At 43.3% G+C, this 144,179-nt stretch overlaps 1 protein-coding gene, 1 long non-coding RNA gene and 1 other non-coding gene across 12 annotated transcripts; 2 read left to right on the top strand and 1 right to left on the bottom strand.

The window, feature by feature from the left end:
* The first annotated feature begins 32,519 nt into the window (after positions 1 to 32,519).
* On the top strand, positions 32,520 to 32,626 carry LOC117706495 (U6 spliceosomal RNA). Its single transcript, XR_004606577.1, has one exon. It is a non-coding gene; the product is annotated as a U6 spliceosomal RNA (small nuclear RNA).
* Positions 32,627 to 37,563: 4,937 nt separating this feature from the next.
* Otx2 (orthodenticle homeobox 2) lies at positions 37,564 to 48,775 on the bottom strand. 9 transcript variants are annotated; one of them, XM_076931139.1, is made up of 6 exons: positions 48,636 to 48,775; positions 48,039 to 48,262; positions 46,921 to 46,995; positions 42,245 to 42,460; positions 41,114 to 41,289; positions 37,564 to 39,207 (listed from the first exon to the last, which is right to left on the bottom strand). In XM_076931139.1, exons 4-6 carry the CDS (start codon positions 42,339 to 42,341, stop codon positions 38,587 to 38,589), a joined length of 894 nt encoding a protein of 297 aa, XP_076787254.1. In that variant the 5' UTR covers positions 42,342 to 42,460; positions 46,921 to 46,995; positions 48,039 to 48,262; positions 48,636 to 48,775; the 3' UTR covers positions 37,564 to 38,586. The 9 variants fall into 9 exon arrangements, with proteins under 9 accessions (XP_076787254.1, XP_076787255.1, XP_076787253.1 ...); XM_076931140.1 differs by having other exon boundaries at positions 48,648 to 48,773; XM_076931138.1 differs by lacking the exon at positions 48,636 to 48,775 and adding an exon at positions 48,464 to 48,602.
* On the top strand, positions 48,763 to 135,182 carry LOC117705961 (uncharacterized). Of its 2 annotated transcripts, XR_004606456.2 has the most exons (4): positions 48,763 to 48,897; positions 49,932 to 50,088; positions 130,917 to 131,400; positions 134,492 to 135,182. It is a non-coding gene; the product is annotated as an uncharacterized LOC117705961 (long non-coding RNA). The 2 variants fall into 2 exon arrangements; XR_004606455.2 differs by lacking the exon at positions 48,763 to 48,897 and having other exon boundaries at positions 49,712 to 50,088.
* The last annotated feature ends 8,997 nt before the right edge of the window (positions 135,183 to 144,179 follow it).

The following is a 144,179-nucleotide window of genomic DNA, read 5'->3' as shown; positions in this document are numbered from 1 at the left end:
TTCAGGACACTGCACTAGGACTGAGTGTTCAGTGTATTAAAAAACACTGATGTCTACACCTTCAGAGGTGTCAAAAGAGAAAAGGTACAGATGTTTCCTTGTGAGAAAGTGACTCTTCAGAGCTAGCAGGAGGAGGAGAAATTACCTAGATGAACCAGGAGCAGAACCGTGGAAATCAGCACTCTCTAGGCAAAGTTCCTGAGGTGGCTGAGGGCAAATGCTTTGGGAACAGAGAGTAGGTTAGCAACACAAACTGGGACAGCTAGAGCTATAGGAGGTGACAGATGGAGGTGGAGGCCCATCTATAGGCTCTTGAGAAATTACAGACTCTCGGAGCCCATTTTTGTCCCATGTTTTTCCTCTAAACTGTCTACTCACACTGAGACCATTCATTAGACTGAGAATAAATGTGAGTGTAGACCTGGCTCTGCAAACTCTCAGAGCGGTGGTGGGAGGCAGTGTTTGCTGCTCTGAGCTGCTCAGGGGTCCTGCTCCTGGTCCACAATGTGCACTGCACTTGGAAGGCTCAACCAGCTGCTGCATTCAGAACTGTAGCCAGGACGTTCTCCTTCTGTGTACAGGACAGTCTCTGAGTTAGAGACTTCGCCAGCCTACAGAGAGGTGAAAGCCTACTAGTTTACAGCCAATGGAATCTTGGTATTTTATTAATTTATTTTTAATTTAGATATTATTTAAAATGGGTGTTTTATCAGTAAATTGTTCTGTCATAGTTCAGAATTTATTTCTCGGTGTTTTCTTTCTGAACTACTTCAGAGATTTTTTTTAAGTTAAGTATTAGTGCCGATTATCTCACTAAAAACTGAAAAATTGGCTAATTACAGAAAAGCAGGCAAGTCTTACCCTCTATACCAACTAACTTCAGTTAAGAGATCGACCTGGCCTGCAGAAATGGACAAAAGGATTGAAGTAGTGGGATATGCATTGATGTGGAGAATAGTTTTACATGTCTTTGGAAAACTGACTCCATGGAAGATTCCTCACAAGGGATAGTGATAAAGCTGAGTGTGGTGGTGACATCGCCACCACTCCAGGTCATGTGACCCCAGACCATCAAGGGTCTCAGGCCAACCTAAGCTGCCTAGCAAGACTTTTTCTCAAAAACCATAAGTGCACACTTCTGTAAAGAAGAGATCTTGGGACTGGAGAGATGGGTTGGTGGTTTAGAGCATAAATTTTCCTCCAGAAGAACAAGTCTTTTTTTTTTTTGCTCCTACACTGAACAGCTTACAACTGTCTGTAACTTCAGCTCCAGTGAATTTGACGGCCTCTATGGGGGCATCTGCACTTGTGTGTGTGCTTATGTACACACACACATACACACCATTTTTTTTTAATTAAAAAATAAAGACATCCTTGTTTTCTTAGTTTCACTATTTTTAGCATGCAAAATAATATCCAGGATTTAATTTGCAGGTTGTTGTTGCTGTTGTTATTATTACTGTTGTTGTTGTTGTTGTTGTTGTTGTTATGATGATGATGATGATGATGAATGTGTTCTGTCTGCACATGTCTGTGTACCACATGCATGCAAGAGCCCACCAAGGCCAGAAGAGGGCATCAGATCCCCTAGCACTGGAGTTACAAACACTTATGAACTGTCAACTGGTGCTGGGAATTGAACTTGGGTCCTCTGCAAGAACAGACAGTGTTTGGAACAGCTGAGCCATCTTTCTGGTTCCAGGTTTACATTTTTTAACTGATAAGTGGCATCTGATGCGTTGTTTTTTCCTTGCTGCTGTTTTGCAGCCAAGCACTATTTTGTATAAAGACCCTGAGTTTTCTTGTGACAGTCAGTTCATTCTGGGCTTTGTTTCAGTCTTTTAAGCTCATTCATGGTTTTGGAACCTTTTCCTTATTAGTTGGCTTAATGCTCAGAACCAGGAACCTCAGACATGAGGGTTGATGTCATTGTTCGTTTACTAAAAAGCAGCAGTTAGAATAAAGCCCACTTAGTTTACCCAGAAACCGTATTTGTAGCCTATTAATTGTGGGACTCTATAGCAATCCTCCAGGATATTAACGGTTTAATCATTTTAACTTTCCATGGGCAGTTTTGGCAGAAAAAGAATAAGAAAAATCAGAAGGCTGAAATTCCCACAAAATATCCTTGATCCCACCCCTGTTGATCCAGAGCCTTGGAATTTTAGGAATGGGGCAGGGCTTGAGGGCCTGAGGTCAGGATCTCATTGACTCCCAAAGACAGACTGAAGGTATGTGAGGAACAGTGTCATCCATAGTCTGTATGTGTTACACACACACACACACACACACACACACACACACACCAATCCCGGACTTACAGGCTTCTGGGACAAGAGACAGAAGTTTGGAAATTCATTTAATTTTAACTTAATTTTGAGTTAACATTTCTTGGCAGGAAAAATGGCTTAACACTTCAAAGCAACTACTACTCTTGCGCTGAGGACTGGGATTGGATTCCCAGCACCCACATGGTGGCTCACAATATCTGTAATACCAGTTCCCAGGAATCCTATGTACATGGTACATATACATCTAAAACATTCATACACATGAAATTAAAATAAATAAATAACCTTTAAAAGAAAATACATTGGAGCCATGTAGTAAAAGATGCCTGATTCTCAATAAGATGGCAGAGAACAGCTTGGGATACTGTCTACCAGTATAAAATCCCAAGCCTGGAAGTGCAGCTGGTGTAAGATAGGAAGGAACCCTGAATGTGAGGCCCCCCAGTTTCCCAGGAACAGATCAGCGTAGAGAACACATGGAAGGGGAAGCAGAGCGATGAAACACCACAGAAAAATCTGCAGACAAAGCACTGTTCCACCAGGTGGTTCGTCTCTCATGGTGTGCCCAAGCTATCACCCAGGACAGAAAAATGTCAGTGCTGGTCTAGCCTGGGCTAGAGGCAGTGCCCAGAGATCAGGAGAGCCTGAAAGCCCAAATGTAGGTAGTAAAGTAGTCTGTACTCTTCCTGAAGGTCCAACAAAATTGCAGGAAGAGACAGGTGTGGTGGTACACACTTTTAATCTCAGTTCTCTGGAGGCAGAGGCTGGTGAGCTCTGTGTAGAGAAACCCTCTCCCAAAAAGCAAAAACAAAAAACAAAGGTAAACAACAAAAACAGGTTAAATGGACTTTAGAAAACTAACAGCCAGAATAAAACAAGTGTTTTTCAGAACCAGGTGAGAGAGCAGCGCCATTGTAGTCCTGGACTTAATAGTTTGGAATGTAATTTAAGGTTTGTGACTCCTGCAGACAGACAGCCCTGAAAGTCAAGGACATTCCGAAGGAGTAAAATATTAGAACAAGAACTAAGCAGAAATCTGGCTCCTCACTCATTTCTCTTTCTAGGTTTGTTTCTAGTATATATACAATGTTTAATGTGTCATTGGGAAGTACATCCTACTTGAGGCATCTGCAAATATTACAAAAAGCATCTAGGACAGAGGCAGTAACATTACAGTGTTGTTTTAAATGGCCGTCGTTGTCAAAGGAACTTCATAACACCTGCAGTATATCTCCTGTAGCAACAGAAGAGACTGGAAGTGATTACTTGCCCACGAGTTCTGTCCCTGCTAACTCTGATGGTATTGGATGGTGCGGATCCCCCAACAGCTTCAACTGCTCCTCTCCCTCCATTCCGCGTGGCGGTTAACCAGGGCATCACTAATTGGACATGATGAGCGGCAGTGCTGCTGAAGGGAAAACTGCATCCAACTTACCAAATGCCGATTAGCATAAGTAGCACATGCACTTGCTTTCTCTTGCCCTCTTCAAGAAACATTTCATTATTCTGTCACTTGGGACGTGGGACTGTTACTCCTAAACTTCTTACCGAGCGTGGGACATCCAGAGGAACTGGACAGTCAGCATTTGGGCGTCATGTGAAAAAAAAAAAAAAAACCCAAGCAAATCTCGATCAATATTTCTCTTCTCAAATACAGGAAGAAAAAAAAAAAAGACAAATTATGTGAGTTCCTGGCTCTAAGCCAGGAAGAGCAGCTGACCCAAGTCTGTTGGGCAAGGGACCAGAGGCTTCCTGGGCATCGACCCAGGAACTGAGGTGAATTCTCAGAAGACCTCAGCACAGGCTGACTGCAGAGGACCGAGGGGACCCTGACCTCTGCTGTGGCTCCCTGGGTCCCAGGCTCTGCAGCTGTAGAGACTTTCCAGAGCAGCTGGGAATACCTCCCCTCTGTCAAGCAAAACTGGAAGAAAGTAGATGCAATGGAAATTAGATCGAGTGACTCCCTCCACCATGTGGTAATGATGCCTTTTGGGTGTGTCTGCTCAATTCATCTTGAAGGACTTTAGGGAAAGGGAGTTACTTGTGTCAGGGATGAAGAGGGACCAGGAGAGTGCTCGGTTACAGAGCCCTCATCCAGCATGTCTAGGTTCAGCCCTCAACCTCATGCTTCCTAGGCTGTGGGAAATGGGAGGTCAGAAAGCTCAGAGAAATGACTGTGTGCCAATAATAAGAACCCCAACATCATAGCAACCAGGATGGCCACCCTGGTTTGTTCTGGCTGAACATCATATTCCACAGTCAGGAATTTGGAGAATTTTATTTTGAAGAAATTAAACTGGTCTGGGGGTAGGGTTGCTGAAATTTGAAAGTCACTCCTTACAAAGTCCAGAAACCCAGGGAGGCCAGAGTCTACCTTACACAAAGAACTTCCCAATCTCTGAATCTCACATCTACAACTAAAGACACTCAAGGATCACTCTGCTCTAGAGGAAGAGGCAGCCCCCTGACTCCTGTCTTGCTCTCCCCTAACCCTCCATTTATACCTAGGAAAGAAACTCACAAGACCTACAGGATTGCTGCTTCTTGGACAGACCGCTCTGCACACATAACATGTCCTCTGCCAGCCACAGTCTTGCCCAGCTCTTCAATTGAACAAAACCGAACCTCTGGAAGTTTCTGACTCTCCTGTGAGGCTCTACTGTCAGCAGCCCCTGCCATCCTCAAATGTCACAAGATATCCCTCCTCCACCTCCTAACACAAGATCTCATCCAAACATGAGACAGCAAGGATCACTCACTCTAAACACCACTATGTTTACTGACCCTAGCTAGGCTCCTTCCCTTGCATAGGATGGTCATGTGGGAATAGGGACCCAGAAGTTGGAGGAAGGTGAAGGCAGAGCCCATGGATGCCCGAGATTCAGACTCCGAAGACCAGCATCAGAGTGCAGACCTAACTTTATTGTTTTACATGAGCTTATATGTAGCTTTTTAGCCAATTAGGCTACGTTTATGTATTCAAGGACAAATCAGGGTGCAACCTGTGTTCTTTAGCAGAATCTGTCTCACCTGTCCATGAGTCTGAAGGGGAGGGGCCTATCCCTGGTGGAGATTTCAATGAAGACAGGGCAAGCAGCCACCACCCTGGTCTTGAGTCCTTTGTGTTGTCTTACGGGTAGCTGGGAGCCATGTCAGAGCAAACACTGTGTACAGAGAATCAGGACTGCTCTTCGAGAAGTCACGGGGACCTGTGGTACCTTGCTCTGTCTCATTTCTTTACCAGGTTTAGCTCCACATCCCCCACATGGTTGGTTTATATTTCTAGAGCCATTTCTAAACAATGGGCTCTTGAGACGTAGGGTTTTGTCTCACTGGAGTCTTGTGATTTAAATCTAAGGCTACACTCCTGATGACAAAATAATTTGAAGGAACTGAGTGGTGGTGGCACAAACTTTTAATCCCAGCACTCGGAGGCAAAGGCAAGCAGGTCTCTGTGAGCTGGAGGCCAGCTTCATCTACAAATAGAGTTCCAGGACAGCCGGGACCACCCAGAAATTCTGTCTCGAAAAACTTAAACATGTGACCAAGAAGAGCTATGAAATGCGTCCTAACAGAAAACCATAAAGTTATTTTAAATAATATGAAACTGTGTGTATGCGTGTATGTGTGTGTACGTGTGCACACATGAATAATTTCATTGCATGATTCTTGACCAGGAACTTAATAAATGGCATTGCCATATTCGGATGTCAGGAGAGGTTAGACATGGGGCTGAAGAGATGGTTCATTGACTAAGGGTGCTGACTGCCCTTCCAAAGGACCCAAGTTTGATTCCCAGTACTCACATGATGGTTCACAATCTTCTATAACTCCAATTCCAAGGGATCCAGAACTGTCTTCTGGTCTTTTGGTACCAGACGCACATGTAGTATACATACATGCATGCAGGCAAAACACTCATACACATATAATTTAAAAATATTAATTTAAATAAACAAAAAAATCAGCTCAACATGCCTGGTAAATGGGTAGATGAGTGGAAAAAAAGAGCTCAGAGACTAAGCTAGGGGCCTTTTTTTTCCCCAACAGTATATTTTTATTGATTGTTTTGGAGGTTCATGTAATGCACCCTGTCACGTTTCCTTCCCAGTCCTCTCAGGTCCACCCCACCACAATTCTTGTGACCTTCCCCCAAGAAATAAAAAAGTTCAATTTGTGTTGCTCAGTGGAGCATGGTCAAACTCCCAGTGGCCAGCCTTAAAGAAAACTGAATTCTTTCCCACGTGGCTACATCCCTGCCAGAAGCCTTTCATTGTGGAGAGCTCTACTTGGCGTCATGATCACAGTTTTTAACAGTTCTCTTCTACGGCTTCCTGTCTAGGCTGTTACTTTGGGGTGGGGTTCACACAGAAGCCTTCTATGTCTCTCTTTTCTCAGCCGTGGGTTTGCAGTCATTGATACCACTCCAAAAGAAGCTTCCTTGCCCTTTACAGTCAGCGGGAGCACGGATCATGGACTTCCACAGGGTTTCTGGCAATAGCACAGGGCCACCAACATCTACATGGTCTCCAGTGCAGTGTCATGGGGTAAGTAGGCTCTGGCCCAACAGAGAAGAAAAGGAAGGCATCCCAAAGAGAATGTACGTTTAGATGCTGAAAACATAACCCTGGAGCAGTGGGGTACTGGAGAGCTGGGTGCCAGGTTGAGGAGTCTAGCGAGTCTGGAAGGCGTGCTGGTTCATAGAAACCAAAGAGCAGGGGGTTCTTCTGAGAGGACCTAAGCTACACTGCAGACTGTTGTAAGACTGCTCTACCTTGTCCAGTGTAGATTAAGGTGGAGCATGCAGTACAGTGGTAGCAACAGACCCAAGCCCACACTGTGTGCACCACGTCACACAACACTTCATTTGAATCCAGATCTAGCTTGCTGATAATCTAGTTTGTCAGGGAGATCATATCTGTGTTGTAACTATGGCCAGAATAAAACTCCAGTTCAGGCTAGGATGTAGCTCACTCAGTTGATAGAGTGCTTACACCTAAGGTGCACGGAGCATTCACTGGGTTTGGTTGATCCTCAGTACCTGGTAAGCACAGTGGGGTGGTGCATGCCTGCAATCTCATCCCTCAGGACGTGGAAACAAGAGGACCAGAAGTTCAAGGCAAGCCTTGACTAGCTTCTTTGAGACCAACCTGTCTATATGATACTCAGAGAGAGAAAGATGGGGGAAGGAGGAGAAGGGAGGAAAGAAAGGAGTGTGGAGAGAGGAGAAGGTGGGAGGGAAGGAGAAAATAATTTCTGTGTCTTACGAAAACTACAGGAAATCCTCAAATAAACACCACAACTGGCTTTAAGATCTGGCCTACCTCTAAGAGTGACCCGCTGTTGCCTTCTGCCTTTCCTTCCCCCTAGGCTTCCTTCTGTTACCTGAAGGGGTCACCCAACCGGAGGCAAGGAGGTCACTTCTCCAGAGTGCTTTATCAAAGATGTAAGGAGCAAAAAAGCTTATGTCCCTCTTTTCCTCAGCATGGGGGTTTGTGCTAATTGCACTAAAGCTGCCGGGATCCTGACCGGAGAAGTTAATTGCCCATGATTTCTAATATGTGTGGTAGTACATAATACATTAGAGATTAGCCAGTTAGGACCCAGCCAGAAGAGAATACAGAGTGACTTGAAATAAAATATATATGTATGAGTTAATTGGTCAGATAAGAATTTAAAAAAAAAAAAAAACTACTACTATTTGGTACAACTAATTTGCATTAGTAGTAAAAAAAGGAATGAAAAATCTAAAGGAATTTCTAAGTTGCAAAATTTCTTCAAAGCCTGTATTATATATGAATCACTTTGCAAGGTAACATTTTACATTAATGACGGGCAACATACAACTGAACCTTCCTTATTCAGTGTTACTATAAATAGCTGTGCTATTGTTAAAGATACTGAAATTATTCACCAGCAGAGTAAATATTTCCAGAGTGATTTTGCAAGATATCCCATGAAATGGAAAACTCGAATCTGTAATAATGCACCCCTCTTGAACCTGTTATAAGCCCAAAAGGTAGCACAACCCGCTTACTCTCTGCCCAATCGTTCATTTCAGGGAGACTAAAATGAGTATCCACCAGGCTGCAGTCGCCTTGCAGGAATCCCTCTGCTATAATCTCACAGGTTTTTCACCTAATTAATTTCCCCTTTCCTTGTACCAGAGTTTCATGAGTGTATCTTGTTTGGAGGAGATTAAGAGTCACACGCTTCATTAGCAAGGTGTAAATTATCAGCGAGGCCCTCTCCATCCACCTGCTTAATCGGGTTAATGAAGCACCTCGGCAGGGCCTTCTTTGGGCCGCTCTCGCCAGCTCTCTGCAGGTTTCACCTCCCTCAGCTGCTTGAAAAACAGGAAGTGTTTAAAGGTGCCATTGTCCCGTTAGATTTTCAACAGGGAGGCCCCTTGTCTCTATGTAACCTTTATTCTGGCTTTAGCCCTTTTTTTTTGCTTTTTCTTCTCTATAACACAGAATTGAGCCTAGGGGCTTGTGTTTCTTGGGCAAGCTCTCCTCCACTGAGATATATCCACACCCCCTCTTGTATTTTCAATTCTGAGGCAGGGTCTCACTAAATTGCCCAGGTTGGCCTTGAGCGCCATTCTTTAGCCCAGGCTGGCTTTGAACCCGTGATCTTCTTGCCTTAGTTACCCAAGTAGCTAAGATTGTAGGCTTGTGATACCAGGTCGAGCTGGCTTTGCTCTTAAAAAACAAAAACTGTGGCCTGGAGAGAATCCCCACAGGCATTTTTTACCATCCACGCTCTACCCCTTGATCTTTTACCATGAGTCAATTCTGGGGAAAGGATTGTGACAATCTGGTTTAAAGTCCTACCTTCCTCCTAGGCCTCTTGCATTTTAATAGACGTGAAAACCTTCATTGGGTCTTCTGAGGCAGGGTAACACCGTGTGGTCCTGGCTGGCCTGGACCTCACATAGCCCCACCTACACCTACCTCTGGTCGAAAGTGGTATGTCATCATGCCTAATTCTCAGCTCAATTCTCTCCACTGGGATACCTTAAAAAAAAAAAAAAAAAAAAAAAAAAAAAAAAAAAAAAAAAAACACAAAAAACTTTACTTCTAAGTTCTTGAGTATTGATATTAAACCTCTGTCAAGCTTTTTAAAGTTCTTAAAGACACTTTCTGATTAGCTACGATTACTTTGGTCATTTCTTCAATATTCTTTCTTACAAAGGAAGTGGCTTGATTCATTTGCTGCTGATGCAACAGAAAACCTGAGCCTGGGTAATTTAGAATGAACAGAAGAGTGTTTGCCTGACAGTTCTGGAAGCCAGGAAGGCAGTAGCTTGGGATTTGGCAAAGATCATCCTCCTGCCTTGTCTCACGCTAAAAGGAAAGGGGAGGCAAGAGCCCAAGCTCACACTGAGACATGTCCGTTGATCTTTCTGCTCTCTCTCTCTCTCTCTCTCTCTCTCTCTCTCTCTCTCTCTCTCTCTCTCTCTCTCTCTCTCTCTCTATTTTTTCCTGAGACAGGGTCTTGCTCTGTAGCCCGGTCTAGGCTTGAACACTTCATCCTTGTATCTTAGCTTCCCAAGTGCTAGGATCACAAGGTCTGTGTCACCCAGTCCAGCTCTCCACCCTGTGTATAACCAGCACTGAATGAAGTCTTTATGGCCTCAGCATTGTCTCTTAGGCCTCGCCTCCCACCAGTGTGGCACTGGTGATTGTTCCTATACATGGGGGGTGGGGGGAGCCGTAGTCCATCTACAGCAGGGAGAGCACAGCCTGTTGATTTTCTAGGAATTCTTTAAACTTAATTGAAATAGGATCGTCTTAGATCTGGAAAGAATAAATGATAAAACTACAAATGTCTACTGTAAGCATTTGATACAAATGTGTGTGTGCACATGCGTGTGCCTCCATGTTGCTTCAGATTGTGTTTCAGTGTCTACTGTAAGCATTTGATATAAGATGTGGTGTGTGTGTTCAGATTATATTTCCTGACATGTAAGACCCACATCTTTATGGGCTGGAGAGTTGGCTCCGTAATTCAGAACAGCCACTGGTTTTCAGAGGACACTAGTTTACTGCCCCCCACCCCCCACCCCTTTCACTTCAACCACCTGTAATTCCAGCTCCAGGGAATCTGGCACCATCTTTTGGCCTCCACAGAAACTGGCACTCTTGTGGAATACACATAAAGACAAGCCCAGACACATAAGATAAAGTCAAGACTGGCAGCTTTAGATTCTCTGGCCCCTACATAGGCTGTGTGGGGTAAGTGTGGCAAGACCACACCTGCCTCAGGACCACACAACTTAGGTTTTTTTGCTGGAAACAACACACCACAACAGAAACAACTTACGGGAGAAAGAGTTAGTTTTAGGTTACAATTCTAGGTTACAATTCCTCACTATGGGGAAGTCAAGGTAAGAATCTGAAACAACTAGTCATGTCCACAGAGAAAATAAACAAAGGCATGCTTACTGCTCAGCTTTTTCTACTCTGATAAAGTCCAGGGCCCCAAACCTGGGAAATGGTGTCAACCACTTTCAGGTTGGGCCTTCCCACATCAATTAAGACATTCAGGACAATCCTCTACAAACAAACCCATGGTCAAACCTGACCTAGACTTTACCTCATTGAGATGCTCTTCCCAGGCAAGTCTAAGTTGTGTCAAGTTGACAGTTAAACTAACCATGGGCAGTAGTGGCGCACGCCTTTAATCCCAGCACTTAGGAGGCAGAGGCAGGAGGATTTCTGAGTTTGAGGCCAGCCTGGTCTACAGAGTGAGTTCCAGGACAGCCAGGGCTACACAGAAAAACCTTGTCTCGAAAAACCAAAAATAAATAAATAAATAAAGTTTAAAAATTAAAAAAATAAAAATAAAACTAACTATAACACAGCAAGCCAGGGGTGGCGCAGCGGCTTAGGCACCGGCCTGCAGAGGGCGAACCCGTGCCCTTTGCGCGCTCTCCCCTCCCCCCCCCCCCCCCCCCCCCCCCGTTTGAATCCCGCTTTCCCCATGAGACTCCGGCAGAGAGAAAAAAAAAAAAAAAACACCATGATGATATCCTTAGAGTCATTCTTTGTTCACCCACAGATTACAATTTCAATGAACTTAGAATTAATTGGACATTAGATTTGGATACTAGTGACTATCTTGGGAATTTTATCAGAAAAAAAAAATCTCAATGTGTTGGGTCCTTAGTTTTCAGAATTCACTGTTGCCACTTCATTGAATTGAATGTCCTGGTGACTGAGAAGAGACCCTGCTGATAGGGCCTGGAAAGATGACTCAGCATTCTGTTCCTGCAGAGGACCTGAGTTCAGTTCCTAATACCCACGTGGGTGGCTTATGACTTCCTGTAACTCCAGCTTGAGGGGAATCTGATACCTCCCAGCCTTGAGCGCGCATCTGCACATGCTCCCTCACCTCCACTACAAGGAAAACAAAGAGGATATTTCTGTTTACTGGGCAAGGTAGTTGACACCAGTCCTATAAGGCAGAAGATGGAGGAGGATAGAGAGTTCAAGCCAACCAGAACTATATGAGACTTTTTTTTTTTTTTTTTTTTGGAGGCAGGATCTCTGTAACCCTAGCTGTCACTGTGGAGACCATGCTCATCTTGAAATCAGAGATGCTTCTGTGCCTGGCTCAGACTCTATTTTTGAAAAACAAAAAAACCATAAACTAACTAAAATGTGTTAGGGATTCAATTTAAATCTGTAGACACAAGGCACTTGGTTGGACCCCCAGTACAAGGAAAGATGTGAGGAAAGAAAGAGGAAAGGCAGGAAGGAAGGAAAGGAAGAAGGAAAGAAAACAAACTCTTTTGCCTTCTGAAACTCCTTAACGTACAAGAAGACACGCATGGGGGAAAATCCTTGAGCAAATCAAGTCTATCCATTTCCTCTCGGTACACACTCAGATTCTCAGTGAATGGGGCAGAGCCTGGGTGTGGACGGGAGAACATGAGCAGGAGAAGTGAACCTACATTCAATGTGAATGCTTGTTTTGGCTTTACACGTGAAAACCACTAAGTACAGCGTGGCAAATGCTTTAGCTTCTATTATAGTATTATGCTCTTCAGTTTATGTAACCTTTAGTACATTGAAATTGGAGCTTTTAAGACCATGTCTTACATGGTTAACAACAGTCCTCAAACATAAACACACACACCTCGCCCTATATGAGCCACATACCCATACAGACACACACACATATGCGTACAGTTCCACAGACCACACACACAGACACAACAGACACATACACAGTCTTGTGCTTTGAGGAAATCCTCTCTTTGGTCTCTTCCCATAAGGCAATTTTAGGTGAGTTCTATTAGTTAGAAGATTGGTCCTTCTGTAATGTCAACAATGATAATGTAAACACAGCCGTTCGGGATTCTAGACATAGAAGATATTAATTGTTAATGGAAAATTGGCCAAGTGACAGCTGACTCAATCTCTGTTCAGCCTTTTGGATACAATATTATTAACGCTAGCATCTGTTTATCTTCATTCTCAGTCATGGTTTCAATTATGAAGTTGTTAAGATAAGAAATCTTTAGATTTGCAGTTAGGTGCTCCATTCTTCCTTAACAATCATTCCCATTACACCATGATCCACTTCTGATGTCATAATTCTCTTCATAGCCGTGTTATCTCCAGACCAACACCGATTAACATGTGCCACGCCTACTAGAGTGTGCCTGTGACACCAAGAAGCATTGAGACAGCTCAGGAGTCCAGGTGACAGCAGAAAGCTCTGCCACCCACGCTGGACTAGGAAGACTCTTGGTCTCCCCATGAAATCTTTCCCTTATCTTTTATCTATGCCAATGCACCTTCCCACTGACACCAGCATAAATCTAAAGCTGGGACAGAGCCTTAAATTCACACTTAGAAAAGGGCCACATATTTTTAAAAAAAATGGTCTAATTTGAAGTGGGGTTTTTTTTTCATGGATTTTTGAAGATGAACCAACACTTCTAAATTAAACTTCTTGACCCCCGATAGCTTTAGCCACAAACAGAGCAAAGCCCACCTGGGGAACTATACATGTCAGCTCCATGCAACTTCAGCAAGTCTGTCTTAATGTAGATTGACAATAGATGTTTTAATCAGTGTGCAAATAGTATCAAAGCATAGGTGAGAAACTAGATCTTTTGGGAGAACCACCTGCAGATGTCAGATGACGCCTAGGAATGCGTAGTCACGTGACGTTCCACCAGCTTGCAGGCTATGTAAACTGACTCCATGCTGTTCCTTCCCATCTGTGCTTTGTTAGGATTCTAGATCGAGCAGTTCATAGCCACTGGTGTTTTGTCTGTTTGTGTTTTTATTAATGAAATAAAAAGCAAATGAAACTTTGAAGTCTCTTGATTTTTTTCTGCTGCCCTAAAAGCAAGTTCTGACTTTACAGATAAAATGACTTCAATTATGATTAAACCCCCTTATATGACTGATAAGTGAGCTTGACCGGAGAGGAAGAGAGGAAAGTACAATATTTTTGAGACAGATTCCCCCACTAAAGACAACTTTACAAAATGACATTCCCAGTGTTAGTGCCTTGGATCAAAGTTTTATAGCAGTTGAACCTGAATTACCTCCATTCATTCATTTTTTTTATTCAATTTTTAATGAACATTTGCTGAATGCTAATGTTCTATGCTAGACACCCCTGCTAGACATAAACTTATAGAGATAAATGATAATCCTTATACTGGAAAAGAGAACAGCATACACAGTCCGACGGTTCATTACCCTCTGTGGCACTGGTAGAGCCTCCAGGGGCTTCAAGGACAGAGAAGGCTGTAAGAAAGGCTTCTTGTTTTGTTTTGTTTTGTTTTGTTTTGTTTGTTTGTTTTTTGCCTCTGCCTCCCAAGTGCTGGGATTAAAGGCATGCGCCACCACTGCCCAGCAAGAAAGGCTTCTTTAGGGGATGGAAGCTGGGAATTTTTAAGCAGGAAGGTGTTATCAATGCCATGTAGCTCAGCCTCTTTCTATAGACGGTGAAAATTTCTTCTGCATATAGCCAGCAGAGCATGGTGACTCATACTGGGGATACCATACTTGGAAGGCTGAGACAGGAAAACAGCATGAATTCAATGTCAGCTTCTTTTGTCTTCTCCTGTATTATGTGCCTTCATTTCATATCTCTCCCTCCACTAGCTTCATGGCATTTCTGTCGAATGATGTGTACCAATACCTGACTGATTTCTACCCAGTAGTAACTTATCCAGAAACGTCAGACAGGCTTACTTATAGAGACATAGAACTAACAGCCCAAATCTCAGGGATTGTCTGCAATCCCTGAATACATCCAAGCTTGTCACACAAGGAATTCTGCGACCCATAAATTTGGATAAAAATTTAAAAATAACGTTAATAATTCCTTAACCTTTTAGGGAAATTTACTCTTTCCTTCCATAGTAAAGCAGGAAATAAACATTAGTGTCTTATTTACTTTGATGTTGTTTTGTTTTATTTATTTATTTATTTATTTATTTATTTGCAGTCTTGGGGACTGAATCTGTAGCTCTGCACATGCTTGTCAAGTAATTTACCACTGGGCTAATCCCAAACTCTGAATACTGACTCCTTTTATGGAGGATCTGAGTTCAATTCCCAGTCCCCCATATGCAGGCAAATACCCATAAATAAACTAAAATATGTTTTTAAAATTATTATATTATTTATTTTGTGTGCACGGGCATGTGAGGGAGAATGTACCATAATTCACTTACCAAGGTCAGGAGACAACTTGAAGGAATCAGTTCTCTCTCTCCACATTCTGGTTCTACGGGATAGAATTTAGGATGTCAGGCTTGGCAGCAAGAACCTTTACCTACCGAATCATCTTGCTAGCCCTCTTGTTTGGAGTTTTGAAACAAAATCTCACTTATATTGTCCATACCAGCCTCAGACCACCAATCTTCCTACCTCAGTTTCCCAAGTAGCTGGACCACAAAGGCAAGCCACTGAACTCGGACAAACTACAATGCTGTCAACAGGGTATGTGATTTTCGTCTTGACAAGAGGTATTAAAAAAACTTTGTCATATTTCCCTTGTTTGTTTGGTTTTTTTTTGTTTGTTTGTTTGTTTTTGGAGGCTAGGTTGCTTTGTGTAGCCCTGGCTGTCCTAGAACTAACTCTATAGACAAGGCTGGCCTTGAACTCAGAGCTCTGCCTGCCTTTGCCTCCCGTGTGCTGGGATTAAAGATATTGCTCCTTATATCTTAAAAACACTGTATAGACTTGGAGTTGGGGTGTAACTATCAGTAAAATACTTGACCAGGGTGTGTTTGATCCACGTCACTGTGTAACCCGTGTATGGTGACACAAGTTATAATGCCAGCCCTTGAGAATGGAGGTCCAGGAAGGTCAGAAGTTCAAGGTCAACAAATATACATGCTGTGCACATTTCTCAGTACTTCAAAACTAAAGCTGATAGTCTTACTACTAGGGATTAGGTTTAAGTTACTGATTTTAAAAACACATATTGGACTTAGCACTTGAGAATGTCTACTGTGCCACACATGGCGGCCCATGCCTCTAATCCCAGCACATGGGAGGCAGAGGCAAGCAGATCTTTCTGAGTTTGAGTCCAGTCTGGACTACAAAGAAAGTTCCAGTTACAGCCAGGGCTCTGTTTCAAAAAACAAAAACAGAAACAAACAGAAAACAAACAAATAAAAGAATGCTTCCTGCTCTTGCAGAGGACCAGGGTTTGGTGTCCATCAGCCACACAGCAGCTCACAGCTTCCCATAGCCCCAGTCCTGGACATTCAATGCCTACTATCTTTTGACCTCCCAGGACATCTGACTAAATTCAGTATATATACATATAAATAAATAATAAATAAACATCTTAAAGGCACATATTGCTAGAGAATATATCCTTATATTCTAATACATTTGGTTTAGAAGCATAATTCTGAAGAGTCTACAAGCCACACCAGACTGTCAAAGACAGTGTGGATTAGGACTCTGGATGAACTGGGAGTTCTTGTGACTGGTGCGTTTCATCGGTAAGAAGGCACATTTAGCAAATCCAGAGAGCAGAGTCTGCTCTAGTGTCAGATGAGTGACTAAGATCCTAGGCTAGACCAGAGAGTCAGCTTTCAGGTCCCAGCTACCTAACCCTAAAGTCTGTATCTTCCCTTATCTGAAAAATTAAGTGGCTGTGAAGTTTTGGGAGGTGGTTTGAGACAGACTCTTACTCTGCTGACTGCAAGCTCAGAGCAACCCTCCTGCCTCAGCTTTCCAAGTGCTAGGATTAAAGGCAAGAGCCATCTCATATCCAGTGGTTACAAAAATAAAATAAACTTAAAAAAAATCTGATCAGTAAAGTGCCTCCTATATAGTAGGCATAGGGATTCTACAGGCAAGTAGTAGATATTACTAATGATAATTACAATAAATTATTTTAGTGTATGGTATATCATAATTTGCCTATCTCTTATTCAAAATGCTGGGAACCAGATGTATTTCAGAATTTGTATTTTTTCATATTTTGAAATATATATGAAAAATAATAAGACAGAACTTAGACCTAAACACAAAATTTGTTTCATTTATACCCAATACACAGTTGGAAAGCTGTTTTACATAATATTTTTTAAATATTATGCAGAAAGAGTATGAAATATTCTACTTGGTGTCCAAAACATCAATTTTTGAAATGTCAACTCTATCAAGATTCTCGTTATAATTTTTTATAAAAGGCTTTATTTTTCCGATCAGTTTTAGGTTTTCAACAAAACTCACAGAAGGAACAGACTTCCTCCTAAGATATAAATACTTGTCATTAAAATTCTTCTGCCAGAGGGTGACCTTGTGGACATCAGTGGGAGGAGTGGCCCTTGGGCCTGAGGAGGTTTGATGCCCCAGTGTAGGGGAATGCTAGAGATGGAAGAAGGGAGGGAGTGGGTAGGTGGGTGGGTAGGTGGGTGGGGAGGGGAGCACCCTCATAGAGGTGAGGGAGGGGTATGGGATAGGGGGATTTCCAGAGAGGAGACATGGAAAAGGGATAATATTTGAAACGTAAAGAAAATATCCAATAAAAGGGGAAAAATTCTTCTACCAGGGCTAGAGACAGAGCTCAGTGACAGTGAGGCTTTGGTTTTGAACCCTCACACTGGAAAGAAAAGAAAGAATTCTGCAAAGGACTGGTCATGAGAGATTAGTTCAGTCCAACAACGTTTATTAAGAAATCAGCGTCAGAAACAGGGATTGGACGATGGATAAGCCTGGCCCCCTGCCCTCTTCAGCTCATGGTCTGGCTGGAAAGACAGTCGTGCAAACAAACAATTATGATAACTTGTAATAAGTGCTAAACATCAGTCCTTGTAGAGCGTTGTGAGAACTGGGTAGACAGAAGGATTAGTTGGCCAATGGGGCGGGGCCGCTGGGTGGGAAGGCCTCGGAGAGATGGTGATACCTGAGCTGTCTGGAAAGATGAATAATGGTTTCGCAGGCAGAAAGAATAGAAGGTGGATCAGAGCACACAGCAGAGCCCTGCCAGGGAATGCCAAGAATAATATTTTTGTTAGAATGTAGGGTGGAGGTGGGGAGTAAAGCAGGCACGGAGCTGGACGGCTATAAACATCTAGGCTAGTCCACGGGTTATAAAAACTACAAAGCAACGTGCTAAAGTATGGTCCCGAAATTCATGGAACCCTCGTCACAGGTGACATTGCTAAAAATGTGAATTCTTTAACTATTCCCCAGTCCTACTGGTTCAGAATCTGTATTCACGAAGCTCCCAGGTGTTACTACATGCTCAGGTCTAACAAACCGTTGGAAACCCCAAGCAGCAGGTAAGACACTGACCCTTCACTCTGTGTTAAGGAAGAAAGTAGAGTCTAGATAGAGACAGCTTCCCCCTGCACGATGATGCTTGTGCTGGTCCAGGTCAAACTGATAACTTCCTTCTGTCTCGTGTGTGTTCTCTAAACCTGTAGAGATGACGTTGAGCCCTGGTGGCAGCTATTTTCTTTCAAAGGAGAGCATCAGATCCCATTACAGATGGTTGTGAGCCACCATGTGGTTACTGGGAACTGAACTCAGGACCTCTGGAAGAGCAGTCAGTGCTCTTAACCACTGAGCCATCTCTCCAGCCCCCCCTTTTTTTGTTGTTGTTGTTGTTTTTGTTTTTTTTTGTTTTGTTTTGTTTTTTGTTTTTTGGTTTTTGTTTTTGTTTGAGACAGTTTCTCTGTATAGCTCTGGCTGTCCTGGAACTTGATTTGTAGACCAGGCTGGCCTCAAACTTATAGAGATCCATCTGCCTCCTGCCTCCTGCCTCCTGCCTCCTGCCTCCTGCCTCCTGCCTCCTGCCTCCTGCCTCCTGCCTCCTGCCTCCTGCCTCCTGCCTCCTGCCTCCTGCCTCCTGCCTCCTGCCTCCTGCCTCCTGCCTCCTGCCTCCTGCCTCCTGCCTCCTGCCTCCTGCCTCCTGCCTCCTGCCTCCTGCCTCCTGCCTCCTGCCTCCTGCCTCTGCCTCCCAAGTGCTGGAATTAAAGGTGTGTGCCCCCACCACCCAGCTACGCAACTATTAAAACTGGTGGTTTTCCCCTGAGAGTGCAATTAGTTAGCCTGTGCCTGGACAATACATAATAAATAATATTTTGTGTAAATAGTGTTATTTTTGTAGTAGAGAAAAAGCCAGGCCTAGTGATATAAGTAAGGCCTATAATACCAGATATAAGGAGGCTAAGTAGAAGACCCTAGGCTCTGCCTTGGTTAAAGGTGAATTCAAGGCTGAGCTAGTTGGACTGGGCTACAGATCAGTAGTAGGCCATTTAACTAACGTGACAAAGCCCTGGGTTCAATCCCTGACACTGCAGCAAGATTGAGGGTTGGGTGGAGGGGTTCAGAGGCAGTTTCTTCTCTATTAATATTACAATCATTTACTAGAGGGCTAGAGAGACGGCTCAATGGCTAAGAGTACTTGCTGCTCTGGCTCAAGATGTGGGTTCTGTTCTCAGCACCCACATGGAGGCATATAGTCTCCCAGTTTCTGGGGATTACACTCTTCTCTGACCTTCTCAGGTACCAACAAGTATAGGATACACATACATACACGCAGACACCCAGACTCATAAAAGAAAAACATTCTTTTTTAAAAAACAATACTTACTAGATGTTGGGTGTAAATTTTAATGGCTCAATGAATTGGTAGTACTTAATATTCTAAATGCTTTCCTTCTTGGCCGAATGTTTTTCTGAAGTGTGTGTACTGTCTCTGAGAAAGTCCTTTATGGTCACTTTTGCTGACTGATGCATTCTGTTGGCTCTCTCTTTACTGTTGCCCTAAGTGGCGAGCAGAGCCTGGTAGCCTGGAGCTATCCACAGTGGTGTATCTTGGGTATTGGAGAAGCAGCCCAGCAGCACCTCAGGCTAGGGAGACAGATGTTCATACTTCTTGGGGGGACCAGGAACAGAGAAAACTACAGCAAAGCTATAAAGTTTGAAGATTGCAGGCCAGCACTCCACCACCAAGTTACATTCCCAGTTTTGGAAGTACTAAAATCTAAATAGGCCATCCTACTTGCCTCCCCACCCTCCCACACCCTCCTCACCCCTCCATTCCCACCCTACTCACACCTCCATCCCCACCCTACTCACACCTCCATCCCCACCCTACTCACCCCTCCATCCCCACCCTCCTCACCCCTCCATTCCCACCCTACTCACACCTCCATCCCCACCCTACTCACACCTCCAACCCCACCCTCCTCACCCCTCCATCCCCACCCTATTCACACCTCCATCCCCCACCATACTCACCCCCACCCTCCCACATCCTATTTATCTCCCTAGCCCCCCTCCTCTCCTTCCTCCCCTCCCCACAATGCTCACCACTGCACCACCACCTCTTGTTCTTTTCTTCTCCCTCAGTTTCTTTTGCTTTGTTGAGATCTGGCCCTCCTAGGATTTGTGGATGCCAGCCAGCCAGATAGATCCTTCTTTGTCAGGTATTTCTTCATAGTAGTCAAATGTGACTAAGGCCAGCTCGAGGTAAGCCACCATGTGGTTGTTGGGATTTGAACTCTTGACCTCCAGAAGTCAGGGCTCTTAACCGCTGAGCCATCTCACCAGCCCACGGAATGGTACACTAAAGCAAGAGAAGCTGGGTGTGGTGTCACACTGCGGCAGTCACAGCACTGAGGAGGCTGAAGCTAGGGAGGACTGTAGTGATTCGGAGGCCATCCTGGGCTACATAATGGTGCTGTTGCTCAGTTGGTAGAGTGCTCTCAGACTCGCAAGGAATCCTGGGTTCCATCCTTTGTATCACAAAAACATAGATATAGTGGTGCATGCCAGTAATCCCTTGGGAAGCAAAGGCAGGAGAACCAGAAGTTCCAAGTCACCCTGGCTACCTAGAGGCTTTGAGGACAGTCTAAGACTTGTAAGATCCTACCTATAAAAAATGAAAGTGAGGCAAGTAGCAGAGGTGGCTGGGACTGGGGCAGCAGTGCAAGCCTTTAACCCTAGCATTTGGGAGGAAGAGGAGAGCCTAGTTTGGGAGAATTTGAGGCCAGCCAAGACTACACAGAGAAACCCTGTCCTGAAAAATAAAATCAACAACAAAAGCAAAAATGTGGTGGTGCAGGCCTTTCAGAGAGATAGGCAGGCAATGGGTTCTGCGAATTCCAGGCCAGCTTCATCTACAAGGCTGTCATCAATCTGTGGGTCTGGACCCTTTGGGGTTTATATGTCAGATATCCTGCACATATTTACATTGCGGTGCATAACAAAATTAGATAGCAAAATTACAGTTATGAAGTAGAAACAAAAATAATTCTATGATTGGGGGTCACCACAACATGCAGAACAGTGTTAAAGGGTTGAAGTGTGAGGAAGGTCAAGGCCCACTGGATGAGATCCAGAACAGCCAAAACTATGTAAGAGATTCTGCAAAAAAAAAAAAAAAAAAAAAAAAAAAAAAAAAAAACAAAAAAAAAAAAAAAAAAAAAAAAAAAAAAAAAAAAAAAACAAAACAAAACAAAAAAACATGAAAGCAGGAAAGAAAAAAAAAAACCCTACCTTTTAATAACAGAAAATTGGAACATGTAGCTAGATCGTGACTGAGTTGGACCATTCTATCTCACTGCTACATGACAGCATGTTAGGAAGATCAGTCATTCCAGTCACCCATCCTGAATCCAGACGGCTGTGGAAACTATCTGAAGCCCTGAATTTGAGAGCATGCCTTCTATAAATGTTTCTTCCTAATAGGATTATTGCCAGCAGACTCTGCTAGGTCACAAAAATTAAAGGAGAAAGACAAAGGCTGGACCTGTCCTCACAGCTGACTGGCTTTCAATTTTAACTATCACGCCTTGTTTCCTTATAACCAGCAGCAGTTTCATCCAGTTCAAACATTTTACAAAGACAGTCCACATCTGAGGTAAAAATGGGATGGAAAACCAGTACCTTTCCCAAAGAGTGTTTTCTAAATAGAGTGAAATTCTCCATCCTGCTCTTGCCCTCATCTCCCTGTGAGGTTGGCCATCCTTGGCTCCTGACAAAGATGGCGGAGAAAGGCCGTGAGCTATGCGTAGACTGCCAAATTCATGCCAGCTGCAAAAAAGGGAAATATTAAAGGCCACAGCAGCCTTTTTGAGAACCCATTCATGCCAGGTGCCACTAGAAGGAAATCTACATTGGCAGGTTTTGTTATTTTTTAACTTGACCCTGACAATACCTGCTGGGCTACCTGTACTTTCTGCCAAAGAAGTGTCAGATGAGGGAGGAAGTTTGCACACCTGGTGAATTCAAGCTTACAATACGACTTGAGGCAGGAAAGGGAGAGAGAGAGAGAGGTGACTACAAGAAAGAACAGAGCCAAGAGATGGAAACTGAGGAGGAGGAGGAAGGTGAAATACACAAATACTGAGGAGGAATTCTTTTATGGCATTTTCCAAGATCGTGTTTCACCGCAGGCGCAGCGATAATTACTTGGTCCAGCGGCTGGGAATGTGAGAACCCACCGCTCGCTCTGTGTTTGCATGTGTGTACCTGGAGCTCAAAAGCTACTAACATCAGCTACTGTGTCTGCTTAGATTTTGATGACCTATTTGGCCGGGCTGCTCCATTGCAGAATTCCAAACACTTGTAATTAAACATTAAATGGTTTCTTAATGGACTGTCTTTTCCAATAGGGCCTTTCTTTAATTTACAATCAGTACGTCTGTCCAAAACAATTGCTTTTGCCTATTTCAGTTACACTTTGCTCAATTCCTATAACAACTCCAGATTTTTTTCCCTCTCCCTCTCTCTGAGATGTTTGGAATTGGTATGGAAGTGGGTAGTTTCAAAGACATTCGAACCAAAGCCAAGTTTGTTGGCAGCAACCTACACACAACAGGGCCAGGACACATGACACCATATGGACCTTCAGTAGCCACCAGCTTGAAGACCCATGCATGTGCTCACTGTGTGTTCTCTCCAAACCCAGAGCACACAGACCATCACAAAAGGTGCTGCTTCCGTGCATCAGCGTGTCCTGTTCATATGTGTTCTAAAAAGGAGTTTGGAGGGGGAGGGGTTAGGGATTTCGCTCAGTGGTAGAACATTTGTCTAGGTAGCATGTCTGTGTTCAGTCCCCAGAACTAAAAAGGAAAGGAAGAAGTTCCGATTCACTGGAGTGCTGACAGACAATGAGCTTGGTTCCCCTTTTATTCCTATGCACCCTTTTCTATCTATCAGTATCTTCCTTTATTGACTTATCTGGCTGTGATCACCGACAATCATTATGTTCTCACACACAAATGTGAGCTACATGGGAGAAGAGGCTGTACGTTTCAGATCCAGGAGACTCCTAGGCACAGAGAAGCCCCTCAAATGTTGGCTGAAGCTATCTTTGTGATTTCTTCCCCCTTCCCGTTTTCTCCTTCTCCTCTTCCTCTTCTTCTTCCTCTTACAGGGTGGGATTATGAAACAGGGTCTCTCATGTGTTTAGGTATTCAAACTCATTATGCAGCTGAGGATAACACTGAACTTCTAATCCCCATGGATCCTCTTCCAGAGTGCTGGGATTACAAGTAAGTACTATCGAGTCTGGTTTATATGGTAGGCAAGCACTCTACCAGTTGAGCTAGTCTTGGCTCTAGTTTCTAAATCCAAAATAAATTTAAAGGAAACCATAATTTAGTGTAAGCTAGATCCCTGACTATCCTTTCTATAATAATTCTAATTTACACTCTAAAGCCTCTAGAGCTACAAAACCCTCATGTTTGGGGGTGGGTGTTTTTTTTTTAATTTGCTGATTGCTAGCCTACAGTTAGTGTCTGCTGACTGAAGAGATGCACAACAGACAGGGGAAGCTGGCAATGTGCTTGCCGTCCTTTCAGTCTCCTAAGGAAGCTGACATGGCAAAAGGAACACTCTCTCTTAAGTAACTTCATTTCCTGTAGAGCAAAGCAGATCTGCATAAACCTGCTGGAATTCCACAGTGATGTAACTGCCAAGCAGAAAGATCTAGGTGGTAGGCGGACTTTCAACCTCCACTTTGAGAAGGTATGGGAAAGAATTGCCAAGAACATGAGACCATCCTGGACTGGAAAAGATGTTGAGAGATCTGGTGTAGTAGGGTACTTGTAGACCCAGCATGGATGGGAGAGGGCCATGGAGGCAGGAGGATCAGAAGTTTAAGGCTAGCTTCGGCTATATAGAGTTTGAAGCTAGCTTATGGTATGGTATATGAGTACCTGTGTCAAAAAAGAAGAAGGAGGAGGAGGTGGAGGAGAAAAAGAGAGAAGGAAGAGAGGAAGAGGAAGAGGAAAATGAAGTTAAAGACACATATGATGAGATATGTTTGTTGTATGTGGATGTTCAGACTTAAATTGCCACTGAGTTAAGTCTACCCCTGATCATGTCCCTAAGAGTCTGCAAAGTAATTGCAAGTACCTCTTCCGTCCCTAGATTTCCATGTTTTGGGGTGTGTGTGTGTGTGTGTGTGTGTGTACATAAAAGTCAGAGTTTGACATTGAGTATCTTCTCATGTCAAGTTGGTCAGCTACAGGGATTCACCAATCTCTGCCTCTCCCGTTCTTCACAAAGACCTGGCCAGGTTTAGTTCCCAGAACCAAAAGGGAAAGAGTTTCCATTCACTAGAGTGTTAACAGACTTTAAAGTTGTGGCATCTTTTCAGTTCCCACACACTGGGGTCACAGTCACTGACCACTGCACACAGCTTCTTTACGGTTGCTGGGGATCTGAACTAAGGTCCTCAGGCAGTGAGTGAATCATCTCCCCAGTCCAGTCAGGTTAAAACTGAGCACCTCCCATGTCCCTCTTATGCAGTCCTCTCATGACTGAGATGTTTCTTACTTGCATTCCCTTCAACTGCAATTAGTTCTTTGGATGACCCAACTCAATTCTTACCCACTGGGCAGTTAAACCGATTCAGACTCTTGTACATTTGGTATAGGTCCCTCGCTCCATGGAAGAGGTTATGAAGAACAACTCATCTCCCTGCTTGCATTTCACTGTGTAGTTTTAAACAAACTGCTTGCAAAGCCCTGTGTGCTGAGCAAATGCCTCGGCCATTGTGGATGTGGTCCTTTCACCGTTCACGCTTTCTTGCGATATAGCCCTTCTACCAATAGACACATTTTCTCTGCACTTTCTTAGAGAGCTAAATTGCCATCCTCAGTAAATTTATTTGAGCCAGTTCATCACCAAATTCTCTTCTCTTTTTGTGACCAGTGCTAGTTGATCTGTGTAAAGTCATTTTTATTCCCCGTTATTTTCTCACTTCCTTTTAAGAGCTAGAGCACAATTTACAAGCTCTTCATTATTCTATTAGATGGATGTACCTCATTTTCTTATTAAATGCTGCCAGTGTAATAGCATGCCAGTATCAGTCTTAAGGATGGTGAACAAGGGTCAGCATCTGGGATACTTGAAGCAGAGAAAACCAATTGCAGTGATGGAGAAATAATTTAAGTCTTAGACGGAGAGGACTGAATATGATATTTGAATCTCCAGGATGACTTGTTTTTCTACAACTGGACCCTGCTTGCCAGCACTGTCTTTTCTCCTCTTTCCAAATACACTCACGGATTAAAATCCTCATGGTCTGTGTGACTGCTGGGCAAAAGAAACAGACTGTCTGTGAAAGGCACAAATACAACTCAAAATGAACATATCCGTGTGGTTACGTTGGTCTGTACCTCTCTGTATCATGTATGTGTCCATGCTACGTAGGTTTTTCTTGAATTATTCCAACTACACCGATATTCCTGCCCTGTGGGTAAAAGTACTGCAGTCAGTACTAGCTCTAAGCTGCTGACTGTTACTGGTCAAGGATGATGACAGTAATGATGCTGATCCCTGGGAACTTAGGTGGCGCAGTTACCACCTGCCAGTCAGTGAGCTGAAGGCTTTAATCCTCAAGCCCAACAATCTGGAAAGTAGAAAGTATTGCTTCTCCCCCTGTGGATGAAAACATGGAAGAAGCACAGAGAGTTTAAAAGATCAACCATGTTATAGAGAAGCTCAGATTTAACCAAGAGCGTCCACCTTTAAACATGAACACTGAATCTCTATCCTAAAATGCTCCCCTGGCTGGCATGTGCCACCACTGCCCACCTCTCTCTCTCTCTCTCTGTGTGTGTGTGTGTGTGTGTGTGTGTGTGTGTGTGCTCGTGCACCAGTGTTGTTTGTTTTTCGAGAGAGTGTTTCTCTGTGTAGCCCTGGCTGTCCTGGAACTCACTCTATAAGCCAGGCTGGCTCAAACTCAGAGATCTTCCTGCCTCTGCCTCTGCATCCAAGTGCTGGGATTAAAGGAGAGTGTCACCACCCCCCAGCTAGTGCCAATCTCTTAAGAAATAAAAAGTATGTTATGATTTTACATTTTCTAACACACTAAGAAGTTGTTGCCTTGTATTATTTTTCTGTGATAAAATAACCAACTGAGGTAACTCAAGGAAAGGAGTTTATTCTGGCTCACAGGTTGAGGCTGCAAGTCCGGGCAGCAGGAGCCTGAAGCAGCTGCTCACACTGTCTCTGTAGACAGGAAGCAAAAGGGAATAGATGTTCTTGCTTAGCTATTTTTTTTTCTTTCATTTAATCCAGAACTGCAGCCCAGGGATTGGTGCCATCCAATGTTAAGGTGGGTCTTTCCACTTCAATTTAACCTAATTAAATAGCCGCTCACAGGCATGCCAAGAAACCAACCTGATATAGATAATCTCTCATGATGTGAACCAAGGTATGTCTCCTAGGTGATTCAAGACCCTTTCAAACTGGCAATCAATACTAGTTGACACAATGGGAGAGGTGTTTTGTTTGTTTTTATGGGGTTTGTTGTTGTTTTGCTTGTTTGTTTTTTGGGACAAGCATTTATCCTGTAACCAATGTTAATTTACAGCTGTGACAAATCCTTGGAAATCTGGGATGGCTGGCATAAGCCACTCCAGATTTACAGAACTCATTAAGTAATGTTAAATAAAGGTTTCTACATGTGGGGAGCCTAGACATTAGCTATCCCCTTTCTACCCACCTCCCCCCCCCCAAAAAAAAACCAAACTTGCAGATGAAGTGGAAAATTAGCAAAAACTCAGAAAAATTTAAAATCTTCAGGTAAGATAAGAAGACTGAGCTGACCTTATGTGACAGGGAAAGCGCAGACTTCCTTTGCCCCCAAATCTGTTCAAATGATATCAATGAACCAAAAATGGAAAAAAAAAAAAAAAAAAAACAATTTAAATGAAAACTCATGCTGGACAGCGGTGGTGGCACACGCCTTTAATCCCAGCACTTGGGAGGCAGAGGCAGGAGGATTTCTGAGTTCAAGGCCAGCCTGGTCTACAGAGTGAGTTCTAGGACAGCCTGGTCTACAGAGTGAGTTCCAGGACAGCCAGGGCTACACAGAGAAACCTTGTCTTGAAAAAACAATAACAACAAAAGAAAGAGAGAAAGAAAGAAAGAAAGAAAGAAAGAAAGAAAGAAAGAAAGAAAGAAAAAAGGAAAGAAAGAAAGAAGAAAAATAGAAAACTCATTGCTGGAAACAGTAAAGTTTCAGTTTTCTGGGAATTACAATCCTGCAAATCTCAGGTTGTTATCTGATCTTCTCCAAGGGCACTTGCTACTAAAATACCTAAAATAATCTGGTTTTACTTGTACCACCTCCAACACATAAAGCTTAAAAAACATATTACTGGGGGCTCATTGGTTAAGAGCATTGGTTGTTCTTCCAGATGTCCTGAGTTCAATTCCTAGCATCACATGGCAGCTCACAAATGTCTGTAACTCCAGTTCTAGGGGACCAGACACCCTCACACAGACATACATACATGCAAAACACCAATGCACATAAAAATAAAACCTTAAAAACAAAACCAAAACCATATTATTGGGATTGGCAAGATGACTTGGTGGTAAAGGTGCTTATGGCCAAGCCTTATGACCTGAGTTCAAACCCTGGATCTTACATTGTGGGAGGAGGAACTTCAACACATGTCTTCTAACCTCCATAGCCCTTCTCAAACAAACAGACAAGTAAATGAAAGCTTAAACTTTAAAGCATATTATTAAAATACCTTCGATATTTTGAGACCTCAATTATTTTTCAATCTGTCTAGTCTAGAGAAATCTAGTTTAAAAAAAAATCAAGTTGCCATTTAATTAAGGATATTGGTATAAAAAGGGGAGGGGGGAATTTCCTCAGGACAATCAAAGTAAGTTCCTAGGGTTTCAAACTATAGCCAGGAACCACAGGAGGAGAAGCTGGTATAGGCTCCTCTGTCTATGAAGAGAACTTCCCCATGGGCTACTCAGCCTTCCCCCTTAGGGAACCACCACACAGGACATCTTTTATTGACTAGGCCACACTTTACTTTATTCTCTGCTATTTCCCCATTTCCCCGCTTTGTTTCACCCTTAGCTGATGCCAAATTAGTCTCTGGTGGTCTGTAATGACCAGACTACTTGCAAACATTAAGCCATTTCCAAAGCAATAAAACCAATTGCTTTTTTTTTTTTTTTTTTTTTTTTTTACATTTGAAGGTAGATTTTTTTTCTATATTTCTTTTTGACACAAACCATTCATTTCCAGAGGCCTTTTTCTAATCAAATGCATGTTGTTCACAGTTTATTGGGTAGAGAGCATGCAATCACCTTCACAACCTTTTAAATTTGTATTGGATTCTAAACTCCCATGTCTTAGCTCTTGGGCATTTTCTTTGATAAAGCCCTCCTACTTTTCAGTCCAACAAAGACCAAAGACTTTGGGTACAACAAATGTTTAAGTAACCACTGAAGAAGAGGCTTCAATTGTGCGGGTCTAGCTGGCAATCTGTGGAAGGCCACAGGACTGGCTCAGAGATAACACTCTTGCCTTTCACCTTGCGGTCACCAGTTTGAATCAAGCGGAGATTAACAGTGTCCAAGGGTTGTTATCATCTGATGATGGCTTGGGAGCTGATATGAAATAAATTGCTAGTATCTTCTGTCTCCTTGCCTGAGGTCACCTGGTTCAGACTATTTTAGGACCAGATCCAAATCTTGGCTGCAATGGTGACTCTAAATGGAAACCTCTGCAAAAAGGATCAAATGCTAAATAAACCCAGAGATTATACTTCTTCTTACACTAATGAAAGATAACCTTTCAGACAAGGCTGGCGGTGAGGGTCGGGAAAAACAGGCGAGGTGTGTAGATTAAGAATATCTGGCCCAGGAGTGTTTATCCCACCCTGTGTCCCCCGTCTGGTTCTGACCCCCTTCAGTCCAAGAGTGTGCAGCCGCATCTTCTTCCTTTACCTTTGCTTTGTCCACCTTCAACAATCACCAAGCTTTAAAGGAAGTGAATTGTAACAGAGCCGGGCAGAGCAATGCCTGACTCTAGTCCTAGTGTCTAAGCAGAGGCAGGAGACTCATAACAAGTTCCAGGCCAGCAAATCCTACACCAGGCAAGGATACATGAAAAGACAGCGTCTCAAGATGTCTTGGGGGTGGGGGGTATAAATCACAGAAATGAAAAGTGTTTTAATAGAAACACTAGGGAACTGAGTGAGGCATGGGTGTTAAGCTTAAGGGACAGAAATGTAAGGAGACACTTGGGAGGCAGAGGCAGGCGGATTTCTGAGTTTGAGGCCAGCCTGGTCTACAGAGTGAGTTCCAGGACAGCCAGGGCTATACAGAGAAACCCTGTCTTGAAAAACAAACAAACAAACAAACAAACAAACAAACAAACAATCTGTTCAGCCTGGCTGTCCTGGACCTCACTCTGGAGACTATGCCAGCCTCAAGGTCAGAGATTTACCTGGCTCTGCCTCCCAAGTGCACCACCACCATCCAGCAAATCTTCTAAATTTTTAATTCATGGCCAAATAATTGTTTGGTTGTTTTGTTTAAACAGGCTTCATAGTCTAAACGAAAACATTTTACTTGTATGTGTGAAAACATTTTACTTGTATGTGTGTGTGTGTGTGTGTGTGTGTGTGTGTGTGTGTGTGTGTGTTATAGGAGATTGTACATGTACATGGAGCTTTTTATTTATTAAGCAAGTGTTCTGCCACTTTTTACACCCCAGCCTTAGATTTTCTACTTTACATTTTATTTGGAAATACTACTTAAAAATACACTTTGTTTATCCCTTTTTAATTTGAAGTTTATTATACATAAACAATTTTATGAACAACCATCCAAGTCAAGCCTACCTGGTCCAACTTAGAAATACAGGGACTTCTGATAATGTTTTGTTTAAAAATAAAACAAACTTTTAGCTGGATGGTGGTGCTGGTGGTCCATGCCTTTAATCCCAGAACTTGGGAGGCAGAAGCAGAGGTAGATCTCTGTGCACTCATGATCAGCCTGATCTAGAGTGAGTTCCAGGACGGCTAGACCTACATGGAGAAGCCCTGAAAAACCAAGTCTTAAAAACCAAGAATTTAAAAAGATAATAATTAAATAAGTAAAACAAGCTTTTAGGAGTTAAAGGTGGATTTGCCTTCCACAGGGCTGCCAGCTTGTCTTGAGGTTGCTGAGAAACAGTTTCTACCTCTAAATTCATTGTTTGCCATCAACATACATGCACCACACAGAGGAGCGGCTATTCTGGATGGTTATAGATTCTATTGTGAGCTTGGTAAGCGTATCAGACATAGGATACTCTCATCTTCTCTTGGCTATCTTTTATTAAAAGTCTATATCATTATTGTACAGCGTCATCTATGCACATTAAGGGGAAGGGGAGGAGGGAGAACAAGGCTGTGTGCCTGCCCAGTTTGATTTATTTATTTATTCTAAAACAAGCTTTCTCTTTTATGTAGCCCTGATTGTCCTGAAACTCACTTTATTAACCAGGTTGGCAATGAATTCACAGAGATCTGCCTGCCTCTGCCTCCCAAGTGCTGGGGTTAAAAGCACATACCCCCATGCCTGGCTTATGTGCCCATTTTAAATGTTCAGAAATCCGTTAGTGGTTTAATCAACTCCAACTGCAAGTGACTAAACGTGTGAATGACCCTTTATGTGCCAAAGTCTCCTGCTGCTTCTCAGTCTCTGAGTTAGAGGAACCACTTTAAGACTAAATAAAATAATAAATTCATACATTTATTTTAAAAGTGAATAATCAATAGATGGGTGCTTCTGCACCTTCTAAAGCTTCGAGTGGTCAACTTAGACTAGAATTCATAATTAAATCAATTTTATGAACCAGAAGGGCTGAACAATACATTTCAATTACAGACTTGAGTTAACTTAAATTTTTCTTGTAGCTTTCCCTTCCCAGAGACTATTTAATTTCATTCATTTATGACCTCCTCTTCCTTCTCTTCCTCCTGCTCCTCCTCTTCCTCCTCCACGAGGGGTTCTTCTCCTGACAGCACTGGGACTTGAACTTCGGACTTTATGGATGTGAGGCAAATGTTCTACCACAGAATTGTAGCCTCGGGTGAAATATGTTGTTGTAAACACACATACACCACACACATTACATTTTTTCCCCAAATAGCTGCCTCTCCTATTAAAATTTTCCTAACACTGAGCAATACATTTTATTGGAACTCTCGAACCAAAAAGAACTCAAAGATGACCAAATGTGCTTGCTTTATTAGTGGGGAAGAAACGGGCCTGGGTGTGCACCAGTTGTTTAAACACTAACTCAAAATTTGTTTTAGGCCAATTCGTTAAAGCAGCGGTCTAAATGGGCCCTGGCACAACTCAGATAGCTCCATACACCAGCTGCTAAGCCTTCCTAGTTGGTAACGGAAGCCACCGCCAAACGCCCTTAGGCCTTGGGTGTTGGGATGGAAGGACTTCTGTCAGGACTGGGGACAGCATTGACTGCGGTCCCCAGCCTTGAAACACTCTGTCTCAGGATGAAGGCCCAGCGCAGGTCAGAGCACAAAAGCCAAACCCAGCTCTGCTCCTGCATTTGCTCACCCGCAGGGAGCAGAAGAATGAAGCCTGGCTTTCTTAGCCACCAGCCGGGGGTTGTCCTGCGATGTGTGAAGGGCCGGGCGCTCACGTGGGCAGTATGAGGGGGAGATCTCTGCCTCACGCCCGTCGCCAGGGCTCTCTGATCTTTAAGATCCTTGGCTCTCCCAGGCTCCCCTCGCCCCTCCAAAGGCAGGGCGGCATCTTCGGACTCTGAGTCCCGAGCTTCTGCTCCCCGAGGTCAGCGGGACTGTCCACCGCATAGGGAAGCTGGAGGCCGGACCACGTGCGGCAGCCAGGAGGGCTTAGGTCTCCGAAGAAATTTCGAGGCCTCCCTCCCATCCCCCGGGTTAAGAGAGTCAAAATTTCAGTGTCCCATGCAATTGGCCAGAGAGCTGCCTCTCAGCCACTAGAGTAATTTTCTCCTTCCCCAGATCAGGTCACTATTAGGGCCGCGGCTTGCGGGAAGGGGATGCCTCCAGGACCGTGCAAGTGTGCAGTTTGCAACCAGAGACATTCTATGGCTTTCTGCTCCTTTTCCGGCGCTTGCTTCTTGAGTGAAAGGTGGGAGTGGAGAAAGGGAACGCGGTGCTTTTGCCAAGTAGTCCCCAGAAACCGCGGAACCCACTCCTTCGGGCCTCTTCCAGCCGGGCTTTGGCGCTGTCAGCCAGTGCGCAAAGGCGCCCCCACCTCCCCGTGGAGAGCCCTTGGAGGGAGGGAGTGGTCATTTAGGGATTGGGCTTTAAGATAGCCAAGGATATCTAGTCCGACATCCCCGGCCCAATATCCTCCTCTCCACTCCACCACCTGCAAGGGCTTCGAACTTCCAGAACCACAGCTTTTCAGGCAGAGCTCCGTTAAGATCAAGGAAAGAGTGCTGACTTCAGCAGCACGTACGCTAAAATTGGAACTATTCAGAGAAGACTGGCTTGGCCCCTGTGCAAGGATAACGCGCAAATTCATGAAGTGTTTTAAAAAATGAAGTAAAAAAAAAAACAACAAAGCATAAACCAGGGAAGGTGGGTGGGGACAGTGGCCATAACCCGCCTCCTTACATCTGAAGGTGACCTTGTGCCCACAATAAGGTTTTTCTCTTCCTCTTCCCAGAACTGTACTCGGTTGTTCAGAGGTTAAATGATGAACGTAAGTCTCAGGCTTTGCTGGGAACAATGCCTCTTCTTAAGAGCACCACAAGTTTAAAAAAAAAAAAAAAAAAAAGGAAAGAAAGAAAGGAAGAAAGAAAGAAAGAAAGAAAAGATTTAGCTGTAAGTTGATAATAGAGTAGCTGTGGTCACACATCCATTGCCCAACTATTCAGACTCCATGTTATCGCATAACGCCCATTAGGCACCAGTAATCCTCTATCAACACATTTTACAGACATTTGAATGTTAAGGAGATTGTTATTAATGGTCCATGATCCTAAAATGTAACCATTGGTTCTAGAAACATTTTTATAGCTCCAAGTTTTGATCGGCTGAGAGTAGTCGGAGGCTTCTAGAGATTAAGGTTGTGAGACTGGGACAGGGCCTGAAGGAGAATATTCACGGGTTGTCTCTAAGGACAACCTTGGTCTGAGAAGGTGGGCACGAATGCCAGCAGGCAATATTTCCCAGGAAGTATTTGTTGGTCCCTTCATGAGCAGTCCAAGGTGGGTGAGGGAAGAACCCGGAGACCAGACGTCTGCTGCACATAAGCGTCTTGTTTTTAAGGACGTCTCCAGGCTGGAAATGACCCCCAGGGATATCAAGTCGACTAAGGAATCCTCTATGTGAAGGTCCCTTTCCCATCCTTGCAAGTGGACAAGTTAAGACTGACACGAGGGATGGGGGCGGGGGTGGGGTGGGGTGGGGATTCCATCTGATTCAGGAACATTTTTTTTCCTCTTGGAACCAACTTGGGTCAACTTAGACCTTACCACTATGTTTGCTATGGGATTCTTTTTTAATTCGGCTTGTTTATTTGTTTTCTTCAAAATACCGTTCCAAGCTAACAAGTGGAGGCAAAGGGGGAGGAGGTTAAGGAATCAAAGTCCTAGACCTCATGCTGTTTGACTTTCCCTCCAGGAGCAAAACAGATTTTGAAGCTGCCCTTCCCTGAAGAGGGTCTGGCCGCCCAGGCACCCGCAGTCATCTTTGACTAAATGGGTTGGACCTGGCAGGGCTCCTTTATTTGAATCTGTTTATTGTTTGTTTGCAATCAACAGCAGGTTGGTTTTTAAACGTAGTGCTGGCAGGAGGGGAAGTCGGGCCGATTCTCTTTAGCATTTGGGAGGGACCTCCTTAGGTTGCATGACTGTTGCAGAGTAGAAGGCCTTTCAAATGCATTACCTACTTCCTCCCCTCCAGCTACTTCCCCATACGCAAGTTGCTAGCTTCCGTTTCCTTCCAAATGTTTCCATTGGAAAAACTACCTTTTCCAAATAATATATCCATATACATCCTGCTTTGGAGTATAAAAGAATTTTTAAAAAACCGGTTCAAGTCACAGGGCTATTATAAACAGTTAGAAAGAGACGCTCCAAGCAGTTCTACACTATGTGTCTCAATACACAGTTTCACATGTAATGTGAAGTCTGTTTGAGACAAATCCTATAATCTGTGCAGTTGCACAATCAATCCCCCCAAAATATCCGGGTAGCTCTCGTTAGGATTCTTCCTCTCCCTACTGGAGTAGATGGTCTTCGGTCTTTTATGCCCCATCAATCCAAGGGCGGAAATATTGTTTCTGGAAGAATGACGTTATCAGAGGAACCTGCGTAGACAGGGTGAGGGAGGATTAGGAAAGAATAGCAGAGGTGCTTAGAGCTTCGGTCGGTCGCAGATTTAAGTATGCAGATGCTGTGATAATGACGCACAAAAGAAGAAGGGTAACTGTCTTTCCTGATGGTTTCAAATTATAAAAATTAAAAAAAAAATAAATCTAGGCACAGGTCAAGTACTTTCCCATACTGTTGTTTTCTGTTTCTTTTTGTACAGGACGCGCCTAGCTTCTTTGTGTGCGTCTTTTGCATGACTAAAACACACCTCTGCACGGTATAGGCACCACCTAACATTGACAGATGTGGTTTGGGGTTACAGCTTTGTCTTAATAACAATAGCGAGCTTCTCTCGGGACGTGCGATGTCGGGTTCGAACTTGTGTTGTGACTTTGGCCTGGCTGGTGGCTTCCGATTAAATGGAGCCGGGTACTTGTGTGAGGCCTCTGCACTGCAGGTAACTAAAACCGGACGTTTTGGGAACCTGGCGCTACCTAAGACACCGAAAGCCGCTTCCCCATCCCAGAACTTGCTTCTCCCCCTCTGGGCTGCGGCACCGAATCCCAAACCAGCACCAGCCAACGTTCGTGGGGAAACGACAAACGGGACTGGGAGTAAGGGAATGAACGAGGCTGAGTTTTCTCAAGCTTCAGAATCAGTACCCGGCTCCTAACAGAGAGCAGAGCTCGGTGTACTCATTAAGTAAGCACCTGGCTGTCCTTGAAAGTCCCCAAGGGCAAACCCAGCGGGGCGCCCCAACCCGAGGCGCCCCAGGAACCCGCAAGCTGAGCGACCGGCTTCCTCCAGGCTTCCGGGAGCAGCTGTCCCCTCCCCAGCCTCCTGCAGCGCACAACCCCCCAATCCCAACCTCCCAAACGCAGCTATGCCAGTCGTCCCCAGTCTCCTCCAAGTACGCCTTCCCAGCTTTGGCTAGATCGACGCCGTTCGCCTGCCTCTGGCCCGTGCGAAGCTAGACTTTTATTTCCCCGACTCGCTTTCCAAACCCAAAAATTGACTTAACACCACTGGGTCTGTAGAGTCCAAAGGACACACACCATTCTCCCCCCACCCCCTTTCCGGCCTAGCTTGGTGGGGTGGCTGAGGGCGTGGCAGTGAGCTTGGCTGTGACTCCTCGCGCTCTCCAAGTCTGTGAACTGGGTTTAAGGGACCTCGAGGGAGCCCCCACGAGAGTCACCAGGCTAGGCCAGGGACTTCATCTCTGCCCGGCAGAAATGTGTGGCCCAGGAGCCGCCATCTGCACCCTTCGCCCCAACCCCTCCGATCCTCGGGCACAGCTAGGGTGATTTTCCTAGGAAACTACAGTTTGTCAACAGATTTAGGAAAGGTAGCCCTGAAGAGGGTCTCTGCAGCCTTCCGTGGGCTGCCTCCACCAATTCGGGCGCCCGGCTTCTGCAGCTGTTCTTTCCGGACTTCCGACTGGAGGGGTGGGTGAGGGAGCGTTCAGATACAGAAGAGGTGAGATCAGAAGGAACAAGGCGTAGAGAGGGACAGTGACCGTTTTTTTAAACATGTAAGTCCCGAAAGTCGGAATGTTATTGGCTTGGCTGAATTTCTCTTCTTTGTCTATGACCGGAATACTCCAAAGGTGGAATCCAAAGAGCGGCGCATCAGATCTTTGTAAAGCCAGTCTCCGTGCCTCACCTCTGCACACCCCCCATAATTATATTGCTACCTTGCTTCCGGTTAAGCAGCTCTCAGGCTCATTTGGAGCCGAGTCATTTCAGTAGGAAATATCAAGCAGAATGAGACTTACTAACTTGATTAAACTAAGTCTTGACTAGGAGTGGCCATCAGAATTCTGGATGTCTTTAAGCCAGTGCTAGCTTCCCACCCCCTCCCCTTGGCCTTTGATCGTGCGAAATCCTTTCTACTTTGGGCCTCCATTCAAAGCGATTAACTGTGTGGTCTCAGTTAAACGAAGTTGTGTAAAAATGACAGAAAAAAAAAATGGATTTAGAGACTTCCTCTAACTTCGTTTACAGACCCAGCAGAAACCAAGTCATTTGCTGAATAATCCTAAATTTGCCAGATATTCTTGCTTTTAAGGCACTTTCCCTGTCCTTTCTAAAGTTTCCTGAAAACTAAAGGCTATGTAAGAAATTGGTTATTTGGGAGGTGCTTTACTACTGAATCAAAACTAACAAACACAAGACCCAACAACCTAGATCTAGGAAAACCTAAAGCCTCTGGGTTCCCAATGTCACTTCAGGGAAGCGTACAGATGAATATATCTCCAGGTCCAGGATGATCTTAGCCATCGGCTTGGCAGTCAGTGGTGGCTGTAGAGTTTTATTTAGCAGTAAAACCATTTTACTCATTAGGCCAAGATTAGATGGGATTCAAAAAACACAGCCCGGGATGGGAAATGAAATGAGCAGAAAACAAAATGGTTGCAACTGCTAACCTTCATTTGCAATGTTACAATCAAGAGCCATTGAATTTTGGTCAAATTTAAGGACACAAGAGGTTTAAGGTGGAATTAAGTAGGTTTTTCTGGGAGGAGCACCAGGGATCATTGGCCATGGCCTTTCTAGTATCTCCTACAACCAAAAAGGGACTCTCCCCCTCCCCCAGGACACACACACCACAAGGCACGAAAGTGGGTGCCTTATGTTCGACTACTGAAATTATAGGTTTTTCAAGTTTTCTGAAACTCTTTTGTTCAGAAATCATTTCTGCCTGGATTCCATTTGGATTCGATTGCACTCCCTCTTCTCTCATCTTTACTTCAGCCTTTTTTTTTTTTTTTAAGTAAAGGAAAAAGGGGGGAAAATGCCCTTAGAGAACTGAAACAAGAAATTCTTAACATTCTTATTTTCTGAAATATTCCAGCCCACCACCCCATACTTTGCAAAACAAAACACACAAATCCATCAAAAACCATACTGACAAAGTGCCTAGCAATTCAATTCAAGCTTGGCAATGGCTGGCTGGGTGGAGTTCCAGTTTGGAGCAATCCTGAGGGAAGTTTACAAATCACTGTCATACACTGCTAGCTCATTCACAGATCAGCAAGAGAAAAGGTAAAAACAGAAGGAGTGAACTGACTAATTTCTTCTCTGCCTTACAATAGACTGTGGGGCTGAACACAGGGCTTTTCCTTCAGAAGCAGTGGTATAAAATTAAACTAGACCCAACGTTGTGCTAGAACCATTTTAATATAATCATACATATCTGCCAATCCAGGAAGGGTTTATGCATATATAACTTCCAGTTAACATCTGCAAGCATAAATGACAATGATCTCAGTTTAAAATTCATCAGGGTCAGAGCAATTGACCAATGTCTTTTTTTACTGCCAGGCTTACCAAACATTAAATTACGGGTGAATTAGGGTCCTTTTGCTTCTTCTCGATCCTTGTCCAGAGACAGCAAGCAGGGCAGCTCACCTCCAGCCACAGGTAATCTTTCTAGATCAGTATTCAGTTGCTCTGAATTTTGCTTGTAATTATAACCTATTTAATCACAGAAGAACCCCTGTAGAGATGGAGTTCAAGGTTGTATACAATAACAGGAGATCACAGTTTTGAAGTCTAGCACAGATTAAAAACCACAGATGTACCATTTATATAAGACACACACTGATTGTCTCTTAAACTACATATTGACTCCGTATGAGCGTCATCTTTTTTTTTTTTTAAATAAAGTAGTGCATCTAGGACAATCAGTCGCACAGGTCACACAGCCCTGAAAAGTTTTTCAGTGCCAACTACCAGTTGGTCATGAAACGTGAATGAGCTTGGGACATTGTCCATTCCTAAGATTCAACCAAAGATTGGTTAAAACACCGGATCACCTCTGCTTTGAAGGCTGTGACCTTCCTTCCCTCCCCTCACAACTCAGTTTTGTTTGATTTTTGTTTTGAGTGGTGTTTGGTTGCATGTCGCTAGAATATATTTGATCAATCATTTGCAAATCAGGAAACCAATGATCTAGAACTATAACAGAATCTTAAGTAGATTGGTTTGTCCATTTCAGGTTGCTGGTTGATGGACCCTTCTAAGGTCTTTCCTTTTCCCTCTATGCCTCTCGGTAACTTTGATCAGGAGTCTGAGAGCATCATCCCACCTAACGCTTTTAACCAATACCTGGCTAAAACTGGAACGTCCAGCCCAGCATATTTAAAAAAATCACCCACAAAAAAAATAGCTTCTACAGGTCTTCACAAAACCTGGAATTTCCATGAAGATGTCTGATCTTTATAATCCAAGCAGTCAGCATTGAAGTTAAGCTTCCAAGAGGCAGTTTGGTCCTTATAATCCAAGCAATCAGTGGTTGAGTTAAAACCCAAGCTTGAAGCTCCATATCCCTGGGTGGAAAGAGAAGCTGGGGACTGATTGAGATGGCTGGTAACAGCATTGGTACCCATGGGACTGAGTGTGGCCCCTGGTCCAGGAAGCTGGTGATGCATAGGGGTCAAATAAGATCCACAGTCCATGCCCCCAAAGTAGGAAGTTGAGCCAGCATAGCCTTGACTATAACCTGAAGCCTGAGTATAGGTCATGGGATAGGACCTCTGCATGCAGGAGGAGGAGGTGGACAAGGGGTCAGACAGTGGGGAGATGGAAGCTGGGCTCCAAATGGACACCGGGGCACTGCTGCTGGCAATGGTTGGGACTGAGGTACTAGAGGGGGGAGTGAACTGGCCACTTGTTCCACTCTCTGAACTCACTTCCCGAGCTGGAGAGGTCTTCTTTTTGGCAGGTCTTACTTTATTCTGACCTCCGTTCTGTTGCTGCTGCTGCTGCTGGCGGCACTTAGCTCTTCGATTCTTAAACCATACCTTGAAAGAAAAAGAAACTTCTTTAACATGGACTCGACAACTCCAGAGCAGTCCCAGATTGCATAACTACATGATCAGACTTAGAGACTACTCATAAAACACTTTCACCTATATCTGTCCAAATGTGGGAAAAGTCCATCTTATAAATAATTCATAACAAAACAATGTAATCAATGTAAGCTAAAATTTTTCCACTTTGCTTTCCTATTTTGTTTCCTCTATATACACACACACAGAGAGAGAGACAGAGAGAGAGAGAGAGAGAGAGAGAGAGAGAGAGATCACTGTATTTTGGGATGACTATGTCTTATGTCTTTTAGAGGAACGTATTCTGTTGCTGCGTGCCACCCAGAACAGACTGAGTTCAAACAGTTTACATTGCACTGTCCAGGAAGCAACAGCTAATATGGAGGTTGGTTCCACGACCTAACATTTTGTCTCTCCTAGACTCATGAAAGAAATCTCCAAGAAGACATGCTCCTGTGGAGAGGAGATCTGAGCCAGTGTCTGCTGAAAGCTTCTTTGTAGTGAATAAACTGACTTGTGTGGTTTCTGCTTTGAGCTCAAAGACAGACCTCAATATCAGTCTCAAGCCTTAAGTCTGTGCCTTCACGCACAACATACTCTGTTCTCTACGCCAATCCACTGATTTGTTAACTTAAAACTCTATGAAAATTCCCTTTAGCAGGAGCCTTGTGCATTCTCTGCCATGCAGGAGCTTATGATAGTAACTACAGAGATTTGTCCTACCTGTAGGTCCTGGCTCTTCATAGCTCTGGCTGCCCTGGCACTCTGCAGATCAGGCTAGCCTAGAACTCAGATATCTGCCTGCCTCTGACTCCCCAGTGCTGGGATAAAAAACACCACATCTGGCCATTGGCTACAGATCCTTGATTACCCGTTGAAGGAATTCTCTCCATTTGGGTCTTATAAGTGTGGCAAAAGTAGTACCCCCCCAGGGCCAGCCTGAGCAACATTAAATATCCCGGGCCAGTTTGTTTCTAGTGAAGGCTTTGGGTCAAGACTTACAAGTGCTAAATTTTTTTCTAACTCACTTTGAAAAATCCTGTTTTCTGCTTTGTAGTTCACACTGATGTCTGGCACTTTCAAAACCATGTCATACCCAAAGGAAGTGTCTTGTGTGGGCGTGTCAGGGGACGGGGGGTAGGGGGAGATGAGCTGCCAAGCACCAAAGAGCTGCATATAGGGCTGCTCTCCAGTCAAGGGGGAGACTTCCTCCCTTTCAGAATCAAATACGGACATAACTAGAGTTAAGAAATGAAAGTATCTTTACAGATACTGTGTGAATAGTCTGTTAGATGGCAGAGCTGGAATTCTGAGCTGTCCTCCAGAAGTCAACCCCACACACTTTTATTTTGTCCTACTTACTTGGTAAGAGCATCTTTTTTTTCTGTTGTCACCAAATTAGGTGTGGCCTTGATAAAGTCATCTGCTCTGTTTCTTCTTGTGTGTGTGTGTGTTTGTTTGTTTGTTTGTTTGTGGCTGTCCAGGAACTAAGCTCCATGCCCCTCCTCCCTCCCCCAAGTCCACAAAGAAGATTGCCATACAAGGACCACATGACTACCTTTGAAATCTGCCCTCCCCTGTATCTCCAACTTCAGGGACTCTTGAGACCTACAGGTTCTAGGACTTTCTGAGTGCTTCTGAAGTGCTACTCCAACCGTACAAGCTAGGCCGGAAGACCCTGGTTCATATGATTAAGGAGGGACAGGAAGAAAAAGGGTAGTAGTACAGGAAGAATAGTCTACTGGCTCCTGAGGGTTTAGAAATTTCAAGCCCTTCTTAGGTCTGGGAAAAGGGTCTCAGGCCCTATTGGTTCGTCAGAATAAACCAAGATTGAAGATGGGCAAGGTCAAGAAAACCAGAGTGTCTACATCTGCCCTACCTGCACCCTGGACTCTGGCAAGTTGATTTTCAGCGCCACTTCCTCCCGCATGAAGATGTCTGGGTACCGGGTCTTGGCAAACAGAGCTTCCAGAACGTCAAGTTGTGCCCTGGTGAACGTAGTCCTCTCCCGCCGCTGTTTCCGGGGGGTGGCTGCAGGACAAGAAGCCCAGGGCCCTTTAGGGTGGGGGAGCAGTTTCTCAGTCACAGGACTTTTGCCTTGGTCCTCAGACTCCCCGACCTCCCTCCTCTCACCCCTTTCAGAGCCTCACAGGACACACGACCTCCCACTACAGTGCCTTCCCCCCCCCACCCCCCACCCCCACCGCACCGCCTCCGGACCACAGCTACAAATGACTTGAAAAGCTAACAAAATAAAACAAGGAGTCACAATTCCCACCCTGACGCCCAGTTCTGGAAACAAGCAAAAAGCAACCGCCAGACCACACTAGAAAAAGCTGTCTAGTAAAGTTTAAGGCTCTGCAAGGACCAGAGGCTCAGAATGACGCAGCGAACGCGGAGCCAGTTCCCACGGTATTTTAACACCGCAGGGACCTTTGTTCTTTTATCTTTAAAACGGGACATAGTTCATACTTTTTTATTAGTACTTGGTTGGGGGGGGGGGAGGGAGGAATCTGACGAGAAAAGAAAATTGCCTAGCACCTGGAGGGTAGCCACACCTCTGAGGATTAAAGGGACGGGGGCATCGACGTACCGGAAACCCCTGGAAGCCCCTGACAAGGGAAACCTTGTAAGGGACAGTAGGGGAGAGAATTCGGCTACTCCCAGAGAAGTAATAGCTAGGAATTGGGCGTGGAGAAGTACACAAGAGCAAGCTCAAGTGACAAGGTCAACAACCTTCCACGACCTAGTCCAATGAATGTCGCCAAGCCACTCGAATTAAGAATGGAGCGGTGTGATTCTCTGTTACTACTGCAGACCCCAGATTCGCCTCTTCCCAGCCTCTTGTTCTCTCCTGGGTCAGTAAACGCTCAGTGGCAGTTTCGTGGCAAGAAAAACACATTGGGAACCCTGCCTTGAGATTGAGTGAGGACAGCGCGCCCTGCAACCTCGGAGCTCCAGAGGGACGAGCGTGGAGAAGAGCGTCGAGAATGCCGCGGGACTCACTTACCCGGGTAGCCCACGGAGGGATGCAGCAGGTCCATACCGGAAGTGGTCAGACTCAGCCCATTGACTGCGTAAGGCGGTTGCTTTAGATAAGACATCATGCTAAGGTTGTTTGGAGGTGCAAAGTCGGCCCAAATTGGGGGGACCCAGCCGGACGGTCTCGATTCGCCTGGAGTGGACAGGGTCAGGGTCCTTGGTGGGTGGATTTGGAGTGACCGAACTAAGGGCAAAGCAAACAAACAAACAGAAAATGCTGGTTTACTGCTTCGGAGGGAGCAGCTTCCTCCACGTTCCAGCACTAACTAAAAAGAACCCGGGCGACTCTGGGCACAGGCTTTTAAAGGAGTTGCAGATGTACACACACACACCCCCCGCGCAGTCCCCCCACCCCCCAGCAGCTCCAAAACTAGAGGGGATGGAGTGAGACCAGATAAACCTGTCTTCCCCACCCCCACCCTAAACTTAAAAAAAAAAAAGAAAGAAAGAAAACCGACCCGAGGAAAGCAATTACAATCTGCCTTCCCCAAGAACAAAACCCCACGCCTCCAAATGCACGCACTACATTCCTATCCCAACATTTGCATAGGACTCATTGGCTGGCACTAGCTAATTGTCTCAAACAAAACTTGATTGGGGCCATTTGCAGAGACAAAGAACTCTTTGGCTAAATAAATAATGCTGATAACAAAGCCCATTGGTGAGAAACAAAGAAACAATTCAAGAAATCTACCTCTTCCCAGACTGTGGCCTTTCCCTGGCTGAGGTTTTAATTATCTTAGCTTTTTTTTTTTTTTTTTTTTTTAATATTATTACCACTTTCAACTGCTGTGAACCTAAAATGTAAACGCATTCAACGTTTAAAACACCAACTTGCTGAACAACAAACTTGTGAAAACTGCCCAATCACTATTCTCCCATATTTGAAGTCATTTCCAGTAATCATTTTCACCTAATTAGTAGTCTGGATAATTAGATTTTGAAGTAAGTAACAGATTTATTAGGGTTTTGGAGGACCTTGATTATATGTGTCTAAAGAACTATAAGCTAAACAAACAAGTATTTAACTTTTAAGCGACACCCATCAAATATTTAATTTAAACATACTGAAAAAAAAAGAACTCTTTGCTTTCCAGAAATGCTGTAGATAGAATCCTAACCGAAGTAAAGTCAGATAAACTGCTGCCCCCAGGTTTTGCAAGTCTGGAGGGGTGCATTCCTACAGCAAACTGCTCCCAAGGTTTTGATGTAAGGAGGCTGCAGATCCTGTGAGAGGCAAATTTTCTTGGATTTTGGATTCTCAGGGGCTGCAATGGGAGCTGCCTTTCCCACATTTTAAGGTTTGAAGTTGATAAACATACAAAGCTATGGAACGAACAGGATTTCTCTCTACCTTTCAAATTTCCTACAATTTTGTAAGATAAAGAGCTGGGTGGGGGAAGAAAAAGAAAGTTATCTGTGTTCCTTGACTGAATCCCCTCCCCCAGGTCGATGTTAATACAGGCAAGCAATGTGCCAGGCTGGCTTTTATTTTCCAAAAATAAGGCACTTTAAGATCTCGGCTTTGAAACTTTGACACTCTGGGAAAGTTCCTCAAAATGGCGGATACAATACTGAGTTCTCTGTCACCTTTGTAGTGAAAGTTCATTAATGAAAAATTAAGACTTTCGGTTTTCATATTTACCTTGCTTAAGAGACAAAGGCAAAAACTTCACAAACAGAACTCAACAACTGTGACTTCTTCCTGATTTAAACTCTGAACACAAGTCTTAATTTTCCACCCTAAAATATGATTTTTGTAAATGTCCTCTTTAGAGAACTGGATTATTAACTAGTAAAACTAGTTGCTTTTGCAAAGAACACTTTATATTCTGTATTCCTCCTTCCAAGATCTAGCTATTTGGACGACCTGTGAAAGCAACATTCTTTAAAAACACAGTCATTCCTTATTTAAATACCCTCTAAAGAGTTCTTTGAAAATACACTTTTGTCATTTCCTTGGACAGTTTTAAACTGTTATATAGGATGTTAAGATGGTTAAGTGTATTTATTTACTAGTCTAGCTCTCTCCCAATTAGAACACCTAAACACGTCATTCAATAAAAGCAGCATGTTCTACGATAAAAAGCAGTAACAGAAAGTTCAGGGCGAGGTCCTTCTTGGAGGGCCAAAAACGGCTCAAAATGTCAGGGAAAACTATTTTCACTTTTCCTCTTGGAGGTGTGGGCGGGAAAAAAAAAGAAGAAGAAGAAGAAAACCCAAATCCAAACCACAATTACTTTTCCACAGCGAGCTTTGCTAATAAACACGGCTAGATAATAAAGACGGCTGCCGGCCCTTCCTCCTAACTTTCAGTCTGCTAAGGATTCCATTCTAGCTTCCTCTCTATGCACAGTGCAAAGGTGGGTGGGGGTGGGGGACTCCCTTTCTAATACATAAGGGTTAATATGACCGCTCTCGAGGCGAGATGGCTTCTGAGAGAGCTCATACCTAGGAGCGAACGGCGGTAGCGTGGCGAGTCCCCGAGTGCCCTCTCCTCCAGGCGCAAGCAACTGGGTCCGGCGTTCCTGCCCTGCAGCCCCGCAGATCAACAACCCTGATGCCCGAGGTCCCTCTCCACTGCCTGCGCCGGCCTGCACAGCCTTATATCTAACGGTCAATTCGTGCAATCTGTCGCTTCCCCCTCCAAGCCCCCCCCTCCTTGGTGGTTTTTTTTTTTTTTCTTCCAAGAAGCCCATCTACCAGTTGCTGTGTCCTCGCTCAATAATAATTACCTCGTCTGAGAATTAATTATAATAAATGTTTTCTTGATAAACTAACGAGATAATCCGAGGGGCACACGTCCCTTAATTACAGGCCGTCGTGCTCAGCTCTGCTTCTCGTCCTGGCTGATTAATTTTCTGCATGATAGAAAGGAAACAAAACTTCGCGGACTGGCGACTTGGCCTGAGGCAGGAAAGAGGAGAGAGCCGGAGGGAAGGAAGAAAGAGGTACGCGGGCTTTTGGAAAACAGCCGGCGCCAGCCTCTGTCCGGCCAACTCCAGTGAAAGTTTCTGGCCTCGGGGAATCAAGATCTTCACCACCCGCTAGGGAGGGAGAAAGAAATGTGCCAAAAGGTTGCTCATGGCTATTAATGATAGTTCGGAGAAGCCCCGGTGTTAGGTCTGGAAGAAGCCTGGGTGTCTACCTTACTCTGGGGGAGGAGTTTTCTCTCAGCTCTACTCTAGTGCTAATAACTTTCGGTGACCTGAAAAAGTCCCTAGGTGAACAGGCCTGACCCCCAAAGCTCTGGGATGGAGGACACAGTTTCAAGCGAAGAGCAACTCCTCTCCCGGTCTCCTCCCCAAGTGGTCCACGCGGCTGGGCTTGCTTTCTTCCTCCACACACCCTTCTCCCTCCAAAGGACGAAATCGGTTCAGGGCTCTAAGGTTTTTAGATTTTCCAGTGAAATCGGACTAGTCCCTTGAACGCATCAACACCGCCACTTCTTCGGACTTTGCCGCGCGACCCGTTGTCCAGGCCGGGTGTCAGCAGGGACCCTCCAATAGTTCGTTTTGGGGACAGGCCGAGAGCAGGGGCTGGGCCTCGGCGAGCCCCTCCATAAGAGGCCGGCCTTGACCCACGACACTTCATTGTCCCCAAGCCAGAAAAGGCAGTACAGAAGTGCTCAACGGGCCACGATGATACCCCAGACACAGAACAACTGAGGACCCGAAGTCCTTCCTAGGGAGGAATTCCGGGGTCTCTGACCGGGAGCATCCAGGCGCTCACCCTCACTTCTGTCCTCCCCAGGTGCGCGCGGAGGCTGCAGCGCGCGTGCCCTGAACCACACTAGGCAGAGTCGCCTTTAAAACCTGTCCAAATAGCGGCCTCGGCCTGGTGATCTGGCCCAGGAGCCCCGACCTCAGTGGGCAGTGCCTGGGTTGGGGGAACTGCACCCCTAAGGATGGGGAGGAGAGGAGTTGTAAAAGATTGAAGAGCCCTAGAGGCTTTGAGAAGAGGCCGAGAGCAGAGCCCCACTAGGCTTGGGGAGAGAGGATGAAAAATAGGAGATCAGGCGGCGCGGGAGTAACAAGACGCCAGCGCTGCCGCCTCCTCGGTTATCCACTCGGGTTTCGGCTCCCGTTGCAAACTGAGGAGTCTGGAGGCAGCCCGCAGCCCCCGCCGATGATGGAGGAGCCGGCCTTCGGGCGCTCCGGCCTTCGGAAGAGCCCACCTTATTATCATTGTCTTAATTTACCAACCTAGGTACATTACACAAGCATCATTTTGTGATGGACTCTTAAAAATGTCCTTGGAACCAAGCCTAAGGACTCCAGAGAAATCTAGGGGCCAAAATGCAAAGCTCGCGAGCAGAAGCCGTGAATAGCGTGGGCATCAGAACAAAACCCCTCCCCAACTCCCAGATTAGACTCGTAGGATTTCTACGACGTTCTACAGTAGCAGCGACCCCCAGGAGCACGCGCTCTCGCTCCCTCCCACTCCCTCCCTCTTCTACAGATCGTCCATTTTTTCCTAATGGTCATTATTTCATCTCAAAATTCTCATTAGAAAAATAAAATACATCACCCCCACCCCGGAGGAAGTTCCACGTTCGCAGAGTTGCACATTGGAAGTGCGGAGGTCACTGCGGACTGGGAGAACACAAAGATATCGCTATAGACAAGACAGACGGACACTTACCTTACAGCCGCATTGGACGTTAGGAAAGAAAAAAAAAATCAAATTATCCTTCAAAATTCCAAATAGCCAGCTATCCTAAAAGAAATCAAGAACATTCAGTTAAAAACCTTGTAGTCTTCACCTTTCCATAAAAAGTCAAACATAACCAAGAAAAAAATTAAAAGAAAACATAAAATGAAGTGGCCAGAGTTGTAAACAGGCGTGTGTCTGTCTACGATACATACAAAGTAGATGTGGCGACTGGGCTCCTCTGGCGATTTTTATTTTTAATAACAGTGGAGGCTGAGTTGGAGCTGAGGAAGGTTCCGCTCTCAGGGAGATTTGCTGAGAAAGCGCCTCTCTGGCAACTTTTTGACGCAAACTCTCCAACCAATGGCAGGGAGAGAATGATTGACACATCTAAGCCAGAGGGAAAATAATAAAAACACACAACAGGGGGAGGAAAACAGGCCGCTGCTGCACGGGGGGAAGAGCAGGCAACAAATCCAGGCCTCCGACACTACCAGAACGTTTTTTTAGAACATTGGGCTGCGCTTAAAATATACATTCTGTGCCTGAGCATGTGAACTAATTGTATAATTAAAATGATGGACAGAAAGGCCTCCCTCTTCGGTCTTTTCTTCTTCCTTTATACCCCTTTCTTATTCTCCTTTTTTTTTTTTTTTTTGTTTATATTTTTGAGAAAGGACACCAAACAACGTAAGGCAGGAAAATATTTAAGTCAAAACTAGGGGAAGGAAGGAGGGGGTAGTACCCGGTTTTCAATCCCAACATTAGCAAAGAATGTGTGGGTCTGAGGCAGAACTCAAACCCAGGCTCACGCTTAAAAACAGGGCTGTTCTCTTAAAGAGATCCAGCCGGCACTGAGGGAAAAAAAAGGTGAAGACGGACGAAGCCGGCACTGAGATGTGAACATGCAGTGTAGACAGAGAAAGATTCACAAGGCTATGAACTATCTAAAAACCTCGGCGTCCTCACTATTCTTCAAATCCTGGTCTTGGAGCTCTGAGTTTCCGGGAACAATTTTTCGATTTGATAAACCCAGAACAAGATGCAAAAGAAAACGAGAACTCCCAAGTCTACCCCCAGGGCAGATTTCGGGCCAAGAGCGGAGATACCTCAAATCTCTCGGGCGTGAGTGTGAGATGACAAAAAGCCCCCAGTAGAAACAGTTTCTGCCTAAGAACAAACTCCTGGTGCTGCAGGGCCTGGGAGTTACCAGGAATGGAGTCGCCCTAGCCTGAGGCTGAAACTCAGGAGCTGGGATGCATCAGGACCAACCAACTCAACTTCTTCAAGTCCAGATCCGGGCCCCGACTGTTTTCACAAGCATCAGAGTTTTCTAGAAGAGCAGAAACACATTAGACAGAGTATTAGGGGACGAGAGTGGGGTGGGGTGGGGGAAACAAATGCTACTGCTGGGTGTGTGAATGGAGGATAGGGTGGGGGAGAGGACAGCTTTCCCCTCACAACTCCCAATGCAGAGGAAAACAAAACAAAACAAAACAAAACAAAACGAAAAAACCCACCTCCCCCTCACTACCTCAATCACTGCCACCACTGCTAGTGGGCCCAAAGAAACAGCTCGTTTCCTTTAATTTGGGGACCTATGTTAATGAAGTTGGTAATTAATTCGTCGCTTTGTTGTCGGTTCTTATACTGTATGTGTAATCAAATGTGGCCGTCCTTGGGATTTACAGCAATTAGCGAATTACGGGAGTGCGCACGAGGCTGCAAGTTCTCGGCAGCCCGACTGGGCTCGTCTCCGGCTCGGCCTTAGGCTGGGCACTCCGCTGCCGCAGCAGACTTGCAGGTGTGTCCTAACAGCGTTGGGTCCTGGAGGCTCCATAAACCCTAGAGCGCCTCGGGCTTGCCCAGCTCTTCCTGGATCCTCCGTAGCTGCTCCAGTCCGAAGAAACTCCTGGCTGTTGCGTTCCCTGGAGCCACGACTTTGTGGGGCCTAGGCTTGGGGGGAGGGTGAGTACGGATCTTTCCTTGTTACCCCGCCCCCACTGTGCAGAAACACCTGGCGACTGTCCCCAAGCCCTTTCATTTAGCAGAGGTAAACAAATGTCCCAGGCAGTTGTCCCGCGTGGCCCGGGCTGTGGGAAGCAGGTCCTGGCTCTTAGTCCGAGCCAGCGTGCTTTGTACGATGGAAGGGCAAATACACGCGAATCTCTTGAAAAAGAGGTTATTTCCCACCCCGAGAAAAAGAGTTCTCCCCAGTTTGATCATAATGATGTTGAAAGCATCAAAGAGCGAAAAGGAAAAAAACGACCGTTGTGGATGTAGTGGAGCAAGGCCTTGGGGACAGTGGAGGTGGGGTGCGGTAAAGAAATAGAGAGAGGGCTTACTCGAAGTAAGTTAAAAAATCGGAGAGAAAGCGATTCATCTGTAGTAGGGTCTAGAAACGTTAGGAACCTCTCGAGTCCCAGGTAGAGGTTTGGGATGTCGTCCTGAGACGACCCAGAGCAGCCAAACCTCCCAGAAAATTCCGGAGTGCTATAGACAGTGGAGGATTTCTGTTAGATGCCGCGTGGGAGGGCTTTCCCCTTTAGCGGCTGGCAGCACACAACCCCCGCTTCTCCTTTGCCCTCTAGTCTAATAACTTCGCAGGAATACAGGGCCAATAAACCACCAGTTGGAAATGGACAGTGTTAAATAAACAAGGGTCTCTTTAAAATTCTCATCCACTTCAGATGTCTAAAGTAAGATCGTGATGATTTTGTCACGGTTTGGTAAATTTACCCCTTTAAGAGGCTTTTCATAAATCCCAGAACACACCTTCAGCCAGATTTGAATATAGATTTAGGTTTTAAAACCCAGAAGCTGGAAACACCGCTTTATCAAAGAGAATTTCCCTTTAGCTTAGCAATGTGCTGCAGCTCTCAAAAGATTGGATCTGAAAGAGAGAGAGAGAGAGAGAGAGAGACGGAGGAGAAAGAGAGCCAGAGACAGAGATGTAGACAAGGGAGGGAAGGGAAAAAAGACTTTTCTTTTTTTCTTTCTAGAGGAATTCTGCCCAGACTCTCCAGCAGTTGGTAGCAGGCAAGCTTTCTCCTGTGTCGCCTGGAAAAGTTGCAAAATTGCTCTTCACCTGTAAGAACATGCTTTTTTATCTTCCAGTCTCTTCTTGTCAATTTGGAAATTGCAGACAGCCCGGCTCAGGTACCGTTTCCACAAACCCTATTCTAGGTCAGGACAAAAGCCACTGGCTTTGGGGGAGGGGGGTGGAGAGGGTGGGCTGCTTCACAGAAAACCTTAGAAGCTTGATGGGAGAAAAAGACTCCTTGGATGGAAACATCTCTTGATTTTCAGTAAGTTCTTGAGCCTGCGATATACCTCCTATCCATTCATTGTATTTCGTTTATCCAGAGTTAAACTTTTCTCCCATTTAAAAAACCAAAAAACAGTTCCTATGAATCTGACTTAAGATAGAGTGGTTTGTGTTTTTCAACAATTCTTATCAAGTAGTGGGTGGGTTTTAATTGCCGCGTGTACAATTTCTTTACTAGGCTGATGAGATATGAAGATTCAGAAGCTAAGTGAAAAGTAGCAGTGTACAGGGCACCAAGTTATTCGTCAGGCTTGTATGTGGTTCTCCATGATGGCTGATACTCATGTTTTGAAGTCTGGGTTTATGTATATCACTAACTAGGCTGATTTTTTTTCTCCAGTCAAAATGCCAAGCTATCTTAAAATATTCCAAAGTTTTCTCCAAGTTTATTAACTATGGGAGCGGGTGGGGGGAGGGGAGAACCATCTCTGGAGTCTCCCAGGCTAATTAAAAAAAGAAGAAGAAAACCCATATTCCACAAGAGCACAGTGGGGGGGGGGGGTTAGTTAGACTCCCTGGACACTAACTTCCGAAATATGAAGATTAATTTAAAATCTTTTCAGTAATTCAGTGGACAGTGTGGGGGAAGGGGTGACCACATTTTGCATGAGAATTATCACCTATTAAAAAGAAATAATTCTCCACTAGTTTTTTAGAATTGACTTTATTTTGAAACTTGCCAAGCTTAATTTTGATCATTTCTTAACAGGATTTAAGGAAGTGTGGGCAGGGTCGGGGGTGTAAAGCAGCAGACCTCTTATGAATTAAGCGTGGGTCACTCTGTCCCTGAATTTTAGTTGCTTCAGAAGAGAGGGTGAAGGAAAAAGAAATCACTTCAAAGATAGGATTGTGCTGTCTTGATAAAAGAGCAGGAGGAAAATACAAAATTGCAAAAAAAAAAAAAAAAAAAAAAAAAAAAAAAGGAAAAGAGTAGCATGTTATTCCGGAATGAACCGGATTAAGACTGTGCGACAAGTGGGAGATGTGGGCTCTGAGACATTTATGAACTGAGTGTGAGCTTGGACCTATTGGACTGTCCCTGTCCTAGGCAGTGTGAGACCAAGGGTAGGGTATGTGCAGGGCAGGGTTAGGGTGAGGGAGAATAAAGGCTTGTGTGAGTGTGGGAGATTGTGTGTGTGTGTGTGTGTGTGTGTGTGTGTGTGTGTGGTGTGTGTGGTGTGTGTGTGTGGTGTGTATGTGGTGTGTGTGTGTGTGTGTGTGTGATTGAGAGAGAGAGAGAGAGAGAGAGAGAGAGAGAGAGAGAGAGAGAGAGAAAGAAATTTGATAGATTGATAGAGGACAGTAGCAGTCAGTTTACATAATTTTCTGCTGGTCCTAAAGTTTCCTTGAAATCAATTCTACTGCAGGCAGCAGCCTTGAGCTCTAGAGCTGATGCAAAGCAACCATTACACTCCAATATCTTGCCTGTTTGCAAACTTCATTTAAAACTGGGGGAAGAAAAGACCCAGGAATGGTTTTGTAAGAAAGGAGGGGAAAAAAAGAAGAAGAAAGGAAAACCACAGTGAAGCTTTAAACTAGTTTGGATAAAACTCTAATCTTTTATTTGTAACCTTTTACAAAGCTTTATTTCCCCGCATATGAAAAGCTTCTTTTATACAGGCATGGCAGACTTTTTCTTTGGATTTTTAATTAGAGCCCATCAATTGTAGCCATATTTAAGAATCAATATAAAGTAATCCTTCGAGATGGGATAAGGTTTTAATCGAAAATCTAATTTCCCACTCTTTGCAGATCATTTTAAGGAGCTAGTTGATTAAAAAAAAAAAGAAGTTCAATATTTAAAAGGCATAACACCCCAAATCTGGAAAAGATCATGTGTGCAAGAAACCACTGGTGCTGTCTTACAAAGGAAAACCCTGCTGCTATCAGGAACTTCCTTCTACTTCGAAGAATTTGGCTTATTTTCCCCCTCAAATGCTATTCTCAATGTGGCTCCTGTCAGAGTTTTCATATTGAATAAGGGAGAGACTTATGTGAAACACTATCCCACAAGCAAAAACAAAACAAAAAAACCCTTAATTTTAAAAATCAACTAAGAACACATAGCTCTTGATAGATAGACCTTTTCCATTGCATATCCCCCAACTTGGAGATTAGTAGATGACTAACACACACTTTTCATTTTCCATGGATCCAAACTTTGCACCTTCACATCCATGAAGGTTATGAACTTCGAGTTACAACTTTGCCACTTTTAATGTTGTAGAGCAGTGGATAATTTGCTTGTTGCAAAAACATATACTTTTAAGCAGTCCCACCATGGATATTGGCTTTCAATTTGCCTTTGGGGGGGGGGGGAGGGTCAAGGACAGAAAGATGGAAGAAGGGTAGGAAGAAAAAAAAACAATAAAACAAAACTGTAAGACACAGTCCACGCATGTTGCTCTGAGTGCTGGAGCTGAGGTGTCCAAGTAAGGGCTGTAAGACCTTCTAATGAGCAGAGCATCTGAGCTCTCTGCAGCTTCAGTTTGAGAACTCCTCGGTAAACTAGTAGGGCACCCCCGCCCCCAAAGTTTACAGAGGTATTTTCAGAGAGCCAGCCAGTGTACTTCCTTTAATTGTTTTATCTACTTTAAGTGCATCTGCAAAAATAAGCAAACAAATAAACTCATCGTATTTGCGTTTACAATGCATCTGAAAGCAGTGGGCTTGGAACTGTTTTCTGGCCATGCTTTCCTTTTATGTGCAGAGGTTTCTATTTATTTAAAAGCCTGCCGTTTAATGCACTACATGTTCGAACCAATTTTAGGGAAAACTTCGAGTATTTTATTCATAATCGCATCTAATGAAAAACTGGGATTCTTCTTTTCTTAAATTCTTTTTCTGTTGTTGTTAAGGGAAAATATAATGCGTCTTCATTAGCAAAATTGACTGCTGTGCTCACGACAGTTCTTAATTGAAAAGGCAACCTTATTTTAATGGTGTGGTTGGGAAGAAGATTACATACTTTATCCAAACACAAAGACAATTAATAATGAGAAGCAGGCGGCTGCCATTAACTCTAATGCAGTCGCATCAGAGTACGGGAGAAGGGCTCCTACCTGAGGCACTCGGTACAAACTCCCCTGGCTCCCTTCTTCCCCACTTCACCCATCCCTTACTTGGGATTTCTTAAGGTGCACGGCCCAGGCTCGGCTTCGGTATGGCGGGGATTTTCCAGCCTGTGTGGCGCGGCGGCGGGAGCCCCTGACCGTGTGTCTCGGGATCTGGGGCAGCGCTGACGGGACCGAGACACTCGGGTGCCCGAGCGTGGCGCAAACCTCGCGTCCGCGCGCAGAGCTGGGTAAGGGCGGCTCGGGCCCCCGTGAGCTGCAGGATTTTGGGGGGCCCAGAGCCACCTGGTACACTTTGAGAAGTTTAATCAAGTAGGGTAGGCTGCCTTCTGAGTGGAGAAGTTACGGGAGGAATCTTGTCCACCCGAGATCGTGTTGTTGGGCAAGAACGGTGTGAAGGGCACAAGAACAGCCGGACAAAGCAGCAAGTTTTGTTCCCAGGCGTGGGGAGCAAGTCATGCGTGTGCGTGTGGGCGCTCCTGGCTCTCCGCGTCTGCATGTGCACTCGCGGTTGCGCGTGGGTTTCCCGGGAGGGGCGGGGTCGTGACCTGTCCTAGACCCTGTCACGTCCTGTTTTCGGGATAGTAAGGGACGGCGACCGGCTCTAAGCGTTGCCTTCGTGGACGAAGGGAAAGCCTACTGAGAACTCGCACCCGGAGCTGGGTGGACGGGTTCCCTCGAACCAGCGCTGGAAGGCAACCCTGGCTGGAGAGTTTGGCGTGAAACAAACACCACTCTAAATGTGGGCCTGGGCCGGCAGCCACCAGCATTCCGGAACTGGGGACTCGAGGAATCGAGCTATCTTTTCAGTCCCTCGGCCTCTGGGCCGGGTACAGGGTGGGGAAGGGGCAGGCTCTAAATTTGTGTTCTCTGAGTCCCTTCCTGCCTGGCGACCTACAGAACTAGCCCAGCGCAGCCCCAAGTTCCTTTTCCAGTCCAGCCTCCCAGTCCAGGCTTAGGCAGCTGAGAAAGGGGGAGAGTCCATCTGTGACGCACCCCCGCCCCAACTTCCGCCGCTGTCCCAATGGAGACCAGGGAGCAGCTTCAGACTACAGGAGCAGCCAGGAGTTAGCACTGTCCTAACCGAGAGTGTGCTGGGCAGCCTGGATCTTCAGTGGCAGTCCGAGGCTTCTGGCTTCCAGCAGCCACTTGCAGTGAAGGGGGAAGGTTTATGGCTGGGAACTGGGGTTCGAGTGTATGGGAGGGAAAGGTAGGATTCAGTCAGCCTTCTGAAGCTGCCCCGAGGCGCTGGTACACATCCAGCCTCATGGAGAAGGCAGGGACCATTCTCCAAGGTCCAACTGGATACACTCCCTTTCCATGAAAGGAAACCTCACAGAAACTACTATAAAACATGCATGCTGTTCTGTGTTCCTCTATCCACCGAATCCCACTTTCCCTCTGGTTTCTGGCTATGCACCTTGCTTCAGACTTCATTTTGGCCATGGGTTGGGGAGCTTCTCAAAGCTTCTGAAGATCTGGTGTGTGTGTGTGGTCCTATCCCTCACCCCCACCTCCACCTCCAAGCCCCAAACCACTGTGCTACCTCTTTAGGCCAGGCAGGTGGGTTCAGCACGGTCACCAGACTTGATTGAAAGCCTGTTATCAGCTACATAGGAACCTTTCACCACCTTCCCCATATCGGTCCATGAACAGCCTCTCCTCCCTACATAATGTTTCCAAACCTCTCCCGAATCCTTTCAAAGTCATTTTTCACGTGGTTCAAGTTAAAGTGTTCTGCCGGTTACTACTTGCCAACCAAACCTGAGAGTCAGTCTGCTTTGGGGGAGGCCATGTGAGTCAGTTGGGTATTAAAGAGGGAACTAGGTGTCCTAGATTAGTGAGCAATGGTTGTCTTCTGGGGGACAGTTTCGATCCTGAGAGTTACTTACAAAACAACCTAAGTGCAGTAACAAACTCTTGTATTTGTGGATCTGTTTCTTGGCGTTTAACCTATGGACACTTGAAAACATCTTTATTAATACATGTCTGACTTTGGATAGCTACTCAATAATGACATTCCTAAATAATTTCTTAAACGCCATTTAAGCTAGTTCAGCAACAGACAGTAACTCGTAGCCTAAATGGCACTTTCCTGGCAGCTTATTCATTTAATGAACAAGCAAAAAAGTAAAAGATATAATTGCTTCCAGTTCTCAACTCCAGAACATAAACATTAGAGGCATCACTTAAGGGACACAGTTCAAACAAAGTGTAGGTGATGTATTCTGGATAATTCTTGGAAAAGCAGCTTCCTTTTGAGTCTGCTCTCTTATGTTGATGCACAAAACAGGCCAGAGAAGTGCAGAAGAAAGAGGCTGGTCTGGGGGTGCTGGGTGTGGATGGGCGGTTGGGCCTCAGTTTCACCAGTGTTTTAACAACAAACCAGAAGTAGCAAAGGCCTGGATGTAAGTGTCCCTTACACAGAGACAGTCTGTGGACATGACCTTTTTTCTATGATAAATCAAACAGTCCATCCTATTATGCTTAAGAGTTAAGAAGGCACAGTGTGGGTATAACTTTGGTCAATGGTAGACTCCAAATGATGCCCTAAACACTTGACATTAGGCTATACAGTCCTCTCTTTTTCTGTATTCCTTTCTTCTTCTTTTTTGGTTTTGTGAGATAGTTTTTCTATATATCCCAGGTTGACCTTGAATTCACAGCAATTCTTCTTAGCCTCCCTAGTGCTGGAATCATATACAAGCATTACACATGACTCTGCAACATCTTCACCATTATTATTACAAAATTGTATGTGTGTTTGTGTAGGCACACATGTGCCATGTGTGCAAGTCAGAGGACCACTTTATGGGAGTGGGGCATGAGGATCCAACTCATGTGGTCAGGCTTGGTAGCAGGCATCTTTACCCTCTGAGCTGCCTTGCTCCCTCCATAAAGTCTTTAAATATGATTGAGTACTTGGTTCAATAACAAATTTATTCACATTTGGTAGATTGAATAATTTAGTTTTCAAATGTAACAATTTCCACTGAAGTCTCTGATGTATCTGAAGATCGAGATTATCAATCCAAAAGAATCTCCAAAACACATGTCTGCACACACACGTATACATATATGTGTTTATTTTAAAGTCGGTTACAACATGGATTCACATTTATCCATTTATTCAACAAGCATATCTGGGAGCCTGTATATTAGGTAACTGTCAAGAATTACTTATTATTTTTTTTTCCACGGCTGGGGACAGAACCCAGAGCCCTGTGCTTGTTAACACTAACCCCTATTTCAAGAATTAATAAAGTCAGCAGACATTATCAGGCTCTGGTCATGGAAACTGTTATTTTGTTTTGTTTTGTTTTCTTGTTGCAAAAAAAAGCAGTTGCCATAATACATATTTGATCTAAAATTTTATATTATCTCTTTTCTTCTAGATGAAACAATAAGGCTTATATGTTGTTTAAGGTTATAGGGCCCGTACTATTGTCTCACAGCAGGGTCCCAGGGAAAGCTGTGGAGGTTGATAACAGGAATTCAGGAAAGTACCTGACTTTTCTGAAAATTTGATGTGTTTAAAGAACTGAAGTCAGGGGCGACTGAATATGTATGTGTTCAGAGAGACCCTGTGCTCCTGAGCAAAGGGTTTCTGTTGTTAAAGCTTTTGTTTCTGTTTGCTTGTTTGATTGGTTGGTTGTTTGGTTTGGTTTGGTTAGTACTAACAACAAATCTTAGATTTAACTGTGTGTTCTTTTAGACCATTATGGATCCGATATATGTCTCTACTGCCATTATAGTCTTATTTCTAAAAAGAATGGAAAAATATTATTCAAAATAATACCAACTGTGATTTTCTAAAACTCCCCTTCTCAGTTAGGAATGGTCATTACATATTTACTTGTTTGGGACCATTTTAGCTTCAACTACTTGGCAATTTTGGGAAGTGATAAGTTTTATTTCCTTTTAAATTTAGAATTTTCTATGTAACAACCAACTTACATTCAGGTTGTTTTTCTTATCAAGATCCTTCCCCTTTCTGTTTTCTTTGCTTCTTGTCTATAAAACAGATATGAGGATGATTACTGTTCCACAGGTTGGAGCTATTGAATGTGGTGATCAAGTGACAAACTTAAGTAAAGTCTCTTTAGGAGTGGCCAATGTTATCAGGCGTTTCCCCCCCCCCCCATGGTGAAATCTGGGGGGCGGGGATTAAATACTTTCCCTTCTGGAGCAATCATGCTGGCCTATAGTCCTGAACTCCTTGAGCTCTTGAACCATGTCCTCACCGGTCGTTGCACTGTCTTTTGGTCACAGCACCTAAGCATAGTCTGTGGGCTGCAGAGGGGTCATTGATTAATACCCTTTATGCAAATTAGTCAGAAAGCTGAGGGCATTTTATTTGTCTGTCCTTGAAGCATCCAACACAACAAAAAACAAAAACAAACAAATAAAAAAAAAGCAAAATGAACAACAACAACACAACCCTCATTGTTTACATTCTAATTTTGGCCTTAAGTTTCCTTCACAGCCCAGAGGATTTGGTTCTAGAGTTGGTTCACGCTTTTTCCAAGAGCTACACACTTGTGGCTGCTCATGGATCCCTTAAACTAGGCCCCTTGTTGTCTTACACCACCTTAACAGCTTAGATTGCACAGCATCAGAAAGCAAAAGGAAAATTTTCTTGATTTAGGTAGGTATTCATATTATAAACACCAATTTGTCAAATTTAACTGACAAAGACATTTACTGGAAGTAAAGATAATAAAAGCACACACAGCTTTAAAGTATTCAGGACTGAGACTAGAACATTAATATGTGATTCTCTTTGCGGGTAGGGTATTCTGATGCCAGAATGCTTGCCTATTTCTGTACTTCTGTAAGGGATGCAAGAAGTGCAAAGGAATACTTACTAAAGTACAAAAGGAGCGATGGAAAGAACCACCAGGCTTCTGATGTCCAAAAGGTATACAAAAAAAGATGGTAAAATGAAAATGGAGACAAGAGTCCAGACTCTCCATCAGCAGCCATACCCTGTGACAGACCCAGAGGCAACTCCAAAGCCACCAGGGCAACGGCCTGCTCAGTTTGCCAAAGAGCCAGATGCTGTTGCTTGGAAGATTCTCTTCCACAGCTTGATGCCTGGGTCCTGTGATTGCCATCCAGAGAACAGTGGTGGGGCATGCTGGGATGAAGGCAACCCCAGCATCCCACTATAGTGGTTTCTTTTCTGTTTTTAAGGGTGATTTTAAATTAAGTGAGTTGGAAAAGTCACATTTTGTCTTCCAAATTTTAAAAAGAAAAAAATGGAATTTATAGTACAAATCAAAGCTGTGTATTTAAAGCCGTAGGTCCTTTAAAAACTTAATGTTGCTTATGGGTTGTATTTAATTATCCCACAAGGACTGGGACACTTAGAGGAGACAAAAGACCATCTATATCTCCTAATCCAGTAGTGATGAGGTAAATATCACGACGTCTAGAGGAACAGTGGTACAGAAGCTACATGATTCATCATATAGAATGTGACTACTTTAATTTTTTTTTTTTTTTTGAAAAAGCAGTGAAATGTTTAACATTATTTTCACAATAATATTTTGGCTGTGGGAGCCACTGAATATGTGTTTTAGACTTTTTTTAAGCCACTAAGAAAAATTGATTAGTGACAAGGAAGGAAAGAGAGCATAGCTGGTCAGTGTGTGGTGAGTCACGGGTGTCTCTTGTTCTATATCTCAAGTAAATTCACAGGAAGCGTCTGGTTTTCTGAACCCATGTTAGTGTCTGCTGTGTTGTCACAGTGCAAATGATAATAGCTGCTATCTTTGAGGCATTTGGTCCACTTCAACAAATGAATGCAATTTGATCCCGGTCTACAACAGCCAAAATCTATACTCTTTTCATGCAATCTTTTATTTATTTTTTTAATTATAGGAATCTCTTCCCCGAATATTCCCCGACTTTATCTAAGAGGCTGGGAGTGAGTGCCTGAGTGCCAGAGTGATGTGTAATTTCTTTAATCATTGTGATCAATGTGGATCATGGAATGATTAAACAGCCAGAGTAGTAGGCAATAGTTAAAAACATAATCAAAATATTTGGATAGGAGTAACTTACTGTAGAGCAGTTTTCTCACCTGGGGTGAGGGGCGTGATTTTGCCTCCCAGAGGGACATTTGGGAGTGTCTGGAGACAGTTTTGTTTTCCACAACTGTCATCTATTGGGTAAAGACCAGAGATGCTGCTTCATAGCCTGGAATGCAGAGCAAAGTAGTCCACACCCGAGAACTACCCCACCTAAGTGACAGGAAGGACATGGCAGAAAATCCTAATGATGGGAAATAGATGACAGATAAAATACATGTAAAAAAAAAAAAAAGAAATTATAACCAATATGTAAATAGTATCACAAATTCAGATTTTAAAAATCTCTCTCACTTATTTATTTTTAAATTTCTTCATGTTTCATGTTTGGGAATATTAAACCAATACATAAAACATTAATATTATTGCTACTTTATGTAACAGTTTCCTTTTTAAAAATATTTTTATTAATTCTTTGTGAATTTCTTTTCCTTTCTTCCTTCCTCTTTCTTTCTTTTTTGTTGTTGCTGTTTTTGGTTTGGGTTTTGGGTTTTTTTGTTTTGTTTTTTTTGAAATGAAGTTTCTGTGTAGCCCTGGCTGTCCTGGCCTCAAACTCACAGAGATCTGCCTGCCTCTGCGTCTATTCCAGGGGCTCCAAGAAGAAAGCTTTAAGCCAAGGAAGATCATTCTATCCTGGGATTTTTTGGTTTTTTTTTTTTTTTTTTTTTGGTTTTTCAAGACAGGGTTTCTCTGTGTAGCCCTGGCTGTCCTGGAACTCACTCTGTAGACCAGGCTGGCCTCGAACTCAGAAATCTGCCTGTCTCTGCCTCCCAAGTGCTGGGATTAAAGGCGTGTGCCACCACCGCCCGGCTCCTGTTTGTTTCTTTATATATATATATATATATATATATATATATATATATATATATATATATATATAAGTTTGAGGCCAGCCTGGTCTACACTGTGAGTTCCAGGACAGGCAGGACTATGAAGAGAAACCCTGTCTGAAAATAAAAACAAAAGCAATGCAAATAAAGACTTTAGAACTATTGAGCTGGAATGAACTTGTGTATACTAAAAAGTTATGAATCTCAGTGTGGAATGCTATGGCCTGAATGTTTGTATTTTCCCCTTAAAATATACATATTAAAATCATAGCCCCTGAGATGATGGTATTGCGATTTGGGGCCTGTAGGAGGTGATCATGTCATGAAGGCGTGGCTTTCATGGATGAAATCAGTGACTCTGTAAAGACATAACAAAGAGGCTTTGGTGCCTTCTCTCTGATGGCCTGTGTGAGCATAGTCATACTCGGGCCGGGAGCAGCCACCACTGCATAGCATCTGCCTGGAGCTTAAACTTCCCAGTCTGTAGAGTGGTAAGAAGGGACTTTCTGTTGTTTTTAAGTCATCCAGTTTGTAGTATTTTGTTACAGTAGCCTGAGTAGACCATGGCAAGCAGTAAGAGTCATGGTTTACTTTCATTTAAGCCTTCTTTTATACTTGGCTTTATTCTCAAACCCAATGTTGCCTATGTCCAGGGAAGCAGAAAGAAAAATTCAAACATGGTGGGCTTTTTCTTTATCTCCTTTCCTCTGCCACTGAAGTCCACTCTTTAATATACATGTTTAACGAGTTCACTTCTATTAAAACAAATATCAGAATATATTTACCAGAAAAATGTGCAGTAAGATATATTTATGCATTCAGATGGTGGTGGCACAGGCCTTTAGTCCAGATGTTCAGGAGGCAGAGACAGGCGGGTCTCTGTGAGTTTTGTCTAGAGAGAGAGTTCTAAGACAGCTAAGGCTACAAAGAAAAACCTTGTCTTGAAAGAAAGCAAGAAAGGTTTTGCTCAATTTGCCTTAAAAAGATTTAGGTTACTGAATAGGACTTATTATAGTCAAATGAACTTTAAGGTTTCTTAATATCTATAGTCATCATTAATGAATAAAAAATGTAAGCCTTTTTCTTGTTGTTTAAAGACATATGGGCATGAAACCAGGTGTGGGGGTGACTGCCTTTAATTCCAGCACTTGAGAGGTTGATCTGTAGAGGCTAGTTCGGTTTCTGTAGGGAGTTCTAGGAGAGTCAGCGATACATAACAAGACTTTATCTCAAAATAAAACAGCAAAACAAGTAAAGCTCAAATAAGTAACTACAACAACAAATACCAAACAAACAAAAATTCAGGGTCTCCAATGTAAGCTAACCTTGAACTTCTGATCCTCCTGCACCAGTCTATCTATAACTTTGATGACTTCATAAGATTTTAAGTGTTTAACTTCTAATTTAAGCTATGTCATGGCTTTTTTATTCATTAACTTGGCATGGAATCTGCCTTTGTTGAGGTAGATCTCTGTCTCTCTCTGTCTCTCTCTGTCTCTCTCTCTCTGTCTCTCTCTCTCTCTGTGTGTGTGTGTGTGTTACTCAGAAGGGCCAGAGAACTGGCTCAATGGGTAAAGGTGGTTGGCCTAGAGCCTGACCGTATGTACACACACACACACACACACACAAAATAAATAAATGCAATTTAATTAAAAAAAAAAAAAAAAGTTCCTAAGGAAAAGAACCAGGCATGGTAATGATTGCCTTTACCAGCACTGGAGAGGCAGAAGCAGTGGGCCTCTGTGAGTTCAAGGCCAACATGTTTTGCATACTGAGTCCTGGGCCAGCCAGCAATATATAGTAAGAGCTTGCATAGAAAAACAAAACCACAAACTTGCGTAGGAAAGACTGAAGAAAATATAGCCTGCCTCAAGTCATCAAAACAATCTTTATCATTCTATGCTCAAAATATACTAAAAATACTGACCTTGGGGTAGGAAAAATGGATTTGGAAATTCTCATATTTTATCTTGAGTTGGACACATTAAAGCCTTGGTTACTCTCATTTATATAAGGTTTCAACTAGGAATTAATACTATACACAGAATCTTTGTGACAGACCATCATAGTACAGATCTATTAGCAACATAAAATTTACATACATGTTTGTAGGCATAGAACATGTTAGTGATTTGTCAAGAGCTGAGTATCTATAGACAGTGAAGTGGTAATATGGGTCAGACAGTACTATTTACTGTGTGCTTACTGATCATGCTATCCTATGTCTTAAAAAATTATATGGATTTCTTTAAACATACTTATTTTTACTATTATTTTTAGTTATGTGTTGTGTGTGAATATGAGCATGTGAGATATCCTCACCGGTCAGAGGCAGGCACCAGATTGGAGTTACAGGTGGTTGTGAGCTGCCTAATATGGACATTAGAAATAGAATTTGAGACATCTGCAAGAACAGTGCTTACATATTTCAAAGCAACCTCTCCAGGTGTATATATGCATGCATGCATGTATACATGTATGTGTGTATACATGCATGTTTATTGTGTGTATTTGTGCTGTGCCATGTCTGTGTGTAGGTCAGGGTACAACTTGCAGGAGTCCTTGCCTTCCCTCATGTAGATCCTGGTGGTGAAACTCAGGTCATAGGCTTGACAACAAGCACCTTTGCCTGCTGAGCCACCTCACCAGCCTCTGGTTATGCTATATCTTTGTAGATAGATGAAAACACGTATGTGTAATTTTATGATAGCTGAATTGGAAAAAAGAAAAGAAAGAAAAAAAAAGCCAACCCAAGGCTTTGTGCCTCAGTAATCCCAGCCGACACACTGAGTGGTATTCTGTTAAACATTCCCTTTTCTTTCCATCTTTTCTTCAGAAAAGCAGGTTATTATAAGACAGTAAACATAATAGGCTTCACAATACCTGGAACTTTAGTATGTGGTGTTAGAGCAGAAACCATAATAGTCCAATGTAATGAGGTTGAGTTGTGCGTATTTTTCCAATTTGAGTCATTTGCTTTCAAAGCTATTATTTCACCCTTACTGATAACCACTCTTTTAAAAAAAAATTACCATTAACATTCACTCACTTTCTTTTTTCAGGTTTTGAACAATTTTTTTAATCCAACAAGCTATTTTACCTTACACAATAGATGTGGTTTCGGCCAACAATCTTCATTGTTAAAGCATCCAATGGCTTTTTAACAATGATATGAAATCCATTGTGCTCCATTCTCTTCCTAAGACAGTAATGCCCTCTAAAGCACTCCAAGTAGTAAGGTACACAAGGTATTGCTTTCATAAAACTGTGCTGGCTGTCTCTAATTCAATTACTCAACTCAAAGACTTCCTCAGGGCTTCGAAATTGTGCCCACACTTCCCCGTTTCTGTCGTGAACCTGAGCTGCTTGCGGTTGCTCGGTTGGTAAAATGTTTCTTTATCTGTTTTGCTTGTCTTTTCAAACCACTTTACTTGTCATGAAGAAGTGGTTTCAGATTGTTTTTCATCCTCGTTGTCATTTGTTGGATGTAAAGTAGAATGGGGGGTGGGTGTGGGGACAGCCTCCCTCCTCAAGAAAAAAGCTATGGGGTTGAGCTTGCAGCTCCTGTCTGATGTGTCTTCTGCTTGGCACTTCCATCCCCTTGCTTCTGGGACTAAATTTTATTTGGGTCATTTGATTATTTACTCCTTATCTCTAGAGGGTGGGAAGGCTAGGACAATCTGAACTCCAAATATAGTCAAATTTCAATAAAGGTCAGAAACTCGAGCAGGTGAAACTCCTCTCCATTTTACAGTGCTTGTTCTATTTACCTTTGGGAAAGCTACCTGACTTTACCCAACAATTTCATCCTGGGTAAAAGTAGGTGCAGTGCTACCCACATCATCTGATGACACTGGTGTGCAGCTCTTTGCCGCTAATTAATAATAAACCATTTATTCTGTGTGTGTGTATTTTCCTGGAGGTGCACTTGCACGTGTGCATGCAGATGCTGAACGTCACGCTTGTGTGTCATGCTTCAGGTACTATCCACCTTTAAAAACATTTTTAAACATTTCTCACTGGCCAAAACGTGCCAGCTTGGTTATGCTTTTTTTTCTGTTTTTTGTTTTTTGGTGTTGTTTGTTTGTTTGTTTGTTTGTTTGTTTGTTTGTTTGTTTTTGAGACAGGGTTTCTCCGTGTAGCCCTGGCTGTCCTGGAACTCACTCTGTAGACCAACCAGGCTGGCCTCGAACTCAGAAATCCACTTGCCTCTGCCTCTGCCTCCCAAGTGTTGGTTATGCTTCTTATGTGGGGTTTGTAGCTCCTCCTGCTTGTCCAACAGGCACTTTACTGGCCAAGGTCTCTATGGCCATATCTCCTTAATAAATTAAAAGTTTAGAATTAGTTCAAAATACTGTGTGTGTGTGTGTGTGTGTGTTTGAAGTTTTAGGTAAAGAAAAACAGATGCTCAAGTCTGCCTGGCAGGTTTAATTCCAGAGTGATTAAAATAATGATCCATTTGGCTGAACTATAATCTCCATTTTTCAAAAACCCTCAGAGTTAACGCTTCTAACTCTCAGCCTGGTGGTGACACACACTGTTGCTTGGACTTTAGAGGACAGGGTGTTGCCTTTCCTACTACAGGCTGCCTGCTGTGGTTTCTCATTGACTAGTAACCTTTTTTTCTTTTTTTTTTTTTTTTTTAAGATTTATTTATTTTATGTATGTGAGTACACTGTGGCTGTCTTCAGACATAGCAAAAGAGGGCATCAGATCACATTACAGATGGTTGTGAACCACCACGTGGTTGCTGGGAATTGAACTCAGGACCTCTGGAAGAACAGTCAGCGCCCTTAACCACTGAGCCATCTCTCCAGGCCCCGACTAGTACTTTTCTTCAAGAGTAACTCTTGAGCACTCATAGACTGCAGCGTTAATCTTGAAGAACAGCAAATGCTAAAAGGATGAGCATCAGAGAGCAGTGTGGTTCAAACAAGGGTTCAGGGCCTTCGAAGATCATGTCCTTCATAGCCCTAGGCTATTCTATTTTAAGAAGATGCAGCAGAAGATCCCGGGTGTAGGTTACAGCAGCCTGCAGGGTAGAGAAAGTATCTGAGTGGCCTTGCAGGAAATGGCCAACTTCTTCCTATCTGAGTACAGTTGTCTATCTCTATCACGTTCACGAAGTTAACACATATTCAACTGCCACCCACATGTGACTGACATATGTTGGGTAGTACCTTGGAAGTACAGTGGATGGGAGGTAAATACAGCTGCAAAGGGATTTCCAACACTTGTCTATTTACAAATTCATTTAATTTTGAGCAATCCGATTGAAAGATGCAAAACCACATCTAAAGAAAGAACTGGGAGTAAAGAAGGGCTCATACACTGTGCTGGGGTCATCAGCAAAGTAAGTCTTTTAAAAAGCAAGGGGAGAGAGGGGTGGGGAGGGAGGGATGAAGGGAGGGAGGGAGGGAGACAGAGACAGACAGACAGAGAGAGAGAGAGAGAGAGAGAGAGAGAGAGAAGTAAAAGTTTCAGTTCAACAAGCCCAATCACCTGAGTTTACCCAAAAGAATAAATGTTTAGACGTGTGAGCTTTTATAAGGGAGATCAGTCACTCCTATTGTTGGAATGTGTGGGATGGAGAAGGATGGAGAAGTGATCAGTACCGTACCTGGTTATTTGTGAGTACCAGTGAGATGAATCTTTTACTTAGTTCTTTTTTTGTATTTTTTTTTTTTTTTTGATTTTTGTTTTGTTTCAAGATAGGGTTTCACTATGTAGCCCAGGCTGACCTTAACCCCCATCTTCTATACAAGTCCTTGGTGTTGGAATTACAGGCACTCACCATCACTCCGAGTAAGGTGAATCTTCTTATTAATTGAATGCATAAAACTTTTTCCCTCCTGTTAATTATAAAATGTTAATTCTGGTACTGGTGCTCACACTTGGCTTTATTCCCTGCCTCTGCAAGTGTTTGCTGAGCACCCACGGTGAGCCTGACATTGTGGGGGCTGCAAAGAGAGAATGCACAGAAAGCAGCGCGATAGCTGCTGCCTCTATCAGCCAGGGTCCTGGCAAGGAATAGATGGCTCTCTCCAGAATGGTAATTAAGGAGAGTTTAAAGAGGACTACATATAAGTGTGTTGGCAAGGATAAGAGAAGGCATAGAGGATGGGGAAATATGAGGGATCATCAACATTGGGGAGCCAATCACACACATGCACTCGCATGTGCACACACACACACACACACACACACACACACACACACAATCCAAAAGCCCTGAAATGGTTAGAAGTAGAAGTAGAGGTCAAAGCGAGTCATGGCTGGCTAGTTGTAGCTGTGCCACATGTAACAAAAAGCCACATGACAGACAGGGTCGGTGGCTGGACTACATAAAGGCTGACCGTCTGCATCCTGGCAGACACAGAGCTGAATTAACACTGAGCTGCTTTTCTCCCACACTCTGATACCCTTGCATGTAGCCCGAGGACAAGGGAACCGAGTGGCAGAATTTACCAAGACCAGGGCAGGGTGGAGAAGGATAAAGAATGGTTCTCAAAGGGCTAAAGACAGTTCCAGAAAGCTGAAAACTGTCTTGAAACAGTCATGGAAAGAGGTTAACCACGAAATAGAATGATACCAAAGATGTCAGCCCCAAGTGGCAAGTGTTGTCCTTGAGGGTGATACAACCAAACTCAGGGAAGCCCCTAGGAAGAAGGGATTCTTTTGTTAGGCCTTAATGGTTATGAACCAATGAGTTGGGAAGACTATGGAGGATAGAGAGAACAGTTTAGGAAGAAAGCAGACCTGGGGCATGGACAGAGGAATACACAGTGCACTGGGAGACCCAGTCCAATTGACTGAACACAACGTAAACAGGCATAGAAATGAAGATCTGGGGGGCCCTCAGTGAGAACCGCCATCAGCATCCACCCATGAAAATTTTTGAGTGTTTTTGTGGAGTTCTTTGCATTCTTTTCTCTCCATAAAAACTTTGTTTAAGTGTTCATATACACCATTCTGAAAAGGTAGTCTATAATTTGTTCTACTTTCACTGGACATTCACAGGAAATGGTTAATTAAGCAACTGCAAAATGGATGACATCTGGGGTTCAAAAAGGAGTCTTGGACCTATGAGATGGCTCAGCAGGTAAGGGTGCTTGCTGCTAAGCCTGATGATCTGAGTTTGATCCTGGAACCTTCATGGTAGATGGAGAGAACTCCTCTGATGGCCATCCACGCAACCCTGGCATGTACACACCTCCCACATACATACAATGATTGGTTTTTTGTTTTTTGTTTTTTGTTTTTTTTTTAATCAGAGGGGTGGTCTAGAATGTGTAATTCTTTAACATGGGCCTCTGGATGCAGGCTATGACTTAGCTATTCAAGAGGCTGAGGCAGTCGTATTTCAGTTCAGAGCCTACCTAAGCTACAGTGCCAGTTTCAAGATACACTGGGCAACTTTAGCGAGCTCTTGTCTCAAAATTAAAAGTCAAAATAAAAAGGGTTGGGCATGTAGTTCAAGGGTACAGAAATTGCCTAACATGCATGAGGCCCAGAGTAAATTCCTAGAACCAATTCATTAACTAAGTAATTAATATGAATTTAATGGATGTTTGGAGAGCAGCCAATGGAGTACACCTGTAGTTCAAGCTACTTTAGACTGAGCGGAGAGCATGTGAACTCAGAAATTTGAGGCTACCCTAGGCAACATATAGAGATCCTGTCTCAGTGAACAGACAAAACAAAACAAACAAACAAACAAACAAAAACAACAAAAGAAACCCAAAACAAAATAAAACAAAAAACAAAACAAAAACCTTTTTGGAGTCTTGATCTAGACAAAATCAGTGAAAGACAATCCCTGGGTGATAATACAGTTACAAACCCCACCTGAGGAGCACACGACTCAGTCTACAGCTCATCTAGATTTGATAAGAAGAAAATGATGTGTGTTCTTCCAAAGTGTGGGAATGGATTCAGAGCAGCATCTTGCTAAATCTAAGTCTGTCTTGATCAAGTGAGTAAGCCATTGAAATGAATAAGTGTCTTCCACATCTACAATGCTTCAAAACCATTCACAGGGTGGCTGATTATACTGACCTTCACCATCGGGTCATCTTTAGTCCCACTGTGGAGACTGGGACTGGTTGTTATTCACTGAAAAACTCCTAGCTTTGCTCACAGTCTGGCTCAGAGTTACAGTACAATATCTACTGCAAAATGCTGGGGTATTAATAAATGGGCATGCTCAGGGGTTGATCCCCCACCCCTCGACGCTACTTATTTTTCTGAGGAGGTGTTTGTTTTTGTTTGTTGGTTGGTTGGTTGGTTGGAAACGTGGATTCTCTGTGTAGCCCTGACTGTCCTGAAACTAGTTCTGTAGACCAGGCTAGCCTCAAACTCAGAGATTCATCTGCCTTTGCCTCCGACCGTCCGCTGGGATTAGAGGTGTGCACCACCACTCCTGGATCCTTAGTGTTAGAGTAATTTAAGTAACTATTTTCACTTTTGTGTCTGTTTGTTTCTGAGACAAGCTCACCTGGTGGGGAACTTCCTGTACAGCCCACCTGTACAACTTGAATGCCTTACCCTCTAGCCTCCCTCTCCCAACTGTTGGGATTACAACCCTGCACCTGGGCTTGCTCCTCACACTTTTAGTGAGTGCTTGTTCTAGGTGCTGGTGGACTTGCTCTGGTTTCTACAAGTCCTGTATATGCAGTTGTTTAAATAGCTTAAACACGGGACGGAAAAGGCACATTCTGCACCACCTTTGAAAAGCACGGCACTGGAGTGACTCACAGTCCTCACAGAGGGGTCCCCAGCCTCCAGTCATACTGCACACACCTGCAGAGGACCTCAGTGCCACTCGATGCAGTGTCTGTGGCTCCTGGACTCCTTTTGCCTTTGTTCCTTTCTTTGAGCATTCTGACATCTTTTCCCACCACCATTAAAATCATATTAAGTAATTCTAAAGTGCTTCCCATAAACACCAAATGAGAAGTACAGCTGGGAGGACAATTATCCACCTGGGTGCAGTAGGTTATTACTTTAATTTGTAATCTGAGTGACATTCATTTTAAGGGGGAGAGTGTTGGGGTGTGCTCTCTCCCCACATGCCCCATTTAGTCCGAAAGGAGGGTAGCACCCCCACCCCTATTTTCCCATAATAGGTAGCTTTAACCCTACTGCCTTGTTAATTATGATTCCTGGAGGTAAATTCCTGTTTACTGGTTTTTATTCTTCTTTATTTCTTTCTTTATTTACTTACTTATTTTACGGTGCTAGGGACTCAAACCCAGAGAAGTGTTCTACCCCTGAACTATATAAACTGCAACCCCGGGTTTACTGGTTTTGGGGTATCTATTGATTTAGTTAGGGTCCCATGTAGGCCAGGTTAACTGCAGTTTCGCTGGGTTCCTGAAGATGACTGGATCCTTCTGCTAGAATCGTAGGTCATGGCTTGGCCTGCTTTATTCAGTGCTGTAGATTAAACCTTAAGGTTTTTTGCTTGCTAGGTAAGCACTCTGCCCACTGAGATGCATCAGGGAGCCCTAGGCTTTGTTTGTTTGTTTGTTTTCTTTGTTTTCAAACAGGCCTTGGCTAAGATTGGCCTCAGACTCACAGCAATCCTCCTGTTAGAGCCTCCCAAGTGCTGAGGTTACAGTGTGAGGCAGGACACCAGCTGAAGCATTGTATCTTTCTTTGCCATTAAACACAAAGAGAGGTCCAAGTTTAAACTTATTTGACAGTTTATAGTAGATGAGCCAAAACCATGCTCCAGATGGAAATGTATATAGGATCATTTAAACTTGTTTTTTTTTTTTTTTTTTTTTTTTTTTTTTTTTTTTTTTTTTTTTTTTTTTTTTTTTTTTTTTTTGAGACAGGGTTTCTCTGTGTAGTCCTGATTGTCCTGGAACTCTGTCTGTAATCCAGGCTGACCCTGAACTCACAGAGATCTGCCTGCCTCTGCCTCCTGAGTGCTGGCCTTAAAAGTGCTCCACCAGTGTCTGGCAGATAATTTGAACTTTAAAATGTACAAGGCCTTGTACACTAAAATGCATTTTCGAAAGCATGTTACTGCTCTGATCAGCTCCCGGTTAGAGAATTCTTCTGTTCTAAACCCATGCAAGGATCTTTGGGACCTTGAAATACCCAGTTGATCCAACCACTGAAAGGCAACCTACAAAGAATCTTAGGTGTTTGCATTTACAAAGACTCAGAATGTTCCTGAGTGCCAGTGGCATCTTGCTGACCTAAGGAGGGGGTTTGTGGCTGGGGGTTTGTTAGGATCCTCTAGATTGGATACATTCTTTTTGCTTGACACTTAAGTTCAAGTCACTCAAAGTCACCCTGAAAAGTGAAGAGAAGAAAGAGGCCTTAAACTAATAGTGAAAATACTTTTTGTTTGTTTGCTTTGTCTTTTGAGACAGGTTTCTCTATGTAGCCCTGGCTGTCCTGGAACTTGCTCTGTAGGTCAGGCTGGATTTGCAATCAGAGATCACCCTGCTTCTGCCATCTACTGTTGGAACACATCTAGTGTTGCAACCACTGCCCAGCTGTGAAAACAACTGTTTTAATTTGTTAGATAGAGAATCATGTATATGTCACCGTCAGATCCCAAGTACTTTCTCCAATGTGTGGAAATAGCCTCTTGTTTTAAACATGTCTCCTCTGCTAAATACACCTGGACACCGTCGTGTAGACAGCCTTAAGAGTGTAAGTAATATTCTGGCAAGCTTCCTTTTTCTTTTGTGGATTATGAAATGAAACAGACACATTACCACCCCCTCCCACCCACCAGTGATTATCTGAATGCCATGTAGAAATAAAAGTACATATTTTGAATACAACTGACACCACTGTTCTGTTCCAAGTTGTGGAAAAATATTTGTTTTTCTTTTGAAAGTTTGAATAGATATGAAGAAAAAGAGAAAAACCCTGCCATGACTCTAAATACGAGACATAAAATCTTAGTTGGGAAGTATAATTTGGAATTCAATATTTGAAGAATGTCTTCTAGCACGACAACCTGAGTTTGATGGCCAGGTTTCCACAGTTGGAATGATGTAACTGATTGCCCAAAATGGTCCTGTAACCTCCACACATGAGCTATGGTGCCCTGCACACAGATGATTAGCTAGTACATATTTCTCTATTATTTTGAATAGCCTTCATACCTGCAAAGCTGTCATTAGACTCACTAAAACATCCCCACAGGGATGTGTCTCCTCGTTCAGGCACATCATGTATGTCATAATTCATGCACATAGGTGTTTATTTGATGGGAATAATCTTATTTTTAACCATAAATTCCTAGAAGTGAAACGATTGCACCAAGAGGAATAGGAGTTGAATGTTTTCTCTTTGTTCAGTTTTGTCGGTGTGGCTTGTTTGTTTTATCTCCAGCATTGACAGAAACAATGTGGAGCTGAGTGGGACTCACTGACACTTGAATGAATGACATTTGAAGCAGAGTCTTCCAGCTAAAATGTGCATATAAGTGCAAGCCATTTTGTGTGTCTTCTCTAGTTTATTTCCCCTTCCTCAGTCTCTGCAGAGCTGGAGCTGGAACCCAGGCACAGCACTTTGTAGACAAGCATTCTCCGGACGAGCTCTGAAGCCCTGGGTTAAGCTTCCTTGGCTGTTAATGAATCTTTCCTTACTATTTTTTTCTTCTTTGAGGGAAATAGTAGGTGCAGTAACTTCTTGAATACTGTCAAACAAACTACTTGAAAATAAAATGTACTAGAAGAATTTTAGGTAATTACATAGCTGAAGTCTTTCCAGTTTTTTATTTTATCTTATTAATTGTTTTACTTTTCAATGCTGGGCATCAAACTTACAGTCTTACCTAGGATAGGCAGACGAACGCCTTCCAGTCAGCTCCATCCTCAGGTCCTCAATATTTATGTTGTTTTATTTTTAGGTATTGGATTTATTATGTGTTAAATAACTCCATGGAGAAATGGATCAAGATACTAAATATTTATCTTTTCTACATTTAATTAATTAATGTGTATGTGTGTTTGTGTGTGTGCTTGCACTACCGTGTACATGCGAAGGCTAGAAGACACTCAGCCTTGTTCTTTACTATTGTGTAGGATCTGGGGATTAAATTCATGTCATCAGTCCTAGTACAAAACACCTTTACCCATGCAGCCATCTTTCCAGCCCTGAATAGATATTTTTTTCAAGAAGATGTACAAATGTCCAACAGATTAAAAGATGCTTGGCGTCTGTAATCAGGAAAAGACAGGTCAATACCGTGAGAGGCCTCACTGTATCACTCTCAGGATGGCTACTGTAGAAAAGAGGAGAGGGAAGAGCCAATGAGAATGTGGAAGGGGGCTTGAGTGCTGGCAGTGGGAATATTAAAAACTGCCACAGTCACTATGGGAAATTTTCCTTAGCTTTCTCAAAAAAGTGAGGCTTGCCAAGCCTGGTGGCTCACACCTGTAATCCCAGCATTTCAGAGGCAAAGGCAGGTAGCCCTGTAGACCAGGCTGGCCTTGAACTCAGAGATCGGCCTGCCTCTGCCTCCTGAGTGTTGGGATTAAAGATGTGTACCACCACCACCTGTGGCAAGACCCTATTTCAATTTAAAACATTTAAAATAATACCACGTGACCCAGCAATCTTACTTTGAAGTGTAAAAATGAGAAAGGCAGCTCCAAGAGACAACAGCATCACTCACAATAGCCAGGTATGAGTGCAGCCCAGCTGTCCATCAATGGACAAACACATAAAGAAAATGTAGGAGCAGGGACGGGGCTGCAGCTCAATTGGCAGAGTATGAACAAAGCCCTGGGTTCCATCTCTAGAGCTACATAACTGGATGTGGTGGCAGATGCCCTGGCTTTGAGGGGTTAAAGCTGGGGGCAGGGGGGAGGCTAGGGGTTCAGGATCATCCTCAGCTATATACTGAGTTCCAGAACACCCTGTTCCTAACAGAAAGGAAGGAAGGAAGGAAAGAAGGAAGGGAGAAAGAAGGAAGGAAGGGAGGAAGGAAGGGAGGAAGGGAGGAAAAGAGAGAGGGAGGGAAGGAAGAAGGAAGGAAGGAAGGGAGGAAGGAAGAGAGGGAGGGAGGAAGGGAGGAAGGTTGGTTGAATTCTTAGAAGCAGGAGCTGGACTGCACAGAGTAGATGTTAATCAAAGGTGTAATTTTTTTGTTATGAACTGATTAAATTCTGAAGGCTGTGATGTCTATTCCTAGTTGTCAACTTCTCTGTATATGGAATTAACTGGAATGAATTAATTCCATATATACACCTGTGAGGGATTTTTTTTTTTCTTGGTTTGAAGTGGGTGGATCCAATTCTAATCCAGAACATGTAAACATATAAAATAAGATAATGATAATGATCATCATAATAATAATGAGTTCAGAACCTGCCTGGACCGATAGGACCCTGTCTAAAACAAGCACAAAAAGAAACTAGACTTTAAAAATGAGAAGGATGGTGGGGAAAGCTTAAATTTGGAAGCAGGAGACCAAAGAAAAACAAAGGTATAGATGGCAGACCAGAGAAAGGCCTGACTTACCGCACAGGGAAGAGCATCCAGTCCCATCTCAAGGCAGCATAGGATAGAGCACATCCTCAACACTTTGCTTTCTGAGCAATGGCTGATTAAAAATTCCAGACAGGATATAAAACCATGTAGTAAAGTATTAGAATCAACTATGTAAGCGTTTTAAATTAATTTATTTATTCACTTTACAACCCAATATCAATCCTCCCTCTCCTCCCAGTAAGTCCTCCCCCATTCCCCTTACAAGGGGAAGCCCCCCTCTGGGCATCACTCCCCATCCCCCCTTTCTACCCTCCCATCTCTGCCCTCCCCATTCCCCCCACCTTGCACATCAAGTTGCTGTGGGACTAGGCACATCCTCTCCCACTGTAGCCAGACAAGGCTGTCTATTCAGGGGTGCAAGGTCCACAGGTAGGCAGTAGGCTTAGGAACAGCCCCTGTTCCCCTTGTTTGGGGGACCTGCATGAGTAGTTTTTTGTTTTGTTTTGGTTTTTGGTTTTCTGAGACAGGGTTTCTCTGTGTAGCCTTGGCTGTCCTGGAACTCACTCTATAGACCAGGCTGGCCTCAAACTCAGAAATCTGCCTGCCTCTGCCTCCAAAGCGCTGGGATTAAAGGCGTGCACCACCACTGCCTGGCAAGTTTTTAAATATATAATTAATTTGTTTTCGAGACATTTTAATAAGAGATGGGAAAAGGAGGATGTGGAGGCAGGAAGACAAGATCAGACATGACTGTACAAGTTTGGAGTAGGATAGATAGCTAAGGGACTGAACTATGGGACAGAGGAAAGATGGAGGCAGAGCTGCACATAGTGGTGCCTGTCTGCCATCCAGCATCTTGGAGGTAAAGCCAGAGGATCAGGAGTTCAAGTTCATCTTTGGCTGCTAGGAGTTTGAGGCCAGCCTGGGCTCTAGGAAGCCCTGTCCCAAGAGCTGGGGAAGAAGACCAAGGCAGTATTAGGAAAGAGGACTTAGCCTCTACAAGTACCACAGAGGATAAGCAGAAGCAGACGTGCAGGATGTACTGGTCCCAGGAGTGCTAGCAGGGCAGCCTCTCCTCTAGGGCCCCTGTTCTTCTCATCCACCGATGAAACATTCTTGCTTAGAATCAAGCTATGTGAGAAAGCCCTGAAACACATAATTGGGATTGTGGGGTCTGAAGCTTCAAGGCAAACCAAGGGGAAATCAGTATGCCCTACATTTCCCTTCAACTGAAGGAAGAACGCTATGGGACAGTTGGGATGCCTTTCCTGTTGTTTGTTTGTTTGTTTTTTAAAGGATTTTGTGACTTATGGTGTCTTGTTGTCTACTCAACTCTGGATGCATAAATAGTATTTAAATGAGCATGTGTTCACGATTTTATTCCTGGACATTGAAATGTAAATTTCATGTAATTTTTTCATAGTATGGAAGTCTTCTTTTTAATTTCTACTACAATTTTGAATAGGGAGGAGGTCAAAAGAAATTTTGAAAAAAAATTAAATAGTATTGTATTATTTTTGAAAGATTTATTTTCTTTCTTGAGTGTGTGTGTATTTAAAACAGTTTTTTGTTTTGTTTTGTTTTGTTTTTATGTAGCCCTATATGTCCTGGAACTAGCTCTGGAGACCAGGCTGACTGAGAACCATTTAAAATTGTAAAAACCAATCAGTCTCGGTAGTGTATGCCTGGAGTCCCAGCACTTTGGAGGCATAAACAAAAGCCAAGGCTATCCTTGGCTACTTAAGGAGTTTGAGCCAGGTGGGGCTATGTAAATTCTGTTACAAACAAACAAACAAACCCACAAAATAAACAAAGTGGAGGGAGGTGGTACATGCCTTTTAAGCTTCTGCCTGGGGAAGCAAAGGTAAGCAGATCTCTATGAGTTTGAGACCAACCCTGGATCTTAGGGGGGGAAAAAAAGGAAAGAAAGAAAAGAAATAATCTCTCAGGCCTGAGAAGATGATTCAAAGCCTGAAGACCTAACTTTGATCCTCAGGGCCCTTGGGCTTGAAGGAAAGGACACACCCTACAAGTGATCAACCCCCACAGCACGTGGGTCCTGCCCCATGCAGACAAATGAACAAATGCAACTTAGTTTTTGCTTTATTTTATTTATTCATTTAGTTTTGGGGGGACAGGGTTTGTCTGTAACCCTGGATATCCTGAAGCTTGCTTTGTGGATCAGGCTGGTCTCCACCTCAGGGATCTGCCTGCCTCTGCCTCCCTGGCACTGTGATTGAAGCAGTGAGCCGGTTTAAAACAGTTTTTTTGTTTGTTTGTTTTGTTTTTTTCTTTTAAAGAAAAAGAAAATATCCCTCAGTCCTACAAACCAGTCCCTGGAAATAAGGGCAGCAACAGCAGTCAGACTCAGCAGCCGGCCTCTGTTTCCCTTCCATTCATCCCCTGTCCTTTTTGTAAGGTGCTCCCACTAGGGAGGGAATGCACCCGGTTCTCCCAACTGGATGGTATCAGAGGCCACCTGTGGGTCTCAAGTTGTGAAAAAATAAAAAGCAAGCTGGCAGGTGCAAGACACCCATTGCACCGGCTTCACAATGAGTGTGAGCCAGGTATTCAAGTTAACCTTAGATCTAGGGTCATCTCTAATTCCTCACTACCAAGCAAGCATCATCTCACACTTCCTTGGGGGCAGAGCTGTAAGACTTGTGTAAATGGTTCTTAGATCCCAAGAACATGATGAAAAGACATGCAGTGGGTCCATAGATCATGGACACTGAGTGTGTGTGTCTGAACATATATGGATACCTCCCCTATAAAGGAGAAATGGCTCTGTGCATTGATTTCCCTGGCTGGCACTGAGGATAAGCAGCTCTGTCAGCCATGGAAGCTGTTTGAAGATGACTAGGGGAGGCGAGTGTCCCTGCTCTGCCCTCACTCGGGCCTCCCTTGTGCTGTAGCTGGTTGGGATTCAGGGCAGGGCAACAGGGCAAGGCAAGGCAGCAGCTGAGTAAGAAGAAAGGGTAAGAAGTTGATGAACCGCCCTGCCTCCCTATCGCAAAGTGTTCCTCGTGGTTAAGTAGTCACGGCTTTCTGATTCTGCAGATTTGGTTTCTATATTGAAAGTCAGAGAAATTAAACATCAAAGAGGTCAGTCACACTTCTTGAGGTCCTGGAACATGCTGGCCACTGTTCCAAGTGTTTTACATGGCCTCGTCTTATCTACTCAGCAGAGGTGTTCTAGTGATTTCCATCTTGTAGCTATTGAAGCAGTGGCTAGAAGTGTTTAAGGCCTCAAGCAGAAGGCCCAGAACCCTCCCTCAGCTTGACTCTACACCTAGTGTGCTATCTACTAGGCCACCAAGTCTACCTGGTCAGGTCAAAAGCCTGGCTATCACTTTCTTCTAGATTCCATATTTCAGATTCTTGCTCAGATGATGTACATTTTTATTTCCCGAGGGAAGAGAGGATATAATTATAAATAACAAAAGAGATTGAAGAGAGGGTTCAGCTAAGAGTATGTACTACAGCCTACTACAGCTGGGCAGTGGTGGTGCAGACCTTTAATCCCAGCACTCGGGAGGCAAAGGCAGGCAGAGGTTTGTGAGTTAGGATCAACCTGGTCTACAGAGTGAGTTCTGGGACAGCCAGGGCTACACAGAGAAACCTTGTCTCAAAACACCAAAGGAAAAAACAAGAAAAATAGAAAAACCAAAACCATGTAGTGCTCTTCCAGAGGATCCCTGTTCTGTTCCCAGTACTCACTGCCTCCTGCAACTTCAGCCTTTGGCCTTTCTGGTCATCTGTGAACATGTACGTGCACCCACACAGAGATACACATGCACATTTAATTTAAAAATGAAATTTGCAAGAAAAAGGTTGCACTGTAGCACAATTAATACAGTGCTTGCCCAACACACACAAAGCTCTTAGCTAGACTTCTAGCAGTCAGACAGTGAAATCAGTAAGATTAAATGTTGGAGGTCATTCCTGGGACATCCCCAGTCATAGGCCAACCTGGATTACCTGAAACTCTATCTTAAAGCCAAAAAAATTTGAAATCAAGAATGTTGCCAGACTAGCATGCAGTTGAGCCTTGGTTAGCATATGTGGGATCCCTAGGCTCTACCCACAGCACAAAACAAGCAACCAATCCTCTAGTTTGCACCCCTTTTGTTGACTATTTGTTAGCACCGTGACTCAGGCTACCGTTTCAACAGTACAGTATAATCATGGAAGGTTCTGAATAAAGAGCAATTTGTCACCACTGAACAGTGATACTGGTCTTGCTCTCATGTGCATCACCATTGGTGGCAAAAACCCCATTAGCCTCCTCTGAAACCTGTGTTCAGCAAGATTCCCTAAATAGTCTCTTCCTCTCCAGTCTTGACCCAGTAACCTCTGGGCCACTCTATTTCCTGTATAGGCCCTGAAGTGGATGCTGAAGTGTGCAACATCCTTTTAGGAACTCAAGCCCCTTAGACAAATGGTTCCTGGGAGGAGAGAACATATCAAATGTAATCCTGACACATACAGAATTGAATTCAGTTTGAACCCAGCCATCCAGGGATGAAAGGTGAATGCCTTAACCCACCATGTTATCTGCATAGGAGTTTTCTATCTTAAATGGAACAGACGTCCCTGCAAAACAATACTGGGCTGAGATTAATGAGTTACAGGTGACCCTCACACACAGGAAGGCTGACTTTGGATAATCACCCAGAAAGGTCAAGAGCTTATCTGAATTCACCACAAGTCGAGGATCTGGGTAAAAATAAAGGACAAGAAATACCCCAGGGAGAGACTTTCTTCAACCTTAGTTCATGTTCCTGCTACTTTGTGTTAAGTGTAACCTTCAACTGTGGTGTTTCCTTACTCATCTTTGGCCCGAACTATGTCTTTATGTTGTGGAAATGATACCAAAGCCTGGAGCAATGCTTTGCAGACTTCCAGGGGCTCCGGATGTGTGATGTAGCCTAATTCTATTTGTTGACATCTGGCTTAGGAAAGCATCAGCCTTAGAGAATGGGGAGTATTGGAGTTAATTATAGGAGTCACCTTTACCTGGAAATAGTGAAGGTGTCTTGATGACTTCACTGTTCAAGGCTATCTGTGTTCATAATTCTCATCTGTGAACCTAGTTGGAATTGTCTCTGTAAGGTAGAATGATACTCCCCCCCACGGAGAGGACAGTGTTGTGTGTTTCATTGGTCAGAGGTAAGACAAAAGAATGTTTGGGGCAACTAGACCAGTGGCCAGTAGTGAAAAGTGCTGACTGGTCTTCCAAAGGACCTGGGTGAATTCTCAGCACCCACAAGTCAGCTAGCTCATAACTGTCTATAAGTTCAGTGCCAGGAGACCTGACACCCTCTTTTGGCTTCCTGGGTCACTCCATGCACCCAGAGCACAGACATACAGACAGGCAAAAAGTCATAAACATAAACTAAGAAAATACATTAAGAGTTGGGGATTTAGCTCAGTAATAGAGTGTTTGCCTAGCAATCTTGAGGCCCTGGGTTCGGTCCTCTGCTCTAAAACAAAACAAAAACAAAAAACAAACAAAAAAACCCCAAAAACAAACAACAACAACAACAAAAAACCATTAAAAGCAAAACAAAAAAGTGTGTTGGTCTTTGTAAAAGGACTCCACCAGCACTGGGAGAAGCCAAGGGAGGAAGGTGCAGATGCCTCTCGGACTGATATAGAAGTTCAGAGTGCAAAGTGGAGTTTAAAAGTGAGTAACTAAATAAAATTTAAAAAAAAAAAAAAAAAAAAAAAAGCCCCAGGGTGTCTCCCCTGGCAGGTGGAATGCTGGCCCAGGTGCAAGCTAACAACAGAGATACAAAGGCAGTACCCTTAGGCTCCCCAGTCACCCCAAACCAGGAAGAATCAAAACCAGAGGCCCTTCAGAGAAAAACCTAAAAAACAATAGACTGAAATGGAGCACAGAGCACAAAGTTGTTCTAGGGCCCTAGAAACCTGGGCAAACTCATTAGCACATACAAAGAAAGAATGTGTTAATCAGAAGGGGGTTGGTCAGCCCAGAGATGTGGAGAGAGTCCCCAAGGCCACTTTCTCCCAGCCTTGTCCTCAGAAGAGCCTCAGGCTGAGGGCTCTCCAGGCTGGGTCTAGCAACAATTAAGTGTTCATTTAAACAAATCTAGGCCGGGTGCCTGCAGGCCAACATTGCTCAGGGTGAATGTATCCTGTGTGTAGATGATCTCTAAGAAGACTGGCCTTGAGCCAGGTACAGACCCAAAGAATTTCGATTGCAGGGTTGTGGGTCAGAGAAAGTAGCCCTAGGTCTAAGAAGCAAGGATGCTTAGCGGGTAAGGGGAATCCTTCAGACCGGATAAGCGCTTGGTCTGGAAGTCACACTGGCAAGATCTCGGATTGTAGCCTATTTAAGAGATGGAAAGAAAGCTGGTATGGCTGACCCAGAGAGGTCGCAGATAATAAAAGATAATGTTTATTGAGTTCTTTGTAGTTGCCAGACACCTCGGAAAGCAGGTGACTCTCTTAATTTTCATCCTATAAGATAAGCACTATCTTCACTCCTTTTTGATGGAAGAGGAAACTATGACAAATATAAGTGAGTAAATCCTTAGAGTTGGAGCGTAGAGGAGCGGGGATTCGAGGCATGGAATCCTCATCCTGAAGGCAGAGGTTGAAGGAGCCAGACCTTTGTAGTAGGTTGAGGATTTTGTCTTCTAAGAACAATGTGCAGTTTTAAAAGAGTGAGAGGCTCAGATGTTTCCTTTGAAGAAAATCACTCTAGCCAAGGTGGGACAGAGTCACTCAGCTGCAGCTTCTGAAGCTTGGCTTTTGCTTCCCATGTGTCCACTGAAAAAGAGAATTGTACTTACCTTCCAGAATTTTGTTCACCCACGTGGTCATTTCTTACTTTCAATTACTGTCCTAGCTTTTGAACATGATGGAGCTGGGAATGTTTGGTTGTAGAGGGAGAACCTGATGCTTGTGGGGTTCCTACAACACTGACTTTTTGTTGTCATAATGAGGATGTGTGGAGTGATCTTGACGCATCTGCCTAGTGAGCTACAGCAGGCCCTCTGCCCTAAGGAGGATTAATTTGATATTTTTAGGGTCCAGGAGTCGCCCCATGAACCACATGAACACAAATCGCAGTTAAACAGGGATGGGTTTCCTGAATGCACACCCCAAGACTGATTGATCAAGGCAACAGCTCAAAGCTGAGTGCTGGACGTTTCTCAGCATGAGCTTTATATTATAAAGGCTAGAACTGTAAAAACTACAATGAGTTCACGTTCGGGAAGCGCTGCCCAGTGGTCAGCCCTGACTTAAGCCATTTTAGACATAGCAGTTCACACTGACCTTTAATTTGATAGGTCCCACATGACGCTTATAGTTGTGGAATTTCGTAAGATTAATGAGCCTCATAACATACAGGACATAACAGGGTATGTGGTCACCATGACCCTGCTCTGAGTCAAGTCATTTTCTGTGCCAATGACTGGCAGGTATATTACAGCAACAATATGAAATCATTGGTGAGCATGGAACACAATGACTACAGTTATGCTGGGGTGGGGGACAGGCTTCAACTTGTGTGTGTGTGTGTTTGTTGAGGTCTTTGTGGTTGCCAGCCACCGTGACCCTCTTAATTTTCATCCTATAAGACAAACACTATGTTCATTCGTTTTTGACTGAAGAGGAAACTATGGTACATACAAGTGAATAAATTCTCAGATACACACACACACACACACACACACACACACACCACAGAGGGTATTTCTGGTTTACAATAATAAAGATCAGGCCTTGTTTAGGCCACAATAAATTCACCAAAGTAATGACTTCTCAATGGCTATGCAAGATGGAACCTTCTGCTTTTTTACCAGGGGTGACAAGTGACAATCCATGGGAGTTAGTGTCACTGGGGTTGAACAAAGCAGCCACAAGTTGTCTTTGTCTTCTTGAGTTTTGTTTTGTTGTTTTGTTTGTTTTTTTGTCCCCTACTACCTCCCATACAAAGAACTAAGCAGGTAGGCAGTATTAGGAGTGTCGTCTGGGATAAAGATAAGAACATATGGATAGAAACCAACATGAGCATTGTAGGGTCTCAGGCCTAAGAGGGCTGTGATATTAAGTAAGGGCATAAGAAGGAAGCCAGTTACCATAACTGGAGAGGAATAGGGAGTCTAGCTTTTGGTTTCACAATGGGAGCACAGAGTAGGAACCATGTAGTGGAGAGATGCCAATCTGGACCACAGGGAAGAGATAATAAATCTTTATGACTAACTAGGGATGGTAAATCTTTCATCCCCACATGTGGGAAGCATACACCTTTAATTCCAGCACTCTGGAGGCAGAGGGATCACTGTGAGTTTGAGGCCAGCCTGGTCTACAGTATATGTTCTAGAATGGCCAAGGCTACACAGAGAGACCTTGTCTCAAAAAACCCTAAATAAATAAATAAATAAATGTCATTTGACTAACAGAATTCTCTAATGATCCAGTGTTGTGAGAGAAAGAAGAATTCTGAGCAGTATGCTTCTAGGTACCCCAGGCTGAGGCAGGGAGATAGAGAGACACCACCCAGAAGACAGACTAAGACCTAAGACTGACAATTGAGATTGTCAAGGTGAGGTCTTTGGTTGTCCTTAACAAGACAATTTTGAAGGAATGGTCATAGAAAGGAGGATAGGAGGAATAGGTGTTTGCTTCGAGAGAATGGGAGATATTCATAACCATAATATAACCACAGATCAGATCAGATATTCATAACTTCTTTGAGGAATTTTGTTGGCAAGAGGCACACATGCCACAGTAAACGTGTGCCACTCAGAAAATAAGTTTCAGCTGGACAGTGCTGTCCTATGCCTTTAGTCCCAGCACTTGGGAGGGAGATGCAGGAGGATCTTTTGAGTTCAAGTCCAGCCTGCTCCACAGAGTGAGTTCCAGGACAACCAGGGCTATCTAGAAAAACCAAACCAAGCAAACAACCAAATAACAAACAACAATAAAACCCAAGTTTCAGGAGTCAGTTCTCTCCTTCTGCTGTGGTTTCTATGGGTCAAACTCATTGAGATTAGGCCTTGGTGGCAAATGCTTTTATTTGCTGAGCCATTAGGAAGCCTTGTCTTTATTTCTAAACAAAGGAAATAAGATGTGTTTTAGCAATGGTCTAGCAGATGCAATAGAAGAGCAAGGTGTGATGTAGTGCCCAAATGGGAAGACTGGCCTTGCTTGGGTGGAAGCCCAATGGTCTATCCAGTTTAATAAAAAAATTAACGTGAGTCCGATGTATGAGAGCGAGGTGTGGAGATTCAAGGTGCTTCAATGTTTGGATGAAATGGAAATTAACTGAATGATAAAAAGCTGCTGGTTGTTGAGGAGAGAAGGAAAGAACGCAGGAGTTGTTGAAGAGAGCACGCAGAGGAGGGATGTCGTAAGGCGACAAGCCACGGAAGGATGGGAAGCTTCCTTCCTACTCTGTACTCTTTCTTGTGAGTAAAGTATATGTTACTTCGTGGCACTGGGCCTCAAACTTGGGGGACCTTACTTCTGATAGGAAGGTGCTCTACCATTGAGCTCACAGGCCGCTGCTTTGAAACACTGTGCGGTCAGTGTCAAGGCCGGTAGGAAACGTACCACGCATGCGTTCAGCTCCAGTCCAGCCAGCAGAATTGTGCTTCTCTCAGGCACATTTACTTGTGGAAGGACAGATCGTTCTACCTAATTTAACCAGGAGTGATAGATGCCTTTTTGCCAGCACGACAACGTAATGAGAGAAGAGCCAGGGATTGGAGGAGCTTGGAGAGGTACTCATGGATGAATCATAGAATTTGAGCAGAAGAAAGAGAAAACTGGGCTCTTGAGACAGGTGAGGGTAGTGACCCTGTGACGGGACCCACATAGTAGAGACAGTGAGTCCTGGTGAAATCAGAGCATATACAGCCTTATCCTTCATAAATCTCACCAGATATTTCCTTGTTGGTCAGGGAAGATGGTTCAAACAGGGGAAAAGGAAAAGCAACTGCCAACTTCACTTTGATACCACTTTGGAAGGAAAAAAACAGTTTCCAAAAAGTTGTTCTCAGTCTTACACATGTGGGACACATGCACCCACACTTAGATCACATAAAATAATAATCCTAGCAAAGATGTTTTAGTTTAAAATGTTATTTTATTGTCGTTTTTAAGACAGGGTTTCCATCTGTAGCTCAGGATAGCCTTGAACTCAAGGAATCTCCTGCTTCATTCTTCAGTACTGGCATTATCGGTGTGCACCATTGCACCTACCTTCAAAATCTTGATGTTTAAATTTTTTACATGTTGATGAAGATAATAAGACAGACAGACAGACAGACAGACACACACACACACACACACACCTGTAAGAGCACACGTGCATTTTTTTCTTCTTCCTTGCCATGTATTAGGATAGTGATACCCTCCCCACTCCATGCACACATGGGTGGATTCTCAATGGTTCTTTAGAAGTTTTTGAGAAAATAAAGGGTTCCCAAGAGACCAGGATAAGATGAAAATCTAGGGAAGGAGAAGGCAGGAGAGAAAGTCTTCTGGAGAGAAAAACAATTTAACCTGGGGATTTAGTGCATGGATGCTGTCAAGAAATGTCCTTGTGGGAAAGGTGTGGTGGAAACCTGGTAATCACTTCACTGGGGACTGTGGCTCTCCTAGGCTGGCCGGTGCTTTTGTGTGGTGACCACAGGTGGGTATTTACCTAAAGCTTATCCTGCAGGAATTCTCCTATTTGTGGATTAAGTCAGTTTCCTATAGCTGGCTCTTTGGTCATTAGCCAAGTGTAGACTTTTGAATCAGAAGCAGGCCCTTCAGTCAGCTCGGACTGGCCTTTCAGTGTACAAGTGATAGAGCTTGGGCCTGGCAAGGTTGAAATCTGCTCTTTCTGTGTCAATGTCTTAATTCTGGAGTTGTGTTCCAGTCTCTGGCTGTGGCCACAGCACTGTCCCACGGTTCTGTTGAAGATCTGTGACCTATCCTGTATTAAAAGCTCTTCGCCCTTGGTTTTAAGGTTGAGCTGCTTCTCTGAGGGCCCAGGAAACTATAACGCAGGAAGTGAAACAGGGAGATTTGGGGGTTTTAAAAAATATCTGATATACATATACGTATATGTGCACATGTGCACGCACGAGCGCTCCCTCACACACTGTGCATATGTGTAGAAGTCAGAGGACAATTTGAAGAACTCACGTCTCTCCTTTCATTATGTGGGTCCCAAGAATTGAACTCAGGTCTTCAGACTGACAATAGCACCTGTACCAGCTGAGCCACTTACTGAGCCTTTGTTTTGACTTTTAAAAGAAGTATTCATGTGTTTAATGTGCACTGATGTTTTACTCAGGTGTGTACCGATGGCCCATTTGCATGCCTGGTGTCTGTAGAGGCCAGGAGAAGGCATTATAGCCCCTGGAGCTGGAGTTACAGGGAATTGTTGGAGCCATGTGTGGGTGCTGGGAATTCAACCTCTGTCCTCTGCAAAAACCAGCAAGGGCTCTTAATCCTGTCTCTCCAACCCCACATTGGTAGTTCAGGCTGGCCTTGACCTTGGGATCCTCCTACCTCCATTTCCCTTAGAATTCTACCAGAGCTCATCACCATGGTTGGCCTGGCTAGTTTCTCAAAGTGGGTATAAACTGTACTCAAGGTGTGACTATGTAGCTGAGCTGCAGGTACTCAGCGGCCACAAGGCCTTGGGTTCTATACTCAGCCCTAGAAACTAAAGTAAATGTTACCCATAAGAAAGAATTGACAGAGTGCTCGTCTAGTATGCAGGAAGGAAGCGCCAGGTTCAATCTTCTGTAACATAAACCAACATGGTGGCACAAACTTGTAATCCCAGCACTCAGGAGATGGAGGTGTAAGGAGTTCAGGATCAACCTGGGATACATCGTCTCATCAAAAGGTCAGGATTGGGGATGAGGAAAGAAGGAGATTTTTCATTTCTCTTGGAATAAGTTTCATACAAGAAAATTGAACCAGGAGTGGTTGTTCATTGCCTGTAATTTTAGCACTAGGAGGCTGAGGCAGGAGAACATCTGCCTCAGTTGGAGTTGGAGGCCAGCATAGTGAGTTTCAGTACACCATTGACTAGAGAGACTATTAACTATCTAGACTATATTTAAAAACAAACAAACAAACAAAACAAAACAAAACAAAAAACAACAACAACAAAAAAACCCAAACAAGCTGGGTCTGTGGCGCACACCTTTAGTCATGGCAATTGGGAAGGGAAGGCAGGCTGATCTCTGAGTTCAAGGACAGCCTGGTCTAAAGACTGTGTTCTAGGACAGTCAGGGCTACACAGAGAAACATATAAAAACTAAAAACAAAACCAAAACAAAACCTCCAAGCAACCAGAAAGGAAAGGCAAACTACTATAGAGCCTGGTAAATGGCTAAGACTATTCCTGTGTGGGTCACTTCCACTGGGGATTGTTCCCTGTGCACCTACTGTGTTAGGTTAGTAATATGGTCTTTGGTAGATCATCTACCTAATTTGACCTTTTTTTTTTTCCCCCACTGGAAATGGAACTCAGGGCCTCCTACCTTCTAGACAAGCACTGTACCAGTGGGCTGTATCACCGTGACTATATTATTTACCAGGAAAAACATAGGATTATTATTTTTCCACAGTGATTGTACCAGAGTCCTCTACTTATAAAATTTTCAATTTGATGGACATGCAAAAGTGTTCGGCATATAATGGGTGTTAATAAATGCTGATTACTCTTTTTACCCTTCATGCCAAGGCTCCAGAGGTTTAAAAGTTCATTTGTAGGTTTTGAGCTGTTCAGAATTGCAACAGTAAGACCAATGTAGTTATGGTTAGAACCATTTGATATTGTGTATTGAATTTTGTAATGTAACCTGATATCAGCAGCCAAGATCTTTGTCCTGAAGGGATTTCAATATTCAGCAAAGTGGGCTGATTTAACAGCCGTTAATTCTGAGAGTATGTTCAAGTTCAAAGTCTGTCTGTTTTAAATGTAAATTGCTCTTTTTCATGTATTTTGTATTGGAATTTGGGAACAAACGCTGTCACTTTTCTTTCTCTTTGCATGGGATCGTAGGCGCTTTTATTATCACAGAGCTCTGTTATTGTGACGCCTCACACAGGGAATGCACACTCTGACATTAGGCACCAAATTGCTGGAATATCCTGTGTTTTCTATTCATTAAAGCCCCAAAGTACTATGTGCAAATTCCCTTACTTTAATTACACACCTCAGGGATACACATGCCAGAAAAAAAAAAAAAAAAAAAAAGGAGGCAGGCAGACACAAAGCCAGGTCTTTGCCAAAAAACCCCCGGCCCCTAAACTGGTAAACACTTATTTTCAGCGGAGATATCTGCTATTAATTCATATAGTGACTTTCCCAGCTGAAATAATGAGCTCACAGTGAGCAAACAGGAGCCGCAGGCCATCGGCCCATCTCCTATTTGCGTGTTTGTTTCTCAGCAGTTGAAGAACGTTTGTGTATTTCCCCAGTGCGGGGGCTTCAGGTGTTTCTGTTTTCCAAAGAGCTGGTAGATTGATTGGTGCCCTGAGAATTAAACTTGGGTTGGGGGGGGGGGGCACCAAACCAAACTGTTTATTAGGGCCTGGGAGCAAAATACCTTTATCAACCTTATCAACTTACTGATTTTACCAAAGAAGAAGAAGAAAAAAAAAATCAGACATAGAAGAGAAAACATGAGATCTTTTAGGGAACTTTCAGGAATTTTTCTGGAAGATAATTTAAAAAAAATTTTTTTTTTAATTTATTTTGTTTTTGAACTTGTGCGATGGACCAAATCTAGGATCTTGTGCTTGGGAACCAAAGCACTGAACTAAACTCTCAACACCCCAGACTAACAGTCATTCTAAACTAATAAATAAAAATGTGTATTGCTCCATTAAGCAAACTAGGGAATAAAACATATTAGAAAGGTTTAAGCCAACCCCCACCCACCCCAAACCTGGTTGGGATCTTTTTTAAAATTCTGTGTAATTACAAGCTTTGGAATGTAGACAGTAAGAAAAGAAATAGCCCCCCCCCCCCAACACACACACATACACCAGATGAATTCGACAAAGACTAGGATAATTTACATGTTCACTCAGATTCTTACATGTGTGTAAAACTTAGAATAAAAAGTGGTTTGTGTGGAGCCACACCCACAAAGGCTTCCTGGAGAGTGAAGGAGAAATAGTTAAATCAACATGGGAAATAACAAAGTCAATATATTGATTAATTCCTATGATCACAGAGCTATCTACTTAACAGTCAAATAACCATTTAACATACTTCTTGATACAAAAGAAGTTAAAAAGATATAATCAATAATTGCAGGTTTAATGTCATTTAGTGTAATCTTGGATACAGGTTTTAATCTATTGTCAAAGAATGAAGTAGTTACCATTTTAATGAAAGTGTGGCTTTGATTACCCCAAAAAACAAGAGAAAAAGTTGCTTGATATATATATATATATATATATATATATATATATATATATATATATATATCAAGGTTTAACCACGTTTGAACCTTTTTTCCTAAATGAAATTTTTAGCAGATACATGATTTTTTTTAGCAATGAATAAATGAATAACATGTATAAGAATTTTTTTTGTTCCATAAGCAGCAGCAATGGCCTATTAACTTTGACAGACAACTTGGCATTAGCCATTTTAAAATCCAACGTGGGATAAAGCCATGCATTACTAGTCTCCCTACATTTTTGTCAAGAGATGAACATTTTGCCAGATTTTTAATAACAGGCCCAGAGCTCTGTCAGTCAGTTTGTTTAGCCCCTGCAAGGTTTCGCCTGTGTCTGTCTACCACCCCACTGGGTGGAGCCCCGCCTGTCCCAGCTCCCTGCACTCCTCCCCTGCAATTACGCAAAGTCAACAGCAATCACTCCCACTGCCTTGAGCTACCTGCGCCATCAACAGTGAGGATTCCAGGCGCGGACAAGCTTTGTTTGTCACTACCTCCACACCCCAATTAGGACTTTTTCTCCCCCCCAACCCCCGCCCTTGTAATTTAGCACCAACGCCCTGGGTGGACCAGATAACTCTTTTTAAAAAGTGCGTTTAAATCATTCTTCAGCCCATCCCCCGCTCCTGGCCCAACCCAATTAATTCTTGCTCTGTCCTCTTTTCATTACTTCCTATACCGGCACCACCACCCCCACCCTCATCCCAACACCCACCCTTTTCCCCCAAAAGGGACTCTTAGGAAGAAATTGAAGTCTGGCAGAAGGCAAGTGCAGCGGCTAACTGCTAACTAGTTACCATGCCGACTGTAGCCCGTGCTGAGGAATGCAGGCTGCCACACCAAACTCAATGAGGAGAGGAGAAAATGTGCAAGCAATACTCCTTTGGTCCTGATGCTGGGGAATCCGAGACAGGGCAGTTGGTATGGAAAACTCTCACTGCATGCAATTTGCAAACATGCCAACTCAATAGCATGTGATAGGTGCGGCATGGAATTTAGAGTTCTTGAGGTCTTAAAGGGCTGGGCAGGAATAAGAGAAATGCTGTGTTCCGTCCCATGATCAGCGTTTAAGAAATATGGGATTTATTAATTTGACTTGAGAATCTGTGCACCTATAAAAATGATTGAACTTTTTTGTCAACCTGCTTATTTTGAGTCTTGTCGTCATTCCTGGTGTACTTATTTTCTGTCCTTTCCTTTGGACTGGTCATCTGAAAAAAAATCTGTTCTGAAAGTCAACAAAAGAACTCAAGGGCTTCGGGACTGTGTTGTCAAAGAGATCTGAGGATGAAAAAACAAAAAACCAAAAAAAAAAACAAAAAAAAAAAACAAAAAAACAAAACCCAGGAAATTTCCCTGAGCACGCTGAACAGGATGGCTTTAATTTACGTGGAGCAAGATGGAGGCAGGAGGCAGCCTCAGGAGAGCAAGATTCAGCTGGGGTCTCTGATAGAGGCTAACTGGTGTTTCTATCAGCTGCGTTCAGGGAGACCTCTTTGGTCTGGAGATGGAGCCACCACGAGATGATTTTTTACTCAATGTACCAGGGACATTGAGGAGGGTAGATTCCAGGCTCATCCGGACATGACGGCTCTGTCCACACTCACAGAATCTTGTATCCAAATCTCTTCTGTTCCACACACTGATGTGAACCTGGGATTACCAGAGATTTCCCAGAGAGCATTTCTAAAGTGGAGGTGATTCGGAATTATTCCTCTCACTTCATTCTCACATCAGGACAATTTCTTTTCTGCATGATTTTCTGGTCTTCCACATTGGTTGGTTCCAAACTGTCCTGCACATCGCTGGCAGAATAGTTTCCCATGCTTGCCAACTCAACCCTGTCTTTTCATGGTCTCATGGCCTAAGGCCTCCCTATGGCTCCTTATTGCCATGGCAACCACATGTCCTGGATTTTTCAGGACTTTTTTCTTCTTCTTCTTCTTCTTCTTAATTCAAATATTCTGTTATGTGGTCAAACCATGTGTCAGATCATATGCCAAAAGATATGTCCTGATTTTAGTTTTTAAATATGGCTACGAATTGCTCCCAAGATACCTGTTGTTTGTCTTTCCTTCTGTCATCAAAGCTAAGTCTTCTCTTTCGACATCGTTTTTTAGTACTTGCAGAGTTACTGTTACATAAGCACCAATATGGATGATTTTATGCCTGTGCAGAAGAACAAGACAGGAGATATTATGCTCCTTTATGGATGAGAAAATTTAGGGACAATTTGGTTAACTGTCATTCCCATAGTGGGCAGGTGACAGACTCCCAGCCTAGTGACTCTCATGTCTTTTTCTCTCCCATCATGTGGTGCTTTTTATTCTAGATTTGTTTACTATCTAGGTTCCAGAGTCTTTCAGGAGACTGACTGTAGGAGACACGCTCTCTCCTGAATTGAGCTTCATGTCCACTTGTGAAGGTAAACAAGAGTGAGGAGGAAGGGTTTTTAGTAGAAAGCCGGGGTAGCCAAAAGGCTCATGATGGTTTCCACATACCTTTGTCTACAGAGAAAGAGGTGGAAATTCCAGAGAACTGATTTAACAGTACTGTTTAAAGACAAATGTATTTAATTAAACATGTGCATCTTTTTTTGTTTTTTGTTTTTTTTTGTTTTTTTCTTCATTTTTTGGTTTGTTTTGTCTCATTTTGAGACAAGATTTCTTTGGGGTAGCCCTGGTTGTCCTAGAACTCACTCTGTAGACTGGGTTGGCCTCGAACTCAAAAAGATTTGCCCACCTCTGCCTCCTGAGTGCTGAGGTCACATGGTGTGTGCCACCACGCTTGGCAATTTTCTTATGAAAAAATTCTCAAAAATATATTCTAGGGGCTGGAGAAATAGCTCGGTAGTTGAAAGACCATGCTGTCCTTTAGGAGAGTGGCATTCTGTTTCCAGTACCCACATCAGGCAGCTCCCAACCACCTGGCTTTAGGCTCCCAGCATCTCCTTCTGGACTCCATGAGCTCGCACCTCCCTACACACTACAGAGATAAATATGAAGAAGTTGAATTTTAAAGGTGTTCTGAGAACTTTTATGCTAGGTTTCCCTGCATGGACAATCCTCTCATTTCTGACCACTTTTCTCCCTGTGCTTAGGATTAACTCAGGCTTGCACATGCTAGCAAGGGCTGGAGTTCAGCCCCCACTCTTTTTTTGTTTGTTTGTTTGTTTGTTTTGTTTTGTTTGTTTTTCAAGACCGGGTTTCTCTGTGTAGCCCTGGCTGTCCTTGAACTCACTCTGTAGAACAGGCTGGCCTCAAACTCAGAAATCCACCTGCCTCTGCCTCTCCAGTGGGATCAGCCCCCAGACTTAATAGTAGATCTGTAGAATTTTAAAAGGGATTTGGATGTGTGTGAGTTTGTGTATGTGTACATGGGAGATGGTTTCTCTAGAGGGGAGAGACTGACAGCTTCTGTATCTTGGAGGCTAGAGGCAGTGGATCCCTTGGAGCTGGAGTTACAGGTAGTTGTGAGCTTCCTAACGTGAGTACAGAGAATCAAATGTGGGTCCTCTGTAAGAACTGTATGGACTCTTACACTGAGCCATTGACGTTCTGTGATTTTTGGTTTTGTTGGTTTTTATTTATTTATTTATTTTTAGATAAGATCTTGCTATGTAGCGCAGGCTGGCCTGGAATTCTCCATCCTCTTGCCCATGCTTCCAAGAGCTTAATTGTAACGGTGTGCCACCCCTGCTGCCCTCACCAGTCCCTGCTTTGTCCCAGGAGCTGTGTTGTCCAGGTATCTTGACTGATGATCAATGAAATTATTTAGAAATGAGAAAATAACCAGAGCTACGTTGAAAACAGGAAGAAGCAGGTAGATTAATTTTGGCTAGACAGGGATGGAAGGGATTGTTATTAAGCAGAGAGGAAGCTTACTTAAATTCTAATCATTGTATCTTCAGTTCTTAATGCCTTGCCAAAACTGGTTAGGAATAGGCAATGGTAAAGGACTGGAGCTTCAGAAAGTGACAGTCTATGGTAGAGACAGTTTCTTGGGCAGATTGTCCTCTGGCCGTGAAGTGGGCACCTCTCTGCTAGAATAACTAATTATGTCTGCATAAGAGCTATTGGTATGGAAGGTAGAGACTTTGAGTCAACTGTCTGAGATTCTTGCCATGATCAGATAGAAAACAAACTCAGAAAAGTGAAAATACACAGACATTGTTTCACATTCTTTTTAAAAGGCCTGATGTCTCTTTCTGTCTTTCCTTTTTAAATTTGTTTTCTAATGACTTATTTTTTTTTAATGATTCATTTTATCTAATGTGCATTGGTCTTTTGCCTGAATGTATGCCTATCTTTGTGAGGGTGTCCAATCCCCTGGATCTGGAGTTATAGACAATGGTGAACTGCCTTGTAGGTGCTGGGAATCGAACCTGGGTCCTCTGGAGCAACAGCCAGTGCTATTAACCGCTGAGCCAAATCTCCAGCTCCTTTTCCTCCACTTCATGTTCTTAACTGCTGTATAATTTAACATGAAACTCTTCTATGCAGATACTATTAGGAAAAGATATACATTTTTAGCTGGGCATGGTGCCCTAATTCCACACAGTACTCAGGAGGCTGTGACTGGAGAACTGAGAAGAGTTTGAGGCTAGCCTGTGCTATAGTGAGAAGTCCAGGACTACTGTGTGAGACCCTATCTCCAAAACAAACCAGCAAATAAACCATGTTGGAAGTGGGTGGTTAGGAGGAGTTGGTGCAGTTGAGGCTTTCTTTGAAACTGCTGTGTTCTTCTGGCCTCTGTCTCCCAGTTGTTCAGATTGTAGGCATGAGCTGTCAGATACCCTCCCACCTCCTGCTCTAAATTACCTAGTCTTTTGTTTTGTATTTATTGAGACAGGGTTTCTTTGTATAGCTCTAGATATACTGGACCTTGTTCTGTAGGCCAGGCTGGCCTTGAACAAAGGCAGAGATTCTCCTGCCTTTGCCTGCTAAGTGCTGGGATTAAAGGTGTGTGCCACCATCTGGGCAAGTAAAATGTCTTAACATGATGGAAGGTTTTGTTTTATTTTCTAGTAGTGGTGGAGATTGAGCCCAGGGCTTCAGGCATTTTAGTCAACTGCTCTCGCACCGAGCAGCCTTGACCCCCAGCTCCACAACCCTACTTACAATGATTAAAGAAAGAAACCTGCAGCTGCCATGTAGGTCAGCCGTGCACCCTCTGTATGCACGAGGCCCCCAGACATACACAGACAAACAACCCATAGACATACACATTCTCACACATGTGAGGAGATCTATCTATCTATCTATCTATCTATCTATCTATCTATCTATCTATCGACACACACACACACACAAATACATACATACATACATACGTACGTACATACGTACATACACATATACATACTGGGATATTTTTATTTTTGGCGACTGACTCAGAGCAGCACTGTGTGGTACACTCATGGTCCTTCTGCCATAGTCTGCTATGTGCTACGATTACAGAAGAGGTGGCAAATGTTTGCAAAACTGCAACTTTTTCTTTCTCTTGGAACTCACTATGTAGATCAAGCTGACCTGAAGTTCTCCTGCCTCCTGATTCCCGAATTCTGAGATTAAAGGGATGTACCACCTCACTTACTTTAACCTGGAACTCTTCACTGTTGTTGTTAAGACAGGCTCTCAAGTAGCTCAGGCTGACCTGGAACTAGATGTGTAGTTGAGGAAAACCTTCCCCTTTGACCCTTTTGTTCCCACGTTCTGAGAGCTGGGGTTACAGGTGTGTGTGGTGCCCGGTTTATAGTGGTGAGGATTGAACCCAGGGCTCCCTGCATGCTATGCAATCATTCTATGATCTGAGCTGCCCCCACTTAAACTCTTCTCTCCTGTCTGCAGCACTGGGGACAGAACTCAGGGCCACCATTCAGCCACAACCCATTGCATCCAGCGATGGAAGCACCCAGTGACTAAGCATGAGGATTACTCAACCTTCGGGTGGTGACTGAGAACATGATGTCCTTGGGTTGCCTCCTTCCAGGGTCTATCACAGATGACATTTATATTATCACACAAATACTGAGTTGTCAACTTGTCTTAGACACTCCCCACCCCCACTCCCTACCTCGGACTGATTTTAACTAGGAACACTGTCATTTCTTTATTCTTAATGCTTTGGCTAATGTATTGCTTGGAGCATGAGAGCCAAAGACAGTGGTGATCAACCTTCCTAATGCTGCAACCCTGTAATGCAGTTCCTCACGGTGTGGTGACTCCAACCATAAAATTATTTTCATTGCTCCTTCATAGCTGCAGCTTTGATACTGTTATGAATTGTAATGTAGATATTGGATGTGCAGGATACCCTGACCCACAGTTTGAGGACGGCTGATTTAAGAGAACCCAGCTAAGCTTGAATGAGTGAGGGCAGAGCTTGGTACTGGAGAGAGGAAAGAGCTAGGGAGGGACTGAGTGGTGTTTCAAAAGCAACTTTCCTCCCAGTCTCTCTCTCTCTCTCTCTCTCTCTCTCTCTCTCTCTCTCTCTCTCTCTCTCTCTCTCTCTCTGTTCTATTTCTGCCGATTAGTGAAACCATTACAGAAAACGTGGCCATTTCGGGAGGGAAGGCGACTTTTAGTGACTCAGAAAACAGCCACATGGCATTCTAGCTTCTTTATTTATCCCCCAAATAACTGACAAGTATTCAGTGTATAGAGATAACTCAACAATGATACAATTGTTTAAATTCAAAGTTTCTTTGGCTTGTTTATGCAAATGAGTCCGATATTCAAGAAAAATCTCAACTCCCTCATGCTGTGTGGTTCCTCTGGTAACTAAACAACGTGCCAAAGTAGGGTTGTCATATAAAATTCTGTTCAGTTAGATCCATATGTAGCCCTAGCTATCCTGGAATTCACTATGTAGAACAGGCTAGCCTTATACTCAGAGAGCTCCTTGCCACCTGCCTCTGGCCTTTGAATGCTGGGATTGAAGGTATGGATCACTAAACCTGGCTAATAACTAATTTTTTAAAAATAATATAAATGTCTCATCTAATGTTTGGGTCATGTTTATACTAATATATATTATTTGAGTCACTTAGTAATTTTGCTAAATAGTGGCAAATGTGTGCCCGGATGCTAGGCATCCGAGTCTTCATTCTCTGGCACGAACAGACAGATAATGTTAAGTTTTAGGGCACTATCATCTGCACCATGAAAACTTTGCTGATCGCACACATGCCCATCGTAATGGGTTGGTTGCTATGCTGAGTTACTTATATACATGGACACTGTCCTTTTGGTCTCGGGGGACAATAAGAACAGGACAATATCAACAGTGAGAAGCCAGATAAAAAGAAAAGAGAACATGAAAAGCTTGGCAGACATCAAAGGAGCGTCTACAGTAAATAAAGTCCTGGCATTCTGTGGACAGCTCGTTGTTAGGAACTGACACAAGACCACAAACATTTCACAGAGGTCACTGGGCAACTACTCACATCTGTTTGGAAGCAAAACAATGATTCAGGAGTAAAGGAATCCCTGCTTTACTTAGCTTCCAGACTCACCGTTTCTCCTCAGCTCAGCAAGACTTCCCTGAGAAATAAAAAGTTAGATGTTGGACAACGCAAGCTTGTGTGGTACTGTGTGCACGTGTTACCGTGTGCCCGTGTGAGCAGAGAAGGACATCTGCAATAGCAGGGAGTTGTCCCAGGGCTTAGTTTGCACCTGACATGAGCAGTTTGCCATCAGTGATGAGTGGGACCCAGAGCCAATTATGTAGATGCTGCTTCAATATAACAGAATGACTGTGATTTTTGTTCTTTTCTCCTGAGACAGGGTCTCTCTATTATGCATCTCTGACTGTTCTGGAATTCACTATGTAGACCAGGCTGGCCTTGAATTCACAGAGTCCAGCCTGCCTCTGCCTCCTGAATGCTGGGACTAAGGCAGGTGCTACCATGCCTGGATTATCTTGGTTTTTGTTTGATTGTTTGGGTTGTTGTTGTTCTGTTTGATAGAGTCTTTCATAAACATGGTCTGGAATTTTCTACATACCCAAGGATCGATTTGAACTCCTGGTCCTTTTGTCCTTGACTTCCCAAGTACCCGGATCATGGGACAGGCACGTACCACCGTGCTTGGCAGGGTTAATTTTTCTGTGTAAATTTCCAATTGTCCAATGTGATGAGTGGCAGGAGTTTGTAATGCCTTTGTTTTTTCTTATGGAGCTCCCTGATGAGGGAGCCGTATTTCTGCCTCAGTTTATTCCATATTCCGTTTTCCTGTTTGGCTTCTATGTGCCTCCCCTTTCCGGTTTACCTTCTCATACAATACCTTGCCTCTCCTGAGGTTTATGCACTTGGTTATCACTCCCTGGAAAAAAAATCCATGCCGAGATTTTGGTTGGCATTGCTTATAATTTTTATATGCACCTGGAGAGATGTGGTCTACTTTCTGTTGAGCTTTCAATCCTTAACTGAACGATTAAATCCTTAATCACTTTTCTTTGCTTTGTTCTTCTGTGGACTTTGATAACATTTTTGTGTTTTCAACAGTTTTTGTTGTTGATGGGTGCTAGCCCACAGTTCACTGTGGAGAAATGGACAACTTAGTGTCATCCTCCACCTGCTGTATAGAAATGCACTTAATTTAGATACTTGGTCCCTGTATCTAACAGCCTTGCTGAGAGTTGACTTTTGTCTTAAGTTTTCTGAGAACTAACATCACTGTCTTGAATATGAAAAGTTTAACTCCTTTTGGCTCTTACAATCATCTGGTGTCCTCTTCCTGGATCACTTTGCTTATTAGAGCAACTGGTACCATGTTGACTGGAAATGTGGGTAAGTAACCCTTAGAAGAGGTTTTGGTTGGGCAGTGGTGGCGTTCACCTTTAATTCCAGCATTCAAAAGGCAGAGGCAGGTGGATTTCTGAATTTGAGGCCAGTCTGGTCTACAGAGTGAGTTCCAAGACAACCAGGGCTACACAGAGAAACTCTGTGTTGAAACACACACACACACACACACACACACACACACACACACACACACACACACGGGGGGGGGGGGGGGGGGGAGCTGACTCCTGGCCTTTAATATTTTATATTAAATGTGATATACAAGCTCAGGAGTTCAACAAAGGTAGCTCTTATTAATATGTTGAAAAAATTTAGTTTTATTTCTTTTGATTTTATTCCTCTGACTTTTTTTTTTCTTCTCAGAAAATAAACCCAGGGATTAAACCTAGAGTCTCACAGAAGCTTGGCAAGCTTCCTTCCACTGAGCTTTCTTCTGAGCGTAATGTAGGTAGATTGAGTTGCATAAAATACTTTTATACGTTCCTTGGGGTTAATCATGGTTTTCATCTATGCAACATATGTAATTTTTAATATAATTTAATAACTTTTTGTTTTTGAGACAGGGTCTTTCTTGCTGTTAGCCCTGGTTATCCTGAAACTCTCTGTAGACAGGCTGGTTTTGAATTTACAGAGATCTGCCTGCCTCGGCCTAGAACTAAAGGCCCGTGTCCCCAAACTTAGATTTTATTTATTTACTTATTTACTTTTTAAAGGGTTTTGCTTGAAGGGCAGGCTGGCCTAGAATTAGAGATTCTCTTGCCTCACTTGCTTTGGTGTTAGGGTTATATAGACTCGAAATTCTACACCTGGCTTTATTATGCTATCTATTTATCCACTTTGGGATTCAAAAGGTAGGGAAGTCCTTTTCCTGTGCTGAGTGGCAGTCACTACCTAGCAGGGACACACCCACATCACAAGATAAACGAAATAGCTGACGGTTTCTCCTTTGGAGCCATTTCTTTTAAACAGTACATTTTATGTACTTTGGTTTTCTGATGCTGGTCCGTCAGCAAGGGCCTTGTGCAGGGAGATGTGTTCAACAAGTAAGCCAGCTCTCCAATACCTCTAGAGTTTATATAGTGACGTTTGGTAGTATTTTGTTGACATAAGTCTGATAGTTTTATTTTGAGGCTTTTTACAGCTGATCTAGTCTTTGCCCCCCCCCCAAAAAAAAATTATGCCTTTTAGTTTCTTCTTTCTTTTGTTTGGCTGTCCTTTAATTTGATTTGTAGACTAGGCTGGCTTCAAACTCATGGAGGTTTGCTTGCCTCTGTTTCTGGCGTGCTGGGATGAAAGGCGTGCTCCACCACTGCCAGGCTTTCTGTCATTTTATAATGCTGAGAATTGAGCCTAGGACTTGTGCAGTCTAAGAATCTATGAATGGGTGTTATCATTAACAAACACCCTTAGCTATTTTATATTGTTTCTATATGCATGGCTTTTCTGATGCACAAAAGGCAGCTCCTATCACTGTAATGATTCAGATATCCTTGTCACCTGCGGCAATGGGTGGTCCTTTTCCTAGTCTTCCCTTTCACCAGAGGTCAAGAGTGTTGGCTTTCTCCCAGTGTCTTCATTTCCACGTGCTTCACAGGAACTCAAAGACTCCGGCTTCCCTTATGTGGGTGTTAAATGTGAGTCTCAAAATGGCAGGGCTGTACTCCCCGCCCAGACACCTCCTTTTTGGTTCTTTTTCTTAAATGTTTATCTACAGATTAAACGTTTAAATTGTGTGTGCATGTGTATTATACCAGCACCTCTAGACACTTACAAGAAGACGGTTTCAGATTATGAAGCTTTCTGTCTTACCAGGGCTTGTCTTTGCTCGTGATACTGTGTCAGGAAGCAGAAGGCAAGGTCCCTTCTTGTGCCCGAGCTGTTTGTACACCTGCCATCCCCCAGCAGGGACTAGAGACTCCAGGCAGAGCCGGAAAATGGTAAAAAAAAAAAAAAAAAAAAAAAAAAGAAAAAAAAGAAAAAAAAGAAAAAGGTTGTTACTGACTTATCTTCCAGGCCTTCTCCTCCCAGGCCCCCTGTCCTTTGGAGTGTGTTGTTTCCCATCCCTCCACAGGCCTGACCTTCCCGAATGGTCTAAGGTCTTTTGGAGACTTGTCTTTGTGTCATGATGCTTTTTGTGGAAATTCAGTTCACCGGTGTCTCTGCACTGTCCAAAGTGTCCAGGTGACAATTAGCTAATCTGATAAGCTCATTCATGCTAATGTGCTAATGAAAGAGGAGTACGGAAGATGGCTGTCCCTCCCTGTGTCCCAATCAAGGACTCTTCTTTTCCTGCCAGGTGACATATGTGAATAGCAGCAGTGAGCTTCTAGGGTCCATGACCCGGCTTTAGTGGTCTAGCCTAGAGGATTGGCATTAACAGAATGAGATTTTTTTTTTTTAGTCAAGGAAAGACTAAAGTAAGGAAGACGGTTAAGTCGAAGGAGGTAAAAGAGGGTCATTGTCAGGACAGAATGACCCCAGACCATGACCTGGGAATGTCTACTAAGTGAGCATTGCTTGTGTTAGCCCTTTCATACCCAAACAACAAAAAAGATTTATCAGGATATCCCTTGGCTGTATTAACATTCCATGTACTGGAAAACACAAGGCACATTAGTGTTATACTTATAATTTCAGCGCTTTTGGTGTTGGGGCAGGAGGATGAGGAGTTCAAGGTTAATGTCGGTGACACAGAATTCAAGATAGGTCTGTACCACTTAAGAGCCTGTCAAAAAAGAAAGGGAAGGGGCTGGAGGGATGGCTCCCGGTTAAGAGCACTTGGCTGTTCTTCCAGAGGACCAGGGTTCAATTCTCAGCACCCAAAAGGTAGCTCACCAGTAACTCCAGTTCCAGGGGATCTGACACCATCACAGAGACATACATGCAGGCAAAACACTAATTCACATAAAATAAAAACAAATCATTAAAAAGGGAAGAAAGAAAAGAAGGAAGAAGAAGAAGAAAAAAAGAAACCCAAGATCAAATAAGAAACAGGACTCAGCAGAACCCAAACTATATTTGGTACATTGTTAAACACCTTGATTTTTTTTTTTCTTTTTGCTAATCCCCTAGACAGAAACATGATAAACCCTCAACTAGAGGCTAAAACTGGCAGTATTGTCTTCTCTCAGGGCAGAGACAGGCTTGTCACTGCTGTCTCCTGCTCATTGATTGGATGGCTCACAGTTATGGAGAAGGGCCCTGATGCACACTCCACAAGCTCGACCACACCACTGAGCCCCTTATATGCCCTGAAAAAAAAATACTTAACTCTAAGGCTAAGAGGATGGATTAGTGGGTAAAATGCTTGGAATACCAGCACCACGAGAACCAGAATTTGGGGCCCAATACCCAGGTAAAAGCCAGGCATGAAGGTGAGCAACTATAGCCCAGAGCTGTGGCTCCCTGCAGAGTCAGTACAGCCGACCGGTAAGCTCCAAGTTCAGTGCCTCAAAAATAAATAAGTAAATAAATAAATAAAGTGGAGAGTAATAGAGAAAGATGCCACCTTAGCACCTGGCCTCCACATGTGTCTTTGTTAGGTTTCTATTGCTGTCATAAAGATGATGGTCAAGTTCGAGGCCAGCCTGGTCTACGGAGTGAGTTCCAGGTCAGCCATGGCTACACAGAGAAACCCTGTCTCGAAACAAACAAACAAACAAACAAACAAACAAAAATGTTGGTCAAAAGCAACTTGGGGTGGTGCTGGAGAGATGGCTCAGCAGTTAACAGCACTGACTGCTCTTCCAGAGGTCCTGAGTTCAATTCCCAGCAACCACATGGTGACTCACAACCATCTGTAATGGGATTTGATGCCCTCTTCTGGTGTATAGTGTACTCATATTCATAAAATAAATAAAATAAAAATTGTTTTTAAAAAAGGCAAGTTAGGGAAGAAAGGGTTATTTCAGTTTGTTGCTTATAGTCGATCCATCCTGGAGGAAACTCAGGGCAGGAATTAAAGAAGAGGCCACAAAAGAGTGATGCTTACTGGCTTGTTCAGTTTGCTTTTTAATATATCCCTGTATATCCTGCCCTGGGACATCACTTCCTACTCTGCTGGATCCTTCCACATCAGTCATCAATCAAGGAAATATCCTACAGGCTCACCTACAGGCCAGTTTGATGGAGGCATTTTCTCAAATGAAGTTCGATCTTCTCAGATGGTTCTTGCTTCTGTCAAGTTGACGAAACAAGCTAACAAATGAACAACAACAACACCCCCTCCCAACAAAACTAAGCGTTACATATATGTGTGTATCTACATGTACACAGACAAATATATACATATTCAAAATAGAACTTTAATTTAAAAAATGGAATTAAAAAACAACAACAACAAACCATATCCCGGTCCATGATGGTTTTTCTTTTATATCCACAGTTTTATCAAGAGAATGTTCGGTTCTCTTTTACCCCGTTGTAGGGTCTGATGAATGAGAGGTGGGTTTCAGCACTAGTGTGTTGTCATAGCTGTTGGCTGTTGAAGAATGACTTCTTTGAGTTCACTATCTCCTGCTTAAATCCTCCTTCTCTGTCATGCTTTCTTGTCTATTTTCTCCCTTGAGGCTAACCATGAGCTGTGTGAACAAACGGCTTCTCTTTTGGTTACTTGTAGCCAATGTAGTTGCTTTTGAAGTGCTGGCCTTCTTCCTGCCTCAGCCTCTGGAGTGCTGGGCCTATGGGTGTGCCACCCTCTGAGCCATCTTCTTAGCCACTCATTATATTTTTAATGAAGTTTGAAAATACGATATAAAGTGGCTCAGTGCTATCCTTGGCTATTTATCAACTGGAAAGCCAACTGAGTCTCCATGAGACCCTGCGTAGTATAGTGGTTGAAATGAGAATGGACCCCGTAGGCAGGCTAGTATGTTTAAATGCTTCAGGGAATTATGAGCTGTGGCCTTGCTGGAGGAGTTATGTCACTGAGGGCCTGCTTTGAGGTTTCAAAGGATTTGTGTTATTCCTAGTGTGCTCTCTATTTCTTGGTTGTAGTTCAAGATGTGGGCTCTTAGCAGCCGCTCTGCCCTGTCTGCTGCCTAACCCCTGCTACTTCTGCTTCACCATCATGGATGTTAATCCTCCGGAATCATAAGCCCAATCAAATGCTTTCTTTTACAGGTTGCCTTGGTTGAGGTGTTTTATCACAACAATAAAAAAGTAAATAAGTTACCCTGTCTCAAAAGGGGTGGGTCTGGAGCTGGAGAGATGGCTGAGTGGTTAAGAGTACTTTTGGCCTTGCAGAAGATGTGGGATCATTTCCTAGCATCCATATGGTAACTCACAACCATTTCAAATTCCAGTTCCAGGGGGGTTTTCTTCTGACCTCTAAGGGTACCAAGCATATATGTGCTACACATAAAACAACCATACACATAAAATAAAATAAATGTATCTTTTTAAAATTAATAATAATAATAATAACAACAACAACAACAATGAGAGGCAGGGGAGTAAAATGGCAGTTAGCAGGAGCTGGGGGTGATAACAACTGTATGATAGGTAGTACAATAGGTAGTTCAATAGGTAGTTACTTTTCTTCCCAGGTTAGGTTGGCCTATAACTCATTATGTAGTTTGGCTTTGAATTTGTGGCGATCCCCTTTGCCCTTTTGCCTGGCCTCCTGACGCCTGGGATTAGAAGTATGTACTGCTGTAGCCAGTAAAGAATTATCTCCTGATGTGAGGCTCATGCATTTAATCACTTGGAAGGCAAAAGCAGGTGGATCTCTGAGTTTAAAGCCAGACTGGGATACATGATGAATTTCAGGGCAGCCAGAGTTACATAGTGAAATCCTGACTAAAAACATAGCAAAACAAAATGATCATGACAGGTAAACCAAGCAGGAATTTCAAAAGGGAGGAAGAAAGGCAGGGAGGAAGGAAGGGAGGAAGGAAGGGAGAGAAAAAAGAAAGGGAAGCTGGGCATTCCAGGCAGAAAGCCATCTGGTGCAGAGGGAGGAAGCTTTATGGAGCCACCGCAGGCTGTCTTAGAATGAGGTGTTCCTGGAGGATGGAATGGCAGGTGATGAATGGGTGGGAGTGGCTAAATCCAGCCCCGGAGCCAGGCATTGTGAGGCACACCCCTCCCCCTCGATTAGGTTTTCCAGACTGGGTCTCTATAGCACTGGTTGTCCTTGCACTCACTCTGTAGACTCTGTTGAGAGGCTGGCCTTGAACTCACAGAAATCCACCTACCTCGGCCTCCTGATTGATGCTGGGGTTAAAGGCATTTGATACCAAACCAGGTGTATGCCTTTGATCACAGTACTACAGCACTTGAGATTCCAAGGTAGGAAGATCTCTATTTTGGTCAGTTTGGTTTACATAGCAAACATCAGGGTAGCCAGGGCTATAAAGCAAGACACTGTCTCAAAAAAAAAAAAAAAAAAAAAAAAAAAAAAAAAAAAAAAAAACAAAACAAAAAAAACAAAACTACATGGTTTTTATTCATTCATTTTCTGGTACTAACGAAGAACTCTGGACTTGAGAGGTTCCAGGCAGGCACTTAATTACTTAATTACTAAGCCACATCTTTAGTTCTTTACATTTAATCCTTTCTTCGCACATGCCTATAATCTCAACATTCAGGAGGGAGAGCAAGGCGGTGAGAGTTTGAGGTCGGCTTGTTCTCCGTAGCAAGTTCTAGGCCAGCCAAGGCTATGTAATGACACTCTATCTCCAGAATTGTTTCTTTATTTCTATGTATGTGTGTGTGCAGAGGAAAAGCTGTCAGGCACTCTTCACCTCTATCACTTCCCACTGATGCTTTTTGAAGCATATATAGTCTTTCCCTCAACACATGCCTCATGTTTTCTGCCCTAGACTGGAAACCAACATGCTCTAAAGGTCGTCTCCACCTCACCTGTGGTTACAGGCAGGAGTGGACACTTTGGCTTGTTGTGGTGACAGGATTGGAGCTTCATTTGTTGTGCTTGGTCATGGACTGCTCTGAACTGTCGATCCATCTCTTCAGCCCAGATCTTGTGTGTGTGTGAGTGTTAAGATTTATTTTATTTTTAAATTATGTATGTGTCTCTGTGCGGATGTATACACAATGCAAGTGCCCTCAGCGGTCAGAGGTATTGGAACTCTGCAATGGGAGTTACGGGTAGCTGTGAACCGGCTATCTTTGGTGCTGGGGACTGGATTCCAGTTCTCTGGAGAGAACAACAATTGCTGTTTGTCACAGAGCCATCCTTCCAGCTACCCTGGGCCTTCAGAAAAAAGCACACAGATAAACAAGTGAAGTTCAAAGGCTGTCACTTGCTGTCAAGCCTGATGACCTGAGTTTCAGTCCAGAGCTCACAAATGGAGTGAGTGAGTGAGGGAGCAGGATACTGAGATTGCGTGGCTTGGTACCTCAACCTTAGTAGGGGTGTCAAGGAAATGAAGACAGAGCAGACATGTACACATAGAGGCTGAGGTCAGGTGAAATGTGAACACTTTGATGAAGTGGTTCCAACTACACAGCAACCTGGAACCTCAGTGGTTTCGTATGCACAACACAGGGAGAGGGGTTAACTAGTGCCTATAAGCAAACCGTCTTGGATTGAACATTTGGGAGCAGGTGGCGTGTGTGTGCATGTGCGCGTGCGCGTGCACACACACAGACACACACACAGACACACACACACACAGCTTTTTAAAAAAGCTTTTATATTCAGGTGGTGGTGGTAGCTGCAGGTACGGGGGTGCATGCCTTTAATCTCAGTACTTGGAAGGCAAAGGCAGATGGATATCTGTGAGTTCTGGGCCAGCCTGGTCTACAAACTGAGTTCCAGGACAACCAGGCTACATAGTGAAACCCTGTCTTGGGGAAAAAAGCATATTTGTAAGTACATATGCAAGTATGTAAAGCAGAATGTGTTAACATGTGACCTGCAAAGTCTCAGGTGGCTTTCATCTGATCTTTATACTAGCCGTGTGGTGTCAGTACCTACCAGATATGAGAGAAAAGACGAAGGACTGAAGATGACCCTGAAAACCCTCAGGGTGATCCTACAGGAAGCCTGGGTAGAGGAGACGGGGAAGGCAGGGAAACCCATGAGGAGGAGGGATCAAACCACTAGCTTATTCAACTGAGGCTGCTGAAGTGATGGGATCACATGTATGACACATCAGAGGAGGACAGGGGGAAGAGCAGAAAGTCTTGGAGCCTGTTGCTATGAGAGCCATCTCACCAGCCATCTCACAGGTCTTCTAAATAAGTGTTGTGAGCTTGGCTGACCATTACATGGGTCAGTGCTTCTGCATCTGCTTCACTGTGACCCAGAAGGCAAATTTCTTTAAGACAGACAACACATTGCCTAGAAGAGACACTGGCCAGTACTGGCTGTTGATAAGTGGGCTTGTTATAGGGAAGGTTGGCTAGAGAGTTCCACAAAGGGGGCTTGACCTCTTGATTTCCTCCATAAAAAAGTGTATAGATGGCCACAGCAGGTCAGCAAGCAGAGGACTTATTTAGAAGACCCGTGAGATGGCTCAACAGGTGAAGGTGCTGGCTATCAAGCTGCTGACCTGCATTCAATCCCCAGAAACCCACATGGCAGGAGGAAAGAACCAACTCACTGAAGTATTCTGTATTCTGGACTTTTACCTGTATGTTGTACCATTCATGATCCCTCCCTAAATACATGGATAAATGTAAAATTTTATAAAGAGGAGAGCAGGGCATGGTGGTGTATATCTTCAGTCCCAGCACTCAGGTGGCAGAGGCAGGTAGATCACTGTGAGTTCAAGATCTTCCTGCTCTATATAGTGAGTTTCAGGAGTGCTACATAGTGAGACTCTGTCTCAAAAAACAAATAGACAAGCAGAGCAGTGGAGGTGTACACTTTTAATCCTAGCACTGGAGAGGCAGAGGCAGCCAGATCTCTGGGTTTGAGGTCAGTCTGGTGACAGAGTGAGTTCCAGGACAGCCAGGGCTACACAGAGAAATCCTGTCTCAAAATACCAAAACCAACCGTCCAACCAACCAAAAAGGAAGTGTTTGAGAAAGTTAAAGCATACATTTAGGGGGGAGCAAGCACAAGCCACACATGAGAAATGCTGTGCCCACAGTCAGTGTTGTAAGTCTGTTGGTGGTAGGTTTTTTTTTGGGGTAGGGGGGCAGACGCACTGGTGAATGTGAAGTGTTTCATGAAGACTGTTTGACTAGCTCCATCTTTTAAGATAATTGAGATATAAACCATGAAATGAACTAATCTCCTCTTAAATCTGCCCTCACTGTTTGAAGGCCAGCAGTAGAAGGTCATTTGGTGATATAGGTCATATGATCATTTGGTCATATATGATCATTTGGTGAAGATTCAGGAGGCAGTATGTTCATATGCTCCGAGGCTTGTAGCTGGCAATAATTTTCAAGATTGGAGAAGGAGGGGTGGGGTGGGGAGGGGAGGGGAGCTGCCTCTTGCATCTCTGATTGTCTTGTTGCACGATAAATGAGGAGGGACAGCATAAAGGGACCTTGACCTTTGCCTCTTGCTGCCCCTTCACACTGAGACCACTGGAGATGTGTGTGTGTGTGTGTGTGTGTGTGTGTGTGTGTGTGTATATATATATATATATATATATATAATTTTTATTTAATATGAAGCCTTAGCTGGCCTGGAGCTTGATACATAGACCAGGCTGGCCTCCAGCTCACAGAGATCTTCCTTGATACATAGACCAGGCTGGCCTCCAGCTCACAGAGATCTTCCTGCCTCTGTCTCCTAAACACTAAGATTAAAAGTATGCATGACCATGGGGAGGCTGAACTCTTTTTTATATTGAATTTGAGATGTTCATGTTTGTTTATTTGAGTGCGGTAGAGGAAGGAAAGGCAAGAACAGGTCCTAGCATCAATGTGGAGGTCAGAGGACAACTTGTGGGAGTCACCTCTCTCTGTGCACTGTGTGGGCTCCCAGGCTAGACCCCAGATTGCCAGGATTGACTGGCATTTTTACCCTTGAGTTATCTTACAAACTTGAAGTTGCTGAATTTCAAGTTAAATCTTGGAGACTCACTCAATACAGGATCGGGGTTTGAGAGAATCCCGAGGCCCCTGACTTGTAAGTAGTAACTGAAGGTAAAGGGCTGATGGCTAATTAATGTATTCCTAGGGCTGCATTGCATTACATTTTTAGACACAATATCTAGTTGTCCAATGAAAAGTTCCTCCCCTGGCTCATGAGTCACTTGGGGTCCTTTCACAAAGAAGCAGAAAACATAGGAGCCTGCACTTACCAAGCTTCTAGGTGGAACCTTAAACGAGTCATGTGACAACCTCTAGTGGCTCTAGAGGTTCAGTGAACCTTCAGTCTGGAGGCAGAGGCATTAGGATTCTTGTGCCTGCATCGAGTCTTTTAACAGAAATGGTGGTGGTGGTGCTGGTGATATAATAATTTATATACTTAATAATATGATTTAATAATAAAGGTCATCACTGATCTGCATCTACTGCCTTTTGATGTCATTGTGAAAGTGACCCCATGGTCACTTTGAATTTTAGTCTTTCCTTGTGTTAGCTAGTGGTCAGGGTAGATCATTCCTTTAACCAACAGGCAGCAGCGGCACACACCAGCTCCGAATGAGCAAACACTCCTGAGAGGACGTGTGCTGTGACGCTAAGCTAGCAGTTCACTCAGGCAGTACCAGTGTGTCCTTTGCTTGTGGCAGAGTTTGTTTTGTTGGGGCTTTTTGGTTTTGGTTTTCTCAAGAAAGGGTTTCTCTGTGTAGCCTTGGCTACCCTGGAACTCGTTCTATAGACAGGTTGAACTCACACTCACAGAAATCCACCTGCCTCTGCCTCCTGAATGCTGGGATTAAAGGTGTGCACCACCACTGCCAACTATTTGTGGTAGTTTTTAACCATGGATAATTTTAATCATGGTAGGTTTTGTTGTTGTTATTACTGCTGTTATTGTTGTTTTTTGTTTTTTCCTTCCTTCCTTCCTTCCTTCCTTCCTTCCTTCCTTCCTTCCTTTCTCCCTCCCTCCCTCCCTCCCTCCCTCCCTCCCTCCCTCCCTCCCTGCCTGCCTGCCTGCCTGCCTGCCTGCTTTCTTTCTTTCTTTCTTTCTTTCTTTCTTTCTTTCTTTCTTTCTTTCTTTCTTTCTTTCTTCCTTTCTTCCTTTCTTCCTTTCTTCCTTTCTTTCTTTCTGTCAACTTGATATGTAGTCATGTGGGAAGAGAAAACTTGAAAAAATATTCCTATCAGATGATTGGCCTGTTTGTACACCCGTGGGACATTTTCTTGATTAGTGATTGATATGGGAGGGTCCCGCCCACTGCAGGTAGTATGCCCCCTGGAAGGTGGACCTGGATAGTATAAGAAAGCAAGCTGTGGAAGTCCTGGAGAACAAGCCAGTAAGCAATGATTCTCCAAGGCCTCTGCTTCAGCTCCTGACTCCAAGTGCCTGCCTTGAGTTTCTGTCCCCAGGAACTTCAGCAATGGACCATGATGGGGAAGTATAAGTCAAATCAATCATTCTTCCAGAAGCTGCTTTTGGTCACAATATTTTATCTCTGTTATAAAAGGCAAAGAGGGTCTTATTAGACTGTACCCCTCTGGTAAGCTGAAGAACATATGTAGCTGTTTTTAGAAAGAGGTGTAGCCTCCTTCCCTCCCTTTGACTTGAGATAGGCTCTTGTCTTAGTTACTTTCCTGTTGCTGTGAAGAGACAGCATGACCAAGACAGATGAAAGAGTTTATTGGGGGCTTACTGTTCAGAGGGTTAGTGTGTGACCTTCTTGTTGGGAATGTGGCAGTAGGCAGGTAGACATGACACTGGAACAGTAGCTGAGAGCTTACTTGTTGAGACAACAGAAGACAGAAAGAGGCTAACTTGGAATATTGTGGGCTTTGGAAACTTCAAAAGCCACCCCCAGTAACACACCTCCCTCTACAAGGTCACACCTCCTAATCCTTCCCAAACAGTTCCACCAACTGGGAACCAACTAGTCAAACACATGAGCCTATGGAGGCCATTCTCATTCAAACCACCACAGGTCTCTATTGATAGCTCCAGTGGGTTTCAAACTTAGAATCTTCCCAGAAGGCTAAAATTACAGGCATGCTCCATCATGCCTGGCCAGGTTTGTCTTAGTGCAGCCATCCTGGCCTCTATGCTGCATCCTCAAACACTCCAGGTACACTCCTTCACAAGGCTTTCCCATACCAATCCTTTCCCTCTCTGGAACATTTTTCTCCACGATGTCGACACCTCTAGCTCCCTCAATAGCTTGGAGTTGCCTCCTGGGCTCTTTTTCTTTCTTTTCCTCTAGCATGTCTCTAGCTCAGTCACATACTGTCTAACAGATTTGATGTTTATCCACCTCTGCCCATCAGAAGGCAAATTTCACTAGATTGGAACTTAGCTACATATTTGTTTAGTGAGTAATGTCTATTATGTAGTAAATGCTCTGTCCATGTGGACTGTGGTCATTCACTCAACATCTGGAACGATGCTGATGGCATATAGCTGTGTCTGACAGTGTATTTCATCAGCAGTGCCAATTCCAAAAAGGATAAAGAACAGTACTGAGAACAGACATCAATGCCTATTCCTTGGTACTCTGCACCTCACAGACCAGCTAGTCTTTTAAAACTGGCTTAACAACCCATGGTGGTGGTGGGGAACAATATATTTAAAATTTTTTTTATCATTATTATTATTATTGATGTTTTTAATTTAAAAATTTATGCATATATATATATATATATATATATATATATATATATATATATATATCTCAGTGTTTTACTTGAATGTATGTTTGTGTACCACATGAGAGGAGCCTGGTTGCATAGGCCAGAAGGCAGCTTCAGATGCACTAGAACTGGAGTTACAGATAGTTATGAGCTACCATGTGGGTGCTGGGAATTGAACTCTGGTCATTTGCAAGCGCACCCAGTGCTCTTAACTACTTTAGCTGGTTGAGGATGACCCTGAGCCACCAATGCTCTCACATTTACCTCTCAAGTCTAGAATTACAAGTGTGCACTTGGTTTATGTGGTCCTGAGACCTGAACCCAGAGCTTCATGGGCATGCTAGGCTAGCTCTCTACCCGTTGACCTACATTATGAGATCTGTTTTCTTCCTTCCCTTTCTCTCTGAGACAGTGTCCCAGTCTGGAATTCACTGTATAACCCAGGTGGGTTAAATTAGAGGCGATTCTCATGCTTCAGCCTCCAAGTGCTGGGATTAAAAGAAAGTGCTGCTATACTGTTCAAAGGAGAAAATTTGTGTATACACAATAATGCCATTCTTTTGGCATTAAATTAGCATTACAATGGGACAGAAACTCCTCTTCTATTGGGTTCCTGTGGAGATGCACAAAGCAACTGAAGAAGGAACACAGATGTTCTCAGTAGTGGGCTCAGAAATGTTAATTTTAATTAAAGTATTCTCTTCAAATATACCTCAGGGTTCACAGGTAATGATGCATGTCTATCATGCAAATATTCAAGTTGCTGCATAGAGGGCAGTGGAGAGAAAGCATTTGATAAAAGCCTGGACAATGGAATCAGAAGACAGAATTACAAAGAAAAGAAAAATTCCCTGGGCAGTGGGGACACGCACCTTTAATCCCAGCACTTAGAGGCTGAAGCAGGAAAGTCAGGAGGATCTCTATGAGTTTGAGGCCAGCCTGGCCTACAAAGCAAGTTCCTGGACAAACAGGACTTCATAGAGAAATCCTGTCTCGAAAAACCAAACCAACTGACCAACCAACTAAACAAACAAACAAACAAAGAAACTCCACCAAGCTCTCCAACATTCCTTCAGTCTGTATGTCAGATTGTTCTCAACCTTGCTGCTCTGGTTTCCCTGGACACTCACGATGGAGGCTGGCTGCCAGTGGACAATCATGGGCAGTGATAGACTGGACCTTCATGTTTAAGTGAGGTCTGTTTTGGGTTTAGAGTTCTGGTCTTTGTGTTGCTTTGTTTTGTTTGAAGAAGGATTTTATACTGTAGCCCAGGTCAGCAGGGATCCATCCATCCATCTATCTATCTATCTATCTATCTATCTATCTATCTATCTATCTATCTAACCCAGGCTGCCTCTGAGATCTCAGTAACCCTTATGCCTCAGCCCTCTAAGTGCTGGGATCACAGGCAACACTAGTGGGTACTTAACTAATGTCAGTAGCAACTACTGAGCCTTTCTAGATCTGAGCCAGAACAACTCAAATGGCCAACTCCCAATTCCAGGTTCTCCCCCAACTCCATTCCTTGCAACCTCAAGTTTTATCCTGGGTTTGAATTGTAAAAGTTGAAGGAAGGTATCTAAAGTTTGAGTGACCTCTGAGCTCACTCTCTTCTAATCTGTGCCCCGCAGAGCTTGCACATCTGCCACACTTCTGTCCACTTCCCCGGAGACTGTTCATGACTCCAGGCAACCAAAAATGATTGCCATACAGATACGACCAACTTAAGGACGCAGCAGGGTGGGATAAGAATTTGTGAAAATTTCCCGTAAATTTCTATGTAAACACATGGGTACTTTCCAGAGTTCAGCACTGGATGTTAGCACATTGTATTTTGTGTGCTATGCTAGGGGGGAAAAAAAACATTTTCATCAGGTCCAAGTCAAGAACATCTAGCAATATGTATTAGAGTTCTGAGTGTCCTTTATCTTGTAACCTGCTGAATACTCTTCTGATTAACGTATATCCTAATATTTGAGAAAATTACCACATTATGAATACAGCTGCATCGATTGCTGCTCTCAATATGCTTTTAACCTCTTCAAAGGAGCCATTAACATCACAGTGAGAAGCACACCGTCAAGTTCAGAGGATGGACGCAGGTACCGCAATTGGCCTTAGCACCAGTGCTGAGCACTTTCACAAATTATCAAATGTTCCAATTTCTAAGTCAGGGGCTTTTGATTTTACACTGACAACATACTTACCTTTTACAAAGGTTTCTGAGTTCACTTAAAAATGATTTCAAGAGTTTCACTTTGACTTTCAAAGTATACTAAACAATAACCAATACTTTGTGAAATTCAAGCAAGTTACTCCTTTGCTCACACATATGTATATGTCATACATGCTTGTATGAAGATACATATATACATGAGTAGCTTTGTGTTGTTCTATTTTTTTGTTTTGTTTTGCTGGTGGTGACTGGGATTGAACCCAGGGCCTTTTGATGATAGTGAGCATCAAATCTACCATCACTCTACGACCTTCAATCTATACCCTCAGTCCATCATACTGTGTTTCGATTGAGGGCTATGAGAAAGGAAAGAGAGCCCAGCATTTTCTTTCAGATTCTGGGTGGAAGTGTCTTTTGCTCAAACAAGGCTCCCTGGCAAAGGCAAGCAACTAACCTGGCCATGCAGAAGTCTGTGAATAAGACACAAGAAAGTCAACAGTAGGGTACTTAACATCAGTAGCAGAAAACAAGAAACTCACTAGATGATGCTTATACAAGCCAGGTGCTACATACTGTAGGTGCTTCTCCATGCCAGCCCATCCTGTCTGTCTTACCAGCTCCACGTTGAGAGATACACTGTAATCTCTCCTACTGTCCATTGACTTGTTGATTGACTAGACAATGGCTGTAAAGAAGGTGATCCTAGTGTCATGTGCATGTTAGGTAAGTGTGCTTTTAGCTTTATCTCCAGTCATTTATTTTATTTTAGTTTTTTTGAAACAAGGTTTCCCCTTGTGTAGCCCTAACTGTTGTGGAACTCACTATGTAGACCAGGCTGGCCTAGAACTGATAGAGAGCCACCTGCCTCGATTCCCAAGTGCCAGGATTAAAGGTCTGTGCCACCACACCCAGCTTTATATGCAGTCCTTTAAAACTTGATTTTTTTTTCATATCTAACAGGGTCACTCTAAGTTGCCCATATAGGCCTTTGTCTTAGTTAAGGTTTCACTGCTGTGAACAGATACCATGACCAAACCAACTCTTACAAGGACAACATTTAAGGTCACACCTATTCCAACAGGGCCACACCCTCTAATGCAACTCCTGGGGCTGAGCATTTACAAACCATCACAGCCTTGAATTATAATTCTTCTGTCTCAGGCTCTCAAGCAGCTGGAATCACAGCCTGGCCACTAGCCATCACTTCAGCTTTTCAGAGGAGACTAAGTGGTCACATCAGTTAACCAGTAACAGACTTGAACTTGGCAGTTGGGCTCTGCTCTGTGTTTTTTAACATTCATATTAGCAAAAACAGAAACTGTGGTTCTCTAGGACATAGCATAATGAATACAAGGGCTGATATAGTAAACAACTGCCAGGTCTACGTCCTGTCTGCTCCAACCTTAGCTGTGTGGTCTTGAGTACTTAGCCCCAGTGTCTTAGCTTTCTGCTCAAAATGATTTGAGGAATTCATGCTTGTTGGCATGTAGCTAATAAACACTGTTCTTTTTGGTTCTATCTATCTATCTATCTATCTATCTATCTATCTATCTATCTATCTATCATCTATCTATCTAGTCATCCATCCATCCACTTACCCACCCACCTACCTACCTGCTAACAGAGTTAGGGTAAGAAGCACGCTGCATTGGGTTGGGGAGCACAGCTCAGTGGGAGAAGGCTTGACTAACCTGCATGAAACTATGAGTTTAGTTGAGTTTAGTCTACAGCAACAGTAATAGTAATAGTAATAATAATAATAATAATATAGCAGAATATGAGATTTATAGTGAACTTGACTATGTGTTTGCAATTGTTTTAAAATTATAGAATTGTGTTCTAAAGCACTTGATGGAGTGGTTCTTTTCATTCAATAATCTTTAAATCAACCTTCAGCTCTGCATCAGCAGCTGTCCATGGAAGCAAATGCATTATGCATTACTGTTTTGGATATTAGTTCTGAAAACGCCAACCACCATTCTGAACATCAAAGCTTGCCTTCTATCAAGGACTTGGCTTTGAAGACAAAGTGCTGGCTATTCACCTCTTGACCCTGGGCTCTATCCATCCACCTGCAAAAAATTCAAAGAAGTTTCACGACCATAGCCACATAGTGTCTCACCAAGGACATCATTGGGAATTCTGGGACGTTCTTGCTTAGGAGGGACCTAAGGCAGGGGATTGTCCTGCGACATGGCAGAGAGAGCCTGGCGCTCATACACTCTCCTGGACATGGGGACTCAGCGACTGGACGAGGCTGCTGCATAGTGAGCTGTGGATGAGCAGCTGATGTGTTCCAACCTGGCTTGCAGATAAAGAAATCTGTTTACAGAGGCTGTGGCTGGTCCAAGTCTATTTCTGAAGCCAAGCCTCCTCTCCAGCCCACTTCCTGCACTCTTCTCCTTCCAGAAGCCATGACAGAAAGTCAAATGGGAGAGTCTTTGGAATGTAGAAGTAGAGAAATGGCTTTCATGTCTTGAAAGGATGACTGCATTTGGACTAATACATGTCAGGCTTTGCCCATAAACATCAAAATGCAAACAAGACAGACAGTACACCCTTGATGAACTTCCTTTAGATTATAGAGTTTTTGTTTGTTTGTTAGTTTAGATTCCAGAGTTAGCTATTGGTTTTCATCAGGCCTGTGGGCATCTCTTCTTAGAAAGGAGGAACACCCCTGCTGGGTGGAGAAGTACAATGAGCGGATGGATACATTGCTGGCCCCAGAGGAATAATTAATTGAAAAAGACTTTAAGCTGTAGTTTGAAAGTGCAACAAAAGATTTGTCTTTGACATCTGCACTATTTCACAGTGCTGATAACTACATATCCCAAATAGGTAATGGCTTACTTTGATCATTTCCTAGATTCTATGCTTTGAACTGCTTCCTTGATTTTTTACTTGAGTTGGTTTGCTAGTTGAGTCACCCTAGGCGTCTTCAAGAACATGAACATCAACAGCTGATGTATGTCAGGACACACCTACTTGAGAGAGCCAGAATGGAGCACGCCAACATCTGGTGATACATGATATTCTTGTAAAGTGCATTTATGTAGGTGCATGTATGTTCAGAGGACAGCTTGTGAGGGTCAGTGTTCTTTCCACCATGTCAGTCCCAGTGATTTGAGTTCAGGTAATTATGAGTGGCCTCTTTACCTGCTGAGCCATCTCAACTAAACACAGGACGGTCTTTAATTCCAAATGCAGACAGATGAACAGAATAAGGCTCTTTTGGACTAAACATTAGAACAAAGCCACCCAAGCAATGTGAGCTTCCTTGACAGTGCTGTGAGATACATTTACAAGCCTACTTTATGCACACAAATAATAACAACAGCCATTTTAAAAAGAACACATTTCTTCTACAGGCCCAATGGCTCGCACCTGTAATCCCAGCATTGGGAAAGCTGAGGTGGAAGGATTTCTGTGAGTTTGAGGACAACCTAGGCTATACAATGAGTTCCAGGCCAACCTGGGCTATGGAGTGAGCCCTTGTCTCTAAATAAATACAAACATATACATATCTCACATCTCATCCCATCGCATAAGTGTAAGGTGGGGGTGAGGATGGGGTTAGGGCACTGTTAGGGTGATGAGGGTGGGGGTGATTGGTGGGTGAGACATTGTTAAGGCTTTCTGTTTGTATTGGAAGAAAACACACACCCACACAGACACACAAATGCACACACAAACGTGCACACACCCCTCTCACTCTGAGAATTAAAGATGACTGGAACCATTCACATGTGAGGAAGTCAGTTCTGCTTTCTAAGAACGGTGTGAAGAGCATGTGGGCTCTGTGTGGCCAGTGGAGTCCTGCTTGTTCCAGTGGTCTGTGCAGTGGAGTAAAGAGTGTAGCCTGGGAATGCTGTCAGAAAACTGCACAGAGTTGCAGACATTCCAATAGACCTTCCATCTCCCCGTCTTCTGTGAGGCCACCTTCCTCGGTGCCTCAAATTCGGGAAACATCTATTAGATGAAATTGGTTTCTCTTAAAGGCCCTTGGAGGGGCGAGCAGATGAAAGGATACGAACGCCACGGACTTGTATTGTCAGCAAACAGAAAGGGGCGCACACATGTGCCAGCTTATAAATTACTGTTTTCATTAAAAAGGAGTTCAGAAGTCAGGTTCCACTTGCCATTGTGAAGGCCTGAATATTTTTTTTAGCCATATGATTTCATTATATGAATTACAGAACGGTAATGGAGTAATATTGCTCTTCAGCCAGCTCACTCAAATTTAAGACATTCAAGACCCAATAATGCACTAAACTCTTTAATTCAAGTTATGCAAATAATATACATTTTTTTATTCGGCTTCTCACCAGGTTGTACGTGCATTATAAACACAACAAAGGCCTCTTTCTTGTACAATATTTTACTCAAAAGCTGCTGAAAAATAGAAGCCAAAATGTTGTGAATTACATTCTCATAATGGCTTGGCTTTGTGCTAATGCCTGACATATTCTGCCTGCTAAAGAGAAGCAGGGACTGGGAAGAGGAGAGCGTTTGATGCTCTGGTACCCGTTGGTACTCACAACTGCTGCCATTCTTCCTAGTGTTCTCAATGTCTAAATCAGATTATTATCTCTGTTTTCTTTAGAGTGGTACTAGCAGGTCCAGCTTTGCTGCATTCGGGGAGTCAGCAGGGGACTGGTCAACTCCAAAAGGCAAAAATGAAAGAAAGAGGTAGAACGTAATAGAAATTACCATGGCTGTCCCCTCGAACCGGGAGAACCGTTTGATTCTCTCACACAAAGCTCATGATCAAAATCAGTCTGGGGGATTTCACAAAAACTTGTACATATATTTAGCAGAGTTGTAAAATTTATCTCATAGATCTAACACACACACACACACACACATACACACAAAACCACCAACATACTAATTCTATTTAGGCGTTAAAAGATAAAAAAGAGTTAAAGTTTAGGAAATTAGAAATACTAGGTACTCCCTTATGATAAAAACAAAATTCATAAACTTCATTCCAAAATCTATACATTAAATCACAAGACAAATGTATAAGAACTTACTATATTTTCCAGTGATGCTCAATATAGATTATGGCCAAATAGCTCGAATGAATAAATTTGACTTCAAATGTTATTTATTTAAATGAACAGGAGCACGCTACATCTCTGAAACATACAGGCCAATCCTATTATAACCTCATCTTTCAAAAACATTATTTTACTTAGGGAGATTACTTATGTTTACTAGGCAAATGGAAAACAAAAATTGGTAAAGAAATTTAGCTCCTTCAGCCTCATGGAGTAACATGAGCTCTGTGGGAACGGAGGGCATTCCTTTATGCAGTCTGAGCTCAGTGGCTTTGAAAGCTCTGGGGTCCTCCAGGAAACACCCCCACCCCTGAGGGGGAGAAGAATCAACCCACCTCAACTAATTTCTGCAATCTTTGCAGCATTTCTAACAGAAATCTCACCTCCATTTCCTTCCTGGTAGAGTACCCAGTCAAGTATTGAACACGTCACTCCCCGGCCTCTTGTTTAAGTCAACAAGTGGCAGCTGTACTTCTGAAAACGTACAGCACTTTACACACGTCTCAGTGAGCTATGGAGGATAGACAGCAAATGGGTGTTAAGACAGGGTACTACTCATTGGGTTGGGCTCCCCTGGTCTTCACTTGGATACGTAAGTGTTCCTTTCTCAACAGACTATAGGTACAGAATACATTTACCTTTGCAAACACAAACAGAAAGGGGGGATGTATATATACACACATACACACAAACACACATGCACACACATGTGTAGGGAGAGACTGGGATGGAGGGTGTCAGGATTTCTTAACTGTATTTTACAGCTGGTTGAGACAGGGCCCACAGCTGCAAGGAGATGCAGAGTAACAGAAAAGAGAACAGGTAGAAATGCTCAAAGCTGGGACACACTGGGATAGAGAGAAAGACAGAATCCACTCTTAGTGGGATTGATTTCTTGCCAGCATCTGAAATAGAAGAAGGTGACTCTGGAAGCACCCTGACTCTCCAGTGATGACTTCGCCCTTACCCCTAACACACATTTTTGATGCAGCTAGACTTCTATGGGCCACACACAACTGCTAGGAAGAGTTCCTCAGGTTCTTTCCTCTGAATCTGAGTGGAATAGGAAAGAAATGAAACATCCAGACAAGTTTGAGCATTGTCTTGTCACACACACACACACACACAAACACACACACACGCACTCACATGCTTGCGTGTGCATGCACGCACACATACAAACACACACACACAAAACCTCAGCCTGTGAAGTATCACTGCTCTGTTTTAGTCTAATGCTACTTCTATCTTTTATCCTTTTTAATTAGAAGGCAAATTCTCAGACCGCCAGGCCTAATCCCCACACAGTGGAACAAAGCCCAGCGAAGCCTTTGAACACTGTTCAGCCGGGCAGCACAAGCCCTAGTAACTGTTGGCAGCAGGGGCAGGATCTGACCCTCATCCCAGCCATTCTCCTGCAGCCCATGATGCTCCCTGCCCTTCGGAACCCTATCTGTTGTTCTTCTGTTTAGACTGAAAAGACAAAAGCGGAGACAATGTGGGAAACGTAGAGGATTGGCTAGGTAGGATGCGGGGAGCTGGTGATGGATAGGGCCCAGTAAATGGGGTTTCACGGGAATGGACACAGTGGGGAGAATTGGATCACCAGATTAGGTCTTTGGGTTCAAGAAATTTCTTCATCCCTCACTAAATCTTTTCATGGACAATACCACTTTTTAAACAATTGTTGCATTTCCAATTACTCCAGGAGTGTTCAGACAAATGTCCCCAAGCCCTCCGTGAAAAGTTTGCTCATATTTTAAACTCGCCAGATGAAAATCAATAAAACAAACACCACCCCCCTGACCAGTGGCGCACACTCACGTCTCCCACGTATTTGCACTTGTAATAATATTTGACTCGAGAGCATAATTTGAGATCATTCAAGCAAAACACGCAACTAGACAGAAACATGGATTTTCAAAGCTGATGGGAACAATCATGAATCAAAAAGTCAAATTCCAAGTATGCAGATATGAAGCCCAATTGTTTGAGTTTCCTACTTTGGCTTACTGTGAATTAGCGAACAGTGAAATGGCAGATGCTTTCGCTCACACTGAAAACTCTTCCAAATTGTTCTTAGACTTAGCTATGGCGGGGGTGAGGGGAAGAATTACCACTCAGTGCCAGGACTTTGAAGGTTGTAATGGGATTTCTGAAAAAGATATGTGTCTTCTTGTTTTTAAGAATCTCTGGGATAGACATTATTGAGGCAGAACAGAGGAAAAAGTAAAAATCTTTTATTGAAAGCATTTTTATAAATCTAGGGTTCTTGAACACAGCATGTCCTTAAGGCATCTTTCAATTTTCCTTGTCCTGGGCTTGTTTCACACGCCAGTGTGTAGAGCCCAGTGCTATACCCAATGTTCAGGGTTGTCTTTGTAAGCAGATATAAAGTACTACCAATCTGTGTTTGGGTGCTGGCTAGTTTAATTTAAATCAGGTGAGGATTCAGTCTGGGGCCTAGGGAATTAGAGACTAATAAATATCCATTTATTGTATCATGTTAAATTCAAAGTTAGAGCTAAGCCACCCCAAAGGAAGCTTTTGAGTTTTAGGGTTTTCACCAAGGACCATTATCCTGAGCTTTATATTTAGAGAAACCTAGTTTTGAAAAATCTAAAGTATCAGATTTTTAATTTTGGAAACATGTGTTCCTCTTATTAAAGAGACAGCAATATGTCATCGTGATAGACTTTGGTGATGTCTGCTGAACCCTGGATGTTCTTCAACATCCCTCCCTGTGTGCCGAGTAAGTGCATCTTCTCTCTAGGTAGACGGCAGGGCAGTGAAACAGGTGAAACAAACAGATTCCCCTGCAGACATATATTTTATATAGAACAGAGGCAGTTTCCTCTGATCCTGGGTTGTTTTTTTTTTGTTTGTTTGTTTTTTTTTGTTTTTTTGTTTTTTTTTTTTTTTTTTTTCATATTTTTCTATCTTTAGGGAAAAAAACCATACAAAACATAGCTACTCACATCCATGGTTTTAAAACACATCTATGCTCATTTCCTTTGCTTTGTTTTAAATGAAAACCTCCTGAAAAATTAGGATATTTCATTTTTTTCAGCACTCTCAAGAGGTAATCAAAATTTGCAAGTTAAAACACCTTAAAAAAAATTAAAGACTTTTGTAACGATAGAAGCCATTTAAAAAAATGTTGAAATGTTTGCAAGGATTTCACTGTCTAGTGCTCCAATGAAAATGATCGATAAATATTTGCATAAAAAGAGCAAATTCATTATGCGTGTGTGTTAGTAATAATTGCAAGTCTTTCCCCAGGGGAAGGCATTTGTTGCCGTCCTGCCTGCTCCTGCTGTCTTCTGACAGCATACACTTCAGTGAAATTTAATGCTACACTTCCCCCCAAAGTTTCTAAAAACCCAGGGACAGTCCTGGGTGTGCAGGGAACCACAGGAGACATACTTCCAAGGCCAACCCCAGCATCCCTTCTACCCAGAAATGGCTGCTGTGTTTCTGTCCTGGCCCACTATCATGCGCCTACTCACCTTAACCAAGTTTGTAAATAATTTTATTCTAATGGAACACAAAGGCTTCTCCATTACAGGCATCCAAAGCTTTTGAAGACAGCTCTTCTTTTAATCTTAAAGAAACTAAGCTTTGCACATATATTGGCAGTGCAGGCTATGTTGCTATTGAACACGATTAAATATTACCAACAATATGAAAATGTAAAAATTAAAATAACGTATACATTTTGATTCTCTCTTTCTTGGGATTCACGTAATTTAGGCGTCCATGGTAGGTCTGAATGGAGAGGGTTGCCGAGGTTAAATTATGTCTTGTGGTTAGCTTTTGTTGTTAGCCTGTTTCTTCCACGGAATTAAGCTTCCTTTACCAAGAGTTAGACCTTACTTAGTGTCTGAAGCTTATGATGTAAATGACCACAATACCAAGCTCAACCAAAACAAATACTTAGGAAAAAAAAAAAAAAAAGAATGCCTGCCCTTAATTCTGTATTCTGATCCACCAGCGACTGTATAACTATATCATTAGCTATTGCTGTAACTGGGGAAGTCCCTACCCTAGAGCTTGCGCAAACGATCAAAGAAAACATTCTCTTCTGTCGGCTGCACTTAGTAGTCCTGCCTCCCAACACTGGGATAAAAGGAACTTGCTAAACTGTTGCCATTTTGCAACATCTGCTATAATTCCCCTAAATCCAGATTTGTCTGACACAGAGAGCCCTGTTCTTACATCATTGCCTTGTGACAGTATAACACCAGTCACATCAAGCTTGAGGACTGCAGCTCCAGGCTATGATAATATGAAGAAAACCTTTTTGCCTAGGGCAAAACACTTGTAACAAAGTATTATTCATCTGGCTAATTTAAATCTTCTCTCAAAAAGGTACCCAGAAACATATGCAGTATGCCTTTGTGAAAGGCTGGGCCGGCTCATAGGCAAATGACCTGAACCAAGAGTACAAAACCTAATGTCCTGATTAATTACTGCTAAGCGGCTCTGATACACAGCAAAGAGAATGCTGGGACTAATCCTTAACCCTGTCCTACATTCTCAAAATAGCCCCAACTGCTGACAGTTACAAAAACAAACCTGTCCACGGTTAAATAAAAATAAAAAAAAAAAAGAAAGAAAGAAAGAAAGAAAGAAAGAAAGAAAGAAAAAGAAAAACGTGTACATTATCTCTCAGTGCCCTTACAAAACAAGGGTAAGGTGCACATAGGCATCACGTTAGTGAATTCCCAGGCCAGGCAGCATCTTGGGACACAGGATCAGGCTCACAGAAAATAACCTAAGAGGGAAACGCCAACAGCAGACACAAAACTTAGAAATATTTGAGGTGTTATTATTTTCTTCATTGCAAGATTGGGTTTTTCTGAAAATTATTACTTAAGAATTTGGGCAGTTTGGCCAGAGGCGGTGGTGCATTCTGCCCCAGTGCTTCTGCGACTGAGACAGACAGGAGGGTCTTCTGGAGCTTAATGCTATCTCCAGCCACGACGAAGTGAGGATGAGGCTAGCCTGTGCAACCTGAAACTATGTGGTAAAATAAAGAAAGGAAGAATAAATAAATAAAATAAAAGCAAATAAAAATAAAAGCGACCTCCCCCCCCCCAACCCTTCATCAAGGTTGTGAAGAATAAGTGCTCTGTGGGTATACGAGGGTTCGTGTGTCACTGGAACCCACTCAGTGTTTGACTAGATAGGTACCAGTTTCCTACTTGCCCACATCACACTGCATCCTAGCAGCCTGGGAAAACACAAACGCTATCGTTCAGCCTTATAGCCTGAGTTCTAATAATCTGTATGCTTTTCTCCAGATTAGCTTTTTTTATTTTAAAATATATGTGTGTGTGCATACACCACATGAGTGCAGGTGCCTGTGGGGTCCAGAGGTAAGTTACAGGTGGTTGTGAGCTACTAATGTCTGTCCAATGTACTGAAAGCCAAGTTCTGCAAGACGAATATGGGCTCTTAACCTCCGAGCCATCTCCCCTGCCTATCCCCCCTCTGTGTCTATTTTAGCCAGTACTTGATTTTCTTCCCTCCCTCCCTCCCTCTCTCCCTCCTTCCTTCTATCTCTTCCTCCTCTTTTTTTTTAAATTATTTTTATTTTATGTACATTGGTGTTCTGTTTGCCTGTATAGCTGCATAAGGATTCAGAGTGTCCTAGAATTAGAATTACAGACAGCTGTGAGCTGCCATGTGGTTGCTGGGAATTGAACCCAGGTCCTCTGGAAAAGCAGCCAATGTTCTTAACTGCTGAGCCATCTCTCCAGTGCCTCTTTTTTTCTCTTCTCAAACACAAGGTTTCATGTATCCTACCTAGGCTATCCTCAGATTTGCAGTGTAGCTGAGGATGACCTTGAAGCTCTGATCTTCCTGCTTCACCAGGCTAGTTGGACTCAAAAGCCTCCAGGTTGTAGAAGGGGCAGTCAAGGGCATACATTTGAGATTCAAGATCCAACATGGTTCTCTCTCCCATAGGAATGACTCCACTGCCTCAAACCTCAGTCTCCTCAGCTATAAAATAGGGCAAAGAAGGCCTGCTTCACTGGCTCCTTGGAGAATAAAAAGAGTGAAAGTCACCAACCCTTCACCACAGGGATCCTAGTCACTAGTTCACTTCAAAGAACAGGGAGGAGTTGTTCTGCAAGGTGGAAGCACCTGTCAACATCATGGTCTTAGAGGAGGAGTCACATCAGAGACACCTATCACAATCAGGGATTTTCATCTATCTCAAAGGCACTCATTACTAAGCCGCAGGGTCTTTAGCCTTTGGGAGGGTGACATAACCACATTTCTGGTTGTGCCTTGTCTTTAGACGGTCCAGGAAAGCTGAAGGGGGAAAATCTTCCTATTTATCAACTCACACTTTATGGTAGGCATTTCTTCTCTGTCTCTATCTCTGTCTCTCTCTCTGTCCATCTCCCTGTCTCCCTCCTCTCTCTCTCTCCCTCCCTCCCTCCCTCTTTCCCTCCCTCCCTCTCTCTCTGCAAGGTTTCTATATAGCCCTGGCTGATCTGGAACACCATGTAGTCCAGGCTGTTCTTGAACTTAAGTGATGTACCATCATGCCTGGCTGGGAGGTATTTTTTATAGAAAACCTCTTAGGGCTGAAGTTGTACCCAGTTGATAGAGTGCTCACATATATGATGTACGGAAATGTCGACTTCCATTAGATACACTGTAAACTAGGTGTGATAGTGCCTGCCAGGACGGGGAGACGATCAGAAGTTCACGATTATTCTTTGATTCATGACAAGTTCCAGGCTAGCCTGTATAACATGAGACCTCCACATGAAAAAAAAAAAAATAAAAAGCACTTAACCCAACAATTCTTGAAATCATTTCATTTTCACAAAGCAGAATCCAGCAGCACCTGTCAAAGAGGATGGCAAGTCAGGCCTGTGCTCGGTCTTGGAAGCCAGGACTCTCACTCTCTCAAGATCAGACCTGCTCCATTCTGATTAATGGCCGTCACTCACTGCCCATCTGCTTAGGTAGCCAGACATCAGAGACAGAGGCCCTTACCTCTGCTAGGGTGTTCTCAGCAGCAGGTGTGGAACATAACCTGGAACTCCCTCTACTGCCTCAGTGAAACCACCTGCTTTTCCAGAATGAAGCCCAAGTAGGATCCAATTTTCAGAAACAAAACAAAACAAAACAAAACAAAACAAAACAAAACAAATTAAAAAACCCACAAAAAACTAGAAACCATGAAGTTGGTGGCAGTGGTGCATGACTTCAATTCCTGTACTTGGGAGGCAGGTGAATCTCTGAGTTCAAGGCTATCCTGGTGCAGGACAGACAGGCTACAGAGAGAAACCCTGTCTCAGAAAAGAAGGAGGAGGAGGAGGAAGAAGAGGAGGAGAAACCATGAAATCAGAACATGGTAGTGCATCTTTAATCCCAGCAGCACTAGGAGCCAGAGGCGGATGAATCTCTTTGAGTTCAAAGCCAGCCTAGTCTATACACTGAATTCTAAGACATCTGAAGACATAGTGAGATCCTTTCTCAAATAAAACAACCAAACAACTTCCCCCACCTCCAGAAACCAGGGTTCAACTACCAGGTGAATTAACTGAAAGCCAAGTCAGTGGGAATCAGGCCAGACTGCTTTGGTGAAGCAGCAGATGGGTGCGGAGATGCTCTGCTCTTCAGGTAAGAGTGCGTCCTGCACAGACATTCGGAACAGAGTTCGAATCTCCATGCCTCACTAAAAAACCTGGACATGGCTCTAAGTGTGCAGAGGTTCACAGGCGCTTATGGGCATCTGGCCTAGCTACAGCTTGTGTGAGAGACCCCCTCTCAAGGGAATAAGGCAGACAGGCAAAGAATAGGATACTTACAGCTTTTTTGTGCCACTCCCCAAACATGCAGGCATACTACACTTCTTTGTGTGAACATATACACACATGCGCAAAGACAGACAAACAAAGCCAGGGACTGACAGACAAAACTCCACATCACTTCCAGGAGGAAAACAAACACAATACAACATATTTTATACTATTTTAAATTTATAATTAATTTATTATTTTTATTTGTGTCTATATGTGTACTCCTATCTGAATTTATGTGCACCGTATGTGTGCAGGTGTCTGATGAGGCCAAGGACGTGAGATTTCCTGCAATTGGAGTTACAGACAGTTGTGGGCTGCCATGTGGGTGCGGGGAACTGAACCTGGGTCTTCTGCAAGAACAGTAGGCACTCTTACCTGTTGAGCTGTCCCTCCAGCCACAAATAATGCACATACTTTTAATTATGCGCATGCTAGAAGGCTTTTAAAAGCAGGTCAGTGAGCGGGTGTGTTGATACACTCTCCAATCCCAGCTCCTGGAGTCTGAGGAGAGAGGGTTGCATGTTTGAGTCCAGCCTTGGCTCATAGCAGGAACCCCAAGGTCTGTAAGGAGGAGAAAACAGGTTATTGATATTGGTGAGGCCTCTGACCCACTGGTTCCCAGAGGTCTTTTTTGCCTTCCCTACAATCCAGGGGCCGTGGCCTACACATTTGCTAGGGACTGGGAACATGAAACAAAATGAATTTAAAGAATTTACAAGTTAGGAGGCTGGAGAGATGGTTGGAGAGAAGCTAAGAGAACAGTTCTGTGAGTTGGTTCCTTGAGTTGCTTGCTTTCCTCCCTCCCTCCCTCCCTCCCTCCCTCCCTCCCTCCCTCCCTCCCTCCCTTCCTTCCTTGCTTCCTTCCTTCCTTCTTGGCTGTACTGGAGACTGAACCCATGGTATCCTATGAGAGTGTGATGCCCTCAGCTGTCCCCATCGTTTCTTTCTTTGGGGTATTAAGGCCTCACAAAATCGCTAAAGCTAGCCTTGCGCTCATTCTGTAGTGGAAGTAGCCCTTGAACATGGAATCTCCCCATCTCATCCTCCTGAGTAGCTTGGATTACAGACCTGTATCACCAGGCTCAGTTTGCATGCCTAGTTTGGGCAGTAGGGTGTGGTGGCTCAGGCTTTTGGGAGGCAGAGGCAGGGAGACAGGTGGATCTCTGCGAGTTCAGCTCTGTCAGCTCGGTTTAATTGAGTTCCAGGATAGGCAGGGCTAAAGTGAAGAGATCCTATCTTGATCAAATGAACACAAAAACAAACAAATCCCCAACAACAACAAAATGCTTTGTCCAGGCATGAGGACTTACCTCACTGAGGTCATCCATGTAGCCTGTGGAAGGCCCTGGGTTTGACACCTTGTACCACTAACATGCATATGAAGCTGTAATGGAGTGTATCTGTCAGAGTATCTGGGTGCATGCAGCTATGAATAAATGCTATATTCCTGTATTATGTTAAAACTTCACAACAGTTGTTTTGAACTCTTGAAGAGCAAAGGAAAATCATTTCTATTGGCTATAAAATACATGATTCTTTGGGAGCCACACAGAGCTGCTTCCTGTTTTCAGAAGCTGGCCGGAGAGGGAGGGAAGAGAACAGGTCGTTGTAAAGTCCAGCACTCGTTCCCCTACTTACCATCTCAGGAGGCTAACAACCTCTCTTGAATCTGTTAAACGCTTTTTATTTCTTCTGAAAACTTTCTTGGTGGGTGTGAAGGAAGAGGGAGGGGGAGGGGCGATAAAGGCCACTGTCAAATTGATGAAGTGAATACTCATTAGGGAGAGTAACCAGAGGTAAAATCTGCATATGCGTTGCTGCAGTCTGTCTGATCTGGCTAAGCTGTAAAAGACAAAAAAGGGCTGGAACCTTCCTGGCTAGAAGTACTTGAGTGGGGCCTGGGCCCTAGCAGTAACCGTCTTTTGCTATAAACTCCGTAGAATAGCTACTGGCTGCATTGCTTCAGTTCTGAAGCATACTTAGCTGTGGTTTCTAGAGACTTGTACCACAGTCATAAAAAATTAACTGAACACTTGCAGAACACACTGGCCACCTCCTTCATTTCTTCCTTCCTTCCTTCCTTTCTTTCTTTCTTTCTTTCTTTCTTTCTTTCTTTCTTTCTTTCTTTCTTTTTTTGTTTTTTTGAGACAGGGTTTCTCTGTATAGCCATGGCTGTCCTGGAACTCACTCTGTAGACCAGGCTGGCCTCGAACTCAGAAATCCACCTGCCTCTGCCTCCCAAGTGCTGGGATTAAAGGCGTGCACCACCACTGCTGATCCTCCTTCATTTCTTTAACATGGGTTTGGTTTTCTCATTTTCTTTCCATTCCTCACTACAAGACCCCTTTACCCACTCCACACACAGCCCTGAGGTACCAGAGAAAAGAAATAAAGCCAAATACACAGATAGTTTTTGTCCAAAACACACAAAATATCCAGGATGAGGGTTCAAATTCTGGATAATCTTATGGATTTCCAGAGCACATGAGGGTTCTTATACATCTCACAAAATTAGACCCAGTACTTGTTAAGATGAGATCATATCCAATTGTTCTTATCTGAGAGTTCGGCCTGATGGGATAACCCAACTATAACTTTTGTGTTTCCTTATTAGTGTGATTTTTTTTTTTTTTTTTTTTTTTTTTAAAGGGTTTCTCTGTGTAGCCCTTGGCTGTCCTGGAACTCACTCTGTAGACCAGGCTGGCCTCGAACTCAGAAATCCGCCTGCCTCTGCCTCCCAAGTGCTGGGATTAAAGGCGTGCGCCACCACCGCCCAGCTATAGTGACAATCTTATTGTTGGGAAATGTCCTCTGAAAACTGACTACAGACTGCCACCAGGCAGTTTACACACTCGGGTCTCCTGGGCTGGTTTGTAATGTAAGCCCTTCAGACATCCCAATAATTATAAATTTAAGATGTAAAGCCCCTGTTTTGCTTCGTGTGTTTAAACCCCCATTAATATATTTCTCTTCTTTGGTTAAGCATAAACATTTCCAATCACCTCAGATTCCAAAGAGAGATGGGAAGGTCAGATTCCTGCATTCGCCATAACATTTATTGATCTCATTCTGGTGAGAAATATTGAATGCTCTGCCTCCCCAAATCATACACTTTAATTCTGGGGCACACCTCCAAAGCACACAGACACTGTTTAATTAAAACTAGGGTGTACATTCGTAAGAAAAGATATCGTTTTGTTATATATATACATACATATATGTATGTATAGTTATAATTTAATTTTATTTAAGAAAAAACACCTTGAACAGAGAGTGGTAAGTTCCATAATTGTTCTCCGTGGCAGAGGGGCAAGTATGGGAGAGAAGAAAAGAACAGTAAGACACATATGTTAGTAAAACCCTTCTTAACATGACACAAGCTGAAGAAAATGCTGCCTTGCATTTGTCCTCAGTGAGGCTGACTGTTTGACGCTGAGTAAAAAGTGCACTTTTAAAACTAATTCCTTGGTCAGAAGACAGAGCCACCACGTCTAGAAGCTCCTCATTAATATGCTATAATGGTCAAATAGGAGATTAATAGCAAAGTCACTGGCTAAAGCAACCAGGAACCTGTTGATTAACAATAAGCCTCCAAAAATAAGATACCAGATTGCAAAGCAAAATCAAGACCCGGGGCAACAAGTGCGTCTGTAATTTATGCCTTCTTTCTATGAGGCCATAAAGCTCCTTTATAAACGTGTTTTCCAGGCCCTGCTGTGAACTGTAGGTGTGAGCTTTTCAGCTGATTTATTAATTTTAGTTTCAATCAACGTGTCACCTGCAGACACAAAAATGTAGGCCTCACCACAGAAAATACAATTTAAGAAAGAAAAAGGAAGAAAAAAGAAAAGAAAAGGAAAAAAAAAAAAACCCACAGGGCTTTAAGTCAGGAAACTTTGCCAGGAATTTTTTTTTTTTAAAGTTGAACACTGAAACGCCTGTTCTCTGAGATTTAAAACAACTCCCAGCAACATAATTTAAAAAATTAAAATTAAACATTTTTGTCATACTTTGGAAGTCAGTTTGAGACCCACGGAAGGGTGATGTGCGTCTGGGAGAACAATTGGCATCTCTTGTCCGTAGGGTTACGTTCTCTCCAAAGAAGCGAATGAACGAGTCGAGTCCTCTGGGCAAAATGTGCAAAAAATTCTCAATTAGTTGTCTTTATTTAGTAAGCACTATGGGGTCCTCAACTGCACTATAGAATTATGGCAAGAGAGCCGAGCTCCCCACTTGGTTATTAGCATTCTCAGAGTGCTGCTGATAGCCGGGCTGTTGCCTCCAAGAGCTGTTGGTGGGACCCCCACACTCCCAGGCTTTGTCCTTTTGTCCTTCCAAGCCAGCAGGAAGTACTGCCCCATGTTCAGGGCATTCTGGGATACCTTCATTCCATTCACAGTTTGCATTACCGACTGAGCCCCAAGTCTTTTGTTATTGGTTATGACCATCGCGGTTATAGGTTTAAGTGGGGGGAATAAAAGCAATCTGGATCAGTCAATTCTAAATGGAGGTTTAGGAAGTAGCCCCTTCCAAATGAACATCCTTGTTAGGGATGGAGTGGTCTTACACGGCCAAAGCCCCACAGGAAATCCAGATCCTGGGTTCTAAAAGGGTCGCTGGCATTCTTTTAATCTCCAAACTCCCTTAGGCAAGAGGCCGGAAGTGGCAATGGGTTAATGAACGTTCTAGAAGGGCTCCTTACCATCCAGGTTTTTGGCAGCATTCATTTGACTTCTGCTCTCCCCACCCCCCAAACCCACCTGCCTCTAACCTCAGAGAGAGAGAGAGAGAGAGAGAGAGAGAGAGAGAGAGAGAGAGAGAGAGAGAACGAGAACAAGGGAGACAAAACCAGAAGAGACACAATCAGAAGAGACACAATCAGAAGCGAGCACTGGGTCAGAGATGCCTTTTCTAAAGAAGAGGGTATTTGCGGCTTCAGGGAAAACACTATCATTGACTAAATTAACAAGTTGTCTTATCAACCGCCATAAGCTTGGCAGTCTAATTAATTTAGTACTGATCAATAGTCCTGAATGAGGCATTGATTTCTGTCCGCCTGACAGGGCTACAGCTGAAAATCACATTCTTTCTCTGCCGAATATAGAGGCCCCCAAAGCTCATGTATCAGCACATTAAGATTTTATTTCTTTCATCCCAGATGGGTAGCTATGTATTTTATGAACCAACTATAAAGCGCAAACACTGGGATGGAGAAATGACTTTGGGAGAACAGGCTCCAACGAACCAGGGCAAGCAGTCCTCTGTCCGCTCTGCCTTTGTAGGCAATATTCTTTGAGTGAGATAAAACACTGGGAAAGAAAAAGGAAGTGAAGTGCCTGGCTTAAGGCACAGAGGAATGCTCTCTGCTTAACCAGGCAGGGAGGGATTCGCTTCTCCAGAGCAACACTCTTTTGACTCTTATTTTTGAAATGATATTGTATTGAAAGCATTCTGACCCGGAGTAAGAGAAGCAGTCCTATTACCTGACTAAGGGCAGAGGCAGATGCGTAGCTCCTGATAAGGAGAGCTCCAAAAAGATCCACCACAGATTTGCCTTTCTTGTTGGGGTTGATGATCTAGGGGCGGGGTAGCGTAGGAAGGACGTCCCACGCCCCTCCTCCACACTCAGTGACCATTGTATTGGGGTGGAAATAGTTTAAACTATTTGATGTTTTCATTTCTAGCTTGACTGATACGATATTCTCTTAAAACACATACACTGTAAAGGGCTAAGTTTGTACTGTTTTCTTGCGCTCGGCTGACACTCCCTTGTGTGTGTGTGTGTGTGTGTGTGTGTGTGTGTGTGTGTGTGTGTTTTCTGGGTCCCTTCTGTTTGGGCGGCTTTTCCTCTTCATTGTGTAAGTCTTTAACCTGCCGAGACACAGCTGAGAACATTTCCTTTTTATGCCTGGCCACTGGACAGTTTTTTTTTTTGTTTTTTGTTTTCCTACCAATGCTTAAACAACACTTGAAATAAGTAGTATTGAACTTTTGAAATTTCTTAAAGATGATGCCTGAGGTTTCAAACATGGAAAGATGACACCTATGGGGCTTGTCTATTTCAGATATTTTTGTTTGTTTTTTAAATTCAGCCCACATTACCTTCCCCCTCCCATTCAAATAAAAGAATTGAAAGCATATTCCTTCTGTTGCAGGGTTGAAGAAACCATCCAAGATGGCCTAAACAACACAAGATTCATCTTCTTCTTTGTGCATTTACTTAACATCATGCAGTTTATTAAATATATATACATATATATATATATATATATTTGTATACATATGTTTTAAAAGCCCCACCCTTAATGTCTTTGGGGTCTTCATGAGTTCTGTTGCACTTTACAAAAGACCTTTACGGAGGAAAGGACCGGACAACCTTGCCTTATATGTGTGGCCTACACCATTAATTGCCCAAGTCCTTTAGGGAGGCCTTATTCCTATGTAAATACCCTTGCATAATGTTACAGGCTATTGTTAGGCCAGCGCCAGTCAGTCGCCACTTATATGCATTTTTACTTCAATCCGCTGCTCAGAGAATGAAAAGATGTCTGGACTTAAGCTGTTTACCAACTGGGCCGAAGCTGCAGAGCAGCAAGACTGAAGAAAACCCAAGCATCTGCAGGAACAGGCTTTTACAATGTGAGCAGCCATTTTCAGCTGAATTATTAACCCGCTCTGAAACTCTCCTAAGCTAGGCCTTTTTTAAAAGAACAAATGTGCTGAATCAAACATGAATGAGCCAGAACTATGAGGGGAGAAGCCCTCTAAAGCACTATTGAACACAACATAGGTTTGTAGTCATGTTGTCTCAGTTGCCTGCTCCCAGCGCCAAGGAGGGTGATAAGGCTGGCTCAGTTGTGGCGATTGCCTGGTAATTAAACACTAGTGTAGTAGAGTAAAAACAGCCAGGCAAGCACCACGCACTCAAAGTCAGAAAACAGTGTGGAGAGATGAAAGGGCTGAGCTAATAGCTTACCACTAAGACCTGACATGCATTTGCTTGCTAAAACACACCAATCTGTAAGTAGAACTTGGAAAAAAAGCTTCCCAGATCCAAATCTCTCCGACTCTGCCTTGTGTGGCCTCGTGGTATTTATATGGGGGAGGGGAACATTTTTACTTTCTAGCTGTTGAGCTTCCCTGAATTGATACATAAAAATAAAGGTGCAAAATCCTACCAAGAGAAGCTGGTAGAGGGTGCTGCAGGTGGAGGGTGCTGTATTTATGCCATGGTACCACAGTCTGATTAGTGTGGTATCAGCCTATAGAAAGTCGAGTTCATTTGCATGCTTATTAGAACCCAATGAGTGTTTAATAAGTGCTTATATATGACAGAGGGAGCATCTCTTTCCTTACTTAGTGCCACAAGAAAGATAGACATCCCCCTCCCCCAGGTTGGGGGAAGCCGCTGAGTTATTTATCATCACAATGGATCAAGCCCAGTCGTTGCTGAAAACCATTTCTATTGACTACTCAGCCTTGCCTCTGCAGGTCAGCTGCAGCACCTCCACCTTGCCTCGCTGCAGCACTGATAACCTTTCCTGAAGACAAATGTCTATAACATTTGCACATCTAATTAAATACTCAGAGAGGCACAGGTGAAGATACCGTCACACAGAATTCACGCCAGCGAGTCCTGCATTTGGCTGGTGGACGCTTGCATATGCTGCTGTTGTTTACTCTGGAAGGAAACTGAGTCATTTAACATTTCAATAGGTTAATCAATTGGCAATTAAATGGAGAAATTGGTTAACTCTGAAAACAATTAACACGACACTTCATTAAGTGCAGTTTCTAATTGCTGCAGCTGTGAGTGGAAATTAATGAGTTTGTTAAAGCCCCGACTGGGGTGGCACTGTGTGTGTCTGTGCACATGCATGAGGTGTGTGTGTGTGTGTGGTGTATTTATGTGTGAGTATGTGTGTGTGTCTATGTGTGGTGTATGTGTTTGAGTGTGTGCATATGTGTTCATTTCTCGTGTGTGTGGTGTGTGTATGCGTATGTACAAATTTGTGTGGAGTGTATCCCTGTGGTATGTGTGTCTGTGTGTTTCAGAAAGTAGAATTAGCTAGAAAGTTGAGTTTTATTCTATTATCAACTGCCATTTTAGCAGAAAGAGGCAATGTGTAACTTTATTCAGTCTTTTAAAAGTTCACTTTTAATTGTTGAAATATTTAATTTACAACAGTTAATTAAGATAACCTGATCCCTTCCTGTCAAATTATAGGTTGAGAAAGTTCTCTTTTTACTCAGTTTGTGGACAGAATTACCTTGCAGGGCCAGATAAATTTCAAGATTTCTTTCTTAATTCAAAAATGTAACACATGTCTTAAAGTTAGAATTTTTGTTGAACAGTTTTTATGAACGGTTGCATCCTGACCTCGAGGTGAAATAACAGTGCCCACTAGCCAACTCTTCTAAGGTGAAAGGTCTCAGGTTTGAGATTGTATGGACTGACACGCATGACTGCTGCAGAGAACAAGAGGAAGGGAGTGCTAATTTGTAAAAGAAGTAAATGATGTTTTAAAAAGATCTCAAAAACAAATGTATTCTATTTATTTATTTAATTATTATTATTATTATTACTATTTGTTTGTTTGTTTGTTTTTCGAGACAGGGTTTTTCTGTGTAGTCCTGACTGTCCTGGAACTCACTCTGTAGACCAGGCTGGCCTCGAACTCAGAAATCCACCTGCCTCTGCCTCCCAAGTGCTAGGATTAAAGGCGTGTGCCACCACCGCCCGGCAAATGTATTTTAATTAATGTTTTGTGTGTGTGTGTGTGTGTGTGTGTGTGTGTGTGTGTGTGTGTGTGTGTGTGAGAGAGAGAGAGAGAGAGAGAGAGAGAGAGAGAGAGAGAGAGAGAGAGAGATGTGGAAGTCCTAGAACAACTACTTTTAGGAATCAAGTCTCTCCTTTTACCCTGAGGATTCTGGGAACCCAGGATGTCTGGCATAGTGACAAGTACCTTTACTGGCTGTGCTCGATATTTCTATTTCTTGCTAATACACAGTGATGTGGAAGTGTGATCCAAACACACCCTTTTCTCTCCAACTTGCTCTTTGGTCTCCGTATTCCACTACGGCAACAGTGATCTTAACTAGGACACTCATTTATCATTGTTAAGGGAATATCTTTGAGAGCTCATACACAAAGGACTTCCACCCCCAACCCCCCACCCCCCAGTAACTCTGAAGTCCCTGGGTGTACTTATGTGACTAAGACAAACTCCACTTTGAGAGACTAATGGTCCATAGTGAGGAAAGTGTTATTTAAGTAGTCTTTGATCTCAGCACCTCAGAGACAGGTAGAAGAATTTCTGTGAGTTCTAAGCCTACTACACATAGAGAATTCAGGTAAGCCAGGCCTTTATAATAAGATTCTGTCTTTTTTTATGGTTTTTCGATTCAGGGTTTCTCTGTGTAGTCCTGGCTGTCCTGGAACTCACTCTGAAGACCAGGCTGGCTTCGAACTCAGAAATCCGCCTGCCTCTGCCTCCCAAGTGCTGGGATTAAAGGCGTGCACCACCACTGCCTGGCTTATTTTTATTTTTAAAGACAGGATCTCTCTGTATATCTCTGTGTAGCCCTGGCTGTCCTGGAACTCACATTGTATAGCTGGCCTCAAACTCAGAGATCTGCCTGCCTCTGCTTTCTGAGTCCTGGGATTAATGGCATGTGCTACCTGGTAAGATTCTGTCTTAAATACTGATCAATGATTGTTCCATTCCAGGTACCACTATTCTGAGTCTTCAGAGCAGGGGCAGTCACCTGTGTGTCTGTGCTGGAGGCAGCCTTCCGGGTAGTGCTTGCTACCTGGCCTTAGACGGCAAACAAAAGACTTTTATGATCTGTAAATGATGATCTGCAACCTTTTCTTATTTTGTCTTCGGGATCTCCTGAGTTGTCTTCAATGAAGAATTCTGTATTTGTGGCATATAGTCATAGTCCCAAATCTTTGTCTGGACACAAAATTGCCCAGGGGAAAAATGTCATCTACCTAATAGTTGCATGTGCCTACTGTAGAGTGAAAAATTATAAAGGCCATCTTATGAAATATGTGTGAATTTTTCGCCTTAGACCTTGGGTAGAAAAGCACCTGCCAGCAGGTTTGGGTCCATCTAATTAGTTACAGAGGAGGGGGAGTTACAGGACAAAGGCCTGTTAAGAACATCCCAGAAACTGACTGGCCAAGGGAAGAACTACACCCTGCCCCCATGGTATGGCCTACTAGTGTTCAAAAAAGGTAAAACAACCAATCCTGTGCACCCGCGCGAAAGTTCGCTTTTTCCCTACCCCTCCCATATATAAGCGCTATGCCCCTGAGCCACGAGGTCAGTCCCTCTATCCCCTATGTGAGATATGGGGATACGGGCTGGCCCAGAGCTCTGATTTAATAAACCACCTCATGTACTTTACAGCAAGACAGTCTCTCGTGTGTCCTTTGGGTGCGTGCTATCCTGTGACTTAAGTGGCCCCCTTTCTGGGGAGTCCCGGACCTTTCACCTATGTGTAAGACTTTAGTTCACGGAATGTGAAAGGAGCAGTATGGGCAGCTTCCAAGAAGAGGAATGAAAAGGTGCATCTTTCTTCTCCATGTCTACTTCTGTCCCTGATCCTGTGGCTTAGCAGGTGGCTGTGATGTCCTTTTGGACCATGCAAACAAAAGTCACATTTGGGAGTTAGCAGAGCAGAATAGCTCGGTAGACCAGGCTGGCCTTGAACTTAGAGATCTACCTGCTTCTGCCTCCCAAGTGCTGTGATTAAAGGTGTACATCACGACCAGCCAGCCAAGAGCTAAATTTATATGTCTTGCATAACGTGTTGTATGTGTGTAGTACTGTATAAATGAACCATTATTCTCATAACCACATCGTGCCTGTCCTAACCTGCAGCTGAATGCATACATAGCTAAAATATGCATGTGCTTGTTTATTTTTTTATGCAAGAATTAAATCTCGGGCTGATTCAATTTAATTATATAATCCAGGTTTAATTCCCAGCACAGAACAAACTGGGTATAGTGGCACAACCCTTAATCTCACTCTGGAGGCAGAGGCAGGACCAGAAATTCAAGATCATTCCCAACAATAGCAAGTTCAAGGTTAGCCTGGGCTACATATCTTGTCTGAATAATACACAAATGAATCTTGGTTGCATATTTGATATTGCAAGACACAGATCATCCTCAGTGTTTCAGAGCTGATTGGTATTTTGATTTTATGGTTCATGTCAAGATGGATGCTTGCATAAATATATAGGGCAAAATATTGGAAGTATGTTTAAGTTCACTTTTGGAAATTCTGTTAGAACTATTGGAAATTTTGTCTTGATCCCAAGCAAAAATTCATTTCACAAGTCAGTGTTTTAAGGTTGTTCTCTCTCTCTCTCTCTCTCTCTCTCTCTCTCTCTCTCTCTCTCTCTCTCTGTGTGTGTGTGTGTGTGTGTGTTGTTGTTGTTGTTGTTAGGCTTTTGAGACAGGATTTTTTTTTCTGTGTAACCTTGGCCACTTTGGAACTTGATCTGTAGACTAGACTGGCCTCAAACTCAGAGATCTACCTGCCTCCACCTTCCCAGTACTAGGATTAAAGGTATGTACCACCACCACCCTGCTAAGGTTTTTATTTTTTAATTTGTTTTGTTTTTATATAAGAGTGCTTTGCCTGGATGTTTCTCTGTGTGCCATGTGTGCACAATGCCCTCAAAGTCAAGAAGAAGGTGTCGTATCACCTGGAACTGGAGTTACAGAGAGCTGTGAGCCTCACTGTAGGTGCTGGGAATCAAGCTCAGTCCTCTGGAAGAGCAGCCGGTGCTCTCAACCTCCTAGGCATCTCTCCAGCCCCAAGGTTGCATTTTTATTAATTTTATGTATACATGTGTGCATCTACACACACACCATGGTGCACATGTGGAGGTCAAAGAACAATTTTCAGGAGCTGGTTCTGTCCCATCATATGTGTCCTGAAGATTGAATTCAGGTCACCAGGCTTGGCTGCATGTGCCTTTACCTGCTGAGCCATCTCATTGGTCCCACTTCTTAAGGGCTGGAGAGATGGCTCAGTGGTTAAAAGCACTAACTGTTCTTCCACAGGTCCTGAGTTCAATTCCCTGCAACCACATGGTGGCTCACAACCATCTGTAATGGGATCCAATGGGATCCTTCTGGTGTGTCTGAAGACAGCAACATATATATATATATATATATATATATATATATATATATATATATATATATATATATATATTTAGTGTACTTATATAAATAAAATAAATAAATCTTAAAAAAATGACAGTTGAGCTGGTAACTCAGATAGCCATTTTAAAAAATAAAACAAAACTAAAAACCAAACCGAAACAAAACATAAAAACCAAATAAAACCACCACCACCATCAACAATAAATGCACTGAAGGAATGGTTTAGCAGTTAGCGGTGTCTACTGTTCTTGCAGAGCATCCAAAGCTGGGTTTCTAGAACCTAGCTGAATGACTCACAATTTTCTGTAACTGCAACTCTACAGATCCCACTGGACTCCATGGACACCTACAATCATGTGCACAAAATACACATATACATAATGAAACCTAATAGAAAATAACTTTAAAACAAACATTGTAATACAATACAATCCAAAGTGCTTGGGAATGACAGTGGGGAAAAGTCTTCATTTTCAATAAATGAAATGTGTGTGTGTGTTGAGATTACAAGCATGTGTCACTATGTTTTCACTAACCATTATGTTTTAATCAGAACAGAAAACTGTGCAGTAAAAACAGCACAATTCATAACATACTCAAGTCTTGACCCTGAGCTGAAATTTGTGAGGCAGAGATGTGTGCCACTACAGCATGCATGGCGCAAAGCTTGTATGTTGTATGTTTAGAACCCAGGCTGTGATGAAGTCATGTGACACAGCGAGGGTAAGCCCGGTAGAAAACACCATGGGCTCAGCACACATTTAAACATTGTAACAATGTCCACTAGACCCCTGCTCAGGTTCAGACACAGTAAACTCGCAAAAGCCAGACTTTCAAATCTAGATTTTTCTTATCCTTTAACAATTGAGACTATTTACTCTTTAATACTCGCCGCAGACCTCACTCCTGTAAAGCTTTTCTTGAAATCTCTAGGCAAAGGGACTCATTGCTTCTGCCTCCTTCCGGCTCCTAAGGCTCCTAAGCCACCGTTTCTACCTCTAAGCTCAAACCAAGCTCTCCGGCCTACCACTGTGCTCTTGTATTTACTCTGTGTACTTCTAAGAAGGTATTTACCGTATCCTCCCCCCCACCCCCGAGTGTTTATTTTCCTCCATTAGTTGGTGAACTCTGGGGAGAAGTCTCTCATCTTTAGTTTCCCCAGGGACTAGCACTGAGAACACTCCTTAGCTATGTAACTCAATATTTGACAGATGAATGATTCCATATAATATACTATGGAACGCTGATGATGGAGTCGCTCTCTATACTCTTCACACTGAATAAAACATTAGAGGCATCACATTAACATAGCAAACAGGCATCTGTGACATTTGAGAAATGGCCCCAGGCAGTGCCCCTACTCAGATGAGACCCACTGGAATCTGAGATGCTATGTTAGTTTGGCTACCACCACTACTATGTGCGCTGGGATCCTGAAGTGCTTTATAGGTGATTAGATCCAGCGGGTGAGAATTTGCTTTAGCTAAGGTTTTATTAGCTTAACTGCTCATTGATTAATCCAACGGGCAGTTATTCAATTCAGTATAAAGCACACTGCAGAGCACTGCTCTTGCGGCTGCAGATACTATGAACAAATTAGAACATTGACAGCAGAAGGTTTGTGGAGAATCCTTTAGGACACTGCTTTCAAATGAGTTCTCAGTTCGTGGATCCCACCGGACTCATCAGGGTTCTCGAGGCAACTGGGCCACATAGGGTCAGAGGGACTTGGCTTTCCATCTTGAATCTGTTTTACCATTATTATTTAATTTATTTTAATTTTACTAATTAGTGGTCTCTGTCTCTCTTGGTCTCTGTCTGTTTCTGTGAGTATGTATGTGTGTGTGTATGTGTGTGTGTGTGAAAGAAAGAGAGAGAGAGAGAGAGAGAGAGAGAGAGAGAGAGAGAGAGAGAGAGAGAGCGCTCAAGGGCCATGGTGGATGTGTGTGGAGACATGAGGGTAACTTTCACGATTGGCTTTTTTCTTCCACTATACGTTCCTAGAACTTAATCCAGACCATCTACCTGGCTTTCATGGCATGCACTTCCACCTTCTAAGCCATCTTTCCATCCCAATCTAAATTTATATAGGGACACACAATTATGGAGAGTGAGAAAACCTAAGATCTGTATTTAACAAACTAGAAACCAAGGAGAGCTGGTATCCAGCCTGTAGTCATTGGTTTGCTGCCTGGTGAGGCTTTGAGAGATGTTCCAGGCGAAGAGGACAGCAGAAGACTTAACTCCAGGAAGTCTGACTAGAGATCACAGCTTCAGCCTCTGTTAAAATCTGCTATATATTGAAGTGTAGGAATGACTATCAGGTTATTTCCTCCTGTGGTAACAAGCAGTGACCCAAGGGACAGCCATGCTCATCCCGGTATACATATGAAGGGCTAAGACAGGATTGTCAAAGGGTGTGTGCCATGAAATGGGCATCCTAGTTTAAACCACTTGAGTTCAACCACATTCTGTCCTCTGCCCTTGACTCTCTAGTGTACCGTGATGCACCTTAACTAAGGCCAGGGACTACAAACTATGATTTTATCCTTGTTTCTCTTTGTTTTTGCTGCCTCCTCCTCCTCTCTAGTTTCCAACTCGTGGCACTTATATAAGTTCAGGAAATTCAACTCAGGTTCTCATGCATTATGTGGCAAGTGTTATACTAACAGGCCATCTCCATAGCCCTCAAGAAATTGTAGTGTGAGTTGGGTGGTGATGGTGTGTGCCTTTAATCCCAGCACTTGGGAGGCAGAGGCAGGCAGATCTCTCTGAATTCAAGGCCAGCCTGGCATGCTAAGTAACTTTTAGGACAATCAGGGCTACACAGAGAACCCTGTCTCAAAAGACAAAACAAAGCCAACCAACCCACCAACCAACCAACCAACCTACCAGCCAACCCACCAGCCAACCTAACGAAAATGATATCATAGTCTATGCTGAAACAGTTGTACTTAGTAATTGTCAGGTTGCCAAGGTAAACCTTTGGACATACAGTTGGGTCAATATGTTATCAGGATGTCAGCTTTATGTAGCTAATGGAGATTTTGCACAAGGAGGAGTATGCCGGTTCAGTAATGTTTAGGGGAACCTCCAGGTACCTGTTTGGACCTGGACTATTAGAGTGGAAGATGAGAGCCTTCCTGAAACATGACCAAAGCCCACAGCCCAGGCTCAGGATTGCAGTGACTAAAGAGTGAATTTAAGGGGGCCCGAAAGGCAGAACACTGGTATTCTTCTATTGAGCAGGCTGAACTGTCCCACTGAGGTCTCTTTGCTTCATAGACTTGCCAGTGAACACTTTCGGAGTCTTCGCCCTAGGAAGCTGGATGAAGGGATCAGTACCAAGCACCTATTCTGAGCAGCTGACTCGGAAGGAGTATTCTCTTCTCCTCTTGGAGATAGCCACTTATTCAGCTTGCTATATAGTTAAAGATGGCTTTGAACTTGTGGTTTCCTTGCCTCCACTTCCGCAGTATATGTGTACCATGAAGTGTTGAGGGGGCAGAATGAAGGGGCTTTTCACATGCTAGGCAAGGGGGTCAGTCTTCTATATTACAAAGACATGAAGCATTTAGTTCGTTGAAACATAAGTCATAGTGGGACAATTGGGTAATAAAATTTATCTTCTTTTCCTTCTCCCTCTCTTCCCCTCCCCTCCCCTCCCCTCCCCTCCCCTCCCCTCCCCTCCCCTCCCCTCCCCTCCCCTCCCCTCCCCTCCCCTCCCCTCCTCTTCTGTCTTTTTGTTTGTTTGTTTCAGAATTGAGGCTAAGAACTTTCAAATGTTTCTGAAGTGAAAAAAACCTTTAGTATATATAAAAATTCTGAGTAACTAAAGATTCATGTGGTGAGTTGAGAGTTCTTGGATTCCATTTTCTCATCTTTATAATCCCCGTACCCACCACTGCTGACCTGGAATGCATAGTTTACATATACAAGTGTGTAAGATCACTGAAATGGGGGCGGGGGGGGCAAACCATACCCCAAGCAAAGTCAGTGGTTCACAGTCATAAATTGTCAAGTTGAAATTGTGGGGCTGAGTACTTGCTCACCGGGGGCAGTGCATCTGACTACTTTCAGAGTCAGCCTGCATGGAGGTGCAGTGTTTATGAAGCCTAAAACTAATAAAAACTAGGCCTGGAGACATGGCTCAGTGGTTAAGAGTACCTGTTGGCTGAATCTAGAGGCCAACACCTTTGATCTCAGCACTCTGAAGGCAGAGGCTAGCCTGGTCTACAAAGTGAGTTCCAGAGTAGCCAGGGCTACATAAAGAAACCTTGAAAGAAAACAAACAAACAAACAAACAAACAGCAACAACAAAAAACCCCAAACCAAACAAAACCAGAAAATCCAAAAACCCCCAAACCAAATCAACCCAACAACAAAAAAGTTCTATGTTATGACTCAAATTATTTTTGCATGATTTCTCTCAACTGGATCTTTCACAAAAAGACTATATATATTCCTTGTTCTGATTATTGTCTAACTGTCTGTGGTGGGCTTACCATGTGGCAAAACAAGCCAGCCCAAAGTATCAGCTTTGGGGGTGTCAACACAGACACAACTACAGTAGTAGAACCCAAACAAAACTTGGATGTGGAGGTACAGTTTATAAAATATGTTCAGTGTGTTTAAAAATAAAGACTGTGTTATGGCATATACAATAGGAAAAGGAAGGCAAACCTGACAATACAGATGGACCTTCCTAACAGCAAGTGAAGTCAGGAAAAAATCCTCCTCTTCCTCCTCCTCTTTTATATAGAATACTTCTGATAGATGGTAGTATTCATCTATAATTCTAGCATGAGGGGGATAGAGGTAGGAGAATGAGGAGCTTTAGCTACATACCAAGTTGAGCCAGACTGGGCTGTTTGAGACCCTGAATACACACACACACACACACACACACACACACACACACACACACACAGAAAATAAATAAGTAAAATTAATATTAAGAGCAAAATAACAACCAATGATAACAGTGTTTTCATACATGAAGGAAACAGTGGCCAGTTTTTGGGCTCACTATAATTTAAAGTAACCAGAAGTTTTAAATATGAGAATCATGTGTATCCTGGAATAAATACATTTCTTTTAAACAGTGATTAACATGTTGCCCCTGAATTCATTTTATAAAAGTAAAATTGGTTAGGATACTTAAAAAAGAAATCACTTTTGATTGTGAAATAAATAGGAGAAATACAGCCCATATTTTAAAAATCTGCCACTTAATAGTCACAGGAGCCTTTTTGTTGGCATTAGATTAGAATTAGACTGCAACTATATTATTTGATTTGAGAAGACCTTCTTAAAACAATAACAGCTTAAAGGGTTCGTTTTGGTTACTTGGAAAAAGCAAGAGTAGAAATATCAACAAGAAAATGTTTTTAAGGTGAGAGGTGATAAACTATACCAATTCCACACATGACAATAAAAATAGAAAAGTAGATTACATTAAGACACTTGTGTTTACATACTGCTTGCTGTCTTGACTTTTCTTGACTTGAAGTTTAGCACATAAAAAGGATTCCCAATGTCAATGCCAGTGTAGGAAACTGACCACAGCTCAGCCTCCCAACAAGAGATAAAATGAAGTCACAACCACTGGGTTGCAAGGTGCTCTTAGCCAAGCTGTTACCCTGAGAAATCCAGAGGGTTGGTGGAAATTATCCTATAATGAGCAATCCATCTGGCTGCACCTAAAAATGGAACAGAAATTCTACTCTTGACTTTTCCACGGTAGTAAATTAAAGCCTAATGTATAGTTCTAATTGCTAACATTTTCTCTCTAATTATGGTTCAGTTTGGCTAGGATTTCCGACAATCCCCTCGTTCCCCTAAAGCAAACACCAGAGAGTGTTCTAACCCCACTGGTGGCATTTATTAATAACCCCCTTGACAAATGAAAAAAAAATCATTATTCTATATTAAATAGGAAAAGATTTTCCTAGCAAAGCTAATTGATTTTAAAGAAAAAAATTCAGATGCTATGGCAGAATTAATTTTATAAAGAAAAAACCCACAATAGCATCAACTGAAAACAGACTTCTACATAGTATAAAGATGCCTGGTTACTGTTTTGGGTACCAGCTTCATGATAAGTATGGGGGAATATCCATGATGTTATTTACTAGAAAGAAGGGACAAGAGCAAAAAGTCTCTTACTTTGTGCCTCCATGGAGGAAATAAAGTGCTATAAATTGGTGTCTGTCATTGGTAAACACAAGCACACGTGCATGCGTGCACACACACACACACACACACACACACATTTATTGGGTCCGTGGCTACATTTTTGTTTAGCTTTTTTTATTCTTACTTTTAAGAAAGCATTGTTCCTTTAAAACTTGTGCACAAGTGCATGCTACAGACAGATCAGTATTTATCTGAGGATTCATCAGGTAGTAGGCGCTTGCTTTCTGGGTGATAATTAATAAGTAATAACAAATACTAAATAAAAATTAGATTTCTGATATACTGAGAAGAAAGAAAATGAATGTGCTGGAGTTAGGCAGAATGATTCCCAAAAGCTACAGGAGGAAATAGAAAGATAGTTTTACAAGCAAAGCAGTGCTAGAGCTGAGGTGGGCGGTGCACAGATCTCTCTCTATACTTCAAGTACTGGGCGCTGTCTTTGGGAACAGGAAATCCATGACAGTCTGTCTGACCTGACCATTTTGAGCAATGCCAGGAAGGAAATCCTGCTTCCCATGAAAATATTGTTGAACTTCTAAACAATGTTAGTGGTTACTAGTGAGCTTTACAATATAGTTATACACTTCAGTACTCATGCTTGTTTGTTAAATTTATTTTTATGTGCATATGTGGGAGCCAGAAAGGGGTAGTGGGCAGGGTCGCCAGGAGCGTGAGTTGTTACGGTTGTTAACCACTTGATTTTTCGATGGGAACCAACTCAGTTCTTCTATAGGAACATAAGCTTTTGGGGGGGAGGGAGGTTGGTGTTGTTTCTGTGTAGCTCTGGCTATCCTAGAACTCACTTTGTAGACCAGGCTGGGCTTGTATAACCACACATGGTCTTGTGTCAATATTAACACAGCATTACCAAAAATATCTGTGCCTACAATTCATAGCAGAATACTTATGGTTTGAAAGGCTGCAGCAGAACAGTGGTGGTAGTGCACGCCTTTAATCTCAGCAGAGGCAGGCTGATCTGTTCTGGGAGTTCAAGGCCCGCCGGGTCTACAGAGTTCCAGGACAGCCA

Source organism: Arvicanthis niloticus, chromosome 3 (assembly GCF_011762505.2).
Source record: "Arvicanthis niloticus isolate mArvNil1 chromosome 3, mArvNil1.pat.X, whole genome shotgun sequence".
NCBI classification, from domain to species: domain Eukaryota; kingdom Metazoa; phylum Chordata; class Mammalia; order Rodentia; family Muridae; genus Arvicanthis; species Arvicanthis niloticus.
Note: the sequence above shows the minus strand (reverse complement) of the source record. Positions and strands in the feature narration are given on the sequence as shown.

What these genes read in the sequence shown, in the direction of transcription:
- Otx2 (XM_076931139.1), bottom strand. Translation starts at nt 42,341, where the DNA reads ATGATGTCTTATCTAAAGCAACCGCCTTACGCAGTCAATGGGCTGAGT. An exon ending in TCCCTCCGTGGGCTACCCGG is followed by an intron (nt 41,290 to 42,244) that starts GTAAGTGAGTCC and finishes CCCACCCTAAAG; the next exon opens with GGCCCTGGGCTTCTTGTCCT. An exon ending in TGCCAGAGTCCAGGGTGCAG is followed by an intron (nt 39,208 to 41,113) that starts GTAGGGCAGATG and finishes TTTTCTTTCAAG; the next exon opens with GTATGGTTTAAGAATCGAAG.